At 33.9% G+C, this 120,144-nt stretch overlaps 9 protein-coding genes, 2 long non-coding RNA genes and 1 pseudogene across 20 annotated transcripts; 5 read left to right on the top strand and 7 right to left on the bottom strand.

The window, feature by feature from the left end:
* Window positions 1–5,396: 5,396 nt before the first annotated feature.
* LOC144551108 (uncharacterized) lies at window positions 5,397–8,720 on the bottom strand. Its single transcript, XR_013510765.1, has 4 exons — window positions 8,396–8,720; window positions 7,651–8,223; window positions 7,056–7,250; window positions 5,397–6,425 (listed from the first exon to the last, which is right to left on the bottom strand). It is a non-coding gene; the product is annotated as an uncharacterized LOC144551108 (long non-coding RNA).
* A 6,060-nt stretch (window positions 8,721–14,780) lies between these two features.
* Window positions 14,781–16,899, bottom strand: LOC144551105 (uncharacterized). The gene is made up of 3 exons (XM_078298916.1): window positions 16,789–16,899; window positions 15,850–15,931; window positions 14,781–15,715 (listed from the first exon to the last, which is right to left on the bottom strand). Exons 1-3 carry the CDS (start codon window positions 16,798–16,800, stop codon window positions 14,955–14,957), a joined length of 855 nt encoding a protein of 284 aa, XP_078155042.1. The 5' UTR covers window positions 16,801–16,899; the 3' UTR covers window positions 14,781–14,954.
* An 11,271-nt stretch (window positions 16,900–28,170) lies between these two features.
* Window positions 28,171–30,355, bottom strand: LOC144551104 (uncharacterized). Its single transcript, XM_078298915.1, has 3 exons — window positions 30,037–30,355; window positions 29,291–29,388; window positions 28,171–28,689 (listed from the first exon to the last, which is right to left on the bottom strand). Exons 1-3 carry the CDS (start codon window positions 30,089–30,091, stop codon window positions 28,471–28,473), a joined length of 372 nt encoding a protein of 123 aa, XP_078155041.1. The 5' UTR covers window positions 30,092–30,355; the 3' UTR covers window positions 28,171–28,470.
* A 1,938-nt stretch (window positions 30,356–32,293) lies between these two features.
* On the top strand, window positions 32,294–45,388 carry LOC144551100 (uncharacterized). 8 transcript variants are annotated; one of them, XR_013510756.1, is made up of 7 exons: window positions 32,294–32,721; window positions 33,296–33,457; window positions 33,814–35,343; window positions 35,433–35,515; window positions 35,887–35,998; window positions 36,467–36,612; window positions 44,085–44,466. It is a non-coding gene; the product is annotated as an uncharacterized LOC144551100 (long non-coding RNA). The 8 variants fall into 8 exon arrangements; XR_013510758.1 differs by adding an exon at window positions 44,942–45,388 and having other exon boundaries at window positions 32,295–32,721; window positions 33,814–35,515; window positions 44,085–44,264; XR_013510759.1 differs by having other exon boundaries at window positions 32,295–32,721; window positions 33,814–33,874; window positions 34,289–35,515; window positions 44,085–44,463.
* Window positions 45,389–60,422: 15,034 nt separating this feature from the next.
* Window positions 60,423–64,031, top strand: LOC144551098 (zinc transporter 2-like). The gene is made up of 4 exons (XM_078298909.1): window positions 60,423–60,971; window positions 61,216–61,274; window positions 62,024–62,147; window positions 63,409–64,031. The coding sequence occupies exons 1-4, from the start codon at window positions 60,521–60,523 to the stop codon at window positions 63,801–63,803; spliced, it is 1,029 nt and encodes a 342-aa protein (XP_078155035.1). The 5' UTR covers window positions 60,423–60,520; the 3' UTR covers window positions 63,804–64,031.
* Window positions 64,032–64,657: 626 nt separating this feature from the next.
* On the bottom strand, window positions 64,658–67,631 carry LOC144552000 (uncharacterized). 2 transcript variants are annotated; one of them, XM_078300109.1, is made up of 4 exons: window positions 67,174–67,631; window positions 66,763–67,081; window positions 65,433–65,930; window positions 64,658–65,354 (listed from the first exon to the last, which is right to left on the bottom strand). In XM_078300109.1, exons 3-4 carry the CDS (start codon window positions 65,922–65,924, stop codon window positions 64,947–64,949), a joined length of 900 nt encoding a protein of 299 aa, XP_078156235.1. In that variant the 5' UTR covers window positions 65,925–65,930; window positions 66,763–67,081; window positions 67,174–67,631; the 3' UTR covers window positions 64,658–64,946. The 2 variants fall into 2 exon arrangements, with proteins under 2 accessions (XP_078156235.1, XP_078156236.1); XM_078300110.1 differs by lacking the exons at window positions 64,658–65,354; window positions 65,433–65,930 and having other exon boundaries at window positions 66,398–67,081.
* A 6,952-nt stretch (window positions 67,632–74,583) lies between these two features.
* On the top strand, window positions 74,584–76,193 carry LOC144551811 (uncharacterized; annotated as a pseudogene). The gene is made up of 4 exons (XR_013510877.1): window positions 74,584–74,589; window positions 74,696–74,816; window positions 75,128–75,253; window positions 75,838–76,193. The product of XR_013510877.1 is annotated as an uncharacterized LOC144551811 (transcript).
* A 2,266-nt stretch (window positions 76,194–78,459) lies between these two features.
* Window positions 78,460–79,217, bottom strand: LOC144551810 (uncharacterized). Its single transcript, XM_078299921.1, has 2 exons — window positions 79,210–79,217; window positions 78,460–78,916 (listed from the first exon to the last, which is right to left on the bottom strand). The coding sequence occupies exons 1-2, from the start codon at window positions 79,215–79,217 to the stop codon at window positions 78,460–78,462; spliced, it is 465 nt and encodes a 154-aa protein (XP_078156047.1).
* Window positions 79,218–88,938: 9,721 nt separating this feature from the next.
* Window positions 88,939–92,400, top strand: LOC144551097 (zinc transporter 2-like). Its single transcript, XM_078298908.1, has 4 exons — window positions 88,939–89,494; window positions 89,777–89,835; window positions 90,580–90,703; window positions 91,897–92,400. Exons 1-4 carry the CDS (start codon window positions 89,029–89,031, stop codon window positions 92,289–92,291), a joined length of 1,044 nt encoding a protein of 347 aa, XP_078155034.1. The 5' UTR covers window positions 88,939–89,028; the 3' UTR covers window positions 92,292–92,400.
* A 241-nt stretch (window positions 92,401–92,641) lies between these two features.
* On the bottom strand, window positions 92,642–93,442 carry LOC144551099 (uncharacterized). Its single transcript, XM_078298910.1, has one exon. It carries the CDS (start codon window positions 93,335–93,337, stop codon window positions 92,783–92,785), a length of 555 nt encoding a protein of 184 aa, XP_078155036.1. The 5' UTR covers window positions 93,338–93,442; the 3' UTR covers window positions 92,642–92,782.
* A 10,001-nt stretch (window positions 93,443–103,443) lies between these two features.
* On the top strand, window positions 103,444–110,043 carry LOC144551096 (Agenet and bromo-adjacent homology (BAH) domain-containing protein). Its single transcript, XM_078298907.1, has 7 exons — window positions 103,444–104,292; window positions 104,808–104,863; window positions 105,113–105,217; window positions 105,751–105,942; window positions 107,384–107,923; window positions 108,357–108,579; window positions 109,415–110,043. Exons 1-7 carry the CDS (start codon window positions 104,001–104,003, stop codon window positions 109,714–109,716), a joined length of 1,710 nt encoding a protein of 569 aa, XP_078155033.1. The 5' UTR covers window positions 103,444–104,000; the 3' UTR covers window positions 109,717–110,043.
* Window positions 110,044–111,617: 1,574 nt separating this feature from the next.
* Window positions 111,618–114,439, bottom strand: LOC144551991 (pectinesterase QRT1-like). Its single transcript, XM_078300103.1, has 5 exons — window positions 114,074–114,439; window positions 113,510–113,699; window positions 112,837–113,043; window positions 112,265–112,500; window positions 111,618–111,909 (listed from the first exon to the last, which is right to left on the bottom strand). The coding sequence occupies exons 1-5, from the start codon at window positions 114,358–114,360 to the stop codon at window positions 111,762–111,764; spliced, it is 1,068 nt and encodes a 355-aa protein (XP_078156229.1). The 5' UTR covers window positions 114,361–114,439; the 3' UTR covers window positions 111,618–111,761.
* Window positions 114,440–120,144: the final 5,705 nt, after the last annotated feature.

Raw genomic sequence — 120,144 nt, 5'->3', positions numbered from 1 at the left:
GATCAATTTTATTGATTGAGTTTCATTCTACTGAATTTTTCAAGATAACTAATTTAATATTTAGTATATTAAAAATGTGTGGGTTGATATCTCGTGAAAAATAATAAACTAATTATAGATATCCATGACATGATATTGTGCATGAATAATGATTATGTGATTAAATTTATGTAGCACAATGCTATTAATAACTAGTTCATGAAGTTATTAACATGCTTATAAAAGTATTATTATTAATGACAATTGTTTTTTGGACAAATTTAGTTTGTAATTTTTTTTGATAAATAAAAGAATTATTTACATGCTCGAGCAATAAATGATAATTTATTGACATGAAAATGTTGATAATGGACTAAAAATTTAAATCCTTATGTATAGGATGAAAATCCTAAGAGTCATCGAGGGGGATGAGATTTAACCTAATGGGCCAATTTGGTATGGGAACCCAACCTTTGTGATGGGCAATCCCCTGAAGGGGATTCAATTGGTAAAACAAGCAGATAGGTTGGCCAAGGAGCACAAGAATATTTTAGATATGAAACTTCCGTTCCAAACCCATCCCTACGGTGACCAATGCTCCTGTGTAGTGTAATAAGATGAGTGTCCCAAGTTGGTAATTCGCGAGATGTGACTCTACACACATCCTAAAGGAAACTCTTCTATATGAGAATGACCGTATATACAAGGCCGTGGCTACTGAGTTTAGTCAACCAGTAGAATATTATCATGAAAAAGCAAGTTAAAGTGCATGGCCTCAAAACGCACAACCCGCAATGTAGTTTTTTGTACTGTGTGTGTTAATGTAAGTTCCGATCAAATGAATCGTTGTTCAAGACCTAGTTCACTTTGATCTCCTCGGACTGAAATTATTGATACTAAGCGAAATCAAAACATTTTGTCCAATGCATAGTATAAACAATGGTAGCAAAATTATTGAGATATATGTTTTTGTTTATTTTTTTTTAAATTTAAATTTTGAGTTTTGTGGGGGATTGTTAGAAATATATTTTAAAAACACAAAATTTTATAAAATAAATACTTATTTTAATATTAATGTTTTTAACTTTATTAATTATGGAGCTACGTGTGAATGAGTTATTTTGATGTAATTTCTACAATGAGTTATTTTGATGTAATTTCTACATAAAAGTTCATTATTTACCACCACAGAAAATCGAATATATGAGCTTTGATATGCAAATTATTGTATTTGTCCGTTTGAACTTTGATATGCAATTAATTGTATGTGTCTGTTTGAGATTTAATTAATTGTATTATTCACCTGAGTTGCAAACATTAATATAAACATTATTTTAATGATCATAAATGCACAAATTTATTGGTGTTTATTTGCTTATAAATAACACATGACATTAAAAGAGTAGATCATCCAATAATTCATCTAATAATTTACATTTTTTAGTTCTTCCTCTTAGCTAATATAATTCATTAAAATTAATCTATAATATATAATTTTTATTTTTAAAGGCTTCGGACGATCTCTCCCCGATAACCTTGAGCCGTCAAGTTCTCTCTCTCTCTCTCAAGTTTTAAGCCGTCTGTTCATCTTTTCAAAAATTTAAAACTGTTAATTATTAATATGATGAGCTATTTGTCCTTCTAAATTAGTTTATTTTAAAAAAAATCATTATCCTAATTTTTCAATTTCATTTCAAATTAGTTCAAATTAAGTTCCGACAAGGATTGATGAGTATGGCTAATATAACATCAGTGTCATTTCAGTCTATATAACACAAACTCCAAAATTTATCAAATCGGGTTCAAATGGTGAATCCAAACCGTTCAAACCAATTTACTTTATGAGTGATGCGTTTACATGCAAGCTTTTTATATTTTCGAGTTATTTTAGTATCAAATCAAGTGACAAAAAAATTAAAAAATGAATGTATTAAAATTAACTTAAAAACTCAAACATTTGACCGCTTGACTTGATACCAAATAAACTCAAAAACTTATAAATTTTACATGTAAATGCACAACTAATAAAGTAAATCGGTTTGAACGGTTTGGATTCACCATTTGAACTCGATTTGATAGGTTTTGGAGTTGGTATTATACAGACTGAAATAACACTGATGTTATATTAATTAGCCATACTCAGGATTGATAGCAATTAAGTTTTAATTAGTTTGTAGATCTATTGTTGTAAAATTGCAGGAGTTTTGAAGACGACAACTATTGCTGGACATCTATTGCAGGAGTTTTAATTGGTTTGTACATCTATTGCTGTAGAATTGCAAGAGTTTTGAAGACGACATCTTATTTTGCAGAAACAAAAAACAAAAAGCTTAATTATAAGGGGACCAGAAAAAATTATAAAATTTAAGAAACAAATTATTAAATTTTCAATTTAATTATAAGGGGACCGAAGACCTCTATTTCTCTCACTACATAACAAAGAATAAAAAGAAAAATCAGAAAACCACATTATCTGGCTAGTCTATTCTTAGTTCATTTAATCAAACCCAAAAAAAAAAAAAAAAATTGAAATCTTGGATATATTCTTCAAAGTTAATTAAGAACATTCAGTTCGGGCACATAACTAGCACAATAAAATTAAATCTCTAAACCCAAGTTTGTCTCCTTATAAAAGCTACTTGCGAATTAAAAAAATCCATTTTTTTCAAGGGCATACAAATTAATTCCTCTAGAAGCAAATTAGTATAAAATAAATCTAATAAAAACTCATAGCAATTAGGGGCGGATCTCAGTATATTAGAAAGGTGACTAAGTCACTCTTATGATTTTAAAATTTTAGTTATATATACTAAGATTTAATTAAATTTTATTTTTTTCAAAACATTCTATATAATCTAGTAATTAAAATTTTGTCATATAAATAATGAGAGATCTTGAATTCAAATTTCAATCACTACATTATACATTTTAATTTTCAGTTCTATTCACCAAAGTTTTTTAGTTCCGGATCTGATAGCAACATTGTTGACCAAGTCAAAAAAGAAAAAATAAAAAAAAGAGAAGCATTGACTGACTTAAGGACTTAAGGTCAGTAGGTCACCTTTCCCAGTCCACACGGCGCTTGCTTGTCCCACTTCTCGTACATTCCTCATTCACACTTGGGTTAATCTCCTACCCATCCCCTATCAGACAATAAACGAACAAACCGATCCAAACCTCGATCCCTCGACCTCTTATACACGTGGTATTATTTCCGTCGTCATTCTTGATTCCAATCTGTTATGACCAAGACAGCGGATCACCACTCCTTCTGTTGCTAGTCCCCTCTCGTCTTTGAGTAGACTTGGTTCATATTAATCAAAACCCATTGACTTGACTAATCCACATACAGTATATTACAAAGCCAATAATATCTGTAGACCTGTAAATACACCAATCCATTTACACGGTGCCTCATTTTCTGGGAAATATCCGAGCAACTGTTAAAGTCAGTCTAATGACGAACCGTATCCTCCCAGGTACCTGACTCAACCAAATTAAAACGGAGGGCCTAGATTTACTCTCAGCCGGTTCTTTCTCGGGATGGTGCGGGGAGCAGTATTAGTTGTGCTTTACGATTTGTGCCAAGTTAAAAAGAACAATTTTGGACCGTCCAATTCCATTGTACTCAGTCCGGTAACCTGAGGGGATGTGAATTCATCTACAGTACATTCCCTCTCTCTAGAGCATATATATATAAGCACCGTTGCGGTTCACATATCACAAACAAAAATTTTGAACATTACGTTGTGGCTTTGATAGAGAGCGAAAGAGAGAGATGGATACCCCCAAACAGACTGCGTCGGTGCTGTTCATCTTCTCTATCATATTGTTTCTCTGTTTTTTCAATAAATGTGATCTCTCTTCCATCATCTCACTCCTTTCTGATATATTCCAGTTGATTAATAGAAGAAACATGATTCTATTATGCCATTTCATCTTGCTATTCATAGTTAAAGACTCCGGTTTGCTCTCATCCGGAAGGAATGAATCGAGGGTGTATAAGGAAAACAGAGTAGCTCCACTTGAGAAAGAGCGCGAGTTTGAAGTGAAAGAAGTTCAATTGGAGAAGGAGGAGGAGATTAGAGAAAGTTATATCGACTCGGGTTTGCTCTCATCCGGAAGGAATGAATTGAGCGTGTATAAGGAAAACAGAGTAGCTCCACTTGACAAAGAGCGCAAGTTTGAAGTGAAAGTTCAATTGAAGAAGGAGGAGGAGATCAGAGAAATTTATATCGACAAGTCCTTGGATATTGTTGTATTTGAAAATAGAAACGAGGTTAGCAGAGAGGAGGTATGGGAGGTAATGCAGAGAAGGGAAGTAGAGGAGGAACTGGAGAAAGAGTGCGTGTGTGTAATTGAGCAAAATGGAGAGGATGAAATAGAAAAAGAGAGTGTAGAGGAGCTGAACAAAAAGATTGAGGAATTCATAGGGAAAATTAAGAGGCAGATAGTATCGGAGATTGAAGTTTCGGTTTGAATTTTGAACTAAAAGATAAAGTCGTAGTTGTATAAATGCTTCTTCTTCTTTTTCCACATTATTTCTTTTTGGAACTCAATTAATGTGGATACGCGGATGATCCATGCCGTACTTGTTAAGAACAAACTAAGTTGGTGCATCATAGTTTTGGATCCTGCTGACAACCAATTGCGGATGCAGAAACAACCCCTGTTCTGTTGCTGAGGGATGCTGGTTCTCCAGTGCAATCAAGAAGAATAAAGATTTTTGTCTAGATCGAGTTTAGGATCCTTACTTTACCTTAGCTCTATTATATGTGGCTTAGTATTAGCTTGTTGTTTTGTTATGATTATTTTTTAGTGGCTTGTTAAACGCAGAGTCTTTGTGTTTTGCTCTGCATTAGTGCTTTATGGTTTTTCTTAACTGAACATTGTAACTCCCTTTTCTTGTGTTGCCTATGATTGAAATGTGGAATCTTGCCTTTTTATAAAAAAAAAAATGATGCATCATATTTAGAAGTTCAATTGCGCTTGTTTTGTTTTTTCCTTTCAATTAATTTTTTTTCTCAAATATATATAGTACCCAGCAGCGAGCACGGTTAGGGAAGAAGGAAAATTTTGGAAGCAAAATGTTGATTTGTACAAGTAGATTTATCTAATTGGATCTATAATTTGTTTTATATTTTATATTTTAAGCCGGGGAAGGTTGAGGAAGAACAATAATAAGGATCAACCATCGATCGAGCAACCAACGATCGGATTCGGATTGATTTATAGTATAATCTAAAAGCGAATTTATTAAAATTTAATAAGAATCATATGCAGATTCATATTCAATAAGAATCTAAGGATTCCAATTTGAATACATATCCGTTTATCATAGTGGAATAAGAATCACTAGAGGCATCGCGTTGCTTCGGCAACAGTTGTTGAGCCCGGTGAAAAAGGTATTTGCTAGTAACTCATGAAACCTGAAAAAATTGAAATCTAAACATGCAAAATTATGCAGTTTGGGATATTTTAATGTCCCTGAGTTAGTTCATAAAGCTTATGAATTCATTATATCATGTGTGAATGAAATTGAAGAATAAGTTCTAAAAAAAAGTTGAAGAATTAATAAATGCGAAGGTAATAAAAAATATTGTTATGTATTGCATTTTGCATAACGCGCTTAGATTTCATACAATTCATACAAAGCATTATATGGAAAAGATTTCAATTGCAGCTACTTGTAACAATAGCAAAATTAGTTTTGCACGTCCACCCTCAAAATTATGACTTTTGACTATATCCACTGAAATAAAGAATTTAACATCAGTTTGCACCATACCAGTTCTTCTTGTTATTGCACTGGTTGTGCCCTCCCAATACGCATCAAAGATAGTGACTAAAACAAAAAGTTAAATCTTTCCTTTTTTATTGGGTTCCCCAGGCTACGATTTGAACTTTGTGAAAGTGTGAATGATAATGTAAATGAAAAAGAGTGATAAAGACTTGAGCTTGCATTACAAAGGAAGATTATTCTGGGTGTACACAACACCATCATCACTGTTCACTACTGGCCCGTTTCCTGGGATATGACTGCAATCCTAAAACATATACCATAGATGGAAGTAAATCTGCTGCGATCCTCCAGAATCGTAGGGTCCCTGCTATTCCAAATCAAACCATTAACTTTTTGGAATGCACGAATCCCCAAACCAATTAGTTTTTATGCATGAATCCCCAAACCAATGAACGGTTTGTATTTGGATTAACAGAGAATCGCAGCAGATTTATTTCCACCATAGATAGGGATCCAAAATTATAAATGCGTAAACTTGAAGGACATTTTGGATGTTCCACTAAAGAATTTAATGAAATGTAAAGTCAAGATAAATTTGGAGGAACCTGTATGGATTTAAACAGGTTTTATTGAATACCTTATTTGGTAGAGCTTCACCTTGATTAGATATGTTACCATCTTGGTCTCTTTTTGTTTTCTTTTCCTGAATTTGAACAATTAATTAGAAGAAGAAAAAAAAATGATTTTGTGCAGCACATATAATTGAGAAAGAAAGAGTAACTGGAGCTAATTTATGTTGTCCATTGTTTATAGAAATAATACTGTTTCTCATAATAAGGTCACATAAAATGATAAGCGTAATTAATTATCTTGCCAGATGTCCTGATATCTTGAGATTTATCCACAAAAGCTTTTTTTGTTCTGATGCAGCAGTTGCTACCTTAAATTCTAGAGTTCAGCAAATCTAATAATAAGACAAATCTATGCAGTAATTTACAAAGCCATACAATAAGGCAGCTAATAATAATAATAATAATAGTAGTAGTAGTAGTAGTACTAATAATAGTAATAATAATAGCAGCAGCAGTAATAATAATAATCATAATCATAATCATAATCATAAAAATAATAATAATAATCATCATCATCATCACCACCACCACCACCACCTCGAGATGGTCTCTGTTTATGAGGTCCCATAATGACATAATGTTGTATTAAATCTCCACTCCTTAACACTGAAAATTTATTTATTGAGTTGCATGCCAGAAACATCTTTTCAAATTAATTAAAATATGATATTTCAAAAAGATTTCATATCTGAAAAACATACCTCACTACCTCAGCATCTTCAATATATGAAATTTTTTTAGTTTGACAGATGTTGGTTGTATCTGAAAAATAGTAATGGAGATTACATAGTTGGGCCCATGTTTTTCAGTACGTGGTACTCAAATGAGCCTTCTGCTTTCTGGACGGGGCACTGGCTGGTGGGACCGGCTTCTTGGAAAACCTAGCAGTAGTGAATCTGTACAGGATAAAATTTATCGTCACTTCCAATATGATGCTCACAGAGAGGTAATAACAAACCAAGAAATTGAGAATGAAAGGGAATACTCCCCAATCCCATAAAAAATGTTACCTCGTTGTCAGGGGTATTGTTGTTGTTGTATATATTACATCATATTGCCACTTGGTATATATTACATCATATTTCTTCATGATATACCATTCATCAAATATAGTTGATTTCTTTTTTTCTTTTCTTTTTTTATATGCCAAGAGCCAAGGTTAGAACCTCTACCAGAATGCACATAATTTGGCTGATATATGATGATACTACATTGTACCATAAATGACTGGCACATTCTTTGAGAATGTTAAAATATGTTAATAATTCAATTGCTTTCAAAATGTTTTAACAAAACCTTGTTTTTTGTATATCAAGATCCTTATCACAAAGCTCTCGCCAAATAACCAAACAGCTTGTATCTGCATCCATCATAATCTAATTTATTAAATTAAACTATATTTTAGTTATATTCTTGAGTTAATTACAATTCACCCTTAAAGTACCATATGCTGGTCTGTCTTAGTTGCTGAAGGAAGTTTCTATCTTGGAACTAAACATTTGAATGATATCAATCCCAAAAAAAATTTGCACCAGAAATCAGATTATGCATACCTGATCTGAAAATTGGAAGCATGCAATCCTTACGACATTCACAGCTTTGTCTATTCAGAGTGAGATTCAATTTCCAATATTGATGATGATTCTATTAAAATATGGTACCCAATTTTATTTCAGCTTCCTTCCAAGGATATTATTCTCTTCTAGAATGTGTCAAAAATTGGCAACATTCACAGCTTCATGGCCCTTTCTATTTCAGCTTCCTTCCGGCGACCCTTACACCAAGGTATCTATTTTATGGCATGAGTACCTCTGTAGCAATATCTTTAAGTGTGAATGTAAAAACATCTTCATGGTTTAGCTGCCATCTCTACAATATCGATTAACTCATATTATTTACAAATAAAATACATATCTTCAAAGAGAGAAAAGAGATGATCCAATATTAATACAAAAATTCTCTGTAAGAAGAAAAACCATCAACATTTTAGCAATAAAACGTAAATCAAATCTTATTTCAATCTCCGACACAATAAATTGACCTTTTTTTTTTTTAGATTTGGGAATTGGGTTGTGCGAGGCAAAGAGATGAAGCCGGGGTACGAGGGATGTGAGGGGAGGGTTAGGGTTTATGGGAGGAGAGGGTGAGAACGGTTAGAAGGAGACCAGCGGAGGAGGAGAAGGTCCGGAGAGAGAGGAAAAGGGGCGGTGTGAAAAAGGATACAAAGGAGAGGAATGCGGTAGACAAGATCAGAAGAGAACAACTGTAGCAAAGAAAGCTACAGATAAGATCGATACGTAGCGAAGAAGAGGAGACGTGTAAGCGCAAGAAAAAACTATCTTCAACCATCATATTAGAATCTGACAGTAAAGAAGGTAGGTGTTACTGTAGGTAAACAGTAACACACATCCAAGATTAATACTATAATAAGATGGATATCATATACAGATTCATATTCAATAAGAATCTAAGGATTCCAATTTGAATCCATATCCGTTTATCGTAGTGGGGTTCGGATCGGATTCAGACCATATTGAATGTTTTAGTTAAAAGTATATAAAATACATGATACAAGCATAGAGAATAAAGTTATTTTATTACAGGTTATATGACTAGCAATGGCTTTTTTTAATAGTTTTGAAACAACTTAAATCATATTTAGTATATTACAACAACATCAATTGTGGAATCCTTAACAAATTTCGGATTTATACAAGATTCAACTGAGATTTCAATGAATAATGTGGATTGTTTAAGATCCATTTGCAAATTTAATAAACTATTGAATCAACTATGATCAATTCAGAGCTCTATATACCCACTACTTCAGAGTTTTCATTTCTATATGAAATTGCAAAGCTCTGGACTGATCATAGTTGACCTCATAATGACACATCTATTTAGACAAATTCTGACAGAGTTAGCTGACGTATTTTTAAGTCTACATGAATTTTAGGCAGCTATCTCAGATTCTCAGATTTCAAACTTACAAGTCTTCTTTGACTTAATAGTAAGAGTTAACAGACTTACTCTTCAATATAATCGATTCATTCTTTCACCTATCTCACATTTCATCTGCCTTTCTCTTTTCTCTTTTTCTATCAAACTACCAATACAAAAAAAAAGAAGAAAAAATTTAAAAACATGAAAGAATCTCACAGCCAATCAAAAACATGCCTTACACTAGCGTAAAGATATTGACACTGTTTTCATAGCGAATCAGATTTAAATAGTTAATCGGATTCAAACCCATTAACTAATTGGATACTAGATAAAAAATAATGCTTAAACTTATAATTTTCAATGCTATGACTTATAATTTATTATTCTCTAACTTATTATTCTAATTATTAATCATAATTTAAAAAATTTATTTTAATTTTAGCCCTAAATTTAACTCGAAATATAAATCAGAATTCTATAGGGGGCAAAAAAAATTCTAGAGTGGGACAAAGTCGGTTGAAACCGATAGATAACCATAAAATTTCAAAATCCAGAGGGGCGACTACCCCTGGTATAGGGGGGTCCACCCCTGACTTTTTCACTGTTTGTGCACAAATAATAGAGTGTGTGCACGTGTGTGTGATAAGTGTACTGCATGAAGTGAAAACAACATTGTCAATATCTTTACCCCTTACACTTACATTAAATAGTATCATTTTCCCATTAACCCAAACCGGGAGTGGCCCCTCCGTAGAAATCCGGATCTGAATCCACTGCATCAACTTCGAGAGCCCCACTAGATGGGTCTCTCTGAAAGACACAAAGCTCATGCTTCACTTACCGTCATCAAGTTTATGTACAACTCAAGAGCCAGACTATGCCATGCCTGCTTGCACGACTTGAACCGATTGACCGACCTTCTGCTGAATTCGGAAGTAATTCATCTTGTCCTTTGTAAAGAGAGCAGCGGTATACCAGTCAGTTACTATTTGAGTGGCACGGTATGGATGACAGTTCGAATGTGGGTAAATATGTTTTCTGGTACGGCTCAGCTGAGGGGGACCAAAAGGTTACGAGGTCAATGGGGAGTAATGATGGAGGTGATTTAACATTTTTCATGAAATACCAGCATAGATGGAACATACAGAGGAGGCAGCAGCGAGGCATTTGGTCAGAGATGCATAGTATGTCTCAGTGATTTTGTACCAGATGAGAAGATTGGTACGACAGCTTGTGGCTATGTCTTTCATGCATGGTGTTTGAAGCAATGGATGGAGAGAACTATTTCATGTTCTCTTCGCCATTTTGAGCTTTAGAATCGCTGCTCTGTTTCAAGCACAGTTCTCTGTTTCTATTTTCTTGGATTAGATGTAATCATGTAAATTAATAATGGCAATCGGCACTGGTGAAAGAAGTTAATATTATGCAACTTCCTTTAGAAAGTCAGATGGTATTACTAGGAGTGAGTCTGTGAGTAGACAGTATCTACTAAATAGCTAACTTTTGGTTATGATCATGTGTTTTGTGTTGATTGTGATTTGATGTAGTTAATGTCGGCCTTTGAGTGCTGTATGCCTCCAGTAAGTAATGACATAGTTGCTTAGGTATTAGAAGCAGGGGGAGCTTTGCAAAAAGCTTTTCAAAAACATGGGCTATACCTACTCAAGGTACTTAGAAATCTTGGATTTCCAGAAAATTGGCTTCTTTGGATTGAGAACTCAGTACTAAATGGCACATCACAAATATTAATCAATGGACTACTTGGTAAGAAGATAACATTGAAGCGTGGGGTGAGACAAAGCGACCCGCTATCGCCTTTTCTATTTATAATAGCAATTGATTTCATAAGTAGGTGGGTCTCCAAATTAAAATCAATAGGAGCAATCCGGCTACCATTCACGGACATGTCTCCATGCTTACTTTATGCGGATGATACACTATTTTTTCTAAAACCCGAACTGCGTCAAATTCAGATTTTGAAGATAGTGCTGACAGCTTTTGAAGGCATCTCAGGGCTAGCGGTTAACTTGAACAAGTCTGAACTGGTAACAGTCCGAACATCTCAACAAATAGGACAGGAATTGGCACTGGCAATGGGCTGCAAGCTAGGCCAATTTCCGCTCACGTACCTCGGCCTACCACTCTCAAACAAAAAATTAAACAAGACAGCCTACTTACCACTCATACAAAAATTTAGCACTAGGTTGCAAGGGTGGGCAGCGACACACTTATCAATAGCTGGAAGGTTAACCTTGCTAAATTCCGTACTCTCTGCGTTACCGACATACTATATGACATGTTTCAAGCTGCCAACTTGGGTCATTGGCGAAATAGATAAAATCAGAAGACATTTTCTTTGGCATGGGGTTTCACAACAGAAGAAAGGATATAACTTAGCCAAATGGGAGACAGTTTGCAAACCGAGAAAACTGGGAGGCATGGGAGTCATGGACTTAACCGAATTCAATGACGCTTTACTAGCTAAGTGGTACTGGCAGTGGATTAATCCAGAAAGAAGATTATGGAAGACAATTTTTGTTCAAACAAACAGCGTCTTGTGGCCGGTACCAAAATCCCACTTCTTCTCCACAACTCTAAAAACCACATATAAATTCATGAATGACTCATTGATCAGAATAGTGGGAAAAGGAGATTCAATCCTATTTTGGTGGCATGATTGGGGTGTAGGAGTGCTACTGCATGAATTCCAAATCCTATTCACATATGCACTAGATCAAACAGTTTCGGTACAACAAGCAATCGATACAGGCCAAATAAGAGAACTCTTCAGGGGAACACTTTCTCAGGAGGCAACAACACAACTCACGCAACTGACTACAAGATTGCGGCAGCACCCAACTCTTCTCACCAACAATTCTGATGAAGCGAGATGGAAATGGTCCACATCAGAAAAATTCAGCGTTAAATCATATTACCAGACTATTAAGCACCCTCCAACCATCATCTCAGCAACACACAAAATCTGGAAAATTAAGGCACCACCGAGGATGCAAGTGTTCTCATGGCTAATGATGTCAAATAAGATTTTAACAATAGACAACCTCATGAAACGGGGACTGAATATTGTCAACCGCTGTACCATGTGCAAGTCGCAATTAGAAACAGTACCACATCTATTTGAAGAGTGTACTGTGACAAAACAGTTATACCGGCAATTGTCAGTAACAATGAGAATGAAACTGCCACTACAAAAAGCAAAGGAAGCCCTCATCAACAAAGAGCTCAACAAGGCAGAAAGGTCATTGCTACTAATAGCACAATTTGTTATTTGGCGGGAGCGATGTTCAAGGATCTTCACCGATAAATCAAATGAAATTGAGGAACTCATTCAACAAATTCAGGATCAATGGGCAATTACCATGGAGACAAGCAGGCATGCAATAACATAGGCCCAAGCCAATTAAACAGTTACTGACTCAAAATTAGTATACTGGTAAATCCTCTACTTAAGAGGTTTTAGACTTTTCAGCTTTTTCTTTTTGATTTCATTTTCTCTTATTTTTCCTTCCTTAGTTTCAAGCTCAACTATATTGAGCTACTTGTATCTTTATTTAAAATTGGGATACAAAATCTCATGTAAACCTAATCCGTTTAATCAAATGAAGGGCTAGACCCTCATTTTTTCTCAAAAAAAAAAAACATGGGCTATACCCTTTTTGATGTAAACTGTTCTCTGTTTTGTTTCTAATGAAACTGGGCTTCGGCCTTTTTACCAAAAATATATTATGCAACTTAAAGTGAGAATAGGAATGTTCGGATGTTACGGGATACAGCTGAGGGCGTGTTCGGATGTCACGGGATTACGGAATGGGAATAGAAATGGAAATGAGAATTCACTTTTGAAAAAGTGAGAACCCACGGGTATATAATGCATGGGATTAATTATGAGAAAATGAGTGTTTGTTTGTATCATGGGATTAATTGTGGGAAATCTTTATTTATTTTGAAATATATATATTTATTTAATTGTTTTAGTTTAATTTAGTTATAAATAATTTTTTATTTAATTATTGTTTTTGAATAGTATAGCGTTCTGTTTTGTTGTGCCACCATCTATTTATTTAGACCAATAATATATTGTAAATTTAATATTTTAATGGATTGTAAATTGTAATATTTGGTAAACATAGTTTTTTTAAAAATTATATTAATGAATTTAAATAATAATATTAAAAAGATGAACCATTTCTAATAAAAAAATATTACTAGAATGGTACAAATAAAATAAGAAAATATTTATAAATAAATAAAAAAATAAGAAAACAACAATTAAAAACATTTACAAAAAAAAAACATTTAAAAAATACTTGATATATATTATACAATTATGCTTATTAATAAAACAATTATAATTATATAAAGTAGATTAAATAATAACATAATAATATAACAAAAGTAATTAGTCTTTTATCTTTTTATCTACCTTCATCCTTTCACCAAAGAAATATTATTCTTTAAATTGTAAAACAAGTTATACTAACAAATAAAATACACTTCATTTGGAGGATGGGCACATAAAATCTGAGATAAAGAAAATTGGGACCTATAGTCACATGCAAATGCAAAATGTTATCCGGTCTCCTAGCTTATCAAGTTAGTCCCACATCTAAAAATCAATTTTAATCCTAGTATTTATATATAGATGCTGAAATTTGCTTGTTATTTGAAAGAGAAAGAGAGAGACTTGAGTCAGATGACCACGTGAAGTGAGAGAAAATTGATGAGAGAGAAGATTTGGAAAGAAAAAAATTGTGTCTGAGATGATGTTTTTTTTCCCAAAAAATTGCATTGATATGGGAACAATTGGGGATATATTTGGGAACCCATCGGGGAAAAAACTAACCAGCCGAACGGAGCTTGGAAACAAAAAGGAAATTGATCCCAATCCCATCTGATTCCCACAAAATTATGGCGTGCCGAACAGGACCTAAATATTAAATGATGTTAATGGGTTTTATCTTTTGTTAACATACCTGTACCAATCAAATGGTCCTGGAGCTAATTTGGGAATATTAGTTAGGCAGTTGGTACCAAGACCTAATACTGGGGTCGCTACGGAAATCAGAGGTGTTTGTTGAAAAGCCTCCGATGTAGAATAATTTTATTGATTTGTTTTTACTTGCCACATGAGTGCATTATTTGGGGGTGGAGATTTATACTGAATATCAGGTTTCAATCATGCAAATATTGATTTTCTTTGTTTTTGTTTCCCTGAGAATAGGGGCAAGGTATAACCTAAATTTCATTATTGATCAAACCTTATCCAATCATTTTAACATCATTATAGAGAGACCTTATGTGTCAATTGCACGGATAGCAGCAAGGTGTTGAACTTGAGTAATTTATATAGCATTATTTCTCATGCGCAAAAGCAATCGATATTATTTTTGCATTGTCATTGTTTGCACAAGCAAAACTAAAAAATAAATGAGGTACAAAACAACAGAAAAAAAAAGAAAAAAAAAGGAGAAGTTATTTACTTTGTCTCAGAGTACTGTAACAACATATCAGTTCAATAACAAACTGTCTGCAAGTCGAAATCCACATCTAATAACTCTTCCGAAGAAAACATTCACCCCGAAACGTGAACTGACATACAAGAACTCATACTTCTCTTATACTACCGCATCACATAATCACATTATACTACACGTCGGCTCCTCCTCACAGAAGAACTGGCTACTCTTGTACGGATCAACCGGTGCGGGGCCACCATAATACCCCACTGGCGGTGCAGCCACTCCATAACCTTGAACAGTACCACATGAACAGCACCTGCATCCCCCATAAAAACCTTCATAAAGTGGTCTATAGCAGCAAGCACCAGCTGCTGGACCCATAGGACCCATAGGCCCCATCGAGCCCATCGAGCCCATCGGGCCCACCGGCCAACCTGGCTGGTAGGACATTTGTGGGTATCCGCCTACAACACCAAACTCATTCTTTAATGGCTCCAGCTGAGCTTTTTGAGGGATCATTACAGGGTTAGAGTCAAATTTGACCATTTTCGGCAGTTTGTCTTTCAGCATGTCACCCTTCGGGATTTCGCCACCAGGCTTGCTGTTCTTACCTTTGTCTCCCTTAGGCTTTTCATCTTTGGGCTTCCCATCTTGGGCCTTGTCACTTTTGGGTTTTTCATCTTTGGATTTGCCATTTTGGGCCTTGCCATCTTTGGGCTTGTCATCTTTGGGCTTGTCACCTTTCGGCTTTGCATCATCTGCTGGTTTCGAGTCTTTCGGCTTGTCTTTAGGCTTGTTGTCCTTGATTTCGATTTCTTTTATGATCTTGCATGCTCGGCAGCAGAGCCAATTCGAGACTTTATCCGGATTGAAAGGCCCCGAGAGCATTATACTTTTGCTCTTTTCATCATAGATGATTGCCTTGATATCCTCTTTCTCTGTAAAATGGTAGCAAGGATTTAAAATATGTTGTGTAGTGAAATAATAAGTGTAAAGTTCAGATTTAGGAAGGATAGATAATAGAAAAAAGAAAAGATGCAGGGGATCTTGTGTAAAGTTGATTGTTTTATACCTTGGAGCTTGCAGAGAACCTTCTTGATTTTTTTGTAGCAGAGGTGGCAATCAAGGTCAACTTTCAGGATCAGAGTTGAGTTCTGTAAAATAATTGAAATTAGGAAAAGGCATTCAATGTGGGGTGCATACTTGAGGTGTAAACCATGTTACCAGTAAGGATGCATTGAACTTATTAACTACACTGAAATTGGTATGTAAACATGTTAAATATTAAAATAATACAAATGGCCAATTGATTGCAATTGCTTGAACAAGGTAAATCAATCAAAGTGTCCTTCTGTTTTGCTGGAAAATTTATACCAATTCCAGGCTTTGACAGGGACAGCAATTGAAAGTTTTCTATATTAAAATGTCAATCTGGGTTATATTAAAAAATTTAAGGGCATTAATGCATTTCTTACTACCAAGAAAAACCAAACAGAGAAAAAAAAAAGGAAAGTTATTATATGAGAGAAAGTGACACCGACGATGAATTAACCAATCTAAACAATGAAAAAAAAAAAAATGCAAATGCGCAATACTATTCGAAGATCTTTTAGTCAGAGATAGAAATTTGGCACATACTGGGCCGAAAAATTAGGAATTGAAACTAAACCCGATTTTTTTTTTTTAAATAAGGCTACAAGGCCCGAACTAAACACGAAAATTGGTAAAATGAGACAAGAATACAGAAAACAAATACATTTATAATTAATGCAAGAGACAAATTAACTCTTAGATAAAAAAACCACAATACAGAAGTGATGCAACTCTAAACAGTCTAATGTACTAAAATGCAAAACTTACAAGAGACTAATCATTTCGTAAAAGTGGTTTAGTAACTATTTTGGCGGCGTGAATCACTTGATTTCCAATGCGTACACCGGATTATTAGAGAATGTATACAAAAAAATGAGAAAAATAAAAGGAGTAATTGATACTTGATAAAAGAACCAACCTTGTCGGCCATGGAGGTGTTGATTGAACGCTCTTTTCCCTTTCACTAGAAGCGGTTGTTAGAGAGAAACAGAGAGAAGAGATGTATAAAGAGGGGAAGAGTGTGGGGAGTGGAGAGTTACCTATTTAAAAACAGCGAACAGGCACTAACAACCCAATCACATGGGGCCACGTCCCTTGGAAGCATTTAATTTTTCCTGCCATTCCCTTAATGCGGCTCATTAGCTGGTTCCATGTGCCACAATACATACACAGTTCATATTCGTACTTATGGAACAATTACAGATAGGCCATCAACAATTTTACAATTTACACGCTATATGTTTTAAAAATGTACATACCAATTTAATGCCGATATTTTATTAATAGAAAAAAGAAAAAGAAAAATATCGAAAAAAAATACATTCGTATGAAATCTCATTTTATAGGAAGGACTGGAATGTCTATCATGTCTGCTAAATCGACATCTTCTGAGAATGAAACGAGATTTCTGTAGCGGACACTGTAGCGAACAAGATTGACATTCCCTTCTTTTTAATAAAATAAGCTTTCATTAGAATGTACTCCTTTTTCGATATATTTTTTCTATTATAAAAAAAATAGAATTTTAAGGGATCAGAATATTGACAGAGCAACTTTTGCTTCATGTAATGCATAAACAATAGAGTCAAAATGGGACTGCATTTGACTCTGCACTATATGAAGTAAAAACTACTATGTCCATATCTTTACCTATTTAGGGCTTTACATTATCTTTACACGACACCATCACATACTCGATGTCTTTCCCATTTCTTATTTTTAGAAGATTACAGTCTCAAATATAAATATATTTTTCTAGTTTTCTTGACAAATTAGTTTTACATGCCAAATTTGGCACAATGTTCTTTGGGTGACGCCACGAACTTTCTTTTTCTATTTTTGGTCCTTAAAGTGCTAGAAAAAGTTTTTTGTTAAAAGTTTCTCATCTCAAAAGAATTATATTTCCTGCAGTGCAAAACAAAGAATCAGTTATCAGTCCACGTTGTGAACGGACATAAATGTGTGAAGTTGCTAATTTTTTTTTTTTATTAAACTAGATTAATTTGTTGGGAGTCTGATAATTGCTCCTTAAATAAATTTAAGAAGGCACTTTCTAAGTATATAACTTTTATTTTAGCACTTATATCTATTTTTTTAAGTTATATTTGTAATATTTTACAATACTACTCACAAGTATTTAAATTTCTATCTGCAAACATCTAAATTTTAAATATGGATAGTTTTAACTCTTAACTACTTTTGTTTTCAAGTCAAAACAAAAAAGATTTATTTCACCCGACCTTTTTTTTTCTCTAATCATTCTCATTTATTTTTCCGACGATCCTTCATAAATTTTGTGAATCTAAAAATACAAACGTTTTCTACTCGATTTTCTCTTTCAAATGAGATCCATAAAAAATATTTTTGAATTATTTACAAGTCGTTGCTTTTATTTTTTTTGAAAGTAAAGTCTATAATCACTTTAAATTCTCAAACTTTTAAACATAGTGATGTGGCCAACCGTGCGACCAAAGAGAGACGCATGGATTCTACTTATTTTTGCTGGCTCTGCTGAAGGTTTGTGTGGGTGCTTGTGCAGGCATAGGGGGCGCATGGATGAGTCTGGTGCTAGAAATGCTTGTTTGTTGTCTGGTGCGGCCACACCATGGCTTTGACTGGGATGCAACTCGTCTGTTTTTGCTTGTGGCTTCTTCCAAAGTGGGTGCGGCCACACAAAATGCCCCAGAGGCCGCAAAGATGATGCAAATGCTCCAAAATCTGTATTTTAATCGAACAAAAGACAATAACTTGGTTCTTGGAGCAATTCTAGACTAAATTATATTAAAATACTAGACTAAATTATATTAAAATACAAGAAAATTAGTCAAGTTATTGAGGTTAAACCCATACTAAAAGTGCATATAATTGAGACTTATTAGCGCGTTCGGATATAATGACTCGGGGATCAGAAAATTTCCCTAATTTGTTATAGTGTTTATAGCATATATATAGAGTGTTTTTAAAAACTAATTAAGTTCAAACTTTATTAATGATTCACCAAATACTTGATAATCACGTGCCTATTTTATACTTCATATTAATTTGCACTTCATTTATTTTTTGTGCATATTCTTCCGTACGAACACCAAACATTGATGAACATCTCGCTACGACCAGTAATGCTATTAGGAGTGCAAACGGATACGGATATGGATCGGATAGTGTAAAATTATATTCGTATTCGTATTCATTTTTATTTTATGAATACAGATACATACTTGATATTTGACGGATATAGATTCATCGCTCGTAAATCGATTTCAACAACTCAAATTTATCATTTTAATTTATTATGATAAATTTTGAAGTTACTGTTTTGATAGGATCAAAGAACAATAGAAAAGAGAAATTAGAAATCCAGTTTGTTTACAAAAACTCGCTAAAAAATTGTTGAACTTAAAAACATCATAATTCTACTTCATTTTTTATACGTGACTTTTGACTGGTGTGGACCAAGTCAGATCTAAATGTTCCATGTGAATTTCATTACCGTTTTGAAATGAACATTAAATCATTACAACAAACATATTTAATTACGAGAGTTCATCTTTTGTGTCTCTATCATTCTACTTTTCAACTTTTTAATAATATTTTTTTAAAAATTTATATGTACAAATAAAATTATTAGTGTGATATATATTATTTTCTCTACATGCACATAAATAATTATCATTTTTCGATTTTTTTTATATGAATTAATAAGTTGAAAAATTAATGTCTAGAATTTATCCAAACCAGTATATTTTTGCAAGTTCTTGATAACAATCAAAATGTTGTAATCTTTTAATTACAAAATATCTAACGGTTTTATTTTGATATTAAAGTTTTACATTTTTAATTATTGTAGTTTTAATAATAGAGACGATATTCATCGATTATTATTCCATAAAAGTTGACCAACAAATATAATTTTTTTATTCTATCCCGCATTTTGAGATGCATATACCTATGATAAGATTAAGCTTAATATTCTAATAGGTTATAATTAATCCTCGAAGAAATTTTCGAAGTATTGGACGAAGGAGTTCACTGAATCCATCTCAATGCATGTGATAGTAAAGTAGACATATATAGTTTTTTTTTTTTTAATGATCAGACATTATTTGCAAATTTATAATTACAAACGAAAAAATAATGTCAAGAATTTGAAAAATCAGAATAGGAAAGAGCAAAAAAAAAACAAAGTATAGTTAGAGGATTTAGAATGACTTGGAGAATTGTATAAAAGGAGGGTTAAAATGCAATTTTTTTTGTGCTCCTAACGTGCACCCTTTCCTCATATCTTCATTTTTAAAGTTCAAATAGTCGATTCGAACCTTCCAACATGTTCTTCATATTAAAATGTGTTTGGAGACCAAAATTTACATTATTTGGAAATTTTTTACTATTTTTTCAGAATTTTTGAAAATCATCACTTTGCTGAATTTTTTATTATTTTTTAGTTTAATAAAAATTCTGAAAAAATAGTAAAAAATGTCCAAAAAATGTAAAATTTGGTCTCCAAGCACATTTTAATATGAAGAACACGTTGGAAGGTTCGAATCGACTATTTAAACTTTGAAAATGAAGATATGAGGAAAGGATGCACATTAGTAGCACACAAAAAAGTGCATTTTAACCCTCCTCACTGTATAATATTATAATAGAAAAACCTATATATACTATTATACTTGCATTGTAATAATAACATTTTTTCCGGTTGTCTAGCCTTTACGCGCGCTTGCATCAGCTCTGGCCACACCATAGTACTAGACTCTAGAGAGAAGCAAGGATAATGACAAGCCACTAACATATTAACCAAATCATTAAGTAAAAGCTATACAATTATACAAACAATCTGTAGTTTCAAAGTTAAAACATAAAAAGTTATATAGTAAAAGCTGTAATAATTAAGTAGATAAAGGCTGTTTATTTATTTATTTATTTTTGAAATATAGATTGGAAGTCAAGCTATCGAATACATTTCAAAGACAAAATTACAAGGCTGTAATAATTAAGTAGATAAAGGCTATTTAATTTCTCCACTTTGTGAATTTTGAATCTGTAATCTTCAATATAGAAGTTATAATGTGTCTTTACCACTAAATTAAAGACAAAATTTTAAGACTGTTTAATTTTAAAAGAGAGCAGAAACAAAATCTATTAGCAATTCAATTCCAGTGGAGCAAACCCAACCAAACCATGCAAACAACGCGATCTACCAACTACATATATATATCGCAAATGCAATAGGAAAAGAAAGTTGGCCGACTTTATATATATATCTCAATTAATGCAACATGCTAGCTCGAAACAGCAAAAGATTCTTGACCAAAGAACTAAAGAAACTTTTGAAACAATTAATTTAATTAGGTGCAAAGTTTGAGGGTAGAGTGGAAAGCACGTTGAAGTATTTAGAACATCTAAATTAGGATGTGGATGATATTTTATTTATTTATTTATCTAACCGTGTAGTATTCGATAAGATATATATAAAAAAAAAATCGTTAGTTTATTAAATATATATATTAGTAAAAAGTATTTTTGTTAGTTTAACAAATAGAATATAGATGATAACTATTTCATACACATTATCATATACATTAATTATAAAAGATAAAATTATATATATAATATAATATAATGTAACTCTGAATTTAATATAGTTCTATGATTCAAATATATTTAATATAACTCTGAATTTAACTTTTTCATCTATTTTTTCTTCTTTTATCCTGCTTTGAAAAAAATATATTGTGAGTTTAATAGTATTAGATCTTTTATTCATTTATCCGTGAGGAGGGATCGGATGACACCATTTTTTGGTGATATCGGATGACAATGTCCATTTTTGAAGTTCCAAAGTCCAAATAGTCGATCCAAACCGTTCAATATGATGGATATATTAAAATCTACTTGCAAATCAAATTTTACATTTTTTTGAATTTTTTTACTATTTATTAAGTATTTAACAAAATCGCTATATTCGGACCGTTGAATTTTTGTACCCATCTGAATAAACCCAAAAAAAATTCAGAAAAATGTAAAATTTGATCTGCAAGCACATTTAAACATATCCATTAAGTTGAACGGTTTAGATTGACTGTTTGGACTTTGAAAATAGACGCTGTCATCCGATGTCACCAAAAAACGGTGTCATCCGATCCCTCCTCTTTATCCATTCTGTATGAATAATTTTATTTTTATTAGTTCATTAGTATGAACATGAATATGAAAAAAAAAAAAATTCTTTCATTAGCTGAATGGATATGAATATGTTTTGATCCGATCCCATAGCTGTTGACACCCCTATGATTAGATTCAATTAGAACAAAAGGAGGAATTATTACCAACTACACTACACTGAAGTCCAGCTGTCTTGTGGGGTTTCAAAAGATCACGGCAGAGCAAACATGTAGACAGGTTCTGAAATTTGGGGGGCTCATTTAATTTAGTCTGATTTCTTCTTCTTGTTATGTAGTTACGTAATGCATAATATTCAATGATTCTCTGCGACAAGTGCATTGTGAAAAGTAAATAAAAAGGATTAAAAATCAAAGTAATATTATGATAACAACTTTGTGGAATTCGGTACGTTATCACTCAAAAAAAGTTGAAGCAAGGAGTAATATAAAAAATATATAATTTTTTATCTGTCCTAATTTCCTGCTTTTGAAATATGTCTGGTTCAAAAATTTTGCATAGTTATTTTTAATTTATGGTCATATTATGAGTCTGACTACTATGCTAATGGCATTTCATTGTTAGTGTCACCGGGCTTTCAAAACTTATTGGATAGGGCAATCAGCTTTTAATCTAGTAGCAAATGCAATGTTCTCTACGTGGAAGATCGCATGTTTGAAATCCGAAAGGAACAATCATTTATGGATATTAAATAGTTGAGTAACTTGATATCCAATGTTTACTTCAAAAATAAAAATTATCGAATAGACTTCATATGACAAATCCAAATTAATAGTTCAAATTAATCTACTTCACATGTAAAATTAACTTAAAACTTATTTTTTATGAATGCTTGACTTCATATTAAATTGTTGTTGTAAGCAATATTTTGTGTTGTTTGACTAATTTACAAAATATATAAACATTGCATTTTACAGTTTCTTTGTTTGAGATATATGCAGGTTTAGCTGTTACGTCCGAAGATCAAAGAGAGTCAAAGATACATATCATGATAAGTTGTACAAGATAATCGGATACATGATATGCACGAGCTATAAGGAATGATTTTAATCATGATGGTCAGATATATGATTCACACGAGCGATATGGAATGTCGGATTTTGATTGTATGCTGAATCGTGAAGATTATGAAGATCATCAAGATTAAGATCATGAAGATTATAAAGATCACATTTTACCATTTTAATTTTATCATTTTTAATGTATGTCTAAAAGTGTGGTAAAGTAGATCTAAGGTTGTCGATGCCTGAGTCTAGTTGTTGCGAGGCTCTTCTTTGAACCCCATTATAAATGAGAAATGGGAGGTAGCACAATTGATTAGGAAAATGTCCTAGAGTTGTTATACCCAAAGGTCAAGAGTTTGATTCCCTCTCACGACTTCGCAGCCTTTGCGAAGGTTTTCAAAAAATAAATAGTGAGCTCCGTCATCTGTCAAATATTGACATAGAACACCCACACAAATACAACCCTTTGAAATCCTTCGAGAGGTTTAGCCTAATCTATTGTTGCTTGTGTCTAGACTTCAATTATCTTTTCAGCAACCACAAATATACTTCGCCTAAATTGATCATTGTAAAATTAGAGTGGAAGTCAGTGAGTATCTGGACTTAGAACATTTTGAGTGCATTGGATAATAGAAAGGCGCACCTAATTTTGTTTGTGTTGCCTTTTAACTCTATCTATTTACTTTAGTGCACTTTATTTGTTCAAATTCTTAAGTTCTTGATTCCACCAAAAACTACACATAGTTGATCGATAGAGTTTAAATTTTAAAAAGACTCCACATTCAACCACCTCTAAATGCCGTTAAAGACAATATATATAAATTCAAAAATTTATAATTTTTATCATGTAAACTCATCACTTGTGAAACAGATTAATTTAAACAGTTTTAATTAATTTGTCTTTTAACACCTACTTCTGATATATTTTGAAGCTGATAACATTTAGACTAAAATATGACCCACGACATAGTAACCGAATTCATCACTTAAACTATGATCATATGTGACGCGCAAACTCTGTTTGAACATGTTTAATCGGTGTGTATTGACAGGTTCACTTCAATTAGAACACGTGACCGCACATGGCCATGCATAGATGTTCTTTTTATAAGAAAAAAGTGTATCAGCTATTCAGCTCTTATCTTTTCTTCGTTGAAAAAAAATAATAATTAGAAAAGAAACAGATACAAAGTTCTGAAAAAACAACAAAATTTACAATTCAAGTTAAAGAAAAAGAACATATTACATCAATTTGAAGAGATTTGACATCGATAAACTCAAATAAGTTACTGAAGATTTTGCTCGAAAATATTTTAGCTATTATTTGCTGGTATATTAATTTTATAGTTTTCGAAATGTACATAGAATTGTTCTATAGTTTTCAAAATCCATCCCCCACAAATACTATTAACACCGGAATTTAGAGCGGAAAACGCAAAAGTATCATTTTAGAAGAAAACAAATCATGCGCATGAAATTTTCTATTAATTAAATCACTTGTGTTGCAACCGTAGCAAATTAAACTAATTAAGCACCAATGATGTAGAGAAGCATAACCATCCAAAATGAGAGAATCTCGTGTATACTAACATTTTTTTTTCATTTTTTCAATTAGCTTAAATTGTTTTTATTATAATGTTCATCCTGATTTGCTGATTTTTAGTGATTCCAATTGCACAGAGTATTTTCTCATGAAATTATGACCAACAATCTTTTGTTTGTGTCTTTTTTAAAAAAAAAAATCCTTGGCAGATGCTGCCAATTTTTGCATTAGCCATCAACATTTAATCTTTTGTTTGTGTTATTGTTACAAATTACTAGAATCACCGACACTAAATTAAACTCCTCTTTTCCTTTTTAAAAAGTTCCGCACGATACAAAATCATGAGCAGGATCCGAACTCTCGACTTTTGAGTAACTACAATTTTAAAACCTTTTCTTCTAGACAACTATATCACCGTCCCATCTCAAACTTCTCAATTTTCAATGATTTATAACAAAAAAAATAGATTTGTAATATGCATATTGTCATAACCTCACTTATTTAAATTTATAACAAAAAAAAATCGATTTGTAATATGCATATTGTCATAACCTCACTTATTTAAATTTAAATGATTTTTTCCGATTTTCTCTTGTAGATTTTAAATGTTTTTTTTAGAAGCTCTAATACGCATGATGACAACCACATGTCTATATTCTAGAAGCATTTTTATCCCTGAAAATTGAAAAATGAAGGGGACCTACTAGATGCTTCTTACTCGGTTACTCCTAAGTCCTACCTTACCAAGTTTTAATTTTATTTTAGGGTCTTTTCACAAATTACATCCAACGGTTTGTCATGTTGTCATATGGCGCCACCTAGTATTTCCGATACTTACAGCTCTCTTCTTTTGTCTAAATATGTACAAAACAAGTACAACCAGACCACTAAAGTTTGTGTTTCGTCATGCAATAAATGACTAAATTGTACCTAACTTGTTCAGTAATTTACCCAAATCTCTTCTCTGAAGATATTTGAATTTCAGGTAGGTTTAAGGGAGCAAAATGGAGAACTTAAAAAATCTAGTCTTTCCAATTGTTGTTTTTGAATGTACATTTTTAGTTACACAAATCTAAAAGGTTTTGGATATTATTTACCGAAAATGGGAACAAAGATTCAGAGGAAATGTACAACAATCTTTCAATCATATTGTGGGAATTTCACCGTTTTAATGAATAGCAATTACATTATAAAAAAATAATAAAAGATCAATGGTTGAAATTCGATTTTAAAAATATTAAATTTCAAGAAGTTATTTAAAAATTATGACAACAAAAACAGCATTAATAGTGCCGAAATTATCCTCATATGAATTATATCAACATCAAACGATGTGTACAAATTAATGATTTTGGACTACGGCAATTATCATAAGTAGTGTTGCAAAAAACGTCTGTTTAAGCTGATGAATCGTCTGATTAGTCGTTGACGGTGATCAAATCATTACGGATTTTTCAGAATAATCGATCGATTATTTTTAATTATGCTAAATTATTCCTGATTATTATCAAATAATCACTTGGTGATACTCTATCCGTCCGAGGAGCGCATACCCTTATTTACAACACTGATCATAACATAATATAATTAGAACACATATTAAAACTACCTAACTAGCAGTATTATTGTTAGTATAATCATTTTCTTTAATTTGAAAGGGGGTGGCATAGTATTAACACGCAACAAACTTAATTAATTTTTAAAATAGTTGATGTCTATTAGATTTTGTACCAATGCCGTACCTAAATTAGTTTTATACTAATTTATGTTACATCTGTTTTTGTTGAACTTTGTCGTCCACTAATCTAATCATTAGGGGAAGGAGTGTTTTGTGGGGATAAACTTGGAATTTAGCAGGATGGTGTAATCATGATATTCCTATGATAGGATAAAATAAAAGATGACATATTAATACATACAAAATAGTAATGTTTGTATCCATACTGATGTTTATCACATCAAGTTGGATCACACAGTTGTCACCAACATTTTCATTAAAATCATTTTTGGATTTTTAAATAAGTCTCAATTTTTCCTTCAATTCATGAATGAAGCATCTAGTGGAACTAAGAAAATGTACAAACAAATGTTCATTTGTAGCAATTTATACATGTAGACTAATATGAGTGAGTCTATGATAATATGCATATCACGATTTGGTTCATAATATGGGTCAATATTTTTGTTTTCAAAATTCTAACAGTTGATCCAAACCGTTCAACATGATTTTCATATGAATATGTACTTGTAAATCAACTTTTATATTTAAAAAAAAAATTTACTATTTTTTTTAGAAAGGTAGAAAATCAATGTTTTTGAATGGTCCAGAATTTTTAGATCAAGTGATTTTCTACTTATCTTAGAAAATAGTTAAAAAATTCTAAAAAACATAAAAATTCGGTTTGCAAGTACATATTTATATGACAATCATGTTGAACGGTTCGGATCAACCGTTAAAATTTTGAAAAAAAAATATTGATCCGTATTACGAACCAACCCGTAATATGCATATTATCATAAACTCACTGGACTAATATTTATAGAGTTCTTTTACTAAAGACACCTACCAGTGGGCCATGGTTGAGAATCATTCCACCCCATGCGCACATTGCAACAACCCACGGAATGGAATAGGTAAAGTCAAACTTGAAATCCTTTCAGTTACGAAAATTTCCTTATCTTTTTTTCTTTTTTGACGAAACAAAAGGAATTCAGACCTTTATTTGTAATATCCAGTCAAAACATTAAACTTTTTTTTTTTTTTTTTGCGTCTCTTTTAATAAAGTGTTGGACAACTATTAACTATGTTTCCCGGATTCTCTAATTCACATGGTCTGCTTGAGGTTCAGTTGAAATTTAGATCGAATAATCTGATGCCTGTAAGTTTACCTTTAGTTTATGTTTATAATTAAATGCAACTTGAACAGGCTAGTCTATCTGCAACTGAATTTATGAAATTTACACTTGCTTAGTTGCTCATTGTATTGCATGTTCGCATACATGTTGGTACTGGACCATACCAGTTAGATGCAAAATGAATACATTTTTCAATTTTTTAATTTTTGCAAAGTATCAATTTTCTTTTGTTTTTGTTTATTTAATTATTGGATTTGTAGTATTTATCCAGGTTACTTCAAGACCAATGCAACACGATCCACAATTAATTAGCATAACATTAAAATTTAAAAGCATTGTTTACATGAAGCATAAATCCAAATCTTCTTGGTTCAAATTAGTACCAATGATCTGATTATCTGAGTTGCCATAAATTATATCCCTCAATCCAAACCCAAGTAACTAGAAGTTCATCAATTCCAGTTATCTAAATTCTAAAAGGTAAGTTTTTCCCTTAATCTAGAAGACCTGGTCATCTCACCCAAAAAATAGTACACACACAAAAAAAAAAGGATGCAACCCTTGGTACTGAACAATATCACAATCCAGAGCTGGCATTTTACCAGTAGGACCTAATATAATCCCTGGAAACTTAAGCATCTCTGAATAATTGAAAGTAAACCTTTACTCAGAAGAAATTTTGAAAATAGTATTGCAATAATTCTGCAAATGAAAATGCCATCCTACCAAATCAAGCATAACATTATGATATTTTGTGTCACCAGTAGTATAATAAAAACATAAATCTCTGACACACATAAAGCAACACTCAATAGAAAAAGCCCATAACAACGGCTCAGATCCACACCAAAGCAGAAAACCATTACATGGCCAGAACCAGAAAACTCCCATTATTCATACAAACTTATATTGTCTACTTTTATATCAAGACACCCAACCAAATAATAAATTGTGACCAATTACTTATATATAAAGTGATTTTATCAAATGCTCTTCCAAGCACTACAACAGAGACTCAAGCATGTCGTTTTGCAAAATCCTTACTGTGATGGCGATGAAAGTCTCTATTGTCACTGGATTTGTGCTTTCGGTCAGCTGTTTCCTTGGATTTGTGCTTGATTGCGTTATTATTTGTGTGATTCCAGGTGCTACTGGTGTGAGGTGCTTTCGGCTTAGCTTGAGGAGGCGCACCGTGTGGGCCCAAGTATAAAGTCTCAGCTTCTTTTATTTTAGACTGAAAAAAAAAATCAACAGAAAGTTATTTGTTGTGGTCATATGATGTACGAATGGGCTGGTACGACTGGTACGACTTTCTCCCAATCCTCTAACTTCCCATTAACACAGCTAAAAAAATATAAAGTACCATTTCTTTCCCTTGTTCTCCTCTTATAAAATAATGGCCTCCAGGGTTCCAGTTTTAGGGACATGAAGTCCTTCTCTTGTTTTTTATATTGGAAATTCAATTCACTATTGCTACTTACATCGAACTTCAATCCATTATTGCATTGAATCAAATGAAAGCATCCAAAATATAAAAAAACTGAAATTTAATAAAAGAAAAAATAGATGGAAGTTTCGTATTATTTAGTAAATTGGCACATTTTCCCAAAATAAGGGGGCCATGCTGAAATGGGTACTACCATACTAAGAAGAAGGCCATCTGATTGGGGTTATTGAATGCATGCGGAATTTTTAGAAATTTCACAACGCAAAAGTACAGTACTTTTACTGGAACATATTCACACTAGCCTACGTGGCACCCTTGATTAATTTACCTTATACCGATAAAATTAAAAAATAAATCCAGAAAGAAAGCTTGTGAATAATATGGAAACCTTTGGAGGTGGTTTCTGATCAGTTATTCCTGGTTCATCCCAGCTGTCGTGTTTAGATTCGCTGACTATCAAGCTTGGAATCACAAAATCATCATTATCTGTAATGAAAAATGAACCCCAATAATAATTAATAAAATGATACATAAGCTGTATTACTCAAAAGTCAAATCTAAACAAAAGTCACCTAAATTAACTTCAATTCAAAATCCTAGGAAGAAAATAATATTGTTCCCATTTTTTTTTGTGGAACAAGCATATTTGGTACCACTACCCACTAGTAGCGACTTCTATTTCCTTCTGGTAATCCCACTTTAACTACCAATATGCAATAAGTCACACCTAAAAAGGCCAACACTATTTATACAAATATAACTCAATGAAGCAGGATATTATGTTTGACATCACCATCAAGTTGTTCGGATAGTACCACTAATAGCTAACAAATTTACAGCAAATAATAATATTTTCATATATGCAGGACCCACAAAGTTAGCTTCCCCAATTATGATTTATTCTTGTTAATTTAGCTTCTCTGATCTACTAAAGTTTATACTGATAAAAGTAAAAAACTTAACAGACGAAGTAGTATATCATGCACTTTTTAAGCTAACCCAGTTCAAAATTACCTTATTCGGACATTAACTTTAAATAAGGGGTAAAATGAAATTAAAAAAAAAAATACTTCAAGACTAATATGGATCGTTTGTGATCGAAATGCAAGAAAATAACGAAAAAGAAGTCAATACCCCAATCGTCGATTTCAGAGACAGGTGGAGCGGGCTCAGTCGCAGCGTGATCCATGGAGCGCAAGCGAAACGACCATCGATTTCCACTCCCCTTTGGGAATTTAATCTTCTTAACTGATTGAATTAAATTCGAGAAGAGGAGAAAAATTCGAATTGGGTGATGAGGAACGAAAACGGGAATCTTTATCAGGGAACGGAAATATGGAAATTTTGCAAAGCAAAATAAAACGAGAAATTCTTAACCGTGGAAAATAGAAATGGCGTTCTCCAAAGTAAAATACTGCATTCGGATGAGGAATCTTCTTTATTCTGACGGCCCAGATCTTTCCAGCGTAATGCAATCCAAATCGTAACATCGTAATCTTAAAAGCGGAGGAATCTGAAACAATGAAGTAAACCAAAGTTTGTTTTTAAATCATCACTGTCCGATCAGAATCCGCACGAATATTAAGGCCCGTGAATTATAATTGGACTGTATAGATCTAAATCAAATTTTGAGTTACTTTAGGGGATCCCAACGCACAAACAACATGGTTGATTTGGGACAATAATACGGTTGACTTCGGATACTCTTAGTGCATTACAGATGCATTTAGCAAAACTTCGGATACTCTTAAAAGCCCACTAAGCACTAGTGCAGAGCGCTTATGTTATGCTAAACAAAACAACTTTTTTTCCCTGACGTCACAATCCTGCAAATGCAATAAAAAAAAGAGGATCCACTTACATTTTTTTTTTCAAAGTTTTAAAAATTCAAACAGTCGATTCAAATTGTTCAAAATGATAGATATATTAAAATGTGTTTGCATATCAAATTTTAGATTTTTTTTTTCAATTTTTTTACTATTTATTAGCTATTTTACAAAATCATTGTTTTCAGATCATTAAATTTTTGTACTCATCTTAATACATAGGAATAAAATTCAAAAAAAAAATGTAAAATTTGATCTGGAAGCACATTTTAATATATCTATCATATTGAACAATTTGAATCGACTGTTTGAATTTTGAAAATATAGGATGTAATCCGGTGTCACTAAAAAAAGTATAAGTGAATACCTCCTTTTAAAAAAGTAGTGTTTTCTATGAAAAAAAACAAGAGTAATAATGTTATGATACTTCGCACTTTGCAGGTATGTAATTTAGAGGAGAAACTCGATATCTATATTTTATTCGTTTTAGTGTTTCATTATTACCACAATTTTTTTTATTATGTATTCAAAATTTAAATTTACCATAGGAAATGTGAATCATTAATCTTACTCCCATTCTAAAGTAATCTACTGACAGTAGCAATAAAAACTTTTGAGCTTGTTTCGTAAACAATAAAAACTTTGAACCAGAAGTATTTCAATTTTTGCATTGATTCGAGCAATTTGCTTTGCTCAAATTGTAGACAAACAAATATAGCAATTATGATATCTTCTTTATCACGGGCTATGCATTCATATAGGAGCTTAAAATCTGGAGTAGAATTAGGGTGTTTTTAAATTCACCAAATTTTTTTGTGAATTCAACTCTAAAATTTATTAGATCGACTTCGAACGACAAATCTTAACAGTTGAAATCTATTTACTTTAAAATTTGTTTTGTTTGCTCGGTTAAGAATCTTTACCGTTGAAATCCACCTATCAGATTGACTTCAAACACCCTAGTTCTACTCTAAAATTTGTTTTGTTTGCTCTGCTAAAAATCAAGTGTCCTAAAATAAGCTTAATTGTAATAGTAAATTTCAATGCTTATTTTTTGACTTCATAATATTGTACAAAATAAATTCAAAGATTTTTTAAATAAAAGTTAGAGGTTAAGCTACCAAACTATTTAATATTTACAAAGATTTTGTCCTTTTAGATTTCAAACCTGCAATCTTCTACACATAGAACATTATATTTATCACTAAATTAAAAGTTGATTCTCAAAATAAATTCGAAGAAAAAAGAATATGATATCTCTGTGATGCCTAAAATTATAGCACAACTTTTCTCTTCTTTATAGGTGGAACAACTTTTTACCTTTTAACGTAACTTCTGAAAATTGAAACAAACATATTTGGTGTTTTATACATTTTTTGTTTTTTTTGAGAGAAACCCGTAGGTGATATTATTATAAACTCATAAAAGTTGAATGGGGTGTTACTGTTCATTATACAGTAACACCTCAGTTTACTATCGTCTGATAGTAGATGGATGCTGCAGATCATTTTGTGCTCACCTCATCTCACGTCATCGGGCAAAATTCTCCTCCGTTCTTTGACGATTCTGCTGTTTGCGCTACCTGTCGTCCTCGTATTCTTTTCGCTCGCCACGTGCTACCCAGGCCAACAGCTACGAGTTTCTCGCGGTGGCCTCCAAGCTGTCATCTCCGGCTCCTGCCAAGTGGTATCTCCCTTCTGCGTGTTGCTCACCACGGGAGAGGTCTCCACGAGAAGAATTCGGGTGCATCGCTTCTGATTTTCCCTTTCTCCCCAAAAACAGCAACTTTTGGGCTTCCACCCTTTCTCCTTTCCTCCTCTGTAACCGTGATACAAAATCCTGAAACATATTTTTGGAATTCCTTGGGTCTTCTGCTTGCTGCGTTTATGCGACGCTCTAGGCGTTAGAGAAGCGAGGTGGGATGAGGTGACTCTAGCCCCCGCCTTGGTACCGTCTGGCCATCACCTAGGTCGCGGTTAGAAGCACAATCCCGGTAAATTGTTCTACCGCTATATTTCTTTGTTGCTTTATGTTGAGTTTATTTCCTTCTGAGCCCTTCTGAGTTTGGATTGTAATTGTTGCCGGGATTGAGTGTATTAAGTGACGAATCTGGTTTTATTTGGAGAATTAATTAAATAAATAGTGAAATTTCTGACTGAAACCCCCTTTCCATCGTGAATTGACTGCTTATTTCTTCTTACTCGGGTTCATATCTGAATTTTGTTTGGAAATTGTTGAATTGCTCAAATTATGGTTGTTTGGCTCAATTTCGTGTGTCCCCTTGATCTGTGTAAGACGCCTTCCCCTCTGTGATGTTGATGGTGACGGTTTCTGGTAAAATTGCTATGACAGGGACCAAACCGTAAGTAGTACAATTTTGTGGGGTTGTCCCATTGTTGTGTAAGACTTAACCAAAATTCAACTGATCATGGCATGCTGTAAGAGCACCTGATAAATGGCAACGATGAAACCATGTATAAGCACTTTCCTATACTATTATGAAACATCTGCGTATATTATGTTCAACAATAAGCCAACTAAAATTGTACCTTTTTATTTCATGATAGGTTTTGAGCTGGAGATGTCCTGCTGCAAGATCTAGGAATCTACTCTGCATTTTCTTGAAATTTTCAAAATTGGTATTGGATTTGGTATCACATCAAAGTCGGTATGCACTTCATGATTGAAAATCTTAGTTTGAAAAGGATAACCGTCCAGGACTTAATATGGTAGGTTATGGTTAATTTTCCTCTCTTTGATGCAACGTTCTTTCCAATTATTTTCTATGTTCAATGATGTGAAATTGCTCGACCCTGTAATATAAATATGTGTTACATTAGCATCTCTACTTTTTGAGATTTGTTCATACCCTATATATTTGTTTGATGAAATTCATTGCTCCATCTGTTAATATAATACCTACTATATTAGCATCTCTATTTTTTAGATTAGTTCATGCCCTATATATTTGTCTGATTAATTAGCTTCAACAGGCATCTCTAGAGAAAGTTCAAGCTGCTTATATTTGTATTTGATCCAAAAATTGTGACATAGAAACTGGATTTATGCTCTTTTGTCTATTCAGTGCAAGGTTGGTCGCCAGCTAAGCTCCACTAGTCTCTCTGCTTGTCTCTTCCTACACAGAGGTAAAGTACTGCCTTTTTTTTTATACGACAGAAAAATTGAGTATCCATTTATTTATTTCTTTTTTTTCAAATTCTTTACGAGTTTTGGAGTATAAAAAATATGGTATTATTTAAATGAAACAAAGTACTAACAGGTATTTATATAAATGGTTCAATTTGTATGGATAGAAAAAGCTTCCCTGCAATTGTAGTAAGATTGTGAGGTATTGATCTGTTTGTTTCTTCCCAAATATATTCTCAATGCAACTTTTTTTTGTCAATATCGGCATTGACATGACCAATTAAAAGTAGGAACTCCTTTTCTGTCATTGGCCTTTACTCCCCTGTACTGTTTGGTGAGATTTGTGAAATGTATCACTGCATTTATTTATTTATTTGCATCTTCAGTAGCATCGAGCATTTTTAAACTTGTAGTGGAAGCCTACTGATCTCGGTATGTGCAATTACAAAACAAAGAAAAAGAAGGGGCAAAGAGCTGACTTAAAATTCTTCAATTTTGCCGGCACCACCAATATGGCATAGGACATACCTTTGAGTTTACCACTACAGAATATTGATGCATGGTTGTGCCACAACTGCATCTGAGCCACTACATCCAATTAGATAAAATTATCTATGATTGCACTTGAACATTTTCCATTACCTTATGCCTCTTACTTTACGTAAGATAATGGAAACTGTAAAAGTTTTTATAAAAACAAGGAAGATAAAAAGAACCTGAAACAGATGTTCTACATAGATCATGGTATGCAATTTCGGTAGATAGTTGGTTCATTTTGAATTAAATTCTTTTTGAAGTTAGAATCCGGTCATTTTTATTTGTTATCTTCCAAATTTTAGATATTTTTTTCATTATGTTGGATCTGGTATAGTTATTTCTTTCATGTCCTGTCAAGATGGGTGATGGGTTGGTTGGCTGTTGCTCCATTTGTTCTCCATGATTAATGTTGCTTGGGTCATACTTGAATCTCAGTTGTGTCAAAATAGTTTGATTTTGGTCCAGGTTGGAGATGATTTGATCATCTACTTTAAAATAGATTAGGATTAAATTGGGTTATGGTTTGAATGAACTCTCCAGATTTGGCTAGATTTTACCAGCCCCACCCTTATTCCATAATGCTGAACATGATGTATGTAAAGCTGGAGGGATTTATTTTTCTTTTAGAATATGCAGAAGCACCCAAAATTAAATATTTCGGACGTCAGTGCATAGTTTTTAATCTTTTTATAAATATAAAAAAAGAAAGTAATTGTATGTATTTTAAAGTTGTTTTTTATATATATATTTAACAGTACCATTATTTTCATGTACATCACAGGGTAATGATAATATAAGAGTTTACAGTCTCCATGCTTGACTTCGGTGATGGCACGATCCTCTATACATGTCCTCTTCATCAAGGTCTTCTGATGAGTGAACTGAGTCAAGGCATCTTCTAATGGCTCGACCCAACCATTTTTTTCCCAAAGTTAGGTCCATTATATTTTCATATTTTTTAGATTCATGATGGCACCTCATGGATATCACCTTATTAATTAATAATAAACAAACAATCAGCACAATTTAATCAAACAGAGCTGCTCAAGTATTATGAATGATGGCAGCCTCAGATTTTGATATTGTATCGGTTCAGATCAAAGGTAACCTTTTTTTCTAAGCTCAGTATCTAACATTGTTATAGAGAGTAGATATGATACATAAACATCCTTTTTTGTTGTATGGTACACTTCTATACCATTATACCCTACATCCAATCTGATATAATCATCTGTTTTTTTCAATTAGAGTGCATTAGGTTATTGATTTGGTTCAGATCATCAATATTTAATTGAATGACTCGGATTCAACAATGGCAGAATTGTGCCATCATAATGATATGAATTATTAGACCTTAGAACTATTATTGTAGTCGCATATTTTTCTTCAATTTTTCCGGTGCCATCAGAATCAATATTTTCGGTACATCAATCACGAATGCAAAGCACTGACATTCATTATTTTTTAAGTGCAGATATTTACATAATTTTTATCTGAAATATGAGAAAATCATGAGAAAGAGATAGCATCCCTTCTGGAAAGCTACAAGGGTCTCTACTTCAATTGGCTGTTTGAGCTCAGATAAGGTAATTTTGATGGTCCAACAAGCATAATCACCAAAAAAAAATAAAGTGATTTCATTGCTACAACACTTTCTATCTTTTTTTTTTCACCCTTTAAGTTAGGGTTATTTGGAAATCGCAATATTTTTATTTAACATGCATCTCTCTCTCATACCTGGGCCCAACATGAAACATTTTATTTAAAACTTACAATTACAAGACCCCCTATATATAATGCAATTGAGCAACTGAAAAGGTATATATATTATGTGTTTGTGAAACCTGACCTGCTAAAATTTATCTAAAATATGTTTGTACTATATACCTGAAACAATCAACATATATTGCTAAAATTGCACCTACACCATTATTTCATTAATTATAATCATATAAATAAAATAATATCAAATACTTCTTTTTTTCCCACAAACACAATTTCTTCCATGCAAGTTTCAAAGATTGTTTACCTATCACATTTCCATAATATTCCAGATAGCTATGCAAAAGAGGATAGTCCAACGGGCAAGATTTGATGCTGAGATGTACCGACAAACAATTATGGGAGAATAGTCAAAAGTTTTCATAACCCAACAGAAAGAACAAAATATTCACACAATTTCATCTTAGTTGACAAGGAGGTACTTCAGTTTTTTATACAAGTTTTTGCAGTTTTGCCCACAAGTGTAACTCAACGTTATTACTCTATTTTCCCCAACTATATTGCAAAAAGCGGTTTGAGTAGCGACCATATTGTAAAAAGCGGCCCAAGTTCCTGTTGACCATGACATGCACATTGAATTAACTGGGTGTAACCATAATTGCCAAAACATAGCATCACAACCCTATAATTCCAATGCACTACTTTGATTTCGAGCTGCTGTCTAGCATAGGGATGAATCTCAAATAAGTTGCTACAATTGTTAATGCAACCATGAGTCTATGTAGATTTCTAGAAAAAGATGAAATTATTATTTCCTTTGTTCTCATACAAGCCTATATAGGCATTACCTCTTTCATTCAAATCCCTAAAATTTCCTATAATCCTTTTTTTTACCAAAAGGACCCTACAAAATCCAAAATACCGAAAAAATACAATAAATCTCAACACTCCCCCTCAAGATGGGCAAAAGATATCCATCAAGTCCATCTTGTCACATAACCTAGCTAGATCTATTGAGCTAAGTCCTTTGGTGAGGCAGTCAGCTAATTGATCTCCCGTGGCTACATGGCTCAGCTCCAATAGTTCACTTTCCAGCTTTTCCTTTATGAAGAACCTATCGATCTCCACATGCTTGGTTCTGTCATGCTGCACAGGATTGTTGGCAATGCTGATCGCTGATTTGCTATCACACCACAACTTCATTTTGACTCCGTGATTCACCTTGAGATCTTCCAGTAACCTCTTCAGCCACAACATCTCGGCAACTCCCAATGCCATAGCCCTGTACTCAGCTTCAGCCGTCGATCTCGCAACAACCGGCTACTTCTTGCTCCTCCAGGAGACCAGGTTGCCCCCTACAAACATGCAGTAGCCAGATGTGGACCTCCTATCATCTTGGCAACTAGCCCAGTCAGAGTCACAATAGCCCTCAATGTTCATGTGTCCATTCTGCCTGAAGATCAAGCCCTTCCCCGGTGCACTCTTCAGGTACCTTAAGATATGATACACTGCGTCCATATGGCCCTTCCTAGAGTCATGCATGTAGCGGCTCACCACGCTTACTGCAAATGAGATATCAGGACGAGTGTGACCCAAATAGATCAATCTGCCTATCAGTCTCTGGTACCTCTCACGATCAATCTGTTCTCCTGCCTCTGCACTCATCTTGGCCTTCACATCAATTGGAGAAACTGCAGGCCTGCACCCCAACATGCCTGTCTCATTGAGCAAGTCCAGGACATACTTCCTTTGAGATAGAACAATCCCCTCTGCTTCGCGAGCCACCTCAATTCCAAGGAAGTACCTAAGTTGTCCCATATCTTTTACCTCGAATTCCTTTCCCAATTTTGCCTTCAACTGTGCAATCTCCCTCTCATCATCCCCGGTAATGATGATATCGTCGACATACACAGCCAGCATAGTAATGTGACTACCATGTTGTTGAAAGAACACCGTGTGGTAGGCATTGATCTGCTGATAGCCCATGCCTACCATAGCCATTATGAACCTATCAAACCAGGCCCGAGGGGACTGCTTCAGCCCATAAAGAGATTTCTTGAGCCTGCACACCTTACCCTCCGTTTGTTTTGTGCCAAAACCCGGTGGGACCTCCATGTACACCTCCTCCAACAAATCACCATGAAGGAATGCATTCTTCACATCGAGTTGGTGCAACTTCCACCCCCCATTCGCTGCTAAGGAAACAAGTGTCCGTACTGTGCTCATCTTCGCCAAGGGTGCAAAGGTTTCATCATAGTCGATACCATAAGTCTGACTGTACCCCTTCGCCACCAATCGGGCCTTGTAACGCTCAACCCGACCCTCTGGGCTTTGTTTCACAGTAAAGACCCACTTGCATCCAACCGCCTTCTTGCCTGGTGGTAGTGACACAAGCTTCCAGGTTTTGTTCTTAGTGAGAGCCTCGAGCTCTTCTAGCATGACTGCTTTCCACTTTGGATCCTCCTTAGCAACCTGCCAACACTTGGATAAAATAACAGAGTCCAACGATGCAATGAATACTCCATGTGCTGGTGATATGCTAGAGTAAGAGACAAACTGGGCAATGTCATGTGGAAAACCATAGCGATCAGGGAGATGTCCCGCATTGGACCGAGAGGTCCGTCTCAATGACATGGGAGTGGGAGGAGAATCAAGAGGAATTATATCACCTGAGTACTCTGAATCTGAGGTGGATGGTGTAAGTGCCGCAGGAGTCGAAGTAGGCATGGACAAGGGACTTGGCACAGGTGGCACTGTAGGCACGGCTCCCTCACTCTGTTTATTTCTCCTCACATACACCTCACGGTATCTCGACTCCCCCTGAGCCTGAGTGCTACCACCTTCGGGCCCATTTTTCTCAACTTACGGCTCAACCACAATCGAATCCTCTCTTTGCGTCTCCACCTTGGCCGAATTCTCCCTTTGCGGCTCAACCACAGTCGAATCCTCCTTTTCCGGCTCAACCCTAGCCGAATCCACCAGTGGGCAAGGAATACCACCCATACTTACCATCCTCTTCTCACCATCACTACTACTCTCCCCATCTCGCCTCATACCTCCTGTATCGAGCGAGTCTCCAAAGGGTGATGTAGTCTCTGAGGAGTAGTAAGGCTTGAGCTCGCGGAATGTAACATCCATACTCACAAACAATCTTCTCTCTACCGGGCTCCAGCACACATAACCCTTTTGAGTACCAGAGTAACCCACAAAGATATATTTCATCGCTCTGGGATCCAACTTTCTCACTGTTGGTCTGTTGTTTTTCACAAAGCACACACAGCCAAATACTTTTGGACGAATAATGCCCTCATTATCTCCTTTCAACATCACCCATGGAGTCTGTCACTCCAACACTCTAGATGACATTCTGTTGATCAATTGTGCGGCTGTCAGGACTGCTTGTTCCATAAATGTTTCGGAACATTCATGGAGATCATCATGCACCGGGCTACCTCCAACAAGTGTCTATTTTTCCTCTCTGCCACTCCATTTTGTGCTGGTGTGTAAGGGCACGTGGTCTGATGATGTATCCCATGAACTGACAAATACTCTTCGAATGCCTTGTTTGTATATTCGGTCCCATTATCGGATCTCAGTGCCTTCACCACAGCACCGAACTGAGTCTGAGCCGCCTTATGGAAATCCTTGAATCCAGCAAGTACATCATTCTTGTTTTTCATCAAGTACATGTTAGTTTGTAATAATCTAGAAGTCAATAATACGATAATTTATCATAAAACTTTGTTCATGAATTGAATGTTTATTTATATATCATTTTGTTGCCTTGAGTATTATTGAATTTATGGATCATTTCGAGTTCATGACTGAAATTGTGAAACTCCATAATATAGATGATATATACTCTTAAAAGGTCACTGACCAAGGTAATTAGCAGGAACACTAATTACCGCGATAAGGTTAGTATGTGGATTAAAAGATGGTTAAGTTTTACAAACCACCTGACAAGAGATGTCATTTTAATCACATAGATACATGTTCTAGGAACATGGTATTTGACAGACCCCGAATGAAACATTAAATAGAATTCTGTTCGTGTCATTTATGTTTTATTCAGTGTCACGTTCTACAGTATGAGGTATTTATCGTTCCCACTGAGAAATATGTATGTGTAATTGTTATCTACCGCTGTCCGTAAAAAGCAGTCATAACGGTGGCTTTTCCATATGTATAGCTTAGCTGAGGAAGTGATAGTTTACCAATAATACTATTTGTCCCTCGTATTTTATACGAGCTATAGCATCACTGGGCCCCTTGATAGAGTAAGATTATCTGCTAGCGGTATAATTACAAGAGTAATTATATTTGATAATCTGCTCAAGATCAAGAAAAGATTCAGTTAGCAAGGATGACACACATCTACCTTGAAACTAATCTGATAGCTATGAGACAGAAGAACAGACACAAGTAAATTGTTTACTGGATCGTGATATTGTACAGTACAGCATCATCTGTGTAATTGGATGGTCATGATGTGTTGCCAGATGCCGCTCATGATTATAGAAGTTAAAACAGTTTTAACTCTATTTACCAACATAACACAGATCCTATTGGGTCACACCATATAGGAGTTAATCGGAGAATCTTATTGTGATTGATTATAAATTGGTTATGATCAATAGTAAGATGGTTATAATTAATTATACGTGTTATAATTAAATTATAAATGTTATGTAAAAATAACAAGCAAAAACATTGGTTAATTTATAAACGTGTGTGACACGTTGTATAAAAGTTAACCGGTTAATTTATAAATGTGCAGGACACGTTGTATAAATTACCGAAATAACAACCGCAAAAAAAAATATATATAATTGTTCAGAATAATTATACGAATATTATTTGTATTCAGGCCGAGGGCATTCGGGTCTTTTCAGATTCGTCCTTATCTGCATGACATGTCATCGATCCTATCCAGATGACACGTCATCGATCCTATCCACATGACATGTCATCATCCTTATCCATTCAATGACATATCTTGTTAATAGGCCGAACTTGGAGGACATTTTGGTCTTTTGGCAACCGACCCTAAACCCTATAAATAGGGGTGGAGGGGTAGAGAGAGAAACCACTAATTCACTTTTATCGTTTCGTGCAGAATCGAATCGGTATTTTCTCTCTTTCTCGGTTTCTCTCCCAAATAATGTTTCGGTTGAGAAAAGAAAGTTATACGTAATTGACGTATAATCTTGCGGGTTGTTGTGAAGTATATTTACGGGATAGATAAATAGTGTTTTATCGAATTTCGCGGTATTTCAGTTTTGCTCATTGATAAAACTGAGTAACCGAAAATTCGTGTTTACAGGTTTTCGTCTTTTCCTCGTGAATAGTGTTTTTGCAGAATTCTGTACGGTATTTTTGGCAAAAGAAATAAACCGCTCCCTGGTTAGTCCTGGTGGATAACCGATAGAGGCATCAGACGTCTGATGCTCCGAGGAGAATCATTCCCGTGATGTAGCTCTACTCGTTCGGTCTGCATTCCAACTGTGATTTGGAAACAAGGTATAAATATGCTATATTAATCTATTTAATTGGTAAGTAGATTAAAGTTTTAGAAATCAATAATGGAGTAGATCTGTAAAAATATTAAATTGGGTTTTGATGTCAAAGGAATACTGAAGGTGGACCACCTTGGAAAGTTTCCTGATATACCCCGTTTAATCCTGAGCTTAAGTTGGCCGTAGAAATTTTTGTTCTACAATCATTCTGCAGCTTAAGCCTAAACGGGTTTTGGTTACCCCGAAACCCAACAGTACAGCCATGTGACACAAGAATAACAATCGATGAAAGTCACAAAAAATCTATACCCATTTATCGAAGTTGTTGAGCAAGGCCCCCACATATCCGAGTGTACCAGATCAAAGGCATGAGAACTCCTACTTCCTGAGCTTGCATACGAACTCCTTGTGTGCTTCCCAAACTCACATCCATCACATATAAGTTTTTGTTTGTCAGCTTTCTCATACTTTGATGGATACAAACGTTCCAGTAGGCTGAAGGAAGAGTGCCACATCCGCCGATGAATCAGAAGCAACTCATCCTCCACACTCATCCCAGATCCTCCTGCCCCCACTCTATCGACCACAAATGCTAGCACTGTGTCCATCCCTTTTCTATCCACGTACCACAACCCATCACGCCATGTGCCAGTCCCAAGTATCTGACCTGTCTCCTTTTCCTGAAAGACCATCCTCGGAATATCAAAGGTCACAATGCATTTATGCTCACGAATAATAGCACTAATGGACACCAGGTTTACTGGAAAGGAAGGAGTATGCAACACATTGGTCAGAGTCATTGAATCGATAATTATCACGGTACCTTTACCAACCACGGGCTGGGCCGTACCATCGGCTGTCTGAACGCTATCTGGGACTGCTAGGTGGGTATAGGAAGAAAACTCTCTAGCAGTACCAGTCACATGGCGAGTCGCACCAGAGTTGACTATCCAATCTAGTGATCTAGTGGTGGGTATGGAGACAAGAGCAAGTGTATCACAAACACCTGTGGCTGATTGAGCAAAACAAGCAAAGTTACCCCTGGGTGAAGATGAGGTAGATGCGTCCTCTACTACACTCTTCCTATTACCTGTTGCTTTCTGCTTCCTCTTCAGTATCTCCTCACTCTCGCCCTCTGCTACCATCAGATTTTCCCGGTAGTCTCCTCTTCCACCTCTCCTACCACCCCGGCCATAACCACGGTCTCCAGACTGCCCCCTCTCACCTGTATCTCGCTTCTCAGGTGACTTAGGACAAGTCTGTCTCATGTGACCTATCTCACCGCATCTGTAACACCGTCGAGGCTCACCTCTGAACCTTGTGTTACCCGTGTGACCTGAGTTGGAAACCGCTAGTGCTGACTTCACCCCTGGAAGTCCTGCTGCCCTAGCCTGTGGCCTAATCCGGCTCTCTTCCTCTGACATTGATCGAACTCAGATCTACGCCTCACGTATTAATCCAAGTCCGAATCCCTTCTATTACTCTCATAGACCCGATCTTACACTGTTAAGATTGAGATCCACATCATCTCCCCCTTTCTTCTTCTTCTTGACCCGATCTTGATCTATCTCATCAAGATTCGAGTTCAAAACCCGATCAAATCTCGATCCAAACCCGCGTCTCGGGTATCGTGGGATAGAGGCCCCCCCACGCCGGCCAAATCAACACAAAGAGGCTACCTTTGATGGCCGGCCGACGTTAGAAGAGAATACCGAGCGGCGCGGTACTGTAGCAAACCGGCTACTGTAGCGGCGCGTTACTGTAGCGAACCGGTTACTGTAGTGACTAGGTTTAGGTTTTGTGAGACTCTGATACCATGTAGATTTCTAGAAAAAGATGAAATTATTATTTCCTTTGTTCTCATACAAGTCTATATAAGCGTTACCTCTTTCATTCAAATCCCTAAACTTTTCTATAATCCTTTTTTTTACCAAAAGGACCCTACAAAACCCAAAATACCGAAAACATACAATAAATCTCAGCAGTCTACTTCTGGATAAGCTGTAACGTTGCATGTTGTGAATACCTGTACTAGACATATTGGTAAAAGTAGAATTTAGCACAAGTGCTTACTGTTTTGACATCTGCTTTTTTTTTTTTTTTTTTTTTTGTCTTCTCCCCACCCAGTTCTCACAAAATCAAAGGTCAATTTGAAAGTTCTCCATGTGTCAAAGATTGAAAATAAGGTTTAATTTACATTTTCTTCCTAAAAATTTGATAGGTTTTCCCCTTACAGAGGATTTTTGTATGAATCTTGGATCATCTCTTTTCTCTCTGTTTTCTTATCCCCATTTGCTCCATGTGAGTCCATCCGATAGGATTGAACATTCCTACGGTTTTGATTGTGTTTGATTTAGTTCTGAACTCAAGTCAACTACTTTTTGATAGAACATAAATTTGTCAATTATCTTACTAACTATTGCTGTTGTAGCAAGCCTAGATAGAGATTGGGGAACAAGGAGCTAAGCCAGATCTAAAAATGGTATGATCAACATCCCGTCAGCAATTCCTGCCCTTTATTTTATTCTACGCGAGTTATCAACATGATTTATAACTTGATGCTGGAAATTGTTTTGGTAACTAAATATTGTGATGTGAAAGCAAACTCCAGGTGCAATTTCTTTAATATTTATATCGCATGTAAAATCAACAATTATGCAATTAGTTTAGATATAATAACATCGCTGGAGTCCCAAATTGAACAGGTAAAACAATGTTTATTATACCTGATCTTCTGAGGTATGATCAAATGAAATTCTTTTTGAGCAATTTATCCTCATGTAAGACAGTTGATTGAACAAATTTTCATCCACACAAACATTTACTTTTCGAGAAAAAATAACTGCTTGACACTTTCTGCTTAAAATAAAAATACAAATTGGAGATACTACCTAGGATGCACCAAAGAAAATTCAGAAGTGAAATTTCACAAAATTATCCTCTTCAACTTTTCCATTTCCCCCTTCTACCAAAATCTATTATTCATGGATACTACTCCAAGAACTATATTGACATATGCACTGTACTTCTATTTTTATTTCTTTCCCGCTTTATGTAATATACTATATTTTGAAATTTAAGTACTCATTTTTTATTCGGATATAGACCTTGTCAAGAGATTTGAGGCCATTTAAAGTAAATATTCTTACAAGTAGAAAATGACCTCCAGATGTTATATGATGCTCTACATTTATTTCATTAGTTATTTTCGTCGATTAATAGATGTAAATTTATTGAAATAGTTATATCCCAATTAATTTGTATCATTTATTCTCTTTCCAATTTCAGTTCCGAGAGGAATATATGCTTGCTACAACAAGTAAACAGAAGAAGAGAAACAAATTAATGTCATCATGTACACTAACATGTACCAAAAAAAAAATACTTGCTACAACAAGTAAACAGAAGAAGAGAAACAAATTAATGTCATCCATGTACACTAACATGTATCAAAAAAATAGTTGCGGCGTAGCCGCAACGACGCAACTAGTTGAATCTTAAAGTTAAGAGTACATACTACAATCACTACCTAATTAACTAGCGTATCAGTTCCTATCTTACTTAATGAAAAATAAAAAACTGTGGAAGTAAAATCATTTCTATTCCTAACTGTCTGACTAAATCTATCCCATCTAATCCACTATTGCTATGTTGTGTTGTTTTTGTCGCATTTGCCAGTCTGTGAGGTTGTGACAGTCTCTCTCTTCCTGAATGTTGTAATAGGGTATACACATTCAATTATTGTAAGATGTTCATGCATTCCTCAACAATTATCCATGAAGGCATAGAATCTAATGATTTGTTGTTGATGATATCCACTAGCACCTTGCAATCTGAGTATATGTTCCACCTGGTGGTTGTTGTATCTGTGGCAATATGTTGCATTGCCTCGAGCACGTGTGTAGTCATGGAAGAATAGTGAGCTTCCCTTAGCACTCCATCTTTATCAAAACACATTATACCAGTACCTGTTTCCTTCGATGCCTCCCAAGAGGCGTCTACCAGTATTGTATTTGAGCATGGTGCAATGTGCAAGGGTTGGAGTTTAGGTGGTTCTCTATTCCGACTTAGCACTTGATGCACTAGGACCATGATTCTTGCTTGCTTAATAACGCCCTGGGGAGGGATTACTTTGCCTGCAAAAACCTCACTATTTCTTGCTTTCCATATTTCCTAGAGCAAGTTACAAAAGGAGATATATTACCTGATCTTCATCTAACACCTGTGTGATCATCAACAGTGTTCTTGAGAAATCAAGTGGCAGATGTTCAACCCTTAACAAGAAGGTCGAGCTATGCCATGTTGCTCTTGCTCAGGGACAGAAAAATAGAATGTGCATTAAAAATTCATTTTCCATGTTACATCTTGAGCAAATGGGATTCACACTCCTGATTCTAGCGTGTAGCATCGCTAGTGTTTTGCTAACACCCGCCGGGGGCAGCCCGTGGTACCCGTGCCCGAGCCCGGGTATTCACGGGTAAACGGGTACGGGTATTAAACGAGCCGGACCGCTGTGAACCCGTGACAACCCGGACCGGACCGGGAACCCATGAACCCATGCCCGTGTACCCTACCTGTTGTACCCATTTAAATTTTGAATTTCAAAATTTTTGAAATTTTCCCCTCGGTTCAAGTCAAATCCGGACCGATCAAATCGAACCCGGACCGGCCGGACCCACCCGTGCCCGAACCCGGACCGACCAGATTTGACACACACACACATATATATTTCTTTTAAAATTTAAATTTCATCTCCCCAATCAAATCTCTTTAAATATATCCATCTTCCTCCTTTCATTTTCACATCTTCATCTCAATTCTCAAATTCTCAATCTCTATTCTCTCAATCTCAAATTTTATTATTCTCAAATTTTAAATTTATTGTTTAAAAAAATATAGTTGTAAATTTAATTCCTTCTACAAATACGCAAACGGAATTACAAAGGTATCGAAATTACGAAGTTCGGCACCTCCCACAAGATTTTTCCGCGAGATTTAAATGTTACATTTATTTCATGTTAGATTAATTTATTTTTGTAGAGTAAATTTAGTTTATGCTAGATTTATTGAATGTTAAGTAATTAGAATTGTTAGATTTATTTTATGTTAGATTTGTTAGATTTGATAGATTTATTTTATGTTAGATTTGTTAGATTTATTGAATATGTTAGATTTATTTAGTTTATGTTGGATTTGTTAGATGTGAAGTAATTAGATTTGTTTTGAATATGTTAGATTTTATTTCTGAAATTCGGATTTATTTTTAATATGTTAAAAAAATAGGTTAGATTTTTTTTTTTTGAATACGTGAAGTAATTATATTTGTTTTGAATAGGTTAGATTTATTTTTGAAAATGTTGAATTTATTTTTAATAGGTTTAAAAAAGTTGGTTAGATTTTTTTTTTTTTTTGAATATGTGAAGTAATTAGATTTGTTTTGAATATGTTAGATTTTATTTTTGAAATTCGGATTTATTTTTAATAGGTTAAAAAAATATGTTAGATTTATTTTCTTGAATATGTGAAGTAATTAGATTTGTTTTGAATAGGTTAGATTTATTTTTGAAAATGTTGGATTTATTTTTAATAGGTTAAAAAAATAGGTTAGATTTTATTTTTCAAAATGTTGGATTTATTTTTAATATGTTAAAAAAATTGGTTAGATTTATTTTTTTGAATATGTGAAGTAATTATATTTGTTTTGAATAGGTTAGATTTAATTTTCAAAATGTTGGATTTATTTTTAATAGGTGAAAAAAATAGGTTAGATTTATTTTTTTAATATGTGAAGTAATTATATTTGTTTTGAATAGGTTAGATTTATTTTTGAAAATGTTGGATTTATTTTTAATAGGTTAAAATAATATGTTAGATTTATTTTTTTGAATATGTGAAGTAAGATTTGTTTTGAATAGGTTAGATTTTATTTTTGAAAATGTTGGATTTATTTTTAATAGGTTAAAAAAATTGGTTAGATTTTTTTTTTTTGAATATGTGAAGTAATTATATTTGTTTTGAATAAGTTAGATTTATTTTTAATAGGCTAAAAAATAGTTAGATTTCTTTTTTTTGAATATGTGAAGTAATTAGATTTGTTTTGAATAGGTTAGATTTATTTTTGAAAATGTTGGATTAATTTTTAATAGGTTAAAAAATAGGTTAGATTTTTTTTTTTGAATATGTGAAGTAATTAGATTTGTTTTGAATAGGTTAGATTTATTTTTTTGAATATGTGAAGTACTTAGATTTGTTTTGAATAGGTTAGATTTATTTTTGAAAATGTTGGATTTATTTTTAATAGGTTAGATTTATTTTTTTGAATATGTGAAGTAATTAGATTTGTTTTGAATAGGTTAGATTTATTTTTCAAAATGTTGGATTTATTTTTAATAGGTTAAAAAAATAGGTTAGATTTATTTTTTTGAATATGTGAAGTAATTAGATTTGTTTTGAATAGGTTAGATTTATTTTTGAAAATGTTGGATTTATTTTTAATAGGTTAAAAAAATAGGTTAGATTTATTATTTTGAATATGTGAAGTAATTAGATTTGTTTTGAATATGTTAGATTTTATTTTTCAAAATGTTGGATTTATTTTTAATATGTTAAAAAAATTGGTTAGATTTATTTTTTTGAATATGTGAAGTAATTATATTTGTTTTGAATAGGTTAGATTTATTTTTCAAAATGTTGGATTTATTTTTAATAAGTTAAAAAAATGGTTAGATTTATTTTTTTGAATATGTGAAGTAATTATATTTGTTTTGAATATGTTAGATTTATTTTTGAAAATGTTGGATTTATTTTTAATAGGTTAAAAAATAGGTTAGATTTATTTTTTTGAATATGTGAAGTAATTAGATTTGTTTTGAATAGGTTAGATTTATTTTTGAAAATGTTGGATTTATTTTTAATAGGTTAAAAAATAGGTTAGATTTATTTTTTTGAATATGTGAAGTAATTAGATTTGTTTTCAATAGGTTAGATTTATTTTTCAAAATGTTGGATTTATTTTTAATAGGTTAAAAAAATAGATTAGATTTTTTTTTTGAATATGTGAAGTAATTAGATTTGTTTTGAATATGTTAGATTTATTTTTTTGAATATGTGAAGTAATTATATTTGTTTTGATGTAATTAGATTTGTTGGATTGTTAGCAGATTTCCAGTCGGAGAGCGAACCGCACATATCCACAAACGAGATAGTGAGCTATATGTCGATGCACAACGAAAATGAATATGGACTTGACATCATGGCTTGGTGGAGGAGGCATCAAAGGGCCTTTCCAGCGCTGGCGATGATGGCCTGCGACGTATTTGCCGTGCCCGTGTCAACCGTCCCTTTCGAAAGTTGTTTTAGTTCGGCGAACGGCATCCTCTCCGATAAATGCAGTAAGTTGGGTGCACATGTTTTTGAGAGACTGGTGTGCTTGAAAGATTGGATTAATGCTGAAGAGCGCAAGCAACATGTGCCTGAACAAGCATCATCATCCGAAGTCGACACTGAAGAAAGCGGTATCGAAGCGCAGCATGAGATTAATTCGAATTCAGACGGTGCGAAAGAGAGCGAATAATGGTATATGAATGAGAACTTCTAGATAGTTAGTGTCAGTATAAATTTATAACCTCTTTTAATTTTTATGGTTATTTTTTAAATTATAAATTTCTAAATATTTCAATTAGTTTTTAAATATACATTTTAAAGAAGAATTACTAACAAAAAAAAAAGTTAGAACTCTGCCTATGTTATTTTACATAGTCGGTTCCAAGCCCGGAATAAAGGAGGAGGGTAACTTTTATTTTTTAATATATTGTTTTAATATATTTTTTATTTATATTTTATTTAAGCTATTAAAAATAAATGAACGTTTAAAAAATATATTATCAATTTAAAATGAACGTTTAGAAAATATATTATCAATTTAAAATGTAAACTAAAAATTTTGAGATATAAATAAATTATAAACACGTGTAAAGAAATAAATAAATAGATTTGTACTTAGCCGAATAAATATACAAATTTTTTGTACGAATAATTTTTATATATAAGTTACAAATTTTATTTATTTATATACACTATTTGATATTGAACTATTCAGATTTTAAAAGTCGAATTATAAACACGTAATAATATTCGTACAACATCGTAAAAAAAATCAGAAAAAAAAATCGGATCGGACCGCCCCCCTACCCGGACCGCCCTGCCCTCGCGGGTACAATGGGCACAGGTATAAGACAGGCAGGGCAGGGTTTTTGAAAAAAAAAACCTGTGATGTCCGGCCCGTGGTACCCGTATACCCGCCGTGCTCGTGCCCTTGCCTACCCGTGCCCGTGCCCGGGTATGCCCTGCCCGCCCGTGCCCTGCCCGAGAGCAAAACACTAAGCATCGCCGCTGTTGGTAGGCCCCCATGAATTGCCCTCCACATAAATGTTTGCACCCGTGGTAACAACCCCTTCCATTCCCAAATCTTTTTGAGCATTTCTTTCTTTTCAGCATCGTAAACAGGTGGTGGTGTGACCGTCTGTATGAGCATTTGGTACTCCAGTTTGGCCATGTAGTTGCCTGCCTTACTTGGTAGCCATATTAGTTTGTCCTTCAACAATGTGTGAGTCGATGGTACCTGCAACACCTGCAAAGAAGCTATAGTTAGTCTATCCCCCATTACCTCACATACCCTTTGCGGATCCTATCCATTTGAGTAGCTATATGTCAATGAGGCAACTATAGCAGTTTTATACATTTTTTGAAACAAAGATACTGGTTGAAGTTGTCTAAGAAGAGCTTTGCTCGTGAATTGGCCCAATTTTCTAAAAGGGGAATTTCTAAAAGGTGACCAGAATAAAGTTATAGTACTTTTTTGAAACTAGAGTCCAATTCAAATCAGCAAGACAACGATCAAATGCGAATCAAATTCGGCCCATAAAAACAACGGATTGAAACGGAGCTAATATCATTTTCTGCGTTTTAAAAAAAATGAATAGACGGGACGAGGAAGAAAGGAAAGGAAAAATCACTGTGTAAAAAAGATGCTCATTTCAAATTGGCTCTGCCACGGTTTTTTTTTGCTCTAAAAGAGAAGAATTAGAGAGGGAACGAAAGTAAAGGAGCACTGTTTGGAGAGAATTAAAGTTTCATGCGGTGTTGATTTTTGATGAATTATGTCACTCCTGATTTGGAGTGTAAAATCACTGTTTGGAGATTACCTCACTTCTGGTGTCTCCTCTTCCTTCTCTTTGATATGGAGTTTACCCATTCGTTCTGAAACACAACCTAAGATTCGACCAAAATAGAAAGTTGGGCCATAATCAGATGGAAAATTTTCGTCCGTAAAATTAAGCATATTTAGATATCAAATTTGTTAATTTAGAGTTCGTTCTTAGAAATTAGGTCTCCTTTGTCAAATTAAAGCATAACACCAATTACTGTTATTCCAATAGTAAAAAAAGAACAACACAACAAAGTGAACATGCTATTAGAATAGGAGTTGGAATGTGTTGCACACAAGAGTTAAATTGTTTGAATACTAAATGATATAATGGAATGGTGAGTTGTACGATTATGATAATAGTAATAATATAAATAATATTGATAAAAATTATGGTAATTGTGATGATAAATAAATAGAATAATTATTTGAGTACCTTCACTTCAGTACTTTCAAAATCCTCGCATCTCATTTAGAAAAATTATATACTATAGTCCCCACTAATTATATGGTCCCCACAAATTATATGGTTCTTACTAATTATTATTCTAAAAATATAATATATGATCCCCAATAATAATTATTATAAAATCTCTTTAACACTCTTCTTCTATGGTCCCACTAATTATATGATCTCCTTTTTTCAGTCTCTACACTTGTCCCAACGTCAACCTTCATAGATATAAATATTTGGAAGATAAGATATTAACACATGAAAAATAAGATATTAATACTTTGATGTGTAACTTGTTATGATCATTTCTAACTCAGTCCTCTAATCGTTCCCGGATAAACCTTCCTCTAATGAAGTAGTGGGGACCCTTATCACCACATCTACCTTCTCCAATCATCTCCGCGTCAACTTTTCTCTAATAAAAATAATTGACTACATAGGTATAATACTTCATTGCATAGGTATAAATAATTGCAGTACTTTATATTAATACTTTTAGATGTCATCCAGTGTCATATGTAAAAAATATTTGCAAGTATAGGTATAAATACTTGTGTGATGACGAGCCCGAAAGCACGTCATCATAGATCTCATTTAAAATAAAAAAATGTATAGAAGACGTTTGTAGTTTTAGATTCGCAAAATTTCTCACAAATCGTCAGAAATATGAACGAGATTGAACGAAGAACCACCTCTAAAAACGTGCATGGTTCCCTCATGTAGCTTGAATGGTACCCCATAGATATTTATAGTGCGAGTACGTTTGGAAGATTTGATTGAAGAGACAATTATTTATGAAAGAATTGGTCACCTCAAAGGTATAAATACTTTCGTGCATAGGTATTAATATTTTAGAAGAAAAATTCAGTGCTACAGTTTTTGCGATCCTCCAAGTAATTATAGTAGTTATGGTGCACGCAGGTACTGTATAGATATTATAACGCGAGTATTAAATAATGTAGGTACTACTAATCGCTATTATGTATGCTTTAAATCTATTTTATTTGTATATCATGTCATCCTGTAAATTATGTTTGACAACTATTTTTAGCCGCATGCTATTATACTATATCATTATTCCAATAGTGACAAATTGAAATATTGTACCACTTGGTAGCCACTGTCAGTAGGAGTGTAAACGGAGCGGATTCAGAGCGAATAATGCTAATATCATATTCGTATCTGTCATTTAATGAGTGGATATGGATACAGATAGTAAATATATATTAAACTTTAAAATCAAATTCGCCTTAAACGCATACGGATACGGAGCGAATAATCTACGAATACGGATACAAAATGAATAATTGTTTAATAATTGAGTCATACACTATAAGATACAAAGAGTGCTTTGTTGTTGTCTTGACACAATAACTAAAACCAATTTAACAGAGACTCTTGCGTACTACATTCATGGGCTAAAGTCTTGAATGGAAAAAAATGATGAGTGAAAAAATGAAAGTAAAAAGGAAAGAAAATAATGCTATTGTAGCACCATCACCAGCGAAAAAGAAAATAAATTGTAAACCATATCGTATTATCATTTATCCCACAACCAAAACTGAAATGAATATGTGATAATGATATAACAACTTCTATCCAGAGCAGTAAAGTTGAAGTCGGTTATGAGCAATTTCGGATCCGGATAATTAAAAATATGGATATGGATAGTCACCTTCATGAAATTATTTGTATCCGTATCCGCTATTATTTCACCATATGAAAAAATATCCGTATCCGCAATTAACCATATCAGTTTAATCCGGATTCGGATAATCTCCGGATATAGAGCAAACACGGAGTGGATTATCCGTATCTGTTTACACCCCTAATTGTCACTACAGCAAAAAGGAGCATCAGGAACCGGTATCAGTGCCAGTCAGTGATACTCAATTTCTCCTAAAAAAAAAAAATTTCATCCAAAATCAGACGACCAATTGTATCAGCGACCAGTGTCAACACACCGGTCGCTTATACCAATAAAATGCCCGGCTATTGGTAGCCGAACGTTTAAAGAAAACAGTTCCAATACCCTATATACCAGAGCTTATATTTTGTTCACCACTAGATATTTCGCAATAATCTTTTAAATAGTCAATTGAACTGTTAGTATTACGACCATGAACCCTAGGTGAGATGACTTCACTTTGTTTTTGTAGACAATTAATTGATACAAGGATGAACTATGAGTCCGAGAAAGTAGAGATTGTTAATTTGAAAAAAGCAATGGTACAAACCAATTTGTTTTTTCTTTATTAAAATTGAAAAAAAGGCATGGTTGCCTTGTGATTCTCAATACTTGAAGACTACAAACTTGATTTTTGGCAAAATAAATATGTAGATAAGCATAAAGACAAAGTTATGTATATAAAAAGATATAAATAAAAGCAGGGATAATATATGTGAACTTGATTTCACAATGGGAGCTTAGCTTACTGCCATGAGCTTGCATGACTTCACAAATATAAATAAAACAAAACCAGAGACTAATTTGTATAATTTCACTTAATATCTGACAGAAACATAAACTGAGCTTTTGTTCTAGTTTTTTTCTTAAGAGTGAGTGAGACTATGCTACTATGCATAGCACGGATTGGTCCATACTATGAATTGATATTTTCGATTTTTTAAGTTCAATATGACAAGTACTTGCCTAATGCCGTCGAACAAGAAGAGGGTCTTGATCTCGTTGCACAGGGTCTCTAGATCGATCCCGTCGAACAAGAACAGAGTCTCTTGATCTCGATCTCACACAGGGTACGATTTTGCAAATAACCCTAATAGACTGTCACAGGGTGTTGGAATTAAGAAAATCGTACCCGAACAGAGTGTTGGAATTAATTTCAATTAATTACAACATATGTGGGCTTATATGTAATATAAATATATATTGACTAATAGACTGTCAAAATTAGACCCGTTATGAAGTGATCAAATTAAGTATTATTTATCGGGTTCAATATGTGTCATGAGAAGTGGGGTCTTTAATGTGTAGAACGCGTATTAATAATTTTATGATTTAGTGATGGTCTAAATTATATAAAGTTTGGTAATAATACAATTATGCTATTGGTCCCTGGGGAACACAATCAAATATGACAATGTTCCGTAAATAAAGAAATACTCAATAAGACAAGTTTTGAATTCAAACCCACTAAAGATCCAATAAGAAAATAGGTTACAGATTCAAATTAATTAATTATATAAATAATTTCTGTTAAGAGGCGCCTATCCTTTTGGATAAATCATGATTGGGTCTTTATCCCCTATATATATATACGGCTCATTAAAAGGGATCCGTGTCCTTTTAATAAATCTGTCACGTCTTTTTTTTTTTCTTTTCTTTTTTGTTCTCTCTACTCTCTCTAAAGAAAACTGAAAAAAGATTAATATAGAGATTAATATAGAGTAATTAAGAAGAGGAGTTTAAGTTCAGAACTTGAATTGGGCATTGGGTATCTCTCCTTGTGTGAAAGAGAACGTTGTCACTACCGTCTCTCTCGCTCTCTCCATCAGACTTGAGAGGGATTACTTAGAATTCTAAAGGCTTCCGGTGATCAACGGTGATTGTGCATCTCTGGAAGACCATGACTACCGATCAAGGTAACTTTAAATTTCAAATTATGGTTCACTAGAGGATCATGGCAATTTAGGGTTTATATATGCAACACGGTTCTGCATAAAATAAATTCCAACACTGAGGAATTGATGGAAGAGAGGCAGGATAAAATACATTGCCTATAAATTTTAGAACTTGTCTTTTGCCTTGTTAAAATCTCGAAACCACAAATTCTGACATGGAATCACCTCAACTTGAGATTATTGGAGCCATAACCTAAATTATACTTAGATGGTAGACAAGTTAAAGGTTTGTCATCTGACTAGGACTTGTGATTATTGGAGCCATAACCTAAATTATACTTAGATGGTAAACAAGTTAAAGGTCTGTCATCTGACTAGGACTTGTGATTATTGGAGCCATAACCTAAATTATACTTAGACGGTGATCTTTTTGAACGAGGGCTTTCACCAATTACAGAAAGTTAAAAAGACTTTCAACTGATTCCTCATATGGAAAGTTGACAAGTTGGATTTTATTGCATGGATCATGCATGGGGGCTTTTTCGGAGTTGTATTTGCTTCGGTTGAGATTGGCCTACTCATGGCGGTATAACTATATGACTCAGATTTCATATACATTACAAAACTATGCTAATGGTTTGATTACAGGACTATGAATAAGAGTCTAAAATAAATACAAGTGTTGTTAGAAATGAGGACAGGAGCAGTGCCAGTCTAAAATAAACCAAATGCAATCTTTTCATCTTTATCCTTCATAAATTTGACTATATAACCATATTCTGATTATGTTTTTAATCGGAACTAATTATTTTTAGAATTTTTTATAGGTTGCAATATCACTAGCTAAGATACTTATTCAAGTAACAAGACCAAGGACAGCCCTATAATTAGGAGCATTGAGCAATATCCGGAAGCAACTAAAATTTCAGGAGTTTTAACTGTGAGGGTCGATTCAACTATCTATTTCTCCAACTCCAACTATGTCAAAGAGAGGTATACAACTCTTAATTTTATGTGCATATATTAAAGTCCGTTGGCTTACTTTTACACAAACCTTTAATTGCTGCATGTCAACTCTTCCATTTGTCATCTGACTAGGACTTGAAAGCTAGCGTCTCAAGTTACCTTTCAACTAGCAATAACAATACCTTTCAACTTGAAATTTTGCATTGCAGAATGAGGCAGTGATAAGGGCATGCTCTGAAGTGGAATCACACAAGGTATCAAGCACTGCGGCTCCTGGGACAAAATGAGTAGCTTTTTTGTTCAAGGCCCATTTTAGTACAATAATCTTTGACTATTCTTCTTCTATTTATGTTTTTTGGATTAGTAACTTTCTAAGAAAAATGAAATTGGTGATGTGGTCTCTTGCTAGATGATGTACTGGTACGTGGCTGGTTTAGATTAATGTGATGATTCTGTTTTAGCTTTTATCTTATTTTTTCTTGTTCAATTTTGGAAATGGAATGAAACAGCAATTCTATATAGATCCGAAAAGTTAAAACTAAAATATTTGATGTGATGAAGGGAATGATTCTTGAAGTTTAGTATTGATTTGATGTGATAAAGGATTTTAGAACATAATATTGAGATGATTTTTGGATCACAAAAATAGTACCAATTAAATGCGGGAAAAGTAAATAACCAAAAAAACTGACAGAAGAGTATCAACGACCAATTATTTTGGTCGTTGATACTCTGGACATCAGCGACCGGTTTCGCCGGTTGCTGATGCCTTTACATGATGTCAGCAAAAATCAACACTGACAAAAAAAATCGGTCGCTGAAAAGTCATCAGCGACTGGGATGATGTTGTTCAGCGACCGATGACGTCATCGGACAAGCATTAGCGACTAATTTTGGATATCAGCGATTGGTTTTGGCATCAGCGACCGGAGATTTCACCGGTTGCTGATGGTGTGATGTGCTGTAGTGTGTCAGGCTTTCAAAAAAAAAAAACTAATTCAAATATAAACAAATTAGGCGCCAAAAACTTAACACGTTATTATATAAGTCTCAACCAGCCTTTGTATTATGCATTCTAGCTAGACAGATTAAGCACTATATAATCTCTCTTTCATTCCTTATTTTTTTCTTTTCACTTGCTAGCAATTTTCTAATCCATACGACTTAATTCTCAATGCAGATTTAATTCTTATTTTCTGATTATGTATTCCAGGTTGCTGAAGAACACATTATTAAGTCAATATTATTAATTAAATTTATGAAGATTTATATCTATTGTAATAAAATATTAATATTTCAATATAATATCTAGAATGAAAAATAATTATTTCAAATCATCTCTATTATCTAAACGATTCAGATACATCAAATTAAAAAAAATTTAAATCACGAATTTGTCTCGCTGCTCTAACATCATACTCGTACACCTCATATTCTCATATTCTAATTTGGACCCAACTTTAGCTTCAGCTAGGGGTGCAAACGGATTGGATACGGATCGGATAGTGGTAAAACCATATCCGTATCCGTTTTTATTTTCCGAATACGGATACGGATCGGATATTAGACGGATACGGATATGGATACGGATCGGATATTAACCGGATACGGATACGGATATCCACTTTTTACAATAGTAAATAACATAATTTTTTTCAAAATATATATTAAATTATATAATATATATATACTATTCGAATACGGATAATTAAAATTTAAAACCATATCCGTATCCGTATCCGCACGAATATTCGGATATCGGATATCCGTATTAAATTTTCGAATACGGAATCAGATACGATCGGATAATATCCAACCCGTTTGCACCCGTGGCTTCAGCTCATCCACTTTTGACCCAAATATCACCGATTTTTTTGTTAATAAAAAAATCAATCAATCAATATCAAAATAGAGGTAGGATGTGGTGAAATCTATATTTAGGAAAAACAATTTGGTCCATTTAGTAATATTATTCGTAATAATGCAAACAAGACTCCTCTGGATCTGAATCTGCTGCAATTCTTACACGTGAATAGTAGCCTACAATCCTTGTTTTTCCAAATCCAACTGTTAATTTGTTTCAAGATTCGTGCACAGAAAAACTAATTATTTAGAGATACATGTACAGAAAAAATTGAACGACTGAATTTTAAGAAACCAAAATTTCAGAATTACTGTTACTGAAATTCGGATTGCAGCAGATTTATTTTCAACTCCCCCAGCCATTCCAGCCGCAGGTGGGGACTGGGATTGGTCTCCTAGAACGATTTGGTTCATTTAGTAATATTATTCATACAATGCTTTCGACAACTCTTATCGACGTGAAGTCCAACTCTCAACGAGTTTGTACGATCTACTTGCCTCCTATAGTCCTATTTCTCTCATTGTACTTCACGCCAAATTTGCACCGGGTCTATTCCGACGTGCCGTACAAGATATCTCCCGATTTGTGGGCTCCATTTCACCTAATAATAATAATATTAATCAGTGTTGTAAAAAACGGACTTAATGGCCGTTTAATTGACCGTTTAATTGTTAACGGCGGTCAAACCGTTACGAATACACTTAACGGATACTTGTTTGCGAATAAAAACGATTAATCGGCCATTTTTTCCGATTAATCTAATAGTCCGTTTTACCGTTTAATCGTCTGTTTATTTTCGTTTATTCCCGTTTATTTCTATTTATTTCAATTTATTTCAGTAAATATTTTTTTCACATTTTTTTTATGTGATAGTGTGTGAATATAAGTTTTATAAATCACGTATTGTAGTTTTATTTGTGCTTGGACATACATTCAATATTTTTTATATATGTTTTTTCTTCTTACTTACTTTAAAATTGATTAATTCTTCTTCTATTTATTTATCCTATATTTTTCTTAGTAATTACTAATATAATTTTTTCAATTAGGACGACATATTCATTTATGAAACTAAACTGTTATCATAAACTAAATTTAATAATTTTATGTTGGAATGTTTCATTTATTTCACTTGATATGTTATTAGTATTTGAAAAAAGTTTAACTCTTGAATTTACTTTTCATTAAATAAATGTGTTATTTACACATGTAAAGTGCCTATGCGTTAAGAAAAAATAAACGTAGTGTCATATTATAATAATGAAATTAAGTTAAATTAAGTTTATTTGATAAGTTTAATGAGTTAAATAAATTATGATATATATACATAAATTTAATAAAAATGTTAAATTGTCTGCATAATTCTGATTAATCGGCCGCATACCGATTAATCGCTTGACGGTACCCCGTCTGTCTGGTGATCGCATACCGTTATTTACAACACTCATATTAATGCAAACAAGACTCGCTCAGAATTCGCATCCTCTAAGATATCTCATATTTTGCGTGACTTTTTGAAAAATCTCAACTGTTACAATACGTTCTGCGCGAATCTCAAAGCTCAAAGCTCAAAGCTCAAATAATACAGGGCCCCTACATCACCCCCGAATAGACACCGGACACGTCGGTCACGCAAAATATGAGATATCATACGCACGCACTCCCCCAGCCATTCCAGCGGAAATTTTTTATTGATAGAAATTAATAAAAAAGTTGAAAGAGAAATAGAAAGAGTACATGAATTGTAATATTGATAGAAAGATCGGTATAAATTTTACCGATCCTAAAATTTAAAAGAGTTTAGATCGGTAAGAGTTTTACCGATCTAAACATTCAAACATTTTAATATAAAATGATTGCTTCTATCGGTAAGAATCTCTTTTGTAGTCGATTTTATATTAAAATAATATTATATACATTCAAACATTGACCGGTAAGAATCTCTTTTGTTATATTAAAATATTGTTTGTATCGGTAAACAAATTACCTATCAAAACCTTCAACCAATCATTTCATTTTGAGAACTTTCAAAATGTACATATGGACCAATGCATGGCATGCATTGACATCACATGAATAAAGACTTTCATCATGGACCAATTACCGATGGCTACAAAATATTTCAATGTTTAGATCGATAAAACTCTTACCGATCTAAACTCTTTTAAATTTTAGGATCGATAAAATTTATACCAATCATTCTATTAATATTATAATTTATGTACTCTTTTTATTTCTCTTTCAACTTTTTTATTAATTTCTATCAATAAAAAATTTCCCATTCCAGCCGCAGGTGGGGACTGGGGATTGGTCTCCTAGAATGATTTGGTCCATTTAGTAATATTATTCGTACAATGCTTTCGTCACTCTGATAGTAAAAAAAAAAATAGTAGTATAGTACTAGCATTTGTCTTTATTTATAAAAAATAATTTCGTGAAGCGGGTTAGTTTTTACAGACCATCGATCAACTGATTCGTTACATATTTCTTTTTTTCTGAGTTCCATGTTTTCGGGAACCTCGTAGATATTTGAGCTGCACTAGTTGTGCTCGACGAGAAAGGAATTTTCGAGTGAAATAGGGAGCTCGTGCAATATGGTCTAATGGACTTGTTCTACCTAGTAATTTTTCTCGCGCCTCCCGCCCGCAGGTCATCCACCCAAGTTTTTGTGTAGTACATAAGTACAACTTTCCACATTCAAATGCGTCCAAAGCCAAATTCAAACCTTCTCCTTCGCACCTCTTTAAATCCTCTGTTCATCTGTCACAATGCACCCAACCCCACCTCGGCGCAACCATGCCTCGTCTCTTTCTCTGTCTCCTCTTGTCTCAGCTTCTCCTCTCCGCCGCTTCAGCTCACTCCGGCCATTCCGACGACAACGCCGACTCCTCGCCGGACCTCCGATCAAAATCTCTCATCCTTGTCAAGGTATACTGCCTGATTATAGCCTTCTTTGCCACCTTCATCGGCGGCATATCCCCTTATTTTTTCAAGTGGAATGAAGCGTTTCTCGTTTTTGGAACGCAATTCGCGGGAGGGGTTTTCCTTGGCACAGCAATGATGCATTTCTTGAGCGATTCAAACCAGTCATTTGAGGATTTGACGGATAAAGGATATCCCTTTGCGTTTATGCTGGCATGCGTTGGTTACCTGATAACTATGCTTGCGGATTGCTTGATTTTGATGGTCGTGTCACGTGGAAGGAGCGTGCGTGATGTGGAGAGACCCGGAGGCAGTGGAAATGGAGGTCAGGCCACAAATAATTTTTTTTTCTTTTGTCTGGTTGCTAGTTCTTGGCCAAAGACCACATGGTCTATACTTTCTGTGATACTTTGACAGATTGGCTCTGATTTGTTGATTCCTAATGATTAAATTGCCGTATAAATTTAGCTCCGTTTATTTCCCCTATTAAATAATCGGTTATATTTCCTTCCTCACATCTTTTTGCTCTCTACAAGTAACAATTTCGATATAAATGTATGTTATTGCAGGAGCTTTAGAAGAAACTAAGCTTGAAGATTTGCATGGACGCATACCAAAACAATCTGAGGTGAGTTTACAGCTTCTTCAAAATAAACAAATTTAGTAGATGAAGAACTTGCTTTTATGTTAGAAAACAATAGAAAGTCTTCTTCTCTTAGTTGCATTCAAAATGTTCCAAAAAGTTATTAAATTTAGAGAACATGCTATGCTGTGTTATGTCTTATTTAGAGCCTGAAGAGTATGGGGTTTGGATAGAAAATTTTAGTTGAGTGATGGCCCAAGTGCAAAATATATTATTGTTCACACTAGCAGGCTGGTTCAACTACCATTACAGCTTTGTTGAGTATCTTTTTGCTGAAGTAGACTCTACCAAATTGAAAGAAAATTAGAAAAAGAGGGGAATGTGCGTCAGAGCCACCAATTAAGAAAAGCTTTAATTTTTCCAATGAACCGTCTTCAGTTTAGAATTTTATCACAAACATCTGGTTGGTTAGGTAATAAATTGTCAACTGAGTAGTATGTAAGAACAAATATTCAAATGCCAAGTTCTTAGATGCAGGTACAAATACAATCAGACTGAACAACTGTTTTTTAAACCAATTTTTGTAATAGTTTAATACCTTGCTTCAGCACTCTATAGCAGAATTTTAAAATTAAATGCAAAATTTTGAAAATTTGGGTATTTTACAGCCATTGCTCTTTTGCTCTTATTCTCCCACAACTTATTTTGTAATGACTTTTTTGTACTATCTGTAATAAAAATGATGCTTGAATGGCCAATTTAAAGTTCTCCTCAAATTTAATTTCTCTATATAGGATGTCCATGAACATGCAGTGCCATCTTTACTCAATAATGCAAGTTCGCTGGGGGATAGCATTCTCTTAATTGTGGCTCTGTGCTTCCACTCTGTTTTTGAAGGGATCGCAATTGGAGTTTCTGGTGAGTCAAATTTGTCACAGTGGTAATCAATCATACCAGAGTATTTCTCTAGCTCGTTGTCAAACTCGCTGTAGACCGCACCTTTTGATTTGTATTACTGTGAAAGCACCTTTCAAAACTTTCATGTCAGTTTGCAACTTAATTTTGTGGTTCATTTGGAATTGAAAGCGACCTATTTGGTACAAGTCAAGATAAGACATTAACACTTGCAGCTTTTTCCACTAAAATATTTGGGTAGTAATTTTTACATTATTGTTCTCTTCTCAAGTCGCCATCCTGGTTGCTTCTTTTTGCAAGTTAAACCAGGTATACTTTCCACTTGCATTCATTTTGCAAAAATCAATTAATAATTGGTTCCAATCTGATAAATTACTGTCCTGAATCAAAAGTTGAACATGTACAACATATGCCAAGGGTACATCATATACCACATACTTTTGGAGCACTAAATTATTGTTGGTTAAAAAAGACCGAGATGGTATATACTATTCGACTTATGGAGCAGCTGTTTAGTGGCCTCAAACTGTTAGCTTTTAAGACCAGGATGGAATTGTTCAATATAATGGGTCTAGCTGTTAGATGGATTTAAATCCATGTGGGGTCTTTCTTGTTCCAAATGTGCCAAATTTCTTGTAATTTAAAATTATGCATGTTCGCTTTTCTTACCAATCATAGTTGTTTTATTCATCTTTTCACAGTAAAAATAGCCTTTGCGGAAGTAAAAATTGTTTAACCACTGTTCTCTTAACAGTGGTTTTTGGACTCATTAATTTACCACTTTTGTGCAATTAGTTTCCTTTCAATTCTAGCCTACCCCAACTTGTTTGGGATTAAAGGCTTGGTTGTTGTTGTTGTTGTGCAATTAGTTTCCTTTCAATTCATGATAGAGGATTGATTTTCTTAATTAAATGTAAAAAACAAGAACTCATGCTTACAAAAGGGCCCCAAAAAAAAAGACTTTCTTAAGATCTAGAGATTTCTCAATTTGGCAGGAAAAGAGGAGTGTGTTGCAATAAGAACATATGTACAGATTTTTAACCTTAATAGAAATGTCAGCGAGCTATTGCTAACTGACCTTTAGAAAAAAAAAAATTAAGAGATTTCTCGTTATATGCTACTCTTATTTCAGTATTCTATATTTTAAGTTTTCCTCTCATAAAGAAAAACGGTCACAGCCTTCACCGATTCTTCATTGCCACACAGAATATTCCATGGCATAATCAACTGCATACTAATATTTACTGTGAAATATTGTATTCAGAAACACAAGGCGATGCATGGAAGGCGCTATGGACAATAAGCCTGCACAAGATATTTGCGGCCATTGCTATGGGCATAGCGCTGCTGCGCATGATCCCTAACAGGCCTCTCCTCTCCTGTGCCATCTATGCCTTTGCTTTTGCCATCTCGACCCCAATTGGAGTAGCAATCGGGATCATAATCAATGCCACCACACAGGGCCACGTAGCAGACTGGATCTACGCCATCTCGATGGGCTTTGCATGCGGAATTTTTATCTATGTCTCGATTAACCATCTGCTGGCCAAGGGGTACAAGCCTCAAAGGGCTTTAAAGCTTGATGTGCCAGTAAATCGGTGGTTGGCTGTGGTTTTGGGGGTCGGTGTAATTGCAGTTGTGATGATTTGGGATACTTAGGCCCTTTTCGGATGCCTTTTAATTTGATGGGAATTAATGGATTTTGTGCATAACTCATCAATTTATCCCATACCTGTTCGTTTGCTCTTTTTCATTCCCTTCCGTGGTGTTTGGTTGTGAACTAAAGTTAAGGTGGCCTAAGTTGGTTATTCCAACTTAGGCCTATCAAAATTATTTATGTTTGGTTGTTCCTAAATATGATTTAAGTTATTCCTTGTTTGGTATAAATTTGATGGCTTAAAGCATGATATTATTATTTTGGTTTTTTTTTTTAATTTAGTTATTACTGCTCCAGCTATGTAATGTATTATTTTGTGTAGTATTTATTTTTATTTTGTGGGCCAATATATACATTAATTACTGCAACAATGTTTTTTTTATAGCATATTACAAAATTTATGTCATAACTATGAAATTATTATTTTATAGTACATTATTTCATAGTTTTATGTCATATACATTATTTCATGGCATATTATAAAGTTTATGTCATAAACATTACAATAAATTACAACAACAAAAAAACATTATAAATCTCAAATTTTACAGAACCGCCCCTCCCAACTATTTTTCTTTTCTTTTTGTGAAATTACAACATCCAGAAATCCTTATAAACAAATATGATTCAATCCAATAATTAAGCCAACATGACTAATCAAATATCAGAATCACATACATAAAAACATAGATAAAGTCAAACATAATTAAACATCTTACAAAAGTCTCACAATAGAATAAAAGTTCATACAAAATAGTACATAAGATCAAACATAATTTAAGTAACAACCAAAATATAATGCAAAGAGTTAAATAAGTTCATAGGTAAATCAACAGCTAAATAAGTTCATAGGCAAACAAACAAAAAACATCCCATTCGCCTGTTAAGAAAATCTAATTTCTATGCCTCATTTGTCTCCATAAAGCATTTTTAATATCATTGCGTACAATTTCTCCAGCAGCCATCTCAGTAGAACCAGGCACCTCATTTGAATCAACCGAATATGTATTATCATTCGGGAATTCCATATTTGTGGAGGCATGTAAGTAAAGATCCGGTGCATTTTGCATTTTTATGAAGTTGTGAATTATGCAACAAGCCACAACAACCAAAGCTTGTTTTCTAAACTTGTAACGGGGCATTTGCTATAGAATTTTGAACCGCATTTTTAAAACTCCAAATGTTCTCTCTATGACATTTCGAAGTTGGGCATGACGATGGTTATACAAATCTTCAGGGACAGCATAACGAGAGGACCTATTTTGACGACTGAATTGTGCAAGATGATATTGGTGATTCCGGTACGGACAAATAAACTTAGATGTGTTTGCATAACCTGAGTCTGTGAGATAGTACTCCATGGCCCAACGGAACACTTTCATGTCTGAAGCAGACCCTTCCCATCCAACTGCAAAATACACAAACAACATATCAAAGGAGCATGCAGCTAGAACATTTTGTGATAGAGTTCCTTTACGATTGCGATGTCGCTCTCTGTTTTTCCTTTTAACAATAGCCGGTATATGAGTTCCATCAATTGCACCCAATGCATCCTACAATAGATACTGAAATTGTTATGACAGGTTTTACAAAAATATTTTTGAGATAAACATAACTATCAATATAATTACCTTGAACAAATAATTTTGACTGTTTGGACCAACAAACGTATGCACATCTGCACTAGCATCAGGTAGTTTAATGTAATCATTATGCAAAGACAAAATGGCCTTTAAAACATCTTTAAAGATTCTGTGGATGGACTCAATGGAGTGTTGATAGTATTCTCCCATTTTTCCCATGGATTCACCATGACCGATGCAATCCAGAAAAATTGCCAACTGTTCTTGGATGGTTGATCTGCTGGTATTGAGCTTGTCGGATATTCTTTGGCATAGCACATGAAAATTTGTTGTCGACATCCGATAACTGTTGTAGCATTGTACTGGATGACCATTCAAAATACCATTCACACAATATAACCCCGAAAAAGGCCTGTCATTCTGAATTCTCCTCGTATGTAACGCTGCACTCGCATCTTCAAGCATGTCAGAAATTAGAACGTCAACTGCACTTGAAAAGAACATCTCATCCTCCATCATATCTTCCAGCGATAGCTCCATTAATTTCTGCAGCAAATCAAAGCACTTCTGTCAGATTTTCAGAAAGGGAATAAAAAAAAAACAAGTATCTTAAAATAAAACAAGTGTCAGATAGATAATGGCAGAATTTATATAATAGAATCACATATAATGACAGAATTTATATAATGACATATTTTAAACAAGCATATAATGACAGATCGATAATGGCAGAATCACATAATTTTAATTACAGATTTTAAACAAGCATAATATAATAACAGAATTAGATAATTTTAAACAAAGTCTTAAGATAACATTGATAATAAAAGCATTTTACAATAACATAGTACAAAAGAGCTCTCCAGCGAGCATGGTTCATATATAATAAGGACATGCATAATTAAATTAGATGTTAAAACATAATGCAAACATCTAATCGGCTCATAGTTAGTACAAAATGCCAAATTAGATGAATTGCATGACAAAAACTAAGCATGAATTCTAAAGGGAAATTAAGGCTTTGCGAGGCTCTGATAAGTAATCATTTCATTTATCCATTCGATAAGATCATCACCCTCACATGCCATGAAAATCTCTTTACTCAGATCATTTTTTAGTATCTCTTGCAAGATATAAAATTTCTGACTGCTTAACCCTTGATCCCTTTTCACTTTGATTAATTTGTCGACAATTTTCTTTCCCTTGTTCTTCATTTCCTCCATAAGCATACGCCGCTCCTTTGACTCCTCAATAAGTAGAAGAATAGATGCATTGTTATCATTGTTGTTGTTACTGTGGCTAGGCTCCCTTTTTGACTTCTTACCCTTAGAAGAGACCTCATTCCCCCTTCCAATGGAACCCTCTCTAGTTCTCTTACCAGATGAAGTACCCGATGCAGCACCTAGAGAATCATCTACTGGTATACCACCAACAGAATTTTCAACCGAGAAATTATAATTCTCACCCGTGGTGTTTCTAAAAGCACGAATATCAAAATCTGACAACTCTTGCACTGCATCAGCATTAGCATCCGAGTCAGAGCTATCGAATTTGCTAATATTATCTTCAAGTTGTTTGTTATAAGCAGCACCACTCATTGCATACTATCCAGTGGCAATATTGGAGCCACACAATTCATTCATCACATTGTACCATTGAAAAGACTTGGACTTGCACTTATACAACTTCGGATTGAACTACAAGAAAATATAAGTTGGTTCAGTTTAATATTCTGATGATTGAATTTTGAAGCAAAAAATTGTTTATTGAATTGAGAAGTTCTTTATACCTGTTTTAATTCCTCCCAACAACTTTCATCAGGAGCAATGGGTATACGCATTACTGCATCCCAACCCCAGCCACTCTTATCAGCACAAGTCTTGTAATCATAGAATTCTCCTTTGAGAGTTTTCCAACGACGTTGCAATTCATTACCGGTACGATTTGGCTCTGATTGAGAGCTCAATATTGGGGCCAACCTATTCCAGACCTGCTTCGTAAAGGACCCTTAACTAGTAACCCTCTGTGTAACTTGTTCTTCCCTAAGTAGATTCAACATAATTGTTGTTTGGTCAACGCTCCAGTTGTGGCTATGTGTCCTTTGTGTTCTTTTTTTAGATTGGCTTGCCAAATGACTCTCTGAAGGATCCATGCCTAATTTAATGCAGATTCACATATACTTTGAAGAACTTAATTAATACTATCTAAAATTCAACATAATAATTTTCATATCTAAAATTAAACATAATAATTAATAACAGATTTTAAACAAGCACTAGTCTAACGAATAGAAAAAAAAACTTTAGCATTTATGCATCAGATACGAACACGCAAGCCTAAGAAATAAAAAAAAATTGATGCAGTAATGAATGGGATTAGGCTTTACTAATCTATATCGATCCTGATATCACACAAGAAGAAATTTAATTGAAACTTACATTAAATTTAGTTATTTTTTACCAGAGCAGTAGAAGAATTAAAGCTACGATAGAGTGATCAAATTCAATGGATATTTTTTACCAGAGCAGTAAACCAAATTTTTTTTCTTTTATTATAAGGGTCAACTAGAGTGATCAATTCAACGAGTATTTTGTTGGAAAATGTGATCATTCACCGGCTCAGTTTGTCTTCGAGTTCAATTTTTATTTTTATAATACAATCTCGCCGCACATCTGTACTTATCATGATGCAGCGTAACACAACAAAATTGTCAAGACAAATTGTGCCGATCTACGACAAAATAATTGTACCAGTTGCTAGGCAATTCACAGGAAAGGCAAATCTATTTATTAAATTAAGTTTAAAAAAGAGAAAAAAGTAGAGATTGCAACGTACCGTTTCGTACGAAGAGAAGAAAGTCGGAAAAGTTAGAGAAAGCGGCAGAGAGAAGAAAGTCGGAGAAAGTTAGACAGCGGCAGAGAGGGTTGTGCATGTGTAGAGACGAAAGTGAGGGAGGCGGCTAGGTTTTCAACTTGGTCATTTTCTTGTGCGCTTCTTTCTTTTTCCGTGAGAAAATAAGAAATGGAAATGGGTGAATGATGATTAATGAGGAGAGAGGAGTGAAATGGTTGAGAGTCAATGACAGTGGGTCCCAGTGGAGTAAAATTGAAGACAAAATTTAAGGCACCTGAGGAGGTGGGTTAAGTTAGGCCTGTTTAGGTTGGCCTAAAATTTAAGTTATTCCATGTTAGGCCCGTCAGTTTAAACCATGTTTGGTGGAATAACAGTGGCCTAAAGCCTTTATTTCATCTTTAGTCCACAACCAAACATGGTGTTCATTCCCATTGTAATTTCCCAAATAACTAGGTGCGTTATTTTATTTTATTTTATTTTTGTATTTTTGGTGTGTATGTTGTGTACATGGGTGATACATTTTTTGGAAATGTTGCTTCAAAGTTTGTAATACGCACTATGAAGTTAGTAAATTTTATAGATAAAAACTGTACAACAGAAGTGCGTAAATTACATAGATGGTATAGGAATCAGTATGATACATCCACCAGAAACACTTGTACAAAATGAACCATTTGTTCATAATTTGACCGTCCGGAGCAGATTAATTATGAGTCGATTTGAATCAAAATCCGCTTGGGTTCTTCCCTAAAACAGGCAAAAAGACTCATGAATATTGACACCTCAGATGAGGGGGACGAAGAAGAATCAGTGGAAATAATTCAGGACATCAGATTTGTTGTATTTGACAAATTGATTGATCATTCATCAAGTGATTTTAAAATATATTTTCAAGTTTTATTGATACCTAATGAGTCTCCAGATATTCTTATTATAATTGGTATCGTTATTGGCACCTCTTGTATAGGAGAATCATGTTTCTCTTCAAAAACAATTTGATTTGTACTTCCTCCTTGAATCATAACATCCTCAAAGAACTTAATTGTATTTGTCTCAAAAAAATTTCTGTTAGTGGGATCATAAAACTTATATCCGGGACCTTTTCGCATATCTTGATCCTGACTACTATAATACAACACATATTTTTTTGTGATCCAATCCTCTATCTGTCAAGAGAAAATCTAAGCCGTTCATTCTATAAATCTCAGCTACACATCAAAATATATCTCAATCTCAATCTTTAATAAATAATTTTGATTTTATACAACTATTTCATGTTGTAAGTGTGTAAAACCTAAGTTTAGTTAAAAACGTATCCACTAATTTACTTTCCCGACGCGTTTACTTTCTTCTTCTCCAAGCGTTTTCCTTCCCGACGCGTTTTGCTTTTTTTTTTTCTTCTTCCCAACGACGCCACATAGGAGAACACCGCCTGGTTCTTCGATTTCTCCTCTGAAAAAAAGAAAAGAATTGTCCCGCCATTGCAAGTTCAAACGACATTGGTTCTTTGATCTCTCCTCATGGATTTGACAGATAATTGTCCCGCCATCGCAAGTTCAAATTCAACCGACTCTTCTATCTTTATATATCAATCAAATTCGCTCCTCTCAAATTGCAGACCTGATTTTTCATTTGCGATTTGCAGTTGCACAATCGCCCTCTTCACTCAAACCCGCTGCTGCCCCTAGAATTTTACTGAAATCAGAGATAGGGGTTCCGCAATTAGCAAAGAAGCTCAACCAGGTATTTGCTTTGTTAACGTTTTGAAGAATTTTAATTTTAGTTGCTTCTTTGTTTTTGAATGAAACTTCACAGTTTTAAATTTTAGTTGCTTCTTTGTTTTTGAATCGCATGAACCAAATTTGCACAATCTGTGTATAAGGCTACTTTGAGTTGTGTGTTACCCATTATAAACCTAGATACCAGTTGCAATGCGTACCATAAAGCCAATGCCTCAGAGTGAAACACATTGTTAGCCTGTACCGGTCGGTACTGAAACTGTACCAGTCCATGTACCGGTGCATAAGCTGTGATACCTATCCCTGCCCTTTTTTGTGTGTCCCATGATCCATCAATAAGCATGACCATCTCATCCTTCTTTATTAGTTTTTTTTCCCTCAGTACCAGTAGTTGTTGCTCAGTAGGTTGGTGTTACATTACTGTCATGTTGGTTGCCTGTCTCAACTAAAGATTTAAAATTCCATGTTTACTAACTGTTTTTTGACCAACTTCAATTCCTAGATACTTTTTTTATGTTCTGTGTGATTTTAATGCTTTTTATGGGGATTTTGGTACCAGTTGGGTATTTCCTAACTTTGCCTTGTACTTAAGACTGGTACAGTATCACTCATGGTTTGATTAGCATCTATACATTACCTGTAATCAGGTGTCTTATGGTAAAAGGACTAAACTAAATAAAGTATTTGTGATAGTCTATAGGGTCATTTTGAGAGATCAGTTGATGTGGTTTAATTAAAATAATGGGTAATTTGCATCTGAATGTTCAGTGATGTTTCACTACTAGGGAGACGCTTCTTTTATTTTTCTTCCCTTTTTTTTTCTCAAAACAAATTTATTGAGAAAAATATATAATATGAAATCTGTTTCGGTTTACCAGTATTTTTAATATGAACTCATAGCACCAAAATTTGATTGTTGAAGCTTCATTTTTGAAAAAGGCATTGTCATGCTAACTTTACAAAAGGAAATTCCTTGTTTTGTAAAATAAATATTCAAAGGGAAATTCCTTTTTTTGTAAAAGCATCTCTTAATGACTAAAGTTGATCAATGGAACTAAAACTGTAAGTGCACTCGGACTCATTTGTCTATTGCTTAAGATTTTTGTGCGATTTGCTTATAACATAATCAGCACCAAAATTTTACCCCTTGCTGATTGCTTATAACAGCACCAAAATTTTACTTTTATGAAATAATCTAATCTACAGTATAAAAGTATATTTTTCTTAAACAGTAATGGTAGAATTTTCTATATGAAGGTATAATATTGTTATTGGGGTTTAATTTTTGTATCGATTTTGTCTTTTGTTTGATGCAGATTGGGCAATTCAATATTTTGGAGCTTGACCTACACAGACTAATTAAATACTTCTATAGGTACTGCCCTGAATTTAGTTTTTCATACCAACTGCTTATATTCACCACAAGATATATGATATGTCACCAAATATACTGAATACAATTAGAATCTAATGAGTAATGATTGGTCCAGATTATATTTCTGGTTTTTCATACCTGCATGTGATTTTGTTCAAATTCAAGATATATAGATATGGATTGATATTTAATTTGTAGTTCATTGATGGATGACCATATATTGTTGAGATCATGTTAACAAGACAGTACGTAGATGTTTAATTTTATTTAACTGGTGTTAGGTACTGCCCTGAATTTTATTTAACTTTAAGAATTTATTCTGACTAATTAAATACTTTTATAGGTTTGCCTCCTTTGATGGTAGCTTCAACTTGGGCGAAAAATAGCTTCAACTTGGATGATTTTCACCCATTCATGCGGCGTCTTTGATTTTAGAGGTAAATATTTTTGGCTCTTTTTTTTAATTTTGAGATAAAGTAAAATGTCTATTTTTAATTTTGAGAAATATAAAAAAAAATGTCTGGGAAAGTTGATGTTTAACTACCATCCTCTCATTTGACAGCATCTTTATATATTATCTCCTAATATAAATTTAAAAAAAAAATGTAAATTCTATGACAGTATGTCAATAAGAAAGGTAAAGGAGTGATTTTCTAAGGATTGATATTTAACTACCATCTCCTTATACAAATTATGAAATTTACTTTTCTTTTTGACATGTTATGACTTTTAAAAAGGACCTAAGTGCATATTTGAAGTGAGAAGAGAGTTATGCTTGAACTCAGTGAAACAATGCCTCATGACCTTTCACATACCACTATTCTGTCAAAGAGTATGTGAGATACAATAATGTAACTATATGAGGACCTTAATGCATAAATTTCATGTTACTGGTAGAGCAAAACCTCTGTACCAGTACCATTTACTGATCCATGTCAGCTAGGGTATGGTAAATGACCTATCCTTGGTTCAGATAAAGCAGTACCAGGACTGTACCAGCTCAAGAAACAAGTTTGACCAAATCAAATCTCTACTGGTACCAAAAATGCATGATGGTTGTTCATTATTGTGAAACTTCAGTGGCTTCATTGCAAGTTTTGCTGTTAGTTTCAGTAAAAATATGGCATGCTAATTTTGCCCAAGTTTGAATTTAGATTAATTTTCTCTTGTTAGTTTCAGTCTATAATTGTTTTATAACCCTTATATTTGTAGCAATGTTTTTACTCTAAATTATCCCATCTACTATTCGAAGCAATGTTTTTACTCTAAATTTATTTTGAGTAATGTTAATTTGTAATTTTTTTTTGTTTCCAGTGCTGGTCAGAAGAGGAGCCAATACTGTTTATTGAAAGGAAGCTAGAAAAAAAAGGGTTAGATTTCTTTAAACAACTTTTATGTACTGCCATGAATGGTTCTTGTATTCAGTGCTATTATTGGTTTCAACCAAAAGGTACCAAATTTAAATGGTTGTGAGATGTTCACCTTGGCTATATCACTAATTTATTTTTAGGTGGATGTTTAAGGCTTTACATGGATACAAACAATCAAGTCAGATTGTTTACATGATATCCAACTATTTCTATTTGGTTTCTTCATGTGAAAAAACAGCAAGGAGGGGAAGTTTGGGTATAATGTTTTAGTTATTATTGGAATCAGTGTTAATCAGTGTTAATAATTACTGTCCCTTTTTTGGTTTTACTCGCAAGTTCTGTTTTCACTGATAATATTTGCATTACTAATTGCTGTCCCTGCTTTAATATGGTTCATATTTTGATTTGATTGATTGATTTTATAGACTAATTACTAATTACTAATTACTTCCCTTTGCTAACTATATTAGTACTCTACCAACATGCATGTATTTCTTGTAAGACTGAAAGCAGTTCCGTAGATTTTGCCTGTTACTGAATTTGCTTGTACACTGACTTGGTAGTTCACCTCAGTAGCATGGTACTTATCATGCACTCTGCTGGTATAGATCCATAGTACGGTAATATGCATAGTACAGACTGAACTGTGCTATGCATATAGATCCATAGTACAGACTGTGCTATGCTCCAGGTTTGTGATGAAACTGGCCATATAGATCCATAGTACAGACTTAACTGTGCTATGCATAGTACCGTACCTCCATTTTAATAACTGCATTAGTATTGTAACAACATCCATGTGCTTCATGCATCACTGGAATCAGCCCCCTTGTATTTCTATTCTTTCCCCATCTCTCAATTTACTTGACCATTGAAAATATCCTTCGCAGTTGCTTCACCTCATCATTTAGTTGTTTGTTCTTCAATTTTTTTTTCTGTATATCACTGTCTTCTATACATCATTATGACATATGATGTTGTAGGTATTGCACAAGAAGTCTCAGAAGTGATATAACAGTAGAGGTTTGTCAGGCAGTTCTCCATTTTTCATAAGGTAAATATCTTACATATAGTTGTTGTTTTAATTTGCTATTTGCCAATATATGCCTACACTTTTTTTTTTGCTTCACTTAAGCTGAATATTGATCTCTTCTCGGTTGATCTTATCAAATTTTGATGCATTTAACATCGATGCACAAAGTTTTACTGTTTTTCCACAACATATTTGTAAATAAACAAAGTGATGACCCTTTCATATAAATAATAGTTTCTTTATGGCAGTCAAGCAATGGGTTTTCTTACGGTGGAAAAATTTGCTCAACTTGAGTGTCTAAATTACTTCTGGTGGGATATGAATGTCGTGCGAGTGCATTTCATCTTCTTGTATAATATCTGTTACATAAATATTGGAGAAAAGAGTAGTTCCATGTTATTTGAAATATTGGTAGAAGCATGGCATACTTCCCCCATTCATTCTTCTTCTTTTTTTAGGAGAAACCCATAAGCATTTTGCATTAAGATAAAAACTGACAAACTGTCTTTGAGTTGCATGATTAAATGAAAAAACAATAACTAGAATTGAAAATGAAGTAAAGTTGTCCTATCCTAAGAAATTTAGAAATTTACAAGCTCAAACATTATCTAACTTAAAAGGAAAAAAGCTGACTCTAGCCTGTTTTGGACATTCATTTCTCCAATTTTCTGGTATGTCATTAAATCTTGTACCAGTAGATTCGTTGCCCGAGCCCAATTGGCTATCTCGTGTGGTGCCTGTAATGCCTCACGTCTCACATGCTCAATACCTATTGCTCCATGTCTCTTTCTTAACTGTATGCATCTAATCACATCTTCTATGGCCTGCCATGAGGGTACATCTTGCCATTCTTCTGTCCATACCGCTTGTACCATTCTTTTTTATGTCAGAGGCGTTTTGATTATTTATAGCTTAATATTTTATATGTTAGATCATTGCAGAGAGCACTGGATCAAAGGCTCTATCTTCTCAGATATGGTAGTGGGTATGGGGCTCTTGATGACAAACCAGTTTGGCAATTTCCCTGAGAAAGTCTACGAAAATGAAGACACTCGGCTGTTGGTAGGTTTTCAGAATTAACTTTCCAAGTTCATTACTGTACCAGTATGAACCAACATACTTGCATTAATTCCATATCTGATGAAAGTTGTCTTCTTATTAACTGAAAGTACCTTTTTTGGTTTGATTGCACAGTTTAGATTTTTATTGAGGAAAAATAATGAGGGGGGTGATAATGCAATCTGAGCATAGTTCATTTTAATTGCACAGTGATGATTAATTGATCATTTACTATTGGAGGAAACTATACTGTTGCGGTGCTGTGAAACCTTCCTATCACATGTTCTAATTTCTCTCCAATTTATGTCTTCCAGTGTGCAGAGTCAGCTTTGAAATCTGTGATAGGAAGCCTTCATAATACATATTTTGTCGGTAATGCACCCATGGCAAACATGGTTGCAGAATCAAAAGAGAACATCCCGTCTTCCCAATCATTTAAGGTAATTTTAATTCTCTTTTGTTTCAAAATATGAAGAACTAAGAAGAAGATTTAAATGCACTTTTATTTTTTATCCTTTACCTATTTCAGTATGACCTTCGAATAACAGATTCGATTAATACTCGAAAGACATTTTTGGAAGCTTTTGGAAACTGATATGAAAGATTTAATTTATGCCCCTGATAACTGACTAGTATCAAGAAAATCCTGCAAAATATAACAACCAATGTTCAAGGTGCTACAAAATAGGCTCATTTGCATTGTAAGCTTAGTTTAAGATATCATTAAGGATAAAATAAAGAAATATTTATATTTCTATCATAGTGTATGGTGCCATGGGTCCTGTCACTAAAGAGGAAACTGCAAAGATCTTATTTAATAAACTAAATAATTAATGGATGTATTTGAGTTGCCGCAATAACTTTTTCTTTTTGGAGGGAGTATAGATATTTAGTTCTCACAAGTTTATAAATAAGATTGTGCTTACAAGTGACCTGGGGAACTAACTGAGGTTTAACACCAAATGACAATAGGATTGGATATTTTGATGTCACTGTGCTGACTTTATGCAAAATTATTTTTCAGAGGTTCTTTTTCAAGTCGCAAGTAATTGGTACCAATAAAATTGACATCAACTATGCATGGGTTACAAAGGAAGAATTGCTCGAGTATTTTCCTGAGCATACCCCCTCTTTGATAAGATGCTTATTAACATCAAGTAGCTGTTGTTTTGTTTCCTTGTGATAGTAGCTAGGGAGCTCCTATTTAGCATTGTAATAGTACGATTGGGAGGCAACAAGAGAGCTCATCTATTGTTGTGATTTTGATAGAATTCTATGTTATTTTAATTTCTTTTGATTCTTTTTACGAGAATTACATTAGCTTCAAACTGTGACTTATTTGAACCTTTTTCAGCTTATCTACTTTTAGTCATTCTTCAATTTCTTGGTTGATAAATTTTAGCCTTCATTCTGTATGACTTGTTTGAATTAAAACTGGTCTTTTACTTTTCGTTAAGGGCTTTTCAAAGTAATTTTTTTTTTTTTGGATCATTTTTGTGAAGATGGACATCGTAGAGAGAGATAGAAAGGGCGCAGATGTGGAGCGGAGACTAGCTTTATTAAATCTCTCGGGTCGGAAGAGGTCAATTCGGTTGAAAGAAAAATATTCCTTGACGTGGCGCTGAAAAAAATTGATTTGCAATTGCATTAATGCAGGAGTATTGCAATTAAGAAATGAATTTGATTTCAATTACTCTTTATTTTTATTTTTTTGAGCAAAACCGGGCAGTGGCTGTCAGGGGTATATTTAGAATATAAGTAAAATCCAGGGTTACAGAGGTTAAATTACAACGACCTCTTCAAATGAGGCTCAATTAAAGCAGCTACCCTTCATCAAAACTACCTCCATTTAACTCTGTAGCCTTCCCGCACTTCACTCAGAGCAAATTAATAACACCATGACAGCTGTTTGTAATTGCAAATCAATTTCTAATATAGTATTAAGTTCTAAGGTTATCATTTGCTTTTATTATTGATGAACACATAATGAAGAAATTAATTAAAAATTAATCACATTTAAAGAAAGTGATCAAAATAATATTTCAATTCCCGTTGCAATGCACATGCACTTGACTAGTCCGACAAAATAACAGCTAATTGTCCTTTCGTCCAGCCTTTTCTCTTGTGGCCTATAAGGCCGAGCTTCAGCCGGACAACCCCAGATTCTAAAGTGTTGGAGACTAGGCTTTTGCCCAGTCCACATATCATATGGAGTTTTGTTCGCTGCCTTAGTCGGTAGCCAATTCAGAATATATATTGCTGCCTTAAGTGCTTCTCCCCAGAGGTTCAATGGAAGTGAGGTATGAGAAATCATACTCCTCACCATCTCCATTAATGTTCGATTGCACCTTTCAGCCACATCGTTCATTGCTGGCAAACCCGGCATTGTATACTGTGGCACAATTCCATTTTTCTCTAGAAATTTAGCAAAAGGCCCTGGACGTTGTTCTCTTGAGCCGTCATACCGACCATAGTATTCACCACTACGATCCGATCTGACGCTTTTAATCCTCTTGTTGAGCGTTAACTCAACTTCAGCCTTGAAGGATTTAAATGTGTCCAAAGCTTGAGCATTTTCTTTAATTAAAAATATATAACCATATCTAGAATAATTGTCAATGAAACTGATAAAATATACATGCCCATTCCTAGTAGCTGTAGGGAATGGCCCACATATGTCTGTATGTATCAGCTCAAGGATGTCATTCATACGATTGGCTGTATTTTTGTGCATGCTTGTTTATTTTCCCTTCACACATTCAATGCATGGACCGAGATCCGACATGTTTGAGGGTCTCAAAATATCACTTTGAACCGAGATCTCTGTTGAGAAAAATGACCTAAACGCTTATGCCAAAGTGCAGCTGAATCCTGATTTGTTAATTTCTGTCTAACGTTTCGAGTTTCATTGTTCAAGGTCTCATTATTGAAGCAACAGTATCTAAAGCATAAAGATTATCCAAAACAGATAGAAAATCAGAAGCAACCAAATTGGAGTTTTGATACAAACCAAACTTTCTATCTCCAAATGAACAAGTAAAACCTAATTTGTCTAATGCAGAAATAGAAATTAAGTCCCGCCTAAAAGACAGTACAATAAAAGTATCAAATAAATCCAAATAAAATTCAGTTTTAAAAAGTAATCTAAAATGCCCTATAGCTTCAACTTCTGCCTTGTTTCCATCGCCCACATAGATGTATCTTTCACCATCACTTGGCTTCCAGTAACTTCGGCAACCCTGCATAGACACAAAAATATGAGTAGTTGCACCCGAATCTATCCACAATGTATCTATTGAAACTGAAACTGCATTAACTTATGTACAAACAAATGAAAAATTAGTACCTTTCTTGACACGTCGTGCGTGATAATTGGCACAATCTTTCTTCACATGCCCTTCAAATCCATAGAAAAAACAGCCCTTCTTATTTTCTTTATTCGGCTCCAATCCGGTAATCGATTTCTTATCTTTAATAGGCTTCTTCTGCGAACTTGTAGTTGCAGCATATGAATTGGCCTTACGTTGTTGTTCCCTTTTCCCTTAGAGATGAAAGCAATGTTTGCGCTTTCGCTCTTGTCCAACTTCAACCTCTCTTCCTCTTGAACACAGTGCGAGATGAGTTCATTAACTGTCCATGAGTCCCTCTAATAGTTGTAACTCATCTTAAACTGTCCAAATAAGGCATGAAGAGAGTTAAGGGTCAAATAAACTAGCATATCATTCGATATATGTAACTTATGTCCCTTCAATTTTGAAGCGGTATGCATCATTTCAAGAATGTTCTCCCTGACATTGCTCTTACCATTGTACTTCATTGTGCAGAGTTTGTTTAAAAGAATGCCTATTTCAGCCTTCTTATTCCTAACAAACCTCTGCTCAAGTTCCTTAAGATAGTCTTTAGCAAGAGTCGAATCAGAAACTGGTCCCCTAAAACTTTCAGGAATGGTATTTTGCATGAGCCGGAGACACAAGCGATTTGACCTCATCCACTGTGCATGTGCAGTTTGTTCCTTTTCAAAACTAGTAGCAACAGGCACAGGTGATTTAGCCTCCTGCAATGCTATATCCAGGTCAAGGCACCCAAAGATAATCTTTCCAATCCTTGTAATTAGAACCCATCAACATCGGAATGCTATTGATGCCGGCTGTAAGATCATCAATCTTTGCTAAAAAAATATTCACAATGAACGAATCAAATAACCGAATAATAATAAATCAAAATAAGGCATATTCCATCAACTAAGTATCTTCAAACAATAAGTGCTCTTTGGAGTCGGTCATTATTCTAAGATAAATAGGTGTAGCAATTGAATATAACAGTCCATTTGATATCAATTAGTCAACATTCCTTTGGGCCGATTAACTAATTACATCCAAAACATAATGACTATTACCCATTCATTACCACAAATATACACATACAATACTTGACTATTGTCTTTCCTTTGGGCCAGTCCAATAACCAAACATCATATGTATATTCACTGTATATAAATTGAGAAATGATTAACGCCGGTATGAGAGCTTACTTTGGCAAGATGATACATTTATCAATCATTTTCTAAAATATATCTTAATATGAAGCCGTCATAATGAATTTAATATTATCCGAATAAGAAAAAAATTATTCAAAATTTGGCTTAACCGAATAATTCTTCTGTTCTGGTTCAGCCGGTATACTGTATAACGGAAATACCAAAATTCATTATATCTTTGGTCTGGCCGAAATTATACCTATGTTATGGCCGGAAAATTTAATTGTAATTGAAATTGGATTGGCCAAAATAATTTTGCAACAGAATACTAAAATATTAAATACAAATCTTTTGAATGCCAACAAATACAAATCAGAACAAATCATAATACGAAAATTTCTCAAAAATTGGACACAGGAATCATAAATACTTTTATTGGCTTGGTCCAATGATTGATTGCAAAAAATGGAGTAACGCACATGATTTTGACCATGATTCGAAACCATTCAAATCAGACAAAATAACGCAAAATTAATTTAACCAAGCAATATGCAAATATTAATTTAATATATGATTGCCCATATTGTAAGATAAATTAACGCAAAACCAAAAGATATTGACCATGAATTAATTTCTGAAACAGAGTAACGCGAGTAACGCGAAACAAAAATCTTGAAAACAGAGTTACCCCAAAATTTCAAATAAATAATTTATGAAATCTTAACAAAAAAATGATTGTGCAGAAATTAACCGGTTCAACTAGAGTAGGCTTTGATATCAATTGATATAATTATTTTATGCAAAACTGTACCCCATACATAAACCCTAGATATGCCACGTGTAAGAAATGTTCTACAGGCCAAATAAAATGGGCTGAAATAATATATATTAAGTCTTATTGGGTTAAGGCCCGAATTCTTGATCTCATCTCATCTGATCTGGTATCAGAGCCACTTGTGTAGAATTAATTCTGGATTTCTGATTGTTAATTAGATTAACGTATCAATTTAATCGATTGGATTGATTAAAATTATACGAATTAATTTGGCGATTTATGTGTGAATTAAGGAATAATTAAATAATCATATCAATTAGATTGTTCTGACATAATTGAATCAATTGGATTGATTCGAATTTTAGGTTAATTAAAATTAATCTGAAAGTTATGTTTTATGAAAACCGAATCAGTTAGACTGATTCTAATATATGATTATTTTATGAATCTGAAGAGAAATTGTTTAAGTAATATATATTGTATTACAAAAAAAAAATTCTTCAGGGGGCAAGCCCCCTAAAACCCCCGTAAGGGGGGCTACGCCCCTCTAACCCCCGGCCCACTTACCGACGATTTAATATACTGTTGGGTTTTCGTGAACGGTTCAAACCCATTTAATTAGCTTAAGCTGCGGAAAGAGTAAAACAAAAATTTTTACATCTAACTTAAGCTACGGATTAAATGAATCAAGAAGATTCGTTTAATCCTATTTACAGATCTACTCCATAATTGATTTCCTAAAGCATTAAATCTATTTACAAATTAAATAGATTAATATAACAATTTATACCTTGATTCCAAATCTCAGTTGGAATGCAGACCGAGCGAGTAGAGCCTCACCAGGGATGGAATCGACTCGCAGTATCACACGTGTGATACCTCTATTGGTTATCCACCAGGACTAACCGGAGAGCGATTTACTTCTTCTGCCAGAAATACCGTAAACCGCGGAATTCTGTAGAAACACTATTCACCGAAATAGGGACAGATTAAATATATTTAAGACTCCAAGTTATTCAGTTTCACTTAAAAAGCAAAACACAAAATACCGCAGAGTTTGCAAAAATATATTTTTCCGAATCTCGTAATAACCGAAATCAGGGAAGAGAGAAAAACCGATTAACAAAGTAATCAGATTAACATGTGAATTAGCAAATTTTCTCTCTACCCTCACCCCTCTATTTATAGTGTTTTGAGGAGGTTCGCAAAAGACCAAAATACCCCTCAAAACAAATCTATTTACCAAAAGCCCTTGACACCTCATCCTTTAATATGTGAAAAGACCAAAATACCCCTTCCACACCCTTCCACACTCTTCTCCATGTTTCTACACCCCTAAGGTGTCATGCAAGGTGGCATAGGTGTGAAATGACCATTTTGCCCTTGGCCCATTAAGGCATGAATAGTAAAAGGCTTTGATTTTGGGCTTTGACTTTGGGCCTTTAATTTTAATTAAGGCTTTGATTATTTTGGGCTTTTAAACCCATAATTCAAATCCATAATTAACAATTAAAATTCCAAATCATATATATATAATTGTCATGTACAATTATATTTCTTTTCGGTTATTGTTCGGTAACTTTTATACAACGTAACGTGTACGTTTATAAATTAACCGTTGTTTCTGCTTGTCATTCTAAATGACATTTATAATTTAATTATATCACGTATAATTAATTATAATCATCTTAATATTAATTATAATCAATTTATAATTAATCAGTAAGATTCTCCGAGTAGCTCCTATATGGTGTGATCCAATAGGATCTGTGTTATGTTGGTAAACAGAGTTAAAACTGTTTTAACTTCTGTTAGTCATGGGTGGCATCTGGCAACACATCATGACCATCCAATTACACAGATGATGCTGTACTGTACAATATCACGATCCAGTAAACAATTTACTTGTGTCAGTTCTTCTGTCTCATAGCTATCAGATCAGTTTCAAGGTAGATGTGTGTCATCCTTGGTAACTGTATCTTTTCTTGATCTTGAGTAGATTATCAAATATAATTACTCTTGTAATTATACCGCATGCAGATAATCTAACTCTATCAAGGGGCCCAGTGATGCTATAGCTCGTATAGAGATACGAGGGACAAGTAGTATTCTTGGCAGACTATCACTTCCTCAGCTAAGTTATATATATGGAAATGCTACCGTTATGGCTGCTTTTTACGGACAGCGTTAGATAACACTTACTCATATATATTTCTTAGTGGGAACGATAAATACCTCATACTGTAGAACTTTGACACTGAATGAAAAACATAAATGACACGAACACAATTCTATTTAATGTTTCATTCGGGGTCTGTCAAATACCATGTTCCTTGAACATGTATCTATGTGATTAAAATGACATCTCGTGTCAGGTGGTTTGTAAAACTTAACCATCTTTCAATCCACATACTAACCTTATAGCGGTAATTAGTGTTCCTGCTAATTACCTTGGTTAGTGACCTTTTAAGATTAAGAGTATATATCATCTATATTATGGAGTTTCACAATTTCAGTCATGAACTCGAAATGATCCATAAATGCAATAATACTCAAGGCAACAAAATGATTTATAAATAAACATTCAATTCATGAACAAAGCTTTATGATTAATTATCGTATTATTGACTTCTAGATTATTACAAACTAACATATACGGGGTAAGGAAACTCCCTCGTATTGTTTTATACATGAGCCCATATTTAGAATTAGATTCTATATCTAACTTTGTTTTGTAGCTATGGAATATGTGAATAGTATGATCCCGTTGCCTTGTGTGTATATGTTGTAATAAATGAATGAATGATGTGTGTAAATGCGCCCTAAGGTGCCCCATGAATTAATTTATTATATAATTAAAAGTGACTTGTATGTCACTTATTATGTATCATTTATACGGTCTGCGAACCGTTAAAATTAGGACATGTATGTATTTTCTTTATTGCCATTAGAGTAGTTATTTTGGTTAGAATAAAGAAGATTACATGAAGGATGGATGGTGACTATTGTCAAGTGGAGTCTTACAATGGAGATTATCATGCCATGGATCATACTATTCCACTTATGAATTGGGCTCATGTTATTATTTAATTATTTATTACATAGCATGTTTTCAAAATAAACAACAATGTCCCTTAAAGAAAAATTAAGTTTTATGCTTTTCCAAAATCTCTAACCTATCAAGGTTTCTATCACTAATTGATGGGCTTGCCAAAGCAAGGTATCATTAGTTATCTTAATAAGGTAGGATATAAGTGTTGGATACTTATATATAGAGAATTGGTTTCACTTAACTAGGCTATCAAAACATTTTTGGGCCTTGAGGCATAGGTTTGAGGAGCCGGGACATGGAATGTCACCTCAAACAACCAAGAGTTATATTAGATGTAATTAGCATGGGTGTGCTTACCTAAATAACTAAATTCAAGCAGTGATGCCAAAGCTCACTTGAATTTGGTAAAATATGGATCTTGGTCCGCTATGTGGTTTTATATGGGACATCGTTTTTAAAACACATAGTGGGAGTAAAACTTTTGTTAAAAGATTTTTCTAAAAACATAAACTTAAGTCTAAATTTCTGCATATTTATTTTGTTGTAGATTATGGCAAATACATCAACTTTTACGTTGCGATCTGCTATTGAAAAGGATAGTGCAAAACTCACTGGTCCAAACTTTTTAGACTGGTATAGAAACTTATGCATTATTCTCAAGCAAGAGAAAAAGGAATACGTTCTAGAGAAACCCGTTCTTGAAAAATCAAAGGCTGATACAGATAGTAAAATTTATGCCGCAGAACAAGCAGTTTATGATAAGCATGTGAATGATGACCTTGATGTCACTTGTCTCATGCTCACGATAATGAACTCTGAGCTTCAGAAGCAGCTTGAGAAATTGAGTGCTTATGACATAATTGTGCAGCTTCGTGAACCTTTTCAAGTTCAACCTCGCACTGAGAGATATGAGACATCAAAGGCATTATATCAATGCAAACTGGCAGAAGGAAGCCCGGTTAGTCCTCATGTACTCAAGATGATGGGATACATTGAGAATCTGAACCGTTTGGGCTATCCCCTCAGTAAAGAGTTGGCTACTGACATTATTCTCCAGTCCTTGCCCTCAAGTTACCATCAATTCATTATGAATTTTAACATGAATGGGCTGGAGAAGTCAATGACAGAATTGCATGGAATGCTAAAGACAGCCGAACAAAACCTGAGGAAACCTAATGATGTCCTGTTGGTTAAGAAGGAAACGAACTTCAAAAAGAAAGGCAAAGGAAAGGCCAAAGGCAAAAGAAAGGGCAAGGGCAAAGGCACAGTTCAGGGTGGGACCTTGAACAAAGGAAAGTCTGTTGCCAGTGCCGCTAAGTCGCAGTGCTTCTATTGCAATGAGATTGGTCATTGGAAGAGAGACTGCAAGAAGTTCAAGGAAGATAACAAGAAGGGAAGTGGAGCTTCCACTTCAGGTATTTTTGTTATAGAAATTAACATTTCTACTTATCAAACTGATTCATGGGTATTAGATACTGGATCAGGAGCTCATATTTATTCAAATATGCAGGTGCTCGGAAAGAGTAGAATGTTAAATAAAGGAGAGGTACAGCTATGTGTCGGTAATGGAGCACGAGTTGCTGCTTTGGCCATAGGCACTGCATCATTGGCTCTACCTTTCGGGATGATCTTAGAATTAAATAATTGCTATTATGTACATGCCATAAGTAGAAACATTATCCCTATTTCATGTTTGGATATGTTTGGATTTGAATTTAAATTTAAGAACAGTGGTTGTTGCTTTTATTTAAATGATATGTATTATGGCAAAGCTTCATTACATAATGGGCTTTATATTCTAGATCTTGATGTTCCTGTCTATAACATACAAATCAAAAGACTCAAATCAAATGATTTGAATTCCACTCTATTATGGCATTGTTGTTTAGGACATATAAGTGAGAAACGCATAAAGAAGCTTCATAAAGAAGGACTTCTAGACTCATTTGATTTGGAATCACTTGAAACATGCGAAGCTTGTTTGTTGGGAAAAATGACTAAAACACCTTTCACTGGGATAAATGAAATGGCGAATGACCTATTGGTACTTATACATTCAGATGTATGTGGACCATTTAGTTCAGTCGCAAGAGGTGGTTTTCAGTACTTCATCACATTTACTGATGATTTTAGTAGATATGGTTATGTTTATTTAATGAGACATAAATCAGAAGCATTTGAGAAATTCAAGGAATTTCATAATGAAGTACAAAATCAACTTGGCAAGATAATTAAAGCTCTTTGGTCAGATCAAGGAGGCGAATATTTGAGTCAAGAATTTGGTGATCATTTGAAGCAATTTGGAATTGTTTCACAACTTACTCCTCCAGGAACACCTCAATGGAATGGTGTCTGAAAGGAGGAATAGAACATTGTTGGACATGGTTCGTTCTATGATGAGTCAAGTTGATCTTCCATTATCATTTTGGGGATATGCTCTAGAAACGACAGCTTTCACACTTAATAGGGTTCCAACAAAGGCAGTTGAGAAGACACCATTTGAGATATGGACTGGGAAACGTCATAGTATGTCTTTTCTTAAAATTTGGGGTTGTGAGGCTTATGTAAAACGATTGATGTCTGATAAGCTCACACCTAAATCTGATAAGTGTTTCTTTGTTGGATATCCGAAACAAACTAATGGATTTTTCTTCTATAATAGAGCAGAGAACAAAATAGTTGTTGCTCGAAATTGTGTCTTCTTGGAGAAAGAATTTCTCTCCAAAGGAGTTAGTGGGAGTAATGTGCATCTCGAAGAAATTCAAGATACTCAAGAAGATACTCCTACTACTCATGAGGAACCACAAGACATTGTGGAACCTATACAAGAGACATTACAATTACGAAGGTCGGATAGGGAACGTCGCATACCTCAGAGGTATTTGTTGCTCATATCAGAACAACGCGACATATTGTTGTTGGACAACGATGAGCCTACGACGTTTCGTGAAGCAATGGTATGCCCGGACTCTGATAAATGGCTAGAGGCTATGAAATCTGAAATGCAATCCATGAAAGATAATCAAGTTTGGAGCTTGGTTAATTTACCTAATGGTGTAAGATCCATTGAGTGTAAATGAATTTTTAAGAAGAAAATTGACATGAATGGGAATGTTCACATTCACAAAGCACGTTTGGTGGCAAAAGGTTTCAAGCAAATTCATGGGATAGACTATGATGAAACTTTTTCACCAGTTGCAATACTTAAGTCAATTAGGATACTTCTAGCAATTGCCGCATATTTTGATTATGAGATTTGGCAAATGGATGTCAAAACCGCTTTTCTTAATGGAAACTTGAACGAGGATGTGTACATGACACAACCCGAAGGTTTTGCTGATCCAAATAATGCTAGGAAAGTATGCAAACTTCAAAATTTTATTTATGGATTGAAACAAGCATCTCGGAGTTGGAATATTCGTTTTGATGAAGTGGTCAAGGAATTTGGATTCATCAAGATTGAAGAAGAACCTTGTGTTTATAAAAAGACTAGTGGGAGCGCACTTGTTTTTCTTGTCTTGTATGTGGATGACATTCTGTTGATTGGAAATGATATTTCATTGCTTCAATCAGTAAAGTCTTCGTTGAAAAATAGTTTTTCAATGAAGGATTTAGGTAAAGCAAATTACATATTGGGAATAAGGATCTATAGGAATAGATCAAAAAGGCTAATTAGATTGAGCTAAAGTACATACATTGACAATGTGTTGAAAAGATTCAACATGCAAGATTCAAAGAGAGGATATTTACCTATGTCAAGTGGCATAAGTCTCTGCAAGAATCAATGTCCTTCGACACAAGATGAGAGAGACCGCATGAGTGAGATTCCAGATGCTTCCGCAATTGGATCTATCATGTATGCTATGCTTTGTACACGTCCCGATGTTTCATATGCTTTGAGTGTCACAAGCAGATACTAGTCAGATCCAGGTGAGGGTCATTGGATAGCAGTGAAGAATATCCTTAAGTACTTAAGAAAGACTAAGGATGCATTTCTTGTTTATGGAGGTGAAGAAGAGCTTGTTGTATCTAGTTATACAGATGCAAGTTTCCAAACCGACAAAGATGATTTTAAATTGCAATCTGGATTTGTATTTTGTCTCAATGGAGGAGCTGTAAGTTTGAAGAGTTCCAAGCAGGAGACAATAGCCGATTCTACAACAGAAGCTGAATGTATTGCTGCTTCAGAAGCAGCAAAAGAGGCTGTTTGGATAAGGAAGTTCATTGTTGAACTTGATGTGATTAAAAGTATTGAAAATTCAGTGGATCTATATTGTGATAATAATGGAGCAATCGCACATGCTATCAGACTTTAAAAAAAAAAAAAAAACTAATTGAAATATAAACAAATTAGGCTCCAAAAACTTAACACGTTCTTATATAAGTCTCAAACAGCCTCTGTATTATGCATTATAGACAAATTAAGCACTATATAATCTCTCTTTCATTCCTTATTTTATCTTTTTCACTTGCTAGCAATTTTCTAATCCGCACGACTTAATTCTCAATGCAGATTAAATTCTTATTTTCTAATTATGTATTTCAGGTTGCTGAACAACACATTATTTAGTCAATATTATTAATTAAATTTATGAAGATTTATATCTATTGTAATAAAATATTAATATTTCAATATAATATCTAGTATGAAAATAATCATTTTAAATCATAACTATACGATACAGATACATCAAATTATAAATTTTTAAATTACGAATTGTCTCGCTGCTCTAACATCATACTCGTACTCTCGTACATCTCATATTCTAATTGAGAGGGATTCAAATGTCTCCATTTTTTGTTCTTTTACTATGCCTCTAATTTAAAAAATGTTAATAAATCAAAATTTAAAACTTAAACATCAAAATAAAACTGTTATTTGTGATCTATGTTGTTTGCTCTATGTGCTCATACAAAAAATATCACATTTCAATTTTGTTTTTATGTAAATCAAATATTTGAAAAATCAACGTCTAGAAATGATCCACATTAGTATGTTTTTACAAGCTCTTGATGATAATCAAAACAAAATTAAAATGTCACAATTTTTTACACGTATATAGATAAAATGATATAAATCATATTCAACGGTTTTATTTTAAATTTAAAATTTAAAATTATAAATTATTATAGCTCCTAAAAATAGAAATACGACGAAAACACAACAAATAGAGGCATTTCAACCCTTTCCATTTCTAATTTGGATCCAACTTTAGCTTTAGCTTTATCTTATCCACTTTTGACCCAAATATCATCGGATTCAACCTGTGACTGGCTCCTAACGCGTTTGTACGATCTACTTGCCTCCTATTTCTCTCATTGTACTTCACGCCAAATTTAATGATTTGCACCGGGTCTATTCCGACGTGCCGTACAAGAGATCTCCCAACTTGTGGGCTCCATTTCACCTAATAAGAATGCAAACAGGACTCCCCAGCCATTCCAGACGCACGTGGGGACTGGGGATTGGTCTCCTAGAATGCTTTCGACACTCTTATAGTAGCAGAGTACTAGCATTTATCTTTATATATAAAATAATAATTTCGTGAAGCGGGTTGGTTTTTACAGACCTTCGATGAAATGATTCGTTACATATTTCTTTTTTTCTGCGTTCCATGTTTTCGGAAACCTTGTAGATATTTGAGCTGCACTAGTTGTACTCGACGAGAAAGGAATTTTCGATTGAAATAGGGAACTCGTGCAATATGGTCTAATGGACTTGTTCTACCTAGTAATTTTTCTCGCGCCTCCCGCCCGCAGGCCATCTACCCAAGATTTTGTGTAGTACATATGTACAACTTTCCACCTTCAAATGCGTCCAAAGCAAAGTTCAAACCTTCTCTCTCTCACACCTCTTTAAATCCTCTATTCATCTCTCTCACAATGCACCCAATCCCACCTCGCCGCAACCATGCCTCGTCTCTTTCTCTGTCTCCTCTTGTCTCAGCTTCTCCTCTCCGCCGCTTCAGCTCACTCCGGCCATTCCGACGACGGCGCAGACTCCGGCGATTCCTCGCCGGACCTCCGATCAAAATCTCTCATCCTTGTCAAGGTATACTGCCTGATTATAGTCTTCTTCGCCACCTTCATCGGCGGCGTATCCCCTTATTTTTTCAAGTGGAATGAAGCGTTTCTCGTTTTTGGAACGCAATTCGCGGGAGGGGTTTTCCTTGGCACAGCAATGATGCATTTCTTGAGCGATTCAAACGCGACATTTGAGGATTTGACGGAGAAAGAGTATCCCTTTGCGTTTATGCTGGCATCCGTTGGTTACCTGATAACTATGCTTGCAGATTGCTTGATTTTGATGGTGGTGTCACGTGGAAGGAGCGTGCGTGATGTGGAGAAACCCGGAGCCGGAGGCAATGGAAATGGAGGTCAGGCCACAAACATTTTTTTTTTCTTATGTCTGGTTGTGTGAGTTCTTGGCCAAAACGACATGGTCTATACTTTCTGTGATACTTTGACAGATTGGCTCTGATTTGTTGATTCCTAATGATTAATTTTCCGTATAAATTTAGCTTCGTTTATTTCCCTTATTAAATCATCGGTTATATCATTTGCAAAAAAAAAAAAAAAAATCATCGGTTATATTTCGTTCCTCACATCCTTTTGCTCTCTACAAGTAACAATTTTGATATAATTGTATGTTATTGCAGGAGCTTTAGAAGAAACTAAGCTTGAAGATTTGCATGGAGGCATACCAAAACAATCTGAGGTGAGTTTACAGCTTCAAAATTAACAAAATTAGTAGATGAAGAACTTTCTTTTATGTTAGAAAACAATAGAAAGTCTACTTCTCTTAGCTGCATTCAAAATGTTCCAAGAAGTTATTAAATTTAGAGAACATGCTATGCTGTGTTATGTCTTATTTAGAGCCTAAAGAGTATGGGGTTTGGATAGAAAATTTTAGTTGAGTGATGTCCCAAGTGCAAAATATATTATTGTTCACACTAGTAGGCTGGTGCAACTACCACTACAGCTTTGTTGAGTATCTTTTTGCTTAACTAGACTTTACCAAACGAAAGAAAATTAGAAAAAGAGGGGAATATGCGTCAGAGCCACCAATTAGGAAAAGCTTTAATTTTTCCAATGAACCGTCTTCAGTTTAGAATTTTATCACAAATGTATGGTTGGTGAGGTAATAAATTGTCAACCTAGTTATGTAAGAACTAATATTCAAATGCCAAGTTCTTAGATGCAGGTACAAATACAATCAGACTGAACAACTGTTTTTTAAACCAATTTTTGTAATAGTTTAATACCTTGCTTCAGCACTCTATAGCAGAATTTGAAAATTAAATGCAAAATTTTGAAAAATTTGGGTATTTTACAGCCATCGCTCTTTTGTTCTTATTCTCCCACAATTTATTCTGTAATGACTTTTTTGTACTATCTGTAATAAAAAATGATGCTTGAATGGCAATTTAAAGTTCTCCTCAAATTTAATTTCTCTATATAGGTTGTCCATGAACATGCAGTGCCATCTTTACTCAATAATGCAAGTTCGCTGGGTGATAGCATTCTCTTAATTGTGGCTCTGTGCTTCCACTCTGTTTTTGAAGGGATCGCAATTGGAGTTGCTGGTGAGTCAAATTTGTCAAAGTGGTAATCAATCATACCAGATCTCTTTAGCTAGTTGTCAAACTCGCTGTAGACCGCACCTTTGATTTGTATTACTGTGAAAGCACCTTTTAAAACTTGCATGTCAGTTTGCAACTTAATTTTGTGGTTCATTTGGAATTGAAAGCGACCTATTTGGTTCAAGTCAAGATAAGACATTAACACTTGCAACTTTTTCCACTAAAATATTTGGGTAGTCATTTTCACATTATGTTCTCTTCTCAAGTTGCCATCCTTGTTGCTTCTTTTCGCAAGTTAGACTGCGTATACTTTCCACTTGCATTCATTTTGCAAAAATCAATTAATAATTGTTTCCAATCTGATAAATAGCAGTCCTAAATCAATAGTCAAACATGTACAACATATGCCAGGGTACATCATATACCACATACTTTTGGAGCACTAAATTATTGTTGGTTAAAAAGACTGAAATGGTATATACTATTGTACTTATGGAGCAGCTGTTTAGTGGCCTCAAACTGTTAGCTTTTAAGACCAGGATGGAATTGTTCGATATAATGGGTCTAGCTGTTAGATGGATTTAAATCCATGTGGGGTCATTCTTGTTCCAAATATGCCAAATTTTTTGTAATTTAAAATTACACATGTTCTCTTTTCTTACCAATCATAGTGGTTTTATTCATCTTTTCACAGTAAAAATAGCCTTTGCAGGAGTAAAAATTGTTTAACAGTTGCTATATAAAGTGCTTAACAGTGGTTTTTGGACTCATTAATTTACCACTTTTGTGCAATTAGTTTCCTTTGGATTCTTGATACAGGATTGATTTTCTTAATTAAATGTAAAAAACAAGAACTCATGCTTACAAAAGGGCGCCAAAAAAAAAAAAAAAAACTTTCTTAAGATCTACAGACTTCTCAATTTGGCTGGAACAGAGGAGTGTGTTGTAATAAGAACATATGTACAGATTTTTAACCTTAATAGAAATGTCAGCGAGCTATTGCTAACTGACCTTCAGAAGAAAAAAATTTAGAGATTTCTCATTATATGCTACTCTTATTTCAGTATTCTATATTTTAAGTTTTCCTCTCACAAAGAAAAACGGTCACAGCCTTAAACGATTCTTCATTGCCACACAGAATATTCCATGGCATAATCAACTGCATACTAATATTTACTGTGAAATATTGCATTCAGAAACACAAGGCGATGCATGGAAGGCGCTATGGACAATAAGCCTGCACAAGATATTTGCGGCCATTGCTATGGGCATAGCGCTGCTGCGCATGATCCCTAACAGGCCTCTCCTCTCCTGTGCCATCTATTCCTTTGCTTTTGCCATCTCGACCCCAATTGGAGTAGCAATCGGGATCATAATCAATGCCACCACACAGGGCCATGTAGCAGACTGGATCTACGCCATCTCGATGGGCTTTGCATGCGGAATTTTTATCTATGTCTCGATTAACCATCTGCTGGCCAAGGGGTACAAGCCTCAAAGGGCTTTAAAGCTTGATGTGCCAGTAAATCGGTGGTTGGCTGTGGTTTTGGGGGTCGGTGTAATTGCAGTTGTGATGATTTGGGATACTTAAGGAGTGAAAATGGGATATTTAAAGTGTTTTCTATCTCATAGGAATTTTTTTCTTTTGGTTTGTAAGTTAAAAGTTAATCGATAAAATTAATCTTCTTTCCTAGTTTCAATAATGCTTATTAATTAGCTATTAGTATCCTGAGTTTGCAGTGTATTTTACACATATAAGCACTTCTAATTGGGCAAAATTGTAGCCACGGAAGGGAAGATATACTTTTGTATTTGCTTATAATGATAACATAGCTGCCCAAGCAAATATATCTTCACTATGAGTTGGTACCTTTAGTATAACATGGTCATCTAAATTATAACAATACATTCTGACATCAAAAACACAAGAACGCAGCTGAATGCAAAGGAAAACACAAGAACGCAGCTGAATGCAAAGGAGGGTAAATTACAAAAATACATAAGAGAAATCTCCAAATTTGTGTGCGTGTTCTGAAACCAAGCCTATTACTAGCTGCCACCTGCCAGACACATACTTACAGCTTATCCGTAATAGTAATTGAAATCTGAGTTTCCAACCATGGCATTCAAGACCTGAGATACAACAAACCCACCTCCAGCAATCACAATTATAATCAGAATTGCTGTAATTGGGTTCTTGAGCAGCTCGACAATTGGTAGTATAATGGTATACGCCATCCCGGTGCTCACTGTCAGCGCGTAAAGTGCGTACCTTCGCATGTTATCCCAAAATTCTTCTACAAGAGGCCCCTCTGGTCCCAACGCCATGGCCTTTTTGTGCCCGTCCAATCCTAATACAAGGAACGCTATGCCGAGAGAGGCGCCACCAATCAGAAACCATCTTGGGATGACTTCAGGAGGGCTTTCTAGAGTTTGCTCTGTTTCTGGGGTTTTGGGTTTGGTTAAATTGATCGGTTCTTCAATCGGCGCATTCTTGGAGGATTTTAGCAGGGTGGATTGTTGAGTTTTGAGATTTCTGGTTCTTGATTGGGGTTTAGGAGAGGTAAACTGAGCTCGAATGCTGTGAGAGGATTTGAGAAGGTGAAGAGGAGGGTTGGTGTTGGTGAAGAGCTTCATGGAACCAGTGCCTATGGATGAAAGAAGCAAAGATGATATTAGGATAAAATTTTGGGGAGTTCTCAGGGAAGCCCGGAATGGATAGGATCATAGGATTGGCGCTCCCTGGATGTAGAAAAATTCGAGTAGACCAAAGGATGACATTAAATGCTTGCACCAGGTTTTGGTTCATTAGGCCGTCAGAGGATTTCATGTATTTCCTTCAAAAATTTCGAAATTATGTATTTTTTTCTAGAAAATTCATAATATTGTATTGGGAAAATTTCTAGTGTTCCCATGTAAATTTTTAAAATAGCTAATTTTATCATGTACTATGATATTCAATATCTCCATAAAAAATTGACATACTTTCTTTTAACCCCTTTTTAATCATTTAACATTTTATTTAATTACTTGAAAATTTGAAATATACCCTTTAATCTTAATGGAGGTGTCCTTTATGGGGATCAAATTCAACCGAAATCATTTGAACTAGATTATCACAAAAAGCTCAGTGATTGGTAGTTCACATCAATCCTTTCTCAGAAGCAAAATATCACAAAACATTTTTTTTTAGAATACTGAAGAAGAAAAACAAGTTTCTTGCAACACACTTTTACTAATTTTTCAGTTGGTTCATGTCCTCAATTAAGTACAACTTTAATTTCTCTAAAAATCTTCACAGCTTTCTCAATGCCATCCTAAACATTTTATGATATAATTTCATTCACAACCCTATAAAATTATGAGAAATTTGTATATATCCCCATCAAAACTTCTCTTTTTAGATATATCCCCATCACAACTCTAAATTTAGTTATATCCCCATCAAAACTTAATTATTTTATTTATATCCCCATTACTTCATTTGACCTCTTAAAATTTAAGATAAATATTAATAAAATATCTAAAAGACTGTTTTGCCCTTCTCTGTCATTCCTTCTCTTCCCGTTAAAACTTCCTTTTGTTTTCTTTTTTTCCAACTAACCTCTCCCTTTACACCATTCTTAAATCCCATGTAGAGACTTTTCATATAGTATTGTTACTTGAGATATAGCACTACTATCGATTTCAACCAGTCAGAGATCGTAGCAACTAGTAAGCTCGCAAAAAGAAGACCCAGTTAAAGATCGCATTGAAGAAGATGAAGACGCGAAGCTGGTCGGTCAGAGAGATATATCAAACCAAATTTAGTGATTTTTGTTGTGTTTGGATCATATGTAAATAAGGAATGTAATTGTGGAGTCAATTAGCGAATTATGAAGGGATTGTATGATTTCCACCTAAGACTTGGCATTTGTGCCATTTGTATCATTTTTTTGAGATTTAATCAAATTGATTTTGTTTGTTCTTTGTTCAATTCTTACATTCTTTGATCAATTGCAATCATGGGTGTTGTATTAACCGTTGCAATTAGTATTATAGGCTGGATTAAAAAAAAATTGTCATTAAGCTAATTGGAAATCTCACTTATATGAAATTAGTTGTGTGAAATTAGTTTTTATGATATAGACATATTGATACAGTACATGGATATGACTGGCATAGCTTAAATGTGCCTTAGTTATTCCTTAATTAAAACCAATTTACCCTCGATTTATCAGTATGTCTATCAAGAACTATAAAGTATGGAAATAAAAAATGGAAAAGAAACAAAAAATGGCTTTAATAAACCAACCACAACGGATAAATATTATTTGGTGACCTCATGTTTATCTTCTTAACATGATTCAATTGTACCGGTATGTTATCTATAAATTGTACCAATATAGTAAGTTGAATGTTTTTTACCACTTGATTAAATGTTAAGCTAGATAACATACTATTCTTTAGATGATATTAAAATCTTATAAATTAGATTTAAGTATGTGATATTTAAATCTTAATGGCCAATGTGATATGGTCTTTGTGGAGGTGCAGAATTGGCATGGCATACGGAGCAAAGCAGCCATCTTTTGAGATTTTAATTTCTACCTCAACAAGATCTCATCAGAAACTATGCTAGCAAACACCAAATTGATCAATAGAAGACAGGATCCAGATCCCCAATTGGATCTTGAAGAAGAGCATGTGGCATATTCGGATGGATCATGGAGTGACATGTGGCACGGTGGGATAGGCTATGTCATAAAGAGGAAGAACGAACTGCTGGTATATGAATCATCGACATCTCAGGCTTGTTGCCCACTGCAGGTAGAAGCTCAAGCATTGAAAGCGGCTGTGACACAAGCAAGAGCCATGGGAATCGAGAGTTGCATCTTCTACACAGATTGTCAGACATTGGCAATTTATGTGCAAATCTTGCCTCCTCTATTGGAGAGCCTACAAAGAAGTCTTTGAGATTTGGAAAATGCTCAAGGAAAACAGAAAACAAAAGGAAGTTTTAGCGGGAGGGAAAGAAAGGCAGAGAAAAAGAAAAGGAATTAGTGCTGTAATTTTGATGAAGGGTAAAATAGTCTTTTAAATATTTTATTAATATTTATTTTAAATTTTAAGAGGTCAAATGAAAAAATGGGGATATAAATAAAACAATTAAGTTTTAATGGGGATATAACTAAATTTAGAGTTGTGATGGGGATATATCTAAAAAGAGAAGTTTTGATGGGGATATATACAAATTTCTCTAAAATTATTAGGGGTATGTTGTCATCGGAGAAACTAAAACCATTTGATCTAATCTGAGCAGAGCTAAACTGTCCTATTATATAATTAGGTTGGACTACTTTTCCAATCTGAGAAGTTCATTTTCAACTAAACAGCTCAGATTAATGATGACACGACTGTGCCATCACAAGAACGCAACCTATATGTTGATTCTTGCTGAAGCTCACAATAAGAAAACAATACATTTTTCAGAGATGGTTGTTGAGCAAGCTTCTTCTAAGAGTACATTTTTAGTTTGGTACACTATCCATGAGATCGTGCGAATTTTAAAAGGGAAAAGAAGAGAGGGAAGGAAGAAGACAATTAAGGACACCTCCATTTAAGTTTAAAGGGCAAATTGGTCTATTCAATTTTCAAAGTAATTTAGTAAAAGATTAAATGATTAAAAGGAAATAAAAGAAAGAATGTCAAGTTTTTGTAGAGATATTGAATATTATGGTGTTTTTATGGGGAAATTGACTATATTAAAAGTTTTTGTCAATACATGGACACACTAGAAATTTTCTCTATTATATTTATTCTTCTAAATTTTAAAAACCGACAAATTTACTCAATGAATTGTCATTTATTAAGGTTAACGACATATTAATTATCTTTTCTATTAAATTTAATTTTAATTTATAAATTACCTCTATTTTACCATGTATTGACAAAAAAAAAATATGAGTTGAAGATCAAGACACTCAACACATTTCAAATTTTAATATAGGAAATTTTTTCACTTTATGGGTTTGGAACCCATGACTTCTCACATAGAAATCATGTGTCTTTGCCACTTACAAATTCTTGTATTAGCAAAAAGTTAAAAATATATAGTACGTTTAAGCAACATTCACTCTTCTAATTGGCTAGTAATGATAACAAATGGTTCATTTTCTTATTTGTGACGCACACACAAGCATATCCTAAATGCTTCTGTGTATGTGTCATAATTAGAAAAATTACCCATCTGCTTTTGAAAACCAATCAATTAGAAGACTGGACAATTTTCTTACGCGTAATGCATAACTTTTTATTTTTTTAATAAAGGATAGAATGAGAATTTTATAAATTTAAAATTAATTTTAATAGAAAAGATAATAAATTGGATAAATTTCTGAGTTTTTGAAATTTAGAAGAGTAAATATCATAATATAAATTTAAAAGGGAGGGTAAGTAATTTTGAAGTTTTTGAACGGTATACATCAAATTCGCCCTTGATTTTTTTTTATTAGGTTACTTCCGTAGAAGCAATTAAGCAAATAAGCAATACACCCAGCGTACTTTTTGTTGAAATTTTTAAAAATATCATAACCCCAAAAATAATAAATCAAAACGCCACGTTTTTTGAAAAATTTGAATTTTGATACGGCCGCATCCCCTAGGTGCGGCCACTTTTTTGCGGGCCGCATCTAGAGGATGAGGCCACCCTTTTTTTTTTCAGACTGAACTGCTGCACGAAAAGGAAAAAAAAAAAGGTGACCGCATCCGCTAAATGCGGCCACCAGAAATGTAGTCTTTTAGTTTATTATTTTTTGAGGTATGATATTTTTAAAAATTTCGGTACTTTTTGAAAGGATACTATATCGACCAAAAGCATTGAGAAGTAGGTTAAAGGATAAGGATTTAGTATACCTTGTTGAGTTGGCCCTTTACTATATTAAAAAGTGAATATCATGCGGATCATTTTTAGTGGGTTATTTGGCAAGTGCATAACAAATATACATATTTTTCAACACTAAAGTGCATACACCGTTACCGTTTCCAAGTCTGCATTCATTAAAAATTTGAAAGAGTAATTTTGTGTGTGTGTGAGCAAGTAAAATAATAAGAGAATTTTTGTAAATTAACAAGATTTTTTATTTATTTTGTACCTACACAGAGACGAATTTATAGTCAAATAGAGAATGTTTAGTCAGTTTCATGATTTTGTCACACCTGTAATTTAAACTTTTTAATTACGTGTATTGGAATTTAATTGATTTTTTATTTGTAGTTAGTCTTCCTCATGCTAAATATGTGTTTGTAACTTAGTGATTAGAATTTTATTTTCTAATTGTACAAATTTGAATTCAAATTTCAAAGACACATATTATGTACTTTATTTTTCAACCCACTCAATCTACATTTTTTTTTGTCATTGTACTTATATTGTAGCGGCATTTTATATGTAACAATTTTGTTATTAATTATGATTAGGTTTTGACAAATTATGGCGTTGTTTGAAAAGCTAATTAGCCTGGTTTTGAGCGTATTTTTGCTGAAGTTTCGTTGTTGTGCGGCAGCAAAGTAGCCCTTGCTTCTGTGTTTTCATTTGCCATTAGTCTTTCATCGTGCCATCAAGAAAAAGAGAGAAGAATGCTTACGAGGCTTTTGAAAAGAAAGATATATTAAGGTTAAAATGTAAAATTAATCAATAATAAAGAGTAGAATCAGGGTGTTTTTAAGTTCACTAAATCTCTCTGTGAACTTAATTCTAAAACCTACCAAATTGATTTCAAATAATGAATCCAAACTGTTAAAATCGATCTACCTTACGAGCGATGTGTCTACATACAAAAATTTGAAATTCTAAATTAATTTTGTATAAAGTCAAGTGGTAAAAAAAATATCAAAAAAATAAATGTATTAAAATTAATTTATAAACCTTTTAATTTTTTACCACCTGACTTAGTAATAAATTTTTTTTTTTAATTGTAGACATATCACTTGTAAGTCGTAAAGTTGATTGATTTTAATGGTTTAGATTTATCATTTGAAGCTAATCTAATAAAATTTAAAAATAAGTTTATAAAAAAGCTTAGTAAACTTTAAAATACTCTAGTTCTACTCAATAATAAATATAGCTAGCGTGTGAGCCAGAATTAACCAGCTAATTAAGAAAAATTAAAATGTCTCAACTTCTCGTACCTTCATATTTTAGCTGTTTAATAGAAAAATCTTAAAACTCGAATGATAGATCATATTGTTAAAAGTAATATATGTTATCTTCTCTATGTATATATATATACAAATAATTATGATTTTTCATTTTTTTTAATATAAATCAGTAACTTCAAATATCAACGTCCAAAAATTTATAAGTTCTTGATGTCAAACAAAATATGTAAGCTTGGTGCCAAACAAAATAAAGTTACCGTAAATTTATTTTTTATGTGTACAAAGAAAACATAACGCAGATTAAATAAATATTTTATTTTGTTATTGAATTTTACGTTACCATAACTTAAAGAAAATAAAGACACTATAAAGACACTAAGAATGAATAATAATAATAATTTTGACATATATTGATTAAATTGATACTTAGACCACTTTTAATGCCGGATTCATTGTCGAAAATTTTGAAGATGGAGACCTGCACTTCCTTTCGATTTCTTTTCAAATCCAATGGAAGTTGCCTCCAACATATTGGAAATCGTATCACCTGTTCTCTAGTGAATATGAAATTTCTGCTCCTAAAGTCATTGATAAGTAAGTCTGAGGCAAATTTGGATATTTAAATATTATATATAATTTTGTCTTAAAATTCATCCGGATCCATCTGTTAGTGATTTTAGGGACAGAAATTTCCTGCTAACAGGGAGACAGAAAATTCAGTTTCCACATATTGTATCAGATTAAAATATAATATTTAGTAGTATTAGAAAATATTAAAAAATATTCTATACCCATCTAACTATTTTATTACATGCTTTGCAAAAATGTAAATAAAAAAAATGCAAAAATGAAATTTATTTTATAACATTCTTTGCAAAAATCATTCTCGATATTACTTTTGAGAAGAAGTAGAGAAAACTAAAACAGAAAAATACTGAAGAAAAAATAAGCAGTACTTTACCGAGAATGATTTGACTTGTTTAGAATATTTTTATTTCGAACTTTTTTGTTATCCGCGTTGCATCGCATCACGAACGAACTAGAAATCATAAAATTAAGTGTTTGAACAAAAAAGAAGTATCCACTGTGATACCGGATTAGCGTAGAATACTTTCTAAACCAACAAAAAAAAAATACGTAGAATACTTCTGGTTAAGTTAAAACTTAAAACCAATGTTGTAAATAACGTTATGCAGTTGTCGGACGGACAGAGTACTGTCAAGCGATTAATTAGAATTAATCTGGAACAATCGGCCATAATTGAAAATAATCGGTCGATTAGTTAAAAAAACTCACAATAGTTTGATCACCGCCAACGACTAATCGGCCGATTAATCAGCTTAAACGGCCAGTTTTTACAACCCTGGTAATAACTACTTCATAGTCTATTTAAAATATAGGGTCCATTTTGAAATTTGTACCGAAATAAAACAGATGACTCATATCTCATTCTACACGGTCTGGGTACTACATTGTATCTAGAGGTGCACAAAAAAAATTCATGATTCATAACTCGTTTGGAATCAATTTGGATTCAGTTTGCCAACAATTCGAGTTGAAACTGACTTGAGTAAAAAATGATTCGAGTTCATTGATTTAGTTGTTTCACAAGTTGAATCCAAGTTACTTCCAACTCAGAGTGGAATTAACTCGGTTGATTCATTGACTTAGTAAATAATGTAATGTTTTGTTAGAATTTGTACTATTTAGTAATTTAGTAAACTTTTTAAATTATGTATTATTTATTTTGTTATAATTTTATTTGATATTTTTTAATTTTATAAACTATATACAATTTACGAATCACAAGTCGACTTGAGTTGAATTGAGTTGGAAGTTCACGAGTTGCATTCAAGTTGTTCTCAACTCAGACTCAACTCATCTCATAAGCAGTCCTAGTTGGATCAGAATTCCCCCAAATAGCCTCACGGGTAGGCCGATTTTTTTATTTATATCCAAAAATTAAATCAAATTACAAAAAATAACCGAAGTATCGTTGAATTACGATTTCTACCCAATCCGGTTATCCAATAACCAGATTTGGGATAAATGTCCGGTTATCCAACAACCGAACTCAAGAAATATAACCGGTTATTGGATAACTGGAAATTTTTATTTTTTATTTTTTGAAAACCAGAAATTTCGAATTTTTTTATTTTTTATATTAAAATATTAGAAATGTTGATTATATTTCTTTAAAAATAGATGAAATACAATATAATTTGATTTATTAGAAAGACTGCAACAAATAACCCGGATTAATATTTTTCGCGGCTGTAAGAAAAATTAATATATTTCTTTATGTGCTATTGGAAAAAAATAAAAATGCTTAGATTCTGAGTTATTGATTCCGGTTCAAAAGTCACTTCTAGGTAATCTAGAAAATATTGTGATCCATCTAATAAATTTAATTAATAAAAAGTTGTTTCTATTTTGATAATTCTTTTTGAAAAATAATTATTAAATAAATTAAAGTTTTTATTTTTTTCAAAAATAGAAACAACTTTTTATTAATTAAATTTACTAGATGGATCACAATATTTTCTAGATTACCTAGAAGTGACTTTTGAACCGGAATCAATAACTCAGAATCTAAGCATTTTTATTTTTTTTCCAATAGCACATAAAGAAATATATTAATTTTTCTTACAGCCGCGAAAATTCCGGCCTGAAAAATATTAATCCGGGTTATTTGTTGCAGTCTTTCTAATAAATCAAATTATATTGTATTTCATCTATTTTTAAAAAAATATAATCAACATTTCTAATATTTTAATATAAAAAATAAAAAAATTCGAAATTTCTGGTTTTCAAAAAAAAAAAAAAAAAAAAAAAACTTACTTTCCGGTTAGTGATTAACCGGGTTTTCTTTTAAAAAAAAAAAAAAAAAAAAAACATAACTTTCCGGTTATCCAATAACCGGTTATATTTCTTGAGTTCGGTTGTTGGATAACCGGACATTTATCCCAAATCCGGTTATTGGATAACCGGATTGGGTAGAAATCGAAATTCAACGATACTTCGGTTATTTTTTGTAATTTGATTTAATTTTTGGATATAAATAAAAAAATCGGCGGGTAGGCTATCCTAATTTTTTCATTTTTCTTTTTAAAGAATCTAGCCAAGAGTGTTTTGAGCTTGTCTGTTTTTAGTGAACAAGTTTATCTAGTGCTGTGCTGCGTAGTTCACCTGACTAAGATATATATTCTCCTACAAAAGAATTTAAGTTTGAGAGGTCTACGAGCTTTAATAAAAAAAAAAAAAGTTGTCTATTCTAGATGGAGCCGAATATTTCTTTCCAGTTAAACTCATTTTTTTCTCGGTCAATAACCTGCTTGTTTTTCATTTTTCTGCACAACCCATGTCTTAGGTTTTGTTTCTTTTTTTGTCGAAAGCTGAAATTTGTACTCTTTCCATTAACTTTTTTTTTTTTTTTTTGGCTGAATTTATGAATCCGCATCTGATATTATTACAATTTTTAAGTTTGCATTCATTAAAATGTGAAAAAATTCTTTGTATGTAAACATGTAAAATAACAAGAAAATTTCTTTCTACCTATATGGTAGCGATTTTTATAATGTGCGAGAGATATAGCTACTCACTTGTGTGACCGTTATGTTATTAATTATGATTTGTCTTTATTTATACATGAATTATTGGATGATGCTATGTCGATATGTATATTACGTGCTATGAATTCATATATTATTAAAATTCAAACAATCAATTTAAATTATTATATAATCTTTATATTAGAAAAACTACTTAGACATAATAATGTGCAGAATTTTTAGATTAGATAATTTTCTACATATCTACGAAATAGTAAAAATATTCTAAAAAAAATATAAAATTTGATTTCAAAACATATTATCATGTGAAAGTCATATTTATCGGTTCGATTTGAAAATGAAAATATATATAGATCATTAGATCTACATATTACAGTACAGATGGTTCTCTAATATATTATCATAGCCTCATTTAAAGTGAGAAAGATAACACAGCGGAGCCGGTTCTATTACGGAACGACACGGTACATATAATTGTTCTGTGTCGTGATTCGCGTGTCTCATGCCGTTATCATTCGTGTGTCATAATCATTTTTTTGATAATTTATCACGACACAGCACGTCACGCGAAAGATTCAATCACAGCACGACATAACACATGGTTATGCAAGTCACGTGTAATTAGGACCGTTAGGTCTTGATCAAATGGTAGATCTTGAATAAACTAACTTAAATTATGAAAAAAATAATTAAACGTGAGAAATGTAACTAGTTATGTTTGAACACGGTATGCAAGTCACGACGTGACTCGTGTGCCGTGATTATTCACATACTGTGACCACCCCTCGATATTTTAGTCAACACACATCACGGCATGTGTAACTGTTCACTTGATCACGGAATAACATACACGGCACAAAATCAAAATCAAAGCATATTAATCACGTCACGACATGACAATACATTACATGGCACGTTTTTCACACTCTAGCCTCACCCTTGATTCTTGAATCATATCAGTCCTGTTCAGGAATCTGAATTAGAGTAACGATCCGAAGTCCGAACACAAAAATAACAGATCCGAGGGTGGAAGGGGGCAGAGAGAAAATACCTTTGTACCCTTGTCGGCTCTTGACCTTCAGTTCCCTTCCTTTCATCTCTCTCTTGCATCACTGCTCCCAGCGGCGCAAGCCCTCCTCTCTCAAGTCTCACCACTTCACCCCCGCATGGCCGCATCCTCTCCTAACCTTCTCCTACCTTCCATTAAACTTTGAAAGAGAGAGAGACAGAGAGCTTGCCAGAACTCTTGCCCAGCTTTCTCTCCTCCTTTTCCCTTTTCTCCTTTTTGTCTTCTCTAAAACCTCTGCCTTCCGTTCCTTCCCACCTTTTGTTCTCCGCGTACAACAGGTCTATTTTCCCTCAACACCTCTGTTTCTCTTCGTCCCTTTCGAGCCACCTCCCTTTTCTCTATTGTTTCTGTACAAAAGCTCGGTGTAATCTGGGTTTCTGGCCTTTCTTACAAAGGCACACGAAAAGTTCATGGAGGGTTTCCTGCTGAACTTAAACCCTTTCCGATTTAAGCACCCAAAACCCTGAAATAATCAAATATCTCAACTACTGTGACCGTATAACTTTTATTTCCGGCAAAAATGGTGGAGAACCCCCCAGATTTCGTTAAATGGAGGGAGGAGTTTGTCTCTCAGGAGAGAGGCAATAGAATAGTTCATTTCTTTCTAGAAGATACCAATGGGGAATCTCACCTAGCAGTGATTGGTACAGAGAGGAGCCTCCGCCACATGCTCTATGTTGCTTCAGAGGACTTTTGCATGTCTCGTTTTGGGTTTTCCGACAAGTCCGCAGCCTCGGCGCTTAAATGGAGGTCGAGGCGAGAAGCTGTGGATTGGCTTTCTTCTCTTATCCCCACGAAAAGCTTGCCGAAAAGTAATTTCTTGTAATTTGGTCAATGTTAAAACATTTTTGCTTATGAAATTAAAATAGAGCTCCATGGTTTTAAAATTGAAATATTGGTAGGAAACCAAGTTCAGTGAGGCGCACCTTCCGGAGTATTCTAAACAGCGTAAGCTGGTATGCTTCCGGAGTACCAGTTTCTTACAGTTGGTCCAAATATTCTTGTAGTCTTGACTTGTTAAGTGCACTCCTAAAGGAAAAGACAGGAAACATAGGCATTGTGTTGGCTAATTCGAGTCATATTTCCAAAATTAGGATTTGAGGAATTATCATAACTATACATAGTTTTCACCCTAATCCAGGCATTTATAAGTTATATTTTCGGAAAAATATTTACTCAGCTTGAGGCTACAGAGTTGCTTAAATATACAAAGATAGTTTCTTTATAGAAGCTATTTAAATAGCGCGGGAAGTAATTGGAGGGTTAAAACGGTAAATAGGGTACTCATTAAATCCGCAATTTAATATTATTTACATTTTTATTTCAGGGACTGAGGTGAAGGGTTTTATTGAAGGCCAAAATGGCCAACCAAGCAAATTAAGGGTAAATAACTCCGACAAATTCTTCTTTTGTTCGATTGCTTGAATGTTTAAGAGATTAATTATGCTAGATTGAGGCCTGCAATTTGGCAATATTTATTGTTCCTTTTGCATCTATCCCTATTCTAAAATACATAGAAAAGTTTTGGCTGGATAAAATTATCAGCACTCATATATTTATTCTCACCACTAAGCAATTGTAAATTTTATAGAAAATTACTTTAAAGGTTTCATCTTTTTTATTTCTTAATAGGATAAAGATGGAGGGTCTGACATAGTATGGTCTGGCGCATTTTGGATATGCGGGAAGCAACTATATCACTATCAAGCATTCTGTCGAAACGGCTCAACTATATCAGTAAGCATTTTCCTTGACAATAAAATCACGCATTTGATTAAATGGCATTCAATCTACTACATAATTCCACTGTACATGCATGCCCAATACGTGTCATGAACATTGTCACTGTATCTAGTCTTTATTTTTGTGGGATAAACTACACTTATCCTCATCCCCCACTCGCAGCCCCTCACCTTCTGCCACACAAAGAGTAAAAGGTAAGAAGCAAAACAACTGAAAATACTTCTCTTTTGGGTTGGAAAGATTTTGAGGATGGCAGCATGGCTAGAACTCGTCCTTGGCCGTTGGAGGTAATTTGTTAAATATAAGGAAGACAAAAAAGGGAAAGAGCTTAAATTTTTTTTGAGGATTTGCTAGCCTAGGTTTTGCAAAAAGTTGGAATTTTTCCATGAAAATATTGGTAAATTAAATCCAACCTTTAATTTCCAAATTTAAACAATTTTATTATTAAAATGTTGTTGCTTTATATTATGTTCTTTGTTCCTTTTCCTTTAATTTATCACCAAATTAATCTCCCATGTTGCCTGCAGGCCCATTCTTTTGCGCTGATCATGTCAGAAGAAGAAACTCGCTATCTTGCCTATTTGGAAGACATGTACGAGGACAAAAAGGGGCAAAAGAAGGTTAAAGTTCGTTGGTTCCACCAGAACCGAGAATTTGCATGCCCCATTCCTCCTCCGGCCCCACATCCTAGTGAGGTCTTCATCACCCCTTACTCTCAGGTAATTTATTTTCTTGATCTTTTGTTGTTGAACTGAAATATAGGCAAGATTGACTGAGCTTACAGATAGGGGTGTTCATCGGGTCCGGTTTAATCGGTTTTAAACCGAACCGAGAGAGTTCGGTTTAAATGGTTCGTTTTTTTTTGGTTAAATGGATTGGTTTGGTTCATTTTTTAAAACCGGTTTAATAGTTTGGTTCGGTTTAGAAATTTAAAAACCGGTTAGACTGAACCGATTGAAATTTTTGAACTCGTCCCCCGTCCGAGCCAAACATTAAAAAAGAAATCAATAATTACGACGTAATGTATATTGCTTGGTTCGGTTTAAAAACCGGTTAGACTGAACCAAACAAATTTTTTAAATCCATCTTAAAAAAAATTAAAAATCAACACAAAAATGTTTATTTTTATGATTAATCTTCTTATTTCGGTTCAACCGAACAAACTGAAATTTAGCTCGGTTTGTTCGGTTTGATTTTAATTCGGTTAATAAGTATATTTCGGTCGGTTCGGTTGTATTTTTGAAATCCGAATAAAAGTTTGGTTTGTCTATTTTATTTCGGTTTTAACCGAACCAAACTGAACCGATGAACACCCCTATTTACAGCCAGTATATAGATCTTGTAAAATGAAAAAAAAATAACAGGTTAATGTAACTTAGCGGCATAGTAATCCTAACTTTTGAGTTGGGCCTAGTTTCAGTTAACAACAACCAGGCTGAGCTTAAAAAAAGTTGTGAAATAAGCTTATTCTGGGCCTGACTCACTTGTTGTGCATTACTGCACCAAGCTGGATCCTTAAATTATGTATTTTGATAAATTACTTTCTTATTTCATCACTTCGCTACTTTCCCTTTTCTTGAAATCACGTTCAGTTGTTGCTCGTGCTACTACCTTTCTACTTTTAGACTCTGTTAGTTGTGTTTATTCGATCAAAGGTAGGCTGGAGAAAGGAACGCATCAACTTCATATCAATTTTCTGTTGATTTCATAGATTGCATGTAGTGTAGAGAGGAAAATAATTTCTCCCTATAAAACCCTAAATTCTTTCACCTCTCAGAAGTTGGTGCATAGAGGAGAAAATAGAAAGATATTAGTAGTTTATGTGAGTTGGCCTTCCTCTTGGTCAGTTGTAATTTTACTTCTTTTCCGTAGTGAACTTTTTGTTTGTTAATCTTGTATCAACCTTGATTCACCGATTGCTACTTGTTTTTCTTTATTTTCTCTCTTTATGTATAGCTTTAGTTTTGGTTGTTATGCTCTCTCACATCCTTTTCTTTTGATTTTCAGTTTTGGCTTCATTTTTGTTTAATTGAAATGATAATATTTTAGGAAAAATGCTAGCGCATGTTCCTTCAGTACCAAGAGATTCACACTGGTAGCAGGCTTACCTGGATAGCTGGAAATAATTTGACTAAAAAAATATTATTCTTGACTGAACAGGTGATAAGTGTCGAGTGTGTGGATGATGTGGCAACAGTTCTGACACCAGAGGACTACCAGAGGTGTTTAAATTCTCCCCATCCCTACCCATCCTCTCTCTCTGGCATTCGCCTTTGCTTTCGTCAGTACAGCAAGAACAAATTTAAGTACTTTGATCTCCGCACCCTGCGTGGCTACTACAACCAGCCGGCTCTCCTCCGTCTTAACTCCATGTCAGTAACTGAGCCTGGGCCTGGGCCCCGCAATCTCCACCGCAGGCAGACTGTGCCAGGATGTGGTGATGGCAGTGGCAGTGGGAGCGGGACTGGGGACAATAAGGCAGGCCATAGGAAGGTGAGGTCGGGTTTGAGCGGAGACAAGGCAGGGCCCAGGAATCAGATTAAACCGCCTTATACTGAGGGTCAAAAGATTGAGGTGCTTTGTCAGGACAGTGGGATTAGGGGGTGCTGGTTTAGGTGCACTGTGCTGGAGTTGTGTCATAAGCAGATTAAGGTTCAGTATGATGATGTGACAAGCCCTGATGATGGCGAGCAACTCGAGGTATGCGTTCAGAGTGCGTGTAGACGTGTAGTTTTGTGGGGGATGGGGGTAATGCACTGGTAAGTTGGTACCATGTAAAATAACCATATGTTTGCCAGCAATTAGGCATTTCAGTGTTTTATCTCAGGATATTGTGTGGGCTGTGTTTAGCACTGGTTGTACTAACCATTTTTTCCTGAGTTTGGCTCTTGTTGTCATTTCACTCGATTGCATCTACTCATTGACAAGGAATTTGAGCCTTAAAAAAATGAAAGAAAATATATAAAAAAGGAAGGAAAAATGGAAAAGGTTTTTAGTAGTATACTGCTCAGCAGCATACCAGTCGGAGCCATAACGTGCAAAATTCTGATTCTGAACCAACAGCTAGCAAGTACTTCTGAGGTTAATCTGGTATTTATTAGTTTTTTTTTAATTACCTTTTGGTGTGTTCAAGGAGTGGGTAATGGCATACCGATTTGCGGACTCAGACAAGTTGGGCATGCGGAGCCAGGGACGCCTGACGATCCGACCATCTCCTCCATTTGTAGATTCAGTTGAGGGTGTAACTTTAGTTACCGGGAGTGCTATTGATGTGTGGCGCAATGATGCTTGGTGGGAAGGCGTTGTGGTGAGCCCTGGAAAAGCTGATGAAGACAGACTCAATGTGTATCACCCTGGTAATGAAATTCAGTCCAGGACTTGTTTATTGTTGATATATGTACTGTGACTGCACCATTAGAGTTGGATAACCTGCTGGTACTTTTACTGTACAATCCATTGCTATCCATGGTTTCATTTTTTTGTTTATTTTTTCGAGTTATATTTTTGTTCATTCCTTTGTGCCTTGTGTAATAACTGTAAATACTAGGGTTGGCAATCATGGGTCTGACCTGTTTTGACTAGACCTGATTGATTAGTGGGTCATGTTCCGATCCCATCTTCTCGGAACCGTTAAGGGCTGGGTCCAGGTTAGAGATCATGACTTGACAGCCAACTTCTGATTCTCTTAATTCGTTTTAGGATTAAATATGGATTTTGAGTTGTATGTGCTGGGTCATAATATTAACAGAAAGCAGAGGTGTGGAGGCTAGGATTTAAACTTGAGAACCTGCACCTTCGCTGAACAACTTAGCCCCGAACCACCTTTGTTAAAAAAAAGGCTGGGATCCCTTGACAACAGGTCCAACCCATATAAAGAAAATTAATGAAACAGTGATGATCTGATCTGAACCCAGCCCCGGCCCAGCCTGACTTAAACAATTGTCTCTCCCTGGTGAATCACCAATACCTTAGGAATTTGGTGGTTTACTGTTGTTTGTCAACAATTAGTGTGATCTATTTATAGGTCAAAATTCTGGAAGGTATGTTTCACTAGGTAGTCAGTGCTCCGCTGGTGGTGATTTTCATAATTTTTTTTTCAGCTACTTTGTTTTGTGTGTAGCTGGAACTAATTCAATTGGTGGGGTAAGCTACTAGTAGACTTGTGCTGACAATTTTTTGTTTCTGTCGCAGCCGAAAACATATTTTCAGTGTGCCAGAGAAAAGATGCTAGGGTTTCGCGAGATTGGATCCATAATCAATGGGTTAACATTGATCCCAAGCCTGAAGTCTTAGCCCAAATCCCTCCAAACCCTAAAGCTGTGGGTTCGACTAAGCGAGCTGAGTCAGGCAGCTCAGCCATGTCTGGTGAGGTGAAGGATGGTAATGACAGGCAAATGGGGCCTGGAATTTGTGAGCCACAATTGGTTATGACAGGGTGTCAGATACAAACCAATGAAAAGAAACGGTCTCGGGATGAAGTGATGCTTGACTGATGATTGGAATTAGGGTTTGAGAATGTACATAGGTGGGGGGGGGGGGGGGGGGGGGGCATATACCGGGTTCAGTGCTGACAGAAAGTGGTATTAATATAATTGTGGTATAAACTATAGGATTATTTTCAAAGTTTTAGCCTAGTCAGTGTGATGTAGTCTGCTTGGAGTTGCTTAATCTTATAGTACCTAGTGTGTTAAAAGTGTGTAGCTAATGTTGGGAGATTTGTTAACTAAGTTATTTCGGATTAGTTTAGTTGCTGTCGCTTTTAATTAAGTTTTATATGTTTTCTTGGAAACTTTCAGAATTGCCTCTTTTTCAGGTCACAATACGGGTTTTTTGTGCTACTGGTTGTGATTTATTATAATAGGTATTACCATTGGGTTAACTTTTTTTATTCAGTAGCATGAAAATTACGAAAGCTTAAATCAGAACCCCAAATAGGTTTATGATCTTCAAGCCTTTTTTTGTTTCCTTAATAAAGTGCATTTGCGTGGTATTTGGTTTTCGTTCCTACTGGTACTGGCTGCTGAAACTTTTTGTTCCTATCTGACAAGCACAATTTATCCCAATACAATTTTATTTTATTGTTGTTCTCTGCCCTTTTTGTTAAGCGTCTAGTGTCTACTTGATAATTTTACTTTATTTGTCTAAACTTTGCTTCGTAGGGATTTCAACATGCAACCTATACTATAGAAATTACCCAAATAAAGCACCAGCTTCTCTTGTATTTGTCAAGACTGAAATGTCCTTTAACAGTTTCCTCTTTTATGTTAATTATCTAGTAGAATCCACAATTTGTTTGGCCATTGGCTTGTATCTTTACTGGTACCGGTTGAAAAGTATGGTTCAACCAATCTACCATCAACCACCAATCTATCGCTCTCTTTATATATCTTTTCCTTGTATTGGAAAAATCCAATTCACTCAAAACTTGTACATTTTTTGTCGTTCATTTAATTCGACTTACATTCCTCTCCATCATTTGCAACCACAAATGAGTTTGAATCCTATTTGCACACCTATGCAGTGCGTATGCGCTTCTTACATAGTGTAGCCATGAGTGCCATTTTTAATTAGGTCCCTTTCTTTTTCCCAAATTAGGCACACTTTTGCTCAAAGTCAATGATATGGCATTTACTTCCTAGTTCTAGTTCTTACTTATCATTGCTGCTTTTACAAAACAGGTATCTCATATCTCTAGCAATGTATTATTAGATATACAGGCTTTTACTTTTTTTTTATTTTTTTTTTCCTTCCTTCACAGGGCTTTGAAGACTGCACAAATATTTTTTTAGACCGCAAGTGCAAGTATTAATTATTCACGAGTATAGTTCCTTTATTATATTTTGGATACTTGTACTTTTGTTATTAAAAACATGTCATACATATGGACCGTCCGATCAGCTTGTACTAATTAACACCACCGGACATGAGTTCACCTCCTCCAGTGGTCAGAATTTGTATCCTCTGCGTTAACTCAAAAATGAATCTTTTGAGTTAATACATATGGACCGTCCGATCAGCTTTAAGATGCATGCAGATTAGATCCACACTAATATTAAAGATCCCCTATATTATAGGCAGGGGTCAGATGGACTCCGTTTACAATCAGGGGGCCGATATGCATTAACTCAAAAGATGCTCTTTTGAGTTAATGCAGATGATGCAGACTCCAGTGGTCTACTAGAGATGTTATGTTGATGCAACTGGAGATTTAATTTGAAAATATAATATTGCAGCTAATAATGTACATTTTTTTTTTCCAATAGACAATCTGCATTCAATCTTCTGTGTTCTTTCTTTCTTACTTTTTTTTTTTCTTCTTCTTCTTATGAGTTAAGCATTTTGCATAGTAAAAATTTATCAACCTTCATTGGTTTGTTGGTTGAATGACTTATTCTTAAATTGATGATACAGAAATATCATACAAGTAAATCAAAATATTTATATATAATAAAAAATATAGTTACATCAAGATATGAATCAATTTAATGGAGTTAGGTGCTATGCCACAAGTTGCGTGGTTTATTTACAAGGAGAATAACTACAATCTGAGCCATTGATTTCCATCAATGTAATTCCGACCAAGGAAAGGTCTTGCCTCTTGGTAAGATAGTGATCTTGCCCAATTTGCTCTGTTCCTCAAATTGGCACCTGCTCCGTGACATTTGTACTCGCCAAAGTAAGCAGTTCTGTCGCAAAAAAAAATGGACATGTAAATTTCTTCAGTTTAATGGGTTCAAAATATGAATCCATTCATGACAAATCAATCAACACACCTACAAAATTTGTTTGTTATTTGAGAGTGTCCATTGGTTATACACCACAGGTTTGGGTGATGTTACAAAGGTTTCAAACTGGTTTATTGTCTTGTATGTAACTTAATGGCACTCAATATATTTCTCTTTTATCAAACTTGGCAGTAATCAAAACATAGAGACATTGCCGAACTCAAGTATTGATCTATGCATTTTACTTATATATTGATCTGTAAAAATAAGTGCTGTTATTGGGGAAAGAAAGAATGTAACGTATAAATACACATACCTTCTTCTAGAAGAATCGCCCCAGTCGCTCCATCTATCGGGTAAAACAATCCCATCGATCCTACAAAAGGCATAGACGACTCTAGCATACCTTCCCCATGCTCGACCCAAATAAAGCATACCTGACCCAGTAAGCCGGCAGTGTAAGAAAGAGAACCCCGAGTCTTCTGCAGGAGAGTTTCTCTGTGATGCTGCCACTGCACCATAACTCTTTGCCACCGCATGCAACGTACACCCCTACATCAATTTCAGATGCCAGAATTTATATACTCTTGTTTTCACAGCTGATATTGGTCCAGTAATGATAGGTACGTACCCGTAAGTACCATTACAAGTACCAGACATGGCAGATAAGTATCAGCATATAAACATTCTTTAAGATACTTTGTATCCCTTTATCAGCGGGAATTAACCTTAAACATACAGCAACGATTTTTATATGGTATTGGTATCCCTGCAACAATTCTGCGACTATATAGCTAATAGTACAAGTGTAAACAAAAACCGAATAAATCATGCATCATTTGAGAAAAGGTATTACTGCACAAAACCAATACATTTTATGTTTTGTACCTGATAGAGAGACCTAGCATTCCCAAAGATGAAATCAATGGAGCCTTGGATAAAACAGCGGTGGAAATAGTGCCTCCCTTGTTGATCGAATAGTGTGTCTTGCGTACCCAAAATTTTGCACATGGACAGCATGGCCTTGTCTCCTGACAGCCTCAGAGCCACCGCTTGCTCCCCCACAGCTCCAGGCATCGCAGCTGGTGCAGAGTTCTAAACCAGAATGGAGTTAATTATGTTAATTTTACAATAGAAAAATTAAGTGCCTCTTATATGAGTGTTGAGAATTTTATGTTATTTGTTAATTTGAGTTAATTCCTCTACAGCCCCTAGAAGTATGACCATTTGTAGTCAAGGATGCTAATATTCGGTTTCCAGCTAATCATTTACAACTTGTTTTTTTGACAAGAAAAAAATTCTGCAATAATAATTTTTTTTAAAAGGTTTGCTGTCATGCCCTTTGGAAGCAACAATTTTGTAAATATACTCCTGAGGGTCAAATTGCAAATTTAATTCATTAAACAAAGTAAAGCTGCACTTGTTAACATGAAAACTTTGCCGTATTTAGTGTTATATTGTCCTTGAAAATAACTGTTCAGAGAAAAAAACATTTATATTTTCTCAATTTAGAAACTTATTATTTTGGAAAGCATAGTCATATGGAAGAATAAAACAATACCTCAAACGTAATTTCTTTAGCGCCGAAATAATCTGCCTCTACTGCAAAAGAGGCAGAGTAAAATGTGCCAACGGTGTGCCCAGCCGAGTCGCGATCAGAAGCTTTCGAGTGCCATGTGATTTTAGTCTCTCCTTTTCCAGTTCCGATCAAGGAGATGTAAGGCTTTGTTACCGGTATGGTCACCTTTTCTCTGTAAATAAAAATAATAAGACATTATAGAAAAAGGTTCTAATAAGTAATAACAGAACATGTTAATTCTGTCAAATTATAGTATGGTTTCATGCGCATAGAAAGTGCATCTTTTCCAAAAAACAAAATAAAAAAATAGTTTGGTAAGAAAAGTTACGAGTGACATACAATCAAACAAAAAAAAGATGATAATGATTATATATCTCCATTAATTTACTGAATTGGAGAGGATCATCTATAAGTTGCCCCATTATTGATTAAGTAGAACAACCATGGCTAGAACTCAACTAGATAACCTGGTTTCATCAAAAGTTCCATCAAGAAAACAAAGAAAGGACAGGTAGTATATTTTAAAAAAATGTTTCAAGAACTTGCCTATAAATTCCTGGGTAAATTAAGATCTTGACCCGTTCCGAATTCCCGTTTGGCACCATATTTATTGCGCCTTGCACCGTTCTTGAGTCACCATGGCCATCTTTTGACACAACTATTATACGACCCCCAGCCTGGTCTTTAGAAACTCCTATAGGCGAGTACTTCTCTATACTTAGGTCTTCCCAGGTGATGAAGTTAGTGTACCGGTTTCCAAGTGATAAACCGGTACGCATGGTCAGGGCAAAGACAGAGAGAAGCATGAGTAGAGTTGGAAGAACTGATTCCATGGGTATTGTGATGGTATGTACTATGGAATGTTACACTATGAGAGAGAGAGAGAGAGAGAGAGCGTGGGGAGTTAGAAAAACAGAGAATGCGAGACGTTGGAGGAGTGGCGGAGTGGGGCGGTATTTATTGTGAGGAGCGTGGGCTTTAGTTGTTTCGGTTAGGATTTTTACAGATATCCCCTTTCAGAATTTTGATATTTGTAAAGGGTTTTGTTTGAAGAAAATTTGGAGTCATATTTTTGGAAATAAATCTGTTGTTATTTCCAAGGAAATAACAAAACCTGTTATTCCGATTCCAACCATTCGTCTTTGCTAGATTCGTGTATAAAAAACTTGCTTTTTTTAGATTTGCGCATGAAAAAGTTTGAACGGATAAGATCGGATAATAATTTCCTGTTATTTCTAAGGAATAGCAACATATTTATTTTCCGTATTTTTGAGTGAAACCTAACCATTAGAAAGTAGTGATTTTATGTCTATCTAAAAAATAAAAATAATAAAAATATCTAAAATGTAAAATTTAATATGTAAATATATTTTCATATGAAAACTGTGTTTAAAGATTCATTGACTGTTTAAACTTTAAAAATAAAAATATGGATCTATAACACGAGTTGATTCATAATATACATATTACCATAGTCAACCCTATAATTTATATAAAATAAGATAGGGGCTTGACCCTTTCTAATATTAAAAATATATATATATTACGTACTATTAGAGTTGTTTAGGCTTATATAATATTTTGAAAATTATACAATATAATGTCAAGGGCGCGTCTGCATTGAAATTTTTCACAAGGTATAATTGAAAATTTGAAACTAAGTAGGGGTATGTACGTAAGATTTCAATTAATCATATAATATTACATTGTGTACCGAATCTGAAGGGGTGGACCGGTTGCGGAAGTTACAGAGACAAGTTAAAAGGAGTAGGAGAAATGGAGAATGTTGGCAGTTATAATTTTTTTTCTTCTAAAGTTTAAGGTTAAAATATAGTAAAAAGATTGTCACGTCTAATGCACCTAGCTAATTAAAATCAAAATGCTTTTAGAAATCTAATGGAAAAGAGGTAAGATGGTTGTTAGTGTGTAGTTAGGGAAAAAACGGTTGAATCTATCTAATTACCTTTTTATACTCGGAGCCATACACCAAAAGAAAAACAAATTAAATGATTTCCATTATCTCATTTGTTAATTTGAAATTAAGAGTCATAATTGGGGATTGACAATTAGACGCCACTTTAATTGCACTAATTTTAACTTTAATTGCATTATATAAACTGAATTTTAAAATAACAAAGTGAAAAAGAAAGGATTTAAGGAGTCAATGGTTCCTTAATAATATATTTTTTGAGGAATCTTGGCAGTTGCTGCCAGTTTGATTTATTAACAAAAAAAATATTCCTTAATAATATATTCAAGTGAAAATTTGCATGGCTTTAATGCAAAATTTTCAGAGTAGAGTATAATTGTGTATATATATTTTTAAAACACAAGCATATTTTTAGTATTTTTTTTTTAAATGACAAAAGTTGTATATGCATGACAAAGATTATTAATTTCCAATATGACGAAATATTTTGTCAGAAATATGTTATCAAAATTTGGGGTTCAATTTTAAAATAAAATCTAGGCTTATTATTTTTTTTTGTCAAATACCATATTATTGATTGGCCAACCATAGTTGAATATATATGAACTCAAAACTAGAAATTTTTTTTTTTTTTAATTTGGACATGAGTTGATTGTTTTCTCCTTTAGGATTGAAGTATAAATTGGGTATTTGGATGCCTCTTGTTGTATATCTATGTTTGACCTACCCACTCAATCTCTCTCTCTCTCTCTCTACTCTGTTGACTCCATCTTTAACACTTTCAACTCAAAATAAAATAGAAACCATAAAAATGTTCTTTCTTCTACTATTAAACTACTGCCAATCTTAGTTGAAAATAAAGTTTCTTTTGACCTTTAGTTAGTGGAGTACTACCCTACTGTACAAATCCTATTAAGACCAAATAACTAGCTAATTGGGATTATCATTTAATAATTTGGGATAATTAATTAGCTAATTGTAACTTCTTTTAATTGCAGTATTCCTTTACTACAATTAGCTAGTTACAATTAACTAGTTATTGACAAAAAAAATTGAAATTAAATCCATCAAAAAGGGATTTAACTAGTTACAATTAGCTAGTCAAATCAACATATTGCAGCAAATTTATTTTGAATAACTGTAAAAATGAAGTTAAATCCATCTAAATTAAAAAAAAATTATAAATATATTTTTATCATTTAAATGAATTGTATATCAAATTATTTTAAAGTCATTCAAACAAAAAAAAAAGGAAGACAAATGTGAAACCATTAAAACAAGTAATTTTTTTATTTTCAGATTGCATCATATTAGATGTAAAGATATATATCTATAATTTCAAACATTTAATTTTGATAAGCGTTGTGGTAATCGTTACGGTTGCAAAATAATTTATTACTACAGATTCGATGTCAACTCGTTCTTTTGACATTATTGGCTACTGGAACCACTCCATGACATGAGTCCTAGGTTGACAAAAAAAGTAAAAAACAATTAAGAAAATGTTTTGTAAACGGTTCCTTCTCATCTCCATTAGCTGCAAATACAGGAGATATATGTAGCACATTAAAGAAAATTTGGACACTGTTGTATAAATTTAGTCTCATTTTTTTTTTTTCCTTTTTACAACGCTTCTCCAAACCCAATATATTTAAATCAGACATATTTAGCACATTCGAGAATTTTTTTTCTAAGTCCAAATAATTATGGAAAATGAGAGATACAAGCTCCTCCAGTGAGGGACGGATCTACGGTCAATGATTTTTAATTTTTTAATTAGAGTAGAACTAGGGTGTTCTTAAGTTCACCAAATTCCTTGATGAACTCAAGTTTAAAATCTATCGAATCAGCTTTAAATGACAAATCCAAATCGTTGAAACCTACCTATCTTACGAGTGATGTGTTTACATTTGAAAATTTTAAACAATTGAATTAATTTAGTATAAAGTCAAACAGTCAAAATTACAAGATTAATAAATTAATTTTAATGCATTCATTAAAATTTAATTGAGTTTTTTTTTAAGTTCTATATAGTTTTAAGTCCTTATAAAATGTTAAATGTGTGCTTGTAGTTTAATAATTATAATTTGCTTTGTGCTTAGTGCTTACAGATACTTGGGGTTCAAATTCTAGATATCACACATTATGCATTTTACACTTTAGTCCTCCAATCTAAATTTTCTAGTTCAGTCCCAACCTCTAGTTAGCTATAAGCATTATGGCACTAAGCAAAACTCCAAATTTTACACTTTTAGTTATCATGCATTCGGTTTCTGATGTTTAAAAATTCACCTTTGTATTAGCTTTGGAGCAATTATTTTGCTTCAATTAGTAAAAAAAGCTTAGGAGAACTTTAACAGCTCAATGTGATTTATTAGGAATAACAATTAAAACCAGCTTAGAGTTCACAAGTCACCACGTTTAATATGTGTTTATCAAATGGAAAGAAAACCAAACTAAGAACGAGTCAAAATCGGTTATAACACAGTATTCACCAATATAGAGCACTATTATAGTTTAGTACTTGTGTTTAAACGCAACTTTGTATTGTTTGCAACCAAGTTTAATTAAGCAGGTTCTGTTAGGCAGAAAAGCATTTTGTGTTGGTACTGTACTGTGATTTTTCACCTAATCCTTTAGCAATTTGATAACTATTTGCATCAGCTGATTTGCATGTTTGATTTGGGTTTCATCGAAACTCAAAACGACCATCAATGACCATCGTAACTAGCTTGTCGGGTTATGTCGTCTTGCGCGCATATTAGTAATTATAAAAATCTACTTATATATGTTAACAGTATTAATTTTGGAAGAAAAAAAAAGTATACAACTTGGTGGGGTTGCATCAGGTCAGATATGGGAATGATTCGGACTAGAAGATCAGAAATGATCAGTTAGGTCGAGCGTCGGGTTAGGAACATGAATCAAATAACTGAAAGGTTTTAAAGTAATAACAGATTCTGGTAAAATTAGAAAGGTAAAGATTAGGTTGGTGCCTGACCAACTTTGATTTCTAGCCTAACTACTGCTTTCAATTTCAACTTGGCAGCAAAATGCTATATGTAGGCCTTACTTTAGTTTCATGTTATATATATCATATATGGACTATGGTAGAATTACACCACCATCAGCAGGAACAGAGTCAGAATCAGGTGGGAACAGAGGTGAGCAATACAGTTTTTGTAAAAAATACTCCTATATTATTATTTTTTTCTGAAAAAAACTTGTAAAAGTATGTTTAAAATTTAGAATAATTATAAAAAAGTCTCATACTCTGAATTTTTGCTCATCCTATATGAAGTTTTCTGACTCTGCCCCAAATCATCAGCATGATAACAACAATATGTATGTATTTTATTTCCTTTCACTTTTCAAACGGAACTGGTTAACTTTCTGAATTAAAGACCAAAAATCATGGAAAAAAGGCAACATTAAAAAAAAAAAACAGATGTCTGTAAAACAAAAAAAATAATTGCACAACAAAGTGTTCTAAAAGTCATCAACTAATTATACAGATGTTTATAATCAGTTCACACATATACAAAAGAAGCTACCCAAATTAAACAACCTTATTTGAACCTCTTTTGCAGAGAAAGGACAACTATTTGAAAGGTTTTTCATTTGGCATTCTAAAAGGTTCTGAAGCAGATACCTACAAAACTTAAATTACTATGTAGTTAATTCAAATAGTTCCGATTCGATCAAAAGGTCAAAAGGATTAACTGGCCTTATTTCTATTGCTTTATATTGAGTTTAGAGAGAGAGGAAGAGGAAGTCAAGAGAGAGAGAGAGAGAGAGAGTGAATTGTGTATTATTTGTTTATGTTTGACGATATGATAAAATGATTATTTATAGACTAATCAATCTTTATAGAAGATGTGTATAAAATCCAAATAGCCACTAGTCTGACAATCCTAAATATCCCTATAAATCATCACCTAATTACTATCCTATACAATACCATTACTAATCATCTCCTACAATTGTACATACAAATATCTCTAACAGCTTTCTCTCCTGCCATTTCTTCTACAAATCAATATACACATATGTAAAATAAATAAATACACCCATAATAAATTCTTATCCAAAATCCTTACTATTAGATTAGAACGAATAATGAATAGGTTGATTGACCCTAGTCAAGCTGCATTCATTAAAAATAAGTATATTTTAGATAACGTGATACTTAATTAGCCAAGAAATTTTACACTCTTGTCATAGTCTTAAACAACTAGGAGTAATACTTAATCGAAATATTAGATAGTGGGAACTTTGGGGATAGATGGATACAATGGATCACTCAATGGTTATATAGTTCACAATCTTGTCTGACTATTAATGGGAAAATGACTTAATACTTTTATTGTAAACGAGGGGTTAGGCAAGGTGACCCATTGTCCCCTTTTCTATACACTTAGCTACAGATACACTTAGCTACAGATACACTTAAAGGTTTAGGACCAAATTGTGTAGATAATCAAGCAATTACTAATTGTCACTATGTAGATGACACAATTAACTTTTTAGAGGCACGTGAAGTGAATGTGGAAGCTACATAGTGAGCTATGTTAGCTTTTGAGTCTATATCTGAGATTAGAATTAATTATGACAAAACTGAATTGTATTCCTTACATGCAGAGAACTCATTACCACTCCAACAACTCTTTAGATGTCAACAAGGGGA

This window comes from Carex rostrata, chromosome 3, assembly GCF_964058835.1.
Source record: "Carex rostrata chromosome 3, lpCarRost1.2, whole genome shotgun sequence".
Taxonomy (NCBI): Eukaryota; Viridiplantae; Streptophyta; class Magnoliopsida; order Poales; family Cyperaceae; genus Carex; species Carex rostrata.
The sequence above is the reverse complement of the archived record's forward strand: the minus strand, read 5'-3'. Positions and strand labels throughout refer to the sequence as shown.

Excerpts from the sequence above, each read along its gene's own strand:
- LOC144551105 (XM_078298916.1), bottom strand. Across the intron at positions 15,716-15,849 it reads GGTTCTCTGCAAGCTCCAAG|AGAAAGAGGATATCAAGGCA; the intron begins GTATAAAACAAT and ends ACCATTTTACAG.
- LOC144551104 (XM_078298915.1), bottom strand. The coding sequence starts at position 30,091 with ATGGATCACGCTGCGACTGAGCCCGCTCCACCTGTCTCTGAAATCGAC. Across the intron at positions 29,389-30,036 it reads CTCTGAAATCGACGATTGGG|ATAATGATGATTTTGTGATT; the intron begins GTATTGACTTCT and ends TTTTCATTACAG. Across the intron at positions 28,690-29,290 it reads ATCAGAAACCACCTCCAAAG|TCTAAAATAAAAGAAGCTGA; the intron begins GTTTCCATATTA and ends TTTTTTTTTCAG.
- LOC144551098 (XM_078298909.1), top strand. The coding sequence starts at position 60,521 with ATGCCTCGTCTCTTTCTCTGTCTCCTCTTGTCTCAGCTTCTCCTCTCC. Across the intron at positions 60,972-61,215 it reads CGGAGGCAGTGGAAATGGAG|GAGCTTTAGAAGAAACTAAG; the intron begins GTCAGGCCACAA and ends ATGTTATTGCAG. Across the intron at positions 62,148-63,408 it reads GATCGCAATTGGAGTTTCTG|AAACACAAGGCGATGCATGG; the intron begins GTGAGTCAAATT and ends TATTGTATTCAG.
- LOC144552000 (XM_078300109.1), bottom strand. The coding sequence starts at position 65,924 with ATGGAGCTATCGCTGGAAGATATGATGGAGGATGAGATGTTCTTTTCA. Across the intron at positions 65,355-65,432 it reads GTCAAAATTATTTGTTCAAG|GATGCATTGGGTGCAATTGA; the intron begins GTAATTATATTG and ends TATCTATTGTAG.
- LOC144551097 (XM_078298908.1), top strand. The coding sequence starts at position 89,029 with ATGCCTCGTCTCTTTCTCTGTCTCCTCTTGTCTCAGCTTCTCCTCTCC. Across the intron at positions 89,495-89,776 it reads CGGAGGCAATGGAAATGGAG|GAGCTTTAGAAGAAACTAAG; the intron begins GTCAGGCCACAA and ends ATGTTATTGCAG. Across the intron at positions 89,836-90,579 it reads GCATACCAAAACAATCTGAG|GTTGTCCATGAACATGCAGT; the intron begins GTGAGTTTACAG and ends TTCTCTATATAG.
- LOC144551099 (XM_078298910.1), bottom strand. The coding sequence starts at position 93,337 with ATGAAGCTCTTCACCAACACCAACCCTCCTCTTCACCTTCTCAAATCC.
- LOC144551096 (XM_078298907.1), top strand. The coding sequence starts at position 104,001 with ATGGTGGAGAACCCCCCAGATTTCGTTAAATGGAGGGAGGAGTTTGTC. Across the intron at positions 104,864-105,112 it reads GCCAACCAAGCAAATTAAGG|GATAAAGATGGAGGGTCTGA; the intron begins GTAAATAACTCC and ends ATTTCTTAATAG. Across the intron at positions 108,580-109,414 it reads ACTCAATGTGTATCACCCTG|CCGAAAACATATTTTCAGTG; the intron begins GTAATGAAATTC and ends TTTCTGTCGCAG.
- LOC144551991 (XM_078300103.1), bottom strand. The coding sequence starts at position 114,360 with ATGGAATCAGTTCTTCCAACTCTACTCATGCTTCTCTCTGTCTTTGCC. Across the intron at positions 112,501-112,836 it reads ATGCTAGGTCTCTCTATCAG|GGGTGTACGTTGCATGCGGT; the intron begins GTACAAAACATA and ends AAATTGATGTAG. Across the intron at positions 111,910-112,264 it reads GGCGATTCTTCTAGAAGAAG|AACTGCTTACTTTGGCGAGT; the intron begins GTATGTGTATTT and ends TTTTTGCGACAG.